At 36.0% G+C, this 142,014-nt stretch overlaps 11 protein-coding genes across 17 annotated transcripts in view; 4 read left to right on the forward strand and 7 right to left on the reverse strand.

The window, feature by feature from the left end:
• Window positions 1-2,396: 2,396 nt before the first annotated feature.
• Window positions 2,397-27,729, forward strand: LOC132203265 (A disintegrin and metalloproteinase with thrombospondin motifs 10). 2 transcript variants are annotated; one of them, XM_059630915.1, is made up of 10 exons: window positions 2,397-2,474; window positions 2,551-2,608; window positions 7,981-8,144; window positions 10,706-10,778; window positions 10,866-10,968; window positions 12,660-12,820; window positions 22,518-22,728; window positions 23,611-24,143; window positions 25,365-25,950; window positions 27,133-27,729. In XM_059630915.1, exons 1-10 carry the CDS (start codon window positions 2,455-2,457, stop codon window positions 27,318-27,320), a joined length of 2,097 nt encoding a protein of 698 aa, XP_059486898.1. In that variant the 5' UTR covers window positions 2,397-2,454; the 3' UTR covers window positions 27,321-27,729. The 2 variants fall into 2 exon arrangements, with proteins under 2 accessions (XP_059486898.1, XP_059486899.1); XM_059630916.1 differs by having other exon boundaries at window positions 27,136-27,729.
• A 1,443-nt stretch (window positions 27,730-29,172) lies between these two features.
• On the reverse strand, window positions 29,173-31,680 carry LOC132203266 (uncharacterized). The gene is made up of 6 exons (XM_059630917.1): window positions 31,545-31,680; window positions 31,135-31,322; window positions 30,770-31,078; window positions 30,315-30,656; window positions 29,984-30,240; window positions 29,173-29,756 (listed from the first exon to the last, which is right to left on the reverse strand). Exons 1-6 carry the CDS (start codon window positions 31,630-31,632, stop codon window positions 29,564-29,566), a joined length of 1,377 nt encoding a protein of 458 aa, XP_059486900.1. The 5' UTR covers window positions 31,633-31,680; the 3' UTR covers window positions 29,173-29,563.
• A 399-nt stretch (window positions 31,681-32,079) lies between these two features.
• Window positions 32,080-35,225, reverse strand: LOC132203340 (uncharacterized). The gene is made up of 18 exons (XM_059631054.1): window positions 35,164-35,225; window positions 34,874-35,006; window positions 34,552-34,706; window positions 34,467-34,500; window positions 34,347-34,411; window positions 34,179-34,287; window positions 33,932-34,109; window positions 33,693-33,873; window positions 33,593-33,626; window positions 33,466-33,536; window positions 33,304-33,412; window positions 33,013-33,251; window positions 32,926-32,951; window positions 32,788-32,869; window positions 32,715-32,739; window positions 32,560-32,618; window positions 32,400-32,505; window positions 32,080-32,342 (listed from the first exon to the last, which is right to left on the reverse strand). Exons 1-18 carry the CDS (start codon window positions 35,209-35,211, stop codon window positions 32,080-32,082), a joined length of 1,917 nt encoding a protein of 638 aa, XP_059487037.1. The 5' UTR covers window positions 35,212-35,225.
• A 1,096-nt stretch (window positions 35,226-36,321) lies between these two features.
• LOC132203499 (uncharacterized) lies at window positions 36,322-41,332 on the reverse strand. The gene is made up of 17 exons (XM_059631313.1): window positions 41,250-41,332; window positions 38,872-39,035; window positions 38,784-38,817; window positions 38,663-38,727; window positions 38,469-38,577; window positions 38,233-38,410; window positions 37,988-38,168; window positions 37,890-37,923; window positions 37,756-37,826; window positions 37,588-37,696; window positions 37,298-37,533; window positions 37,222-37,247; window positions 37,093-37,171; window positions 37,013-37,037; window positions 36,861-36,919; window positions 36,699-36,804; window positions 36,322-36,641 (listed from the first exon to the last, which is right to left on the reverse strand). Exons 1-17 carry the CDS (start codon window positions 41,296-41,298, stop codon window positions 36,379-36,381), a joined length of 1,788 nt encoding a protein of 595 aa, XP_059487296.1. The 5' UTR covers window positions 41,299-41,332; the 3' UTR covers window positions 36,322-36,378.
• A 1,753-nt stretch (window positions 41,333-43,085) lies between these two features.
• LOC132203413 (macrophage mannose receptor 1-like) lies at window positions 43,086-46,283 on the reverse strand. 2 transcript variants are annotated; one of them, XM_059631191.1, is made up of 18 exons: window positions 46,166-46,283; window positions 45,933-46,068; window positions 45,717-45,868; window positions 45,626-45,659; window positions 45,511-45,575; window positions 45,304-45,412; window positions 45,070-45,253; window positions 44,813-45,002; window positions 44,728-44,749; window positions 44,610-44,671; window positions 44,450-44,558; window positions 44,152-44,393; window positions 44,073-44,098; window positions 43,940-44,015; window positions 43,856-43,880; window positions 43,747-43,805; window positions 43,505-43,610; window positions 43,086-43,445 (listed from the first exon to the last, which is right to left on the reverse strand). In XM_059631191.1, the coding sequence occupies exons 1-18, from the start codon at window positions 46,211-46,213 to the stop codon at window positions 43,195-43,197; spliced, it is 1,896 nt and encodes a 631-aa protein (XP_059487174.1). In that variant the 5' UTR covers window positions 46,214-46,283; the 3' UTR covers window positions 43,086-43,194. The 2 variants fall into 2 exon arrangements, with proteins under 2 accessions (XP_059487174.1, XP_059487175.1); XM_059631192.1 differs by lacking the exons at window positions 45,511-45,575; window positions 45,626-45,659.
• Window positions 46,284-46,857: 574 nt separating this feature from the next.
• Window positions 46,858-50,057, forward strand: LOC132203106 (uncharacterized). 2 transcript variants are annotated; one of them, XM_059630601.1, is made up of 10 exons: window positions 46,858-46,995; window positions 47,062-47,540; window positions 47,590-47,828; window positions 47,882-47,981; window positions 48,033-48,161; window positions 48,227-48,428; window positions 48,486-48,675; window positions 48,734-49,065; window positions 49,145-49,485; window positions 49,546-50,057. In XM_059630601.1, the coding sequence occupies exons 2-10, from the start codon at window positions 47,081-47,083 to the stop codon at window positions 50,001-50,003; spliced, it is 2,451 nt and encodes an 816-aa protein (XP_059486584.1). In that variant the 5' UTR covers window positions 46,858-46,995; window positions 47,062-47,080; the 3' UTR covers window positions 50,004-50,057. The 2 variants fall into 2 exon arrangements, with proteins under 2 accessions (XP_059486584.1, XP_059486585.1); XM_059630602.1 differs by having other exon boundaries at window positions 48,230-48,428.
• Window positions 50,058-72,055: 21,998 nt separating this feature from the next.
• LOC132203442 (forkhead box protein E3) lies at window positions 72,056-74,115 on the reverse strand. Its single transcript, XM_059631244.1, has 3 exons — window positions 73,817-74,115; window positions 72,751-73,219; window positions 72,056-72,678 (listed from the first exon to the last, which is right to left on the reverse strand). The coding sequence occupies exons 1-3, from the start codon at window positions 74,072-74,074 to the stop codon at window positions 72,338-72,340; spliced, it is 1,068 nt and encodes a 355-aa protein (XP_059487227.1). The 5' UTR covers window positions 74,075-74,115; the 3' UTR covers window positions 72,056-72,337.
• A 23,430-nt stretch (window positions 74,116-97,545) lies between these two features.
• On the forward strand, window positions 97,546-98,743 carry LOC132203227 (uncharacterized). Its single transcript, XM_059630851.1, has 3 exons — window positions 97,546-97,927; window positions 98,133-98,300; window positions 98,366-98,743. Exons 1-3 carry the CDS (start codon window positions 97,663-97,665, stop codon window positions 98,713-98,715), a joined length of 783 nt encoding a protein of 260 aa, XP_059486834.1. The 5' UTR covers window positions 97,546-97,662; the 3' UTR covers window positions 98,716-98,743.
• A 16,601-nt stretch (window positions 98,744-115,344) lies between these two features.
• LOC132203341 (SKI family transcriptional corepressor 1) lies at window positions 115,345-128,781 on the reverse strand. The gene is made up of 7 exons (XM_059631055.1): window positions 128,677-128,781; window positions 128,042-128,445; window positions 127,206-127,611; window positions 126,439-126,987; window positions 117,265-117,418; window positions 115,985-116,092; window positions 115,345-115,672 (listed from the first exon to the last, which is right to left on the reverse strand). The coding sequence occupies exons 1-7, from the start codon at window positions 128,764-128,766 to the stop codon at window positions 115,575-115,577; spliced, it is 1,809 nt and encodes a 602-aa protein (XP_059487038.1). The 5' UTR covers window positions 128,767-128,781; the 3' UTR covers window positions 115,345-115,574.
• Window positions 128,782-139,960: 11,179 nt separating this feature from the next.
• On the forward strand, window positions 139,961-141,838 carry LOC132203056 (uncharacterized oxidoreductase dhs-27-like). Its single transcript, XM_059630500.1, has 3 exons — window positions 139,961-140,407; window positions 140,687-141,158; window positions 141,279-141,838. Exons 1-3 carry the CDS (start codon window positions 140,094-140,096, stop codon window positions 141,720-141,722), a joined length of 1,230 nt encoding a protein of 409 aa, XP_059486483.1. The 5' UTR covers window positions 139,961-140,093; the 3' UTR covers window positions 141,723-141,838.
• Window positions 141,839-142,014, reverse strand: part of LOC132203057 (ras-like GTP-binding protein RhoL) — a 1,432-nt gene continuing 1,256 nt past the window's right edge. For all 4 annotated transcript variants that reach the window (XM_059630505.1, XM_059630504.1, XM_059630501.1 and 1 more), the window contains one exon: window positions 141,839-142,014. This exon is cut by the window's right edge and continues 113 nt beyond it. In XM_059630505.1, the coding sequence (XP_059486488.1) occupies window positions 141,931-142,014 (84 nt within the window). In that variant the 3' untranslated portion in view covers window positions 141,839-141,930.

Raw genomic sequence — 142,014 nt, forward strand, 5'->3', positions numbered from 1 at the left:
AAATTCAATAATAATAGACAATCAAAGGTCCGCAAAGGTCGGAAATTTATTTCAATTCTTATTATTGTTAAGGTCTGGTAAATGTAAGCTTTCTAAGTTTCTTATGATTGTGAGCCTTATTTAAATAAGCCACCGCCGTTTATATTATGAAAATATATGTCTCCCATGAAATGTTTTCTGATAAGCGTATATCTGCCAAATAAATCATCAGGTTGTTTTGATAAATAATTTTTCGATAAATGATGAGCAATATTTTCTGATATCTTTTTCCTGTCAAAATAAGGGGTTTCCAGGAATACAAGCCTGAATCCACGGTTGGAATATTTTAATTTGGAATTATTCCTCCTAGTTTGATTCTAAAACGGAGACGTCGGAGACAGAGGCGAAATGGGTGAAATCTTTCGAATGAGAGAAAGAAGAGAATAATAATAATTTAAATTAGCGTCCAGTTGTTCGATGCATTAGTAAGCAAACGCGTGCCGCGAGCGTAATTACGCCGTCTTCTCTCAACAATCGCAAAGAAAAGCAAGGAGCCACAGTGGCGTCAACTCGCACGGAAAAGCAAACGGGTCTGCGGCTCTCGTTTTATTTAGTTCCGCAGGCGCGCAAGTGATTTGAATCAACAATGAGCTGAAGGCACAGAAATTTTGTTCCCAGTCAAGATTGCTCAGCATTTAAAATTCAATGTGCTCTTTTTTCACTTCATATCTCAACACAAGCAATTTGCAGTTGATTAATGAAAGAAAAGTTGGCTGTGGCGAGAAATGTCCGAGGGATGAAAGGGGACTGATTGTGAGCCATAAATTTGCAGCTCTTGGCTTAAAAGGTCATAAAAGCTCCCAGCAGCAGCCCAAAGAATAAATCATCAGCCTCTCGATAATACAGTGTCGCGCAGCAAGAGATGCACTCGTAAAAGTTGGTCGTGCGAGGCTACTTTCAGGGTTGTCAGATTCCATCCAACTTGGCACCCAACTAGGAAAGGAAATAATTATTTTAATTGCCATTTTGTCTGCTGGCATAGGTGTTGGGAAAGATTTACTATCCAGCCTCATTATTTATTAACAAAAGCAAGTTATAAATATTATCGATTTTTTTGGAACCAAAGGCAGCGCTCTTTAATTTTGATTTCTAGCCTTTTAATTGAGTCGTAAAAAGGACTAATAACGGGCATGGGATTTTCGACCTCTCCGCTTTGTGCCGCTCTTGATCTTCAAACGGATAGAGAAAGAGGCGCTCTACAAGTGCATTTAGGGCAGCTGTGCATGGGAACTGGGGAGTTATGGTCAAAATCATTATTGATGCACTCCGATTAAATGCCCGGCTTGTTTGATCGTAAAAAGTGCATAGGCGCTTTTTATTGCCCACAGTGAATTTTTTCCTTCTTAATTTCATAATATAGAACTGTGCACGTACTCCGTTAATTTTTTTAAATTTTCTAAATTTGTAAAATTTGCTGAAGTTTATTTGATTAAATTCTGTTTATTGTGCTGATTGAGTGCGATAAAAAAGAAACATCTGCTGGTAATCCCAAATAAAAATAAGTTAATAAACGAAAGAACAAAAGAGAATTAATTATTTCGATACTTGCATTAAGCAGATACCAGACTCAAAAACCTTCACTGCGAACTTATTCAACAAAAGATCCTCACCAAAAAACCAATGGGTTTTAATGGTGCGCTTAATGGTTGATAATAACTCAATAATTGAATAAACGACAGTGTTTTTTTGGCCCAGCCTTCATGGGAAAGAAATCTTTTTCCAATTCTTTGAACTGTATTGTACACGCAAACCAACCAACTTACCATCGGAGAGCAAAAAGACTTTGCATAAATATTAGCGAGTCACACCTGCCTCAGAACCACCCATCTAAATATCTGGTAAATTCAATAGAACCCAGAAAGTGCGGTGTCATCGGGAGTGAAAGGGCATCTTCAAATCACAATCACATTAGCGATGGCCATGCAGCTGCCGAAATTGCAGAAAACATCATTACAGCAAGTTCAATAATAAAATAAAAATTAAATGATTTTTCTTTATTAAATGAAAAGACGTGGCTCCTCCGCAACGAAATACCTTCTTTTGAGTGTCAATTTTCCAACTTGAATGAAAAATACAAAATAAACTTATTTGATTTGATTGCCAATTTGCAAATTTTAATGAAAAGGCAAGGATGAGTTTTTATTCATTCTATCTGGCGCTGCAGTAAAAGTCAAAGACGTGCCGCGATTGTACATGGCAAAAGCGCAGCGTGCGAAAGCCTGCGTGAAGAAAAGAGCGACCCAGATGCGGCCGCCTTTGGGCCGCCAGGGAAGCGCTCGGCGGCCGGCCGCCCTCGTGAGGTGCCGCTGGCGGCGCTCGATCTCTTTTGCGGCACGCGATCCTCAAAGTGGCTCGGGCTCGCGGTGAGTCAGTTAGTTGCGCGGAGGCCGCCGCCGTTGTCAGACATGCAGTGAAATGCGACTATTGTTGCTGCTGTGAGTGCGTGGCCGCCGGTGGCCGTCAAAACTGGCCACCATCAATCACACTCATCTCGCTCTTTCTTTGTTGCAGGTGCGTACTTAGCTGCGCGGCGGCCACTGAGGATGAGCGGCCGAACTACCCCAGTTCGGTGAGTTCAAATTTCTTTCTAAATTGTTTTGAGATTTTAATTCAATTTTTTATTAAATAAACTGTACTCAATGAAGTTGAGGTGAACATTTTTCACTGTTACAATTGTTTATTACATATTAGTTAGTGTTTTATGTTAAGATAAGATATTTATTGACCAAAAGACAGGTTTAGTAAATAATTTAGATTATGCAAAAATACAAAATTATGTAGATGCATTATGCACACATAAAAAGGGGAAAAATACTATTATTAATAAATAAATTGATTTAGTTTTTTTTAATATTAAAATTTAATCTATACAAGAGATTTAACGGTTTTGTTTATGATTTTTTTTTCTTTTAAAATTACACATATTATTTAATATCAATTCTACGCATGTATTTTACTATATCATTGACCATCAACAATACTTTTTTGATTGTGATCAACATTAAATTTAAAAAAAGAATAATAGGAAAAAAATTGCACCTATGTTATTTGTTACAAAAAGGCAACATTAATAACGACTACAACAAGCAGTTTATTTTTTTTTTTTATTTTTTTATTTTTGCAAATATTTGTATTGTAAATGTAATTTATTGCATTTGTTGTGTTTTGACAGTGTTTTTGCCTCACATTTTTTTCAAGTTTTCTCTAAGAACAAGATAAGAAAAGTTTCTGCACAATAATACAAATCTATTTCAAGCTTGGCTGGAGCGCACAATGAAAATGCATTAGATAAATAATGAGGGGCTGGTACGAAAGATATGCGTTTTATTACATCCGAGTCCTCGCCGCGATTGCCAAAAGGTATAAAACTTTCGTTTTTGTCCGGCTGTTTTTTATGATATTGAATGTGGCCGGCCGGCGATCGGAACACGCACAACTCGCCTTCAACTTTTTTTCATTGTTGTGTTATCAATTGACAAAAACAGTCGTAAATTGTCTCCAACAAAAATTATCTCGATGCAGAATTTGGCGGGCGCGTGTCAAAGTTCACCGCGATATATTCTCGTTGGCGCGGACACATGGAAATTAGTTAAAAATTATCTACGACTACATCTCCATCCATCGCTGCAGAAAGTGACAAGTCATTCGAACTCACCATTAAGTTGTCTCGAGCCTCCGAAAATGAAGGGAAAAGTGTTTATTTTTTTCTCCTCCGCATGAAAAGAATGCGCCTGATGCTGAAGGTAGTGGATATATAATAAAAAGGAAAATGATAAAGCTGGCCATAAAAAGATAAAAAAAAGAGTAATGACATTTGGATTAGCGATTTTCCCTCTCGCCGGATTCTTTTTGTGCGTGCGTCGTTTGTTTTGGGATTACACTCTTCTGAAGGAAACAATGAGTCGGCTTGTTGGATTTTTCAGAGGCGTTAGGTTCAGGTTGTAAAATAATTCCGTCCCCTTTATATCTAAGAACCTGACGCAATATCAAAACATACAAAACAAAACTCCGTCCCATTTGTTAGCCGTGCCGCACAATAGAAAAAGAAAATCTCCAAATTAATTCACATATAAATGCGAGTGCCACAGTGAATTATTTAATGTTATAATCATCTCTCAAAGTTATTCATCTAAGCTCTGTGTTTTCTGATAATGAACCCACACTCGTTCTTCAAATGCAATTAGCAAACATCATATTCTCGAGATAAGTTTTATCTTTGCTTTTTATTCTATATTAATGTGACAATGCTGATGGGTATTAGCAATTTCAGCGCTTGTCTTCTAGACAATACGTTGATTATCTTTAAATCAGTTTCGTTTTTGACACTGCCTGTAGAGATTAAAAACCAGTCAAGATCATTTATCAGATTTGCACATGCAAAAACAATGGCTGGGGAGAAACATGACATTTTAACTCTTTTTTTTCCGACGCGTGTGTATGTTTACAGTTGAGCTTAAGGCAAGTGGTTATTTTCGCCGTTGTTAAAATTCGAGCCACAACATCATAATTTTTCAGCCCCATTAGAGGCCGGGCGAGACATTTTTGGCCCGCGGCTTGCAGCAGTGCGATTCCTATTATAATGGGTGCACATTAGTGCTTATTAAAATAGAGCGGTGCAGGAAAAACAATGACACATTTGATGGATGCTGCTCCTGCTTGGAGAGAAAAAATAATTTCGCTTCTTGCGTAATTACAGCCAGACAAGCATGCAGAATGCTGCCCGAGTTGATCCAATTAAATTGCTGGTTTATCAAATAATATATAGCGCCTGCTGGCATGAATGGAGCACTCTTGTGGCGCTAGATAAAAAACCCACCGAGAGCTCTTTCTCTCTCGCTTGCTCGCTCGCCGTCCATCCGTCCGTCCGTCCAAGAAGCGCCGTTTTAATTTGATGCCCACCCACCAAACGGCGCGCTCTTTTTTGACCGGCAGTCGTACAAATGTTTCAGATTATAATGTGTGTGCCTCTGCCCGAGTATGATGTCAAGTACTCTCTGCCGAGTATATACGCATAAACACATTTAGGAAAAACTCTCGCTGAGGGCGTTTTGTATGTAATGCAAGAATGAAGAATGTCTGTTGCTGCGTAAAATATGTTGTGAGCGGCTTCAAGGGCTTGATTTATGCACGCTTACTCAGAGAGCTGCGCACGAGCCGCTTTCATTGAGTTATTCGAGTTAGTTTAATAAGAGACTAATTTTGATGTCTCGTTGAAATATATTGGGTCACCCAAAAATTATTTCATATTTGATTTTTGGAGCTCAATATAATAATTTTAGTTGGCTCTAATGCAATGAGTAAATTATTTTTTTTCTAATATAGGCTAATGAATACATTGAGAACAAATTCAAATTCTAAAAAAGTAGCCTTTTAAATAGTTTTAGAACATTGATTTTTAATTCGCTGGCGGGGAAGTAATTTTTATCTCTATGTTTAAATTTGGGCAATTTTTTTAATTATAATAGTATGAATTGTGTGAAAAATCCCAAACCAAAAGGATCGATTCTCTCACAGTTACAACTGTGAATTAAAATTAATAAAATTTCCATAATTATCCTCAAGCAAATTGCACAAATAAGCAATTTAAAAAAATCCGATATTTACTTTTAATTACGTAAGTTTTTAAGGGTTTTTACATTTTACAATATAATTATTATTTGGTTAAATATATAATAATGTTACTTATAATTAGCTCATATAAGTTTCTTATAAATAGAAAAATCTTTGACAGAAAGCTACATAAATTTTTATATTTATTAAATTTTCCTTTAAATATACGTCGTGCTCTTAATTAATAATGAATTCCAGCAAACGGCGGTTAGAATTCTCAGAAAGAAGAGGCGATTTTGCACGCAACTCGTGGCAGAACCACATTTGCTGTTTACAAGATTGTTTACATCCTCGCGCAAAGATGTGCTGCAAAAGCGGTCAAGAAACTCTCTTGGAGTAGCGCGCTAGTTTTACATTCAAGTACACGTTTTGCAAAACAAGCATCGACCATAATATGCACGAAGTGAGCACGTATATAATTTTTGACATTAGCATGTGCAAACCGTCATTAAAAGCAGATTTGAGCAGTTGGTGGCGAAAACGAGCAGCATCACCTATAGCAAAAGTGATGGATATTCGCGTCATCCAGCAAAAGTGGTCTCGCTTATAAAATATAATGAATTATATTTATTTTTCCTTGCCCTTCCTGCCGCGACCAATTTGACAAGTCAACGGCCTAGACGGCTGCGAATAAAACAATGAGAGCAATCTTTTTCATATACCGACGAGTTGATTATTAATAATTTTAATGGCCTTTGTGTCTCTCTGAAGTGGATGTAATAATAACAACTATGCATATTGCCGCGTGATTACTCTCTCTCCCAGGTTGATTGTTTTCGAGCTGCGCATTGTGCGGAGAGTGACTTAATATTAATATCCGTTGCTGTCATCAGGCAGAACGCTCTTAATTTATTAGTGTCATTCATATTTATGTGCAGAGCTCCGCTCTCGAGAAATTTGTCATCTCTCCCTGATTTAATTTTCCAAACGAGAAGAATTCAGGGCCGCGGCGTTTAATGAGTTGGGAGATTTCTCAAAACGTCAGCGACGTCAAAACTAATTGCAGTTGCACGTTTCACAGAATGTGGTTTGTTAATGGAGCGCGCCAATCGAGTTGATGGCCGATGAGATGATCACCCACGAGAGCCTTTGATCGCGGGGGGTGTAGATTAATGGTTGGTGCGAAAAATGCTCCACTTTGCGGAGGCGTGTGTGCCTTGTCAGAATTAATCAGTCTAATGCTCAGACATTTAGATGAGATTTCATCTCGTTACAACCAACTCATTCTTCTTTAGGAGACGAGTGTAATTTAATTTAATCCTTTGCTGCCATAAATCACATTTTATATTTTGGATAAATAAATGATGCTATATAGGATGGGGAATAGAATTAAATTCACCAATCGTGTCTGTCGTGCTTCGATTCCAAGCATAAAAAAATTTAGCCTGGCGCTTCTTTGTAAATATGTCTGTTTGAAGTAGTTCGTCAAAAAATATAATATTGAGAGGTAAAAAATAAGAAAAAATATTTTAATGACTATTTTTTTATCTGCATTAAACATTTTTTTTTAAATTTGCATTCAAGAGGTTCTCTGAAAATTGAGTTGATTTATAATCTTGATTCTGCGTCGCATATTCAGTTTTCCCTTGTAATGGATTTATTTAGAACGGCCTTTCTTGTTTCCTCTCGTTCTAATTTACCACGCTTGCGAGACTCATGAAATATACCGACCAGATTGGCCAGCTGAACATTCCCACAAATGTTACTCGCTTGAGCGTTAAATTCGCGTTATTTGCACTGCTGATTCGCTCTCCATCCCATATGACCGAGTGTGTCTGTCTGCTGCTCTCTCTCGCATTTCGCTGAATGTCGAATCTTGCTCTTTAGCCGCGGCGTGCGCTAGACGGAGAAAAAGGTCGGGATCTGGCAAATGTCACTAGAGGAATCGAACTGAAGGCTATTTTCAGTTCGACGATGAAGGTCGCCGACCTCTATTGGGCCTAACGAGATCACGAATTAGCTAATTTACTGTGAGAACGGTTTGGCGGCAATTCAAACGCTGCAAAGTGAAAACACGACGCTAATTTTTTCTACAACCAGTATAGTACTTTTGTATATATCTTTTTTAAGAAATTAAACAAAATGTTGCGAATTTTTGGTCCTATCTTCTCTAAATTTTCAAAATTTTTTTATGTTTATGTTATCATCTCTTTGCGGGACACAATGATTGTTTTTATACTTATGAGACATGAATAGCACATTTTCGTTAAATGATTATTACATCAGATGTGCTTCTTTCTTGTGAACCATTTTTTTTTTAATTTATACATTTCAAATATATTTTAACAAATCATAATAAACTTGAATGAAATTATATTTTTCTTATTTCAGATCCACGAGATGGTCAAAGCTCATTTGGCGGCAAGCAGGCGTTCACGGACAACCAAAGGCCACTGGGGGCCTTGGTCCGGCTGGACGGAATGTTCCTCAAGTTGCGGGGGCGGTGTCAGGTCGCAGACCAGGCAATGCCTGCCAGGTCCTCTCAAACCCACCACGTGAGTTAGGCATTTTTTTATATTTGCTTCCTCCATTTGTTTCCTTTTCGGCGAATGAGCCGCAGGTGTGTCGAGTGGAATTCTTTCCCGGTTGACGCACGCTGCTCTAAGCCTTAAGCACAATCGGCCGTAGTCGATCGCTGCTTTTCCTACGCACATTTTGCCTATTTCAATTTTGCTAATGTTCAACCCGATCCCATCAGCAGCAGTTGAATTTTAAGTAGGCTTGACCGAGCACAAAACTGCGAGTTGAATGATAATCTTTATTATTGGGACGTAGGTTTTTGATGATTTGTATGCTAATAATTGATCAGAAAATATGCGATCGTGAATGATAATTTTTGCTGGCGTGCAGCCATCATCAAACAAGAAATAAAAATGTTTGTAAAATCTCCTTGATAAGTTTTGATGTTCCATACTTCTGCCTTAAAATTTAGGTTAAAAGTTCAAAGAAACCTAAATCGAAGTGAATAAAATCTTAATTGCTTTCTTTTTGTTTCAAGAGATTGCACTAAATGGACATAAAAGCCTAAAAACCTTTGATGGGTTTTTATTTTACTTTTCCACTCTGCATCTGCACCTGAAGTGCATCTCTTCTCAGTTCTGAGCGCCTCAAGTGTTTTGACAGCGGGGAGATCACATAAACTTTCCACAATAATTTATATTCTTTGGTTCACACAGAGCTTTGATTCAAAACTGACATGATGACGTGCGTTATCAGCAGCTCGTGTGTGGGTTTTTCGTTTTTATCCTTAATGATGGTTTGATGAGTCCGCATCGATCAATAAAATGCAGAGCCCTCTTTCAAGCCGCGTTTAATCCTGATGCGCCGTGTATTGAGCTAAATCTCATTTGTTATTGTTGAATGAGTGGCGATAAAATCGTCAGGATTGATTTTTGATGCGCTGCGCTCTCTCTCATGCTCTCTCACCGATCCACTGTCTACCCTTCCCTAAAGAATCTCTTCCTGTTTCATTATATTTAAATGTTTCTATTGTGGAAACGTACCGCTCAAATATAACAATGGTCCTCGCATATAGAGACGCGCAGTTTTTGTCCTATTGTCAAGAGTTTTCATTGAATTTAGAATATTTGAGGTTGTAATTTAATGGTATGAAACAAAATTTTATCAATCAGAGTTGTCCTATCTCCCAATTTGTGCTAAATTTAGTGCTCCCTAAAAATATTTAATTTGACTTTTTTCACAAGAAAATGAGGACAATGAAAACAAATTTATTTTCAACAATTTACAGAATAATAATTCTTATCTTTATAAATTCATGCACACGTTTGTGAATTTTTGAAGCATTAAAAAAATCTATACTTCAGTAAGTGAAATATCTAACAGCTTTTTGAATTCTTTATTTCTAGTTACTAAAAATCCTCCTTCTGACCATAGGTCCCCGCTGGCAAGATTTTAATTAAAAATTGACACCTCTTCAGGGGCGCGGTTTCGCACTTGTACAACGCAAGAGATTTTTCTTCTTTCATTTCACGGCTGATCTTTCAATAGAAATACAAGAGGCGTTTCATTTTTTGCACATTGAAAAATATGCTTTGCCATTTTTGCTATTTGCACTCCAGGGTGGATTACTAAAAACAGCATTTTTGCATTATTGCGCAGATAAATAAGCTCTTTATCCAAGGAAATGTCTCTTTTTTACATTTTCGCCAAAAGTTTCTACCCATTTGACGCCGGTGGGGAGAAAGATAAATTTATTTGTTTGCGCGCCGCCAAAATTTGCATGCGAGAGCTAACTGGTGCTGGGGGAAGTAGCAATTTTTCGTGCTAAATGACGCGCGCCCCCACAAATTGAATGAGAAATTATAGCGAATTTGCGTGCCTCCCTCGCATTTAATCAAAGCTGAAAATCATTTCAGCAGGGAACTAAGCAACTGCTGACGATGGGAATTACAAGATAGGGAGCAAACAAATCGCACGCACGAAATCTCATCTCTTTATAAATTGGCTTGGCCACAGAACCTTTACCACCCTCTTCTAATTAATGAAATGAGCGTCATGCCACGTTTAATTTGACTTTTTGTTATAGTATATTTAGTTCAATAAGACGATTTTTCTTTTAAATCAATTAATTTCATGCATTTCAATGTAATATTAAACTTAATTAAAGCTTACAGTAACAGTTGTGCATTGACAAAGCATAGCAAGTAATTAAATATTGATGAAAAACTAGTAAACACAAACATGCTTTATTTCACTAAATTTTAACTTTTTAGATATGATAATTTTAAAATTTAACATACAATCGAATTAATATCATGTTGAGATTCAATTATTTTAAAAACAGAGAAGTTGCAAAATATAAATATAGTATATAGTTGATTTGTTCTAATTTTTTTTTTAAAGTTTTATAAATTTTCTTATTCACATAAAATTGTTTTAAAATTCATATTTGTACTCGTGCAACTTCTGTGGGAAGCCTTGTAATGACAGACTGTCTCTTTGGATAATATTAGCTTAATTTGCGTTCCATTTGACCACACAATACATGCCGCACAATTATCGCAAATCGTTATTTTGATTGTTTGCTTTTTGGCAGGGGCCGTCGCCGCAGCAAGCAGCACCACGGCTGTCTGGGCCTGTATCGCCGCTACCACGTGTGCAACACCCAGGTTTGTGCTTTCAACTTAATTGACGCCCACTGACGTCATCGCCGTGTTCCGGGGCGTTGCAATTAATTAATTTCTCCCTGTGTGCAGCAACTCTGTCCCGCCGGCACCGACCTGAGGGAGGCTCAGTGCGCCACCTTCGACCCGCGACCTTTTGGCGGCCGCGTATTTCAATGGAAACCTTTCTTGGACGGTAAGAGAGGCCCACTGCCCCCTGACCCCCTCTTCATCTCTTTTGTGAATTTATAATGTTATTGGATCTTTCAAGAAGCGATTTTGGCCTATGAATGGGAGACAGATTGATGTATTATTAGGAGCGGCCTTGATTTGTGTCGGGCACTGCGAGCGACACACAATGATTGTTGAGACTGCGCTGTTTTGTTTATTTATTTGCTTTTCATCTATGGTGAGCCGTGATCGTATTTAAATAAATACAAATCCCAGCTCTCTGCGTTGATGAATGGATTTGGAAATGGGAGAAGGGATCAATTTAATTTTTGGCACTCAATTTGATTGCAGCTTTCCATTCAACAAATAAAGCAAAGTTTGTCCTTTGATTGGATTAAGGGATTTAAAACCATAATTTTCTTTATAAAAGTAAAAACGTCTAAAAATTTATGAGTAGTGTTTATACAGATTTTCTAATTATGTGGAAAACAAGTTGCTTTTAAATTATAATAAAAGTCAGCTTTTCCAGTTTTAAATCTTTTATGGTCCCTTTTGAGGGAGATCTATAGAACATAATACCCTAACAAATTCGGTTTGATGTCGGTTTTAATGGCCTTGATTTCTATCTTTTTGAAGCCGCGCGTCTTCAATGGGTTGGCAAACTACTGAAACGGGAGCAGCAATGTCTGTAGGCAGATTTTGACACTCTCCTGAGCGCAGAGGTTATTTATTTGTTTTATATTTTGTGTCCATGCGCACCAGCCATCGCAGGATTAGAGATGGAAATATTTTATTACACGGCGGTAAAATCCTCCCAGCAGCTCCCCACGTTATTCATCAGAACGGCGTTTTATTAATTGCTTAATTATATTTATTGCGGCTTATAAATTTTATTGTGGAGAAAAAGTTGCTGCTAGAAGCTAGAAACAGGCATGGCTGTTTCATTCTACTACCGAAGATGACTGAAATTTACAAATTTTACACAGATTATCTTATTAATTATCATTGAAAGACATGGTAATGTTTAAATTTGTGATCTGAAATATCAATTATTAAAATAATTTATAAATCTGATAAATTTTCAATCATTGTAAGTGGTAAATAAAATGACAACAAACACCGAGAATTTTTTTTAAATTGAGGCTCCTGGTGATACTGAATTTGAGAAAGTAAATAAGCTCCTGCAGAAGCTTTTTTATTTTTTAAAGGTTTTATTACTAAGTCAAATGGACTATGCTGAATGGTTCATGTGATATATTCTCATAGTAATTGTCCAACATAGCGATACGCGTGGTTTTTCAAAAGAAAAAAAACCTAGCGAAGTCGGGTCCCGGAGAGGCGGAGAATTGACAAGCGGCGGCGGCTCAATATGATTATCGTTCAAGCCGCGGCACCAGGAATTTCTCACTTTTAACACGATTCGATTATGTACGCTCCTCGCCAACTGTGCTCAAACGTAGTGTCAGTACTCAGTATCACCAGGAACCTAAAATTGATAAAACTTTCTCGGTGAACTACATCAATAAAAATCATCTTGTGGTAATCTCTATTTTTATTTTTTATTTATTTCAACAAGTTCTCTCTCTTTAAATTCTTTAGCGCTACAGACTGATGAGATTGTAATTGTTTTAAACGAATTGTGCAGATTTCATGTCTCCATATTACATACCAAAAATTAATGGCTTGCTTTTAATTGAGACGGTTTATGATTTCCAGCTCCTAATCAGTGCCAGCTGAACTGCCGGGCCGAAGGGCAGCGTTTCTACGCGACCCTCAACCAGAGCGTGGTGGACGGCACCGCCTGCCGGCCGCCGCAGGGGCCGACGGGGCGGCCAGTGGCCACGGAGCGGTGGGTGTGCGTCTCAGGAGAGTGCAAGGTGAGCCGAGCAGCCAATTAATTCGTCAAACACGCCACGGGGTAACGAACAAGCGGGCAAATAAATCTGGCCCTCGCCAGATTACAAGAGAACGCCGGGCGTTGTCATGCAGGGGCGAAAGTGGTAGTTTGATATTGTTTGTTTACACCGACCGTTTTATCTTTTTACCGTGTGGGAAACACTTTTCTTGTCAGCGCGCCGGCTCCATTTTAATAACGCAGCCAATTAATCACTTTCCCCGCAGGGGTTTCATATTCAAAATATTGAGCCTCGCCTCCCTGCTCGTTGTTATTGATAGTGCGTGGCTCCTCTTGCTATGTGAAAAACGAGCCGCCTTAGTTGTCCAGACGCCTCCTCAGTGTGAGCACCAAAAGTTTTTTTGTCCCTCTATATTCTGGCGCTTTTCGCGCGTTTTTTATCATCATGCAGATATTTTTTATGGCTCTTATGCTAATTTTTCCATTCTGTGTAGCCAACGAGTAGACACTTCGGTTGATAAGGCGAATGGTGCACAATGGCTAAAAATGGATGAAAAAGTATACAGAGCTGTGCAGATTTTCCAACTCTATCGGAGAATCTTATTTACGAGAGGAATACAAAAGGAGAGAGGATTATCGCATTTGCACAAAAGGAAAAAATGGAGTGAGACAGGTCATTTGAATACAGAAAGACAACAATAAAAACGTTGTAAAGGCGAAATATATTATCTTTTGCTTTTGAGAAAAGAATAGATTTACACAGAAGCTTGGAAACAGTATGTAATAAAAGAAGGGCTTTGGCGCATTATAAAAATATTATATATTTTCAATGTTTTTATTAATAAAATAAATAAAACTTTTAATTTTAAGGTCTGAATTATTCAAGCGATCCAGATATCATATTATATTTGTTTTTACCAAATTGAGTGGATTTTGTAGAGTGAAAAATTGAGATTTGTTGCACCCCTTTATTTATAGCCCGAATGTAATTAATCGCAAAATCATTCCAGCTTCCACTTTTGTATTTAAGAGACTACCCTAAGTTAAAGAAGTGCCCCTTATTAATACTGGCTTGAATATTTCTCAAATTTTCTAAATATAAAAAAAAAACGTTTAGAAAGAAAACTTATCATTTTATTACAATGCTCATCAAACTTTTTCCTTCTTTGTTAAAGGGTGCAAAAAAGATGATTATTTTCGTCATGACGTAAGCCGCAAAGATAGTTTGAATATCCCACACTTTTTAATTGCCACTTGTGATTGCAAATTTAATAGGAACGTGATAAAGATATGCAATAAATTTGATATTGTACGCCTAAAAAAGTAAGGCCATAAAAATGCATCGAGATTGCACTCCATGCAATTAAGGCTGCAATGAAAAGTTTTTTGGGCCTCCAATTTTTTTTACTGCCTGTGCGCTTGCATCAGCGCCTTCAAAACCCAGATCCTCACACAATATAAAAGTCAAGCGGCTCTCGCAAGAGAAATGTGACGCATCCAGAGGCCCTTTTAAAAAAGAGAGAGAATTCAGTCAATTAGTCATGAAATGTTTAGGGACTGTTATTTTAGCGCCAAACGGCGGCGCGAGAGAATTTTTCGGCATTTCGTATGCGTGCCATCAACGCGAGCAGCACATTTTTCACATGATGTATTTTATCTGCGCCGCATCTCATCAGTTTGTTTTTGAATCTGTCAGTCAATCTGGCCACGGCGGACGCCGCAGATCCGATTCCATTAGTGTTTTCGCTTTCTGTCGCTCTTTTGGCCTGAGTGCTGAGACAATAAATTATGAATTAAGTGCGACCAGAAGTTAATAATGGCCACGGTGGGGCCATGTGATCGGATGTTGAGTCAGATTTTCGCATTTTCGCACGTTTTTCTTCTAAACGCAAAAAAATGTTTAAAAAAATTTGATTTAGAAGATTCTTCATTTGCCGAGATTAAAACCGGATCGCACAGTTTCAAAAGCAATAAATAATTGCGTGTAATTATTTTAAATTACAATGCAGAGATTATAATATATATTCGTGACAGGAGAATGCAGCAGGAGAGAATTTATTCATGCGCGGAGAATAATAATGAAAGTAATTTTGCCTTATTACAATATCAAATGTTAATGCAAAAGTGCATTTGAATTTAATTAAGAAGCGAAAACAAAACGTGTAATTACGCGACGGCATATATTATAAATAATAATTTTCCGGATCAAAACGAACTGTGTGTTTAAAGAGCGCGGCAATTACATGCAATGTTGCACACACATACTCGCGACAGCTCATTCCGTCCGAGGGGCAGAAAACGTTGGCCATAAATCGAGCAGAGTTTAAAAATACGCACACGAATAAACGCAGCTCGCCTTTCAACGCCGGCCAGATAAGAATTTACACGATAAAATTTATTCAGCCGGTTTTAATAAATGTGTTCTCTGTGCATCCTTCGTCGTCCGGCGTCATAAATTGTTTTGGCCGCGAGTCTTGCGCGGGAGAGATTTCCTTCTTGAGATATAATTGAATTATTGTTGCTCGAATAAATCTCAATTGTAGCCCTAAAGTTTAATTGTAAGTGCTCGCTAGCAGTTGAATTTGAATGTGTAAGTCCCAAGATCGAAAAAGAAGAATGCCGGCTGCGTTTCTAATGAAAGGCCCCACAAGTGCGTTGTTTCTGAGAGAGCGACTTAATTTGTGTTTCCCATCAGCAGCCCCACTCGGGCGGCAAGACAACTCATTTTGTCTTAATTACTGATTCTACGCCACATCGGTTGAATGTGACCGTTTTTCTCGCCTCCAATTAATTTGCCCTAAAACCAACTTCCTTGCACTTGTGTAGATTACAGAGGACAATTTTGACAGCTAGCGGCCTGATAAAATATAAAAATACACAAAATATGTATATAATATTATAATTTTTTAATTTCAATCGTTTATTATAAATTATATGTTTTTAATAATTGTATAATGGTATTATTCGCAATTACAAGATTTTTGTTCATAATTTTTTTATGAACTTTCAAAAATATTTATAAGTTTATTTTTTATTTATTTATATAATAAATGTTGAGTACCAACTACCAATACAATTTAATTATTATTCTTTGAGAAATGCATTTTCCAGGGAAAAGGATTTACTATTTAAATTAATTTTTGTATTTATTATTTAGAAAAATTAGGTACAAAATTTAATTTTGGCCTCTTTGCTCTCTCGGTCTGCCGATCTCGTTGAAATGATATAAACAGGTCGGACGTTGAGATTTTTCATTTGAATACACGCGGCGCGGCGTGTTCGTATGATTGAACGTACGCCTCATTAAGCCGCGCGCCGCGCCGGCTTTTGATTTATCCCCGCGGACAGTCGATTTTTCAAAACAAAAATATACCCAGTGATTATTGATGAATTCGACGCGCCTCGGAGAGCGCCGCGTCGAATCCAGTTTCCCACACGGGAAAATTTTTTATAAATTATTGTGTTGTTCAATAATTCTTGTTTATACCCTTTTATCGGGCCCACGGCCGCTGAATCGTTCAAATGCCTTTTAGTTTCTTCCACTGCTCGTGGCGCAAATATTTGCTTTTCCCATGGCCAATTGAGTGACGTGTGCCACCCGAGATGGCATCACTTATTCGCTTCGCGGCTTCTGGATTCTCTCTCAGCAGCAGGCGCGGACTGAGAGCCTCAGATCTTTTAAGCTGCTGGACCAGTTCTCACTCGGAGCTTACTGGCAGTATTCATTTTACTTTTCTTTCAAGCGAGAACACTTTAAGTGTAAAGAGTTGCAAAAAGAGATTGAAGAAGTATTTATAAAGAATTTTAAGCTCATTTGTTTTAACCGGTTTCCATCCGTCCGACAAGAAAGTCTTATTACATTCTTCATTTGTATAATGTATTTAATTCCAAGAAAAAAAGCGATAAGTAATTTTCTTTTCCACTTAATTATTCCAGGAATAAATAAATCTTAAAGGATCTGACAATTCCTTGAAAATTAATATTCACTTAGAGATTCTAATAGAAACGTTTCAATGGGGGTTACATGTTAAAAAATGTTTTTGGTATTTTTTTCCTCAGTGGAAAGATCTACACGGATGTATTATCTTGTTTTTTAAGATTTTCTTGCACTTTGAATAGGAAATATCTCTGAAAAATCTTTTAACTTGATGTTTTTTTAATGTATTTTTTCATAGTTTCGTTATAAGTAAGCCTTATTTTTCTTTATTAGGGCAGTCCGTGCCTGTTTTTTAAAGTTATATGACCTTTGACTCTTAGCTTTTGATTTGCGCTGGCCGATAGATCTTCTTATAAGTCCTCATGCAGCTAGTGAAAGAGTGAATGATGCGAGTGGCACGACCGGCTGGCCACCAAGGCTCAAACAGATTTATGGACGGACGCACGAATCAATCCAATCTTTTTTATTTGTGGAGCCGCGCCGGAGCAGAGTGCTCGCTCGCAGAACATGCTAATTGCGCCCGAGAGAGATAGAGAAGTGAAATCCTACAACTTCCCCACGGAGAGAGAAACCGAGTGCGAGCAAATATCAAATAATGAAAATCAAAAAGTGGCAAGCACAATATAAAAATGCGATTTGATTACGCGCGGCCTTCGAGCGAGCGGTTGTTTATTTAGGAATTATTATTAAATGAAGCTTGAATTGATGTTGCCGCCGCAGAAAGGGATATTTATTAGACAACGCGGCTGGCAGTCCATTATACAATACGACATGTGTGCTGAATTGCCTCTGGGCAGTTCGCTTCTTTCAATTGTTCGCGTAACGTGTGTTCGTTAAATTGAATCTGAAGATCTAGCATCACGCATTGTCTACACTTTTTGCGTCCCTAACAGATTGTGAGTACAAATGTAATTCAAGACCGTACTAGTCAGACTTCAATATTTGTTTTGCATTGCCCCTGTACATTAACACAATTAACAAGTTATTCGCATGTCCATTTCTATCACTAAAAATTCTTGAAATAGATATTTAAGAGTTCAATTTTTGGTTTGTAGCAAACAAGGTACAGAAATTATATGGATATTTAAATTAAAATTTTATATCTATTTTCGTTTAGTCATCTAATATTTATTGAATGAGAGACTTAGTCTTGGTATAAAATTTGCTCTATCCTTCGATAGCCTAATAATACCACTATGGGAATAGTTTCAAACTTTGATTTTTATCAATTTTTATAAGATAATCTAGACAATAATTTCAATCCACAATTAATGCACAAAGTAAATAAGCAAGTTAAAAAAATTAAAAACCATAATAAAATAAAATGAAACTTTTTTCAGTTATGATCTCTATAATAATTCATAATTTCATTAAAATGAACGTATCTAATGCCCACTGATTATGGGTTGGAAACTTTTGTGATTATACTTGACCGCATTATGCTAATAACCTTGTTGTCAGAAACTGTTTCATTTGGGACTTGTTAATATCTTAATGAAGGAAAATTAGCTCCAAATTGCCAAGTCCCGGTGGATAATGTTTACTCTGCAGTCAAGACGTAAATTGTGATTAGGGGCGGGCGTCGATATACGTCATACTTATATCAGGTTCTTTTCTCGCGGCAGCACTTTGGCCAAAGTTCGCATTCTACAAGTCAATTATCGAAACAAAGTAGGAAAGCAGAGAGAGAATGGATGCGGATAGATACATATATCTTATGAAAAACATCGGTTGTCTGGGAGAAAAGTTACAAGTGACATAATTACAGCCTTGCCACACTTAATGATAAGTTTTCCGACTGCCAGCGTTGGAGAGAAAGAGCAGTCAAAACGGCGAGCGGCAATTTTAGATTTTACACGTCCATCTCGTCAGACCAGAAGGCAAATGAGGCGTGCGTAATCTTCTAATCTTGTTTCCAAATAAACGCCGGGCCATATAAAATACTCCTTTGCACCCCGGTCTCAATAATTGTCTGTGCAAATTCGCATTATCCTGCAATGTATTATGCAATTTTTTTATTGGAAACGATCAACCTGTAAAAGGAAACATGACTTTAGAAATTATTTTCCGTTGAACCAAAGAGTTTAAATAAATTTGCAAGCATCCCACTAGTTTGCACGATTCCGCGGGTGAGATTAATTTAGCATATATTTCGGAGCTCTAGCATGTGATTATTATTCTCCCGCTCCTTGAATTATGAATCAGCCTCGATCTGATGCATAATGAGGAAACTCCTTTGATAAGACCCGCATCAAACGCAAACAAGTGTCTAGTGAAAAGTCTCAAGGCGCGAATTATAACACCTCATTTGCACAAGACGCCGAGAGAGGAGAGATCGTAATCGTTAGATGCGCGCGAGAGCAAATAGGCGAAATTGGCAATTACTTTGCCTACTTTTGCCAGCTCGTTATTCTTGAAGGAGTTGAAAAGAAAGATGCGACACTGTGTGCCCCAGGGGATGCAAAATGAGCGGCGGCGGCGAAAAGGAAAAGAAAATTTCCACTATAGTTAAGTATCAAAATAAGAGGATCACACTGCCATCCGCGCTGTCAGGGGCAGGTGTCCGGTCCGTAAATTGAAAATGGAAATGAAACTGCCCAATTAGGAGTCGATTGTGAGTTCTTCGATATATATTCACTTTTCAATTAAAAAGTTACAAAGTCAGCAAATATATGAAGGTCAAAATGATAGAGAGTTCAAGAGCCTAATGTTTTTTATGTCTTTTATTACATTGCAAAAGATTTTTTTGATAATTTAATTTTGAATTATGTACATATTTTCTTTTAATTTTTTGTGTACTGATTTAAATTGGCTACTTCTTATTTTCCTGAGCTGTGTTTTGTATTGATAATTTTAAAAATCTTTTGAAAGGAAATACGCTTATTATTAAGAAAAAAAAACAATTTACAAAAAAAGGATAAAACCTTTTTTTAAATTAATTCAATTAAAATATATGCCTACCAACAATTATATTTTTTGTTTACACAAAAAGCATTCAATTTTGTCTTCAAAATCACTATTTTTTTCAATGTATTTTACTAGTATTTTATTTTTAAACCAAATAGAATCTTTTTGTTAATTGAGTGAATTATTACAAAAGACTTCACCTTAAAACACCCTTTATTCTCGCACAATGCACCGTTTTTGGCCACCGGCAAGCAGAGGTTCTTTCGGTACATGCGCGCGCCGCGCACTTGAAAAGTGCGGACAAATTGCTCCGATTTTGATTGTGAGATAACATCGGTGGGTTTATTGGGCCGGGCCCGTGGGCTAGCCGTGTAGCTTATCGCGGCCATAAAAGCGAGCGAATAATTCGCGCGTTTGCCCGGCTGGGCGGCCGAATCGCGTGGGCGGCCAACGCCCAAGAGTGGCCATCTAGCGACGGGCGCCGGCGCATCACCTGAATGAACCCTCGGGGGCCTCAGTCACTCGCGCAGCATGCACGACAACGCACCGGCCCTCCTCTTCGCCGTCTTGCTCCTCGCGGTGAGTGCGTAAGGCCCTGAAGGCCCACTTTTGCAAATCAGTTACTACTTTTAACAAAAATTTGTAAAAATTAACGCAGGGCAAAAACCTTGATGTAGTTTTATTTTATTTCTTAATTTTTATCTTTCTTAAATTAAAGACACATCTTAAACTTGTTTAATATATTATCTAGATTTATATATCTCGCAGAGTAACTTTTTTTTTAAATTATTTTTCAACCGAATTTTATTCTATTTTATTTTCTTTAAGAATTTAACTCATTGAAAATTTTAGCCTTAAATTAATTATTTGGTGCTTGTAAAATAATGAGGGCTTGTGCATAAGTATGAATTTTCAAAAATATTAAATTAGCATATTAAAAATTTAGCTCTCCTACCAACTTTATGTTTTAGTATTGCTAAAATTTAAACTCTTAAATACTTTCTACTCCTTTATTAATAAATGCAAGCATTCATTCTGTCGTGAGGCGTGTTGCTTGCGGTTTTTTTAATTTATGCCAAAAGTACACTTTCCTTCTAAACACCACTTTTTACCATATTTGCACAACCGGCGTAGTTTAGTTGATATTTTTTTAGTACGTACGTGCTCAAACATTGAGTGTTGACTCTTACATTAGGGCTCTAATTTAATTGAAATTCCTCAAATGCATGCTGAAATTAATGTACAAGGAAAACTTTGCAGTAAAATAGGCAAAAAATAAGGTGACTCATCCCAATGTTGAAAATAAATTTAATTATCCCGACAACAATGTCAACTGATTCACGCGGATTTTCATTCATCCATTTGAGGGGTTCGTTCAAGTCACTGCCCGAAAAAGCAATTCATCTCTCTTCGGTCAATCAAATTGACAATTGCAAGCCCAGGTCGTTATTATTTTGACTTCCTCCTCGAAATAAATTGATGTTGGATGCGACCGACGGAAATCGAATGGGGGGCTGCCGGGGGCCCACTCAAGGAGGCTGTTGCGTGCGGCAGGTGCCAAATGGTACCCGGTTCGACCCCTGACCCTGTCGGCCGCGCCAGCAGACTGCCGGAGGAAAAAGAAGCACATGCAAGAGCGGTGCTAAAATCTGTCGGCTGATTAGCACCAGTTGTTTATGTTTGCTCAGCCTGTGCTCTACCTGCGTGCCCGTCTGAGCAAGGTTTCCACGCGGCGTCAATTAAAGAAATTCAATACTCGGTCGTGGCCATTAATCCGCAAATATATCGGCGGGCTTTATTATTTTTCTCCTTTGTGTGCTTGCGGGAAGAGGCTTAAGAGCCAAATAAATGGCTTTATTTTTAAAACGGAGGAGCTGAATGTTATTTTTTCTTCACTCTTTCACCGTGGCTTATACTTAAAAGCTTTTGTAAAGAATTTAGCCAAGAAGAAAGAAGAGGTCCGGGTATGCGATAATGTAATAAATTGCATTTGCGTGCTTTCAGGTGCACTGCAATTAAACTTTATACATATATTCAAAAGCCAATGATTTATTGAGAGATTTTTTTTTTTAAATTGAATTTAAATTTGAAATGTGCTTCTGAGAACCGATTTGCAACTTGCTCTCAACCAGCGGCTAATGGAGAAGCATCGATTAGATCGCCGCGCGTTCCCCAATCGCTTTTTACGAGAGACTTCATTTTCCTCAATGTCCCAGTTGGCAAATTGGCCTTCCAGAAGTCGCCTTCTGTTGCGGGGGGCTAAACTTTTTACGACGCCTCGCTCTTGAGTTGAAAATAAAAACGCATCTTCTTGAATCATAAAACGCCGTGTGTGCGTATCAAACGAGCTAGATAAGCATATGACCTAAAATTTTGCATACGACGAAAGCGCCTACGTCTTACGCCGAGAATAATTCTGGCGTGTCGCAATATACATTTCATTTGCGCACAGAACATCATGATTTCGCACATTCCATTCAATCTGTATCAAGTGGATGAATTGAGCAATCTTGCGAATGTAAAAGGCATAAAGCACGCCAATACACAGCAGACGTACCAGATTAAGAGGCAGGCGTGCGTTATATAATTTTTTTCCTTTCAGCGATTTCACGCTTCACGCAGCATTACTCTCTTCCTTAATCCTTTCGATCCGCGATAAAAATTAAATTGCTTCTGAGACTTGCAAAAATTATTTCGCAGCGACATACCTGCGAGCGAGCGTAATCGCGCGTGCAGTGGATTATCTTCCTCTAGTTACATATTTTTTTTTCACCGCCTTTATCTCTATCTCGGTGCGAAACAATGCGTCTCTCTGCTGTTTAATCAGCGCGATAAGTGTGTACGTGCAATTAACGCTAATTATTTGTCCACACAGCACGTGGGCTGCGATGGGGTGGTTGGATCTGAGCGGCGGTGGGACGCTTGCGGCGAGTGCGGGGGACGCAACACTTCGTGCCGCATTGTCTCGGGCATCTTCTCGAACCACGCCAATCTGCAGGTCGGCGTTTTGAGCAACATCCTCACCCTGCCGCGCGGCGCCTGCAACATCAGTGCTGTCCAGGCCGCACCTTCCACCAGCCGATTAGGTGAGTCAATGATTTACTTCTTTTTGTTCTCCTCTCAACGGCCACTTTTGGCAGATAGGTTTTATTCTATAAACCTATATAGCACTGAAGTCTAATGGCGTTAGAACTTTTATTTTTACTTGATGGCCATCAATTCTAGAATAAAGTGTTAGTCTTCATTTTATTCTTTGAAAACACAATAACATGCAGATGACATAAATGTTATTTTGTTTTTTATTTTTTTAATTTTAAAAGTTGTTATTCTCATGCAAAATAAGAAATTTATATTTTATTCAATTTTTCAATTTTGTTCTAAGTTCTAAAATTATTTGATTGATTTAATTTTGGAGCATCGTCATGAGAGATCTACAAATACTTCGTAATGTGATTTCAAAGACAACAAATTTCACAAGACATTTTTGAACTTTCATTGATTAAAACGTAAATGTTTCATATGTTGCATTGACCGGCATTGACAATCTTTATTTTATTTATAATTACATAAAAGTTAAAACAGTAAACTAATTAAAATGTTATAAGGATAAATAAAGTGAAAAAAAAGTAAATTATAAAAATTATTTAAAGATTTATAAAAAATAAAATAATATTTAATAACGATATACCGTGGTTTTGCTACAAAAAAATTCATTTCTGGAAAAAACTTCTATGATTTTAAAATTGGTATCGCTTTTAAAGACTAAAATAATTTTATTGGCAAAGAATCTGTTATAAAAATAAATTAGATATTGTCTCACCTACTTTTCTTAAAAAAAAAACAGATCTTCTGTCTCAAGTAGAGCGTCTCAGATATCGGTAACAAGTGATAATAAATTAATATTAATTAACACAACAGTCATAGCAATTTTTTCTATGCATAAAAATTACGGAAAATAATTTTTTTAGTCTTAAGAAGAACCGCCACAGCCCAGCCAATTTCCTTTGAATCTGCCGCCTTCAACCACCATCCCGCAGAAGGAACCAGAGGCGAATTCCTCACAGCCCGAGGCCCTCTTCTGGAGGCAGTTGACCTCGCCCTCCTCTACGGAGGAGGTCCGTTGGGTGTCCGCTACCAGTTCGGCCTGCCGACCAACGAAGTGGTACAGCAGGACGACGCCTCCGCCCTGCGACCGCGACGCAGACCCCGCAAGTTCTCCTGGCACATGGTGGCCGCGTCAGAGTGTTCCAAGTCTTGCGGTGGTGGCGTCCAGGCGGTCAAATTCGTTTGCACGCGCGAGGGAGGCGGCCACGTTCCTGAGAAGAGGTGCAGCCACCTGGAGAGGCCGACGGCCAGAAGCATGAAGTGCAACGTGCGGCCGTGTCCTGCCGAATGGGAGTATGGGCCGTGGGGACCTTGTTCGGCCTCCTGTGGTCCGGGCACTCAGGCGCGAACCGTCGCTTGCAGGCAACACATCTCGGCCACAATGACAAACATGAAGGTAAGAACAATAATTATATAAGATATGAAAGCCATTTTTTTACCTTTATATAACAAAAATAAGGCTTCTCACAAAAATATGGTTTTAGTCACATAAATATGGTTGATAATTTATACACTTTTTTAAATCTGAAAAGTCTTTGACAGTTTAATATTTATTCTGTATCTGGTTCGGCAAGTCTGGAAATGATATGAAAATAAATTTTGCACGTCTTTGTTTATTTTACTAGCAGCGTTTTCTGTGTGTTATGAGCTTCATAAGCGGCCAAAGCGATATTACTCGCCTATCCGTGGGATATAAGTCGTCGTTTCGCTTCGCAGGATGTATGCAAATTTTTGTTAGAGTATATAGGAATTTGCTGAGATGCAGATCAGATTACTGCCATTCAAGTGATAATTTTATTTCATGCGAATTCTATTTATAATATTTTATGACGCAGACTTGCGAGCAGTCTCTTTGATGTTTGAGTTTTTTAGACCTTTCAAAGAGAGCGGGCGGCTAGACTCTCTTTTTCTTTCTTTTCGAACGCGGCCTGGAGAATTGAGGCCGCGCGATATTTACCAATATCTCTTCCTCTGTCCGTCTTTAATCCTACATTTATTGCGTTAAAAATACTCGTTTATTGCCGCGGTTTTGCGAAACGAGAGGATTCGCTCCGTCTCGGCGGGAAACGTAACATAATAAATAAGTGATATCTTCTTATATAAGCCATCAACGTGTCGCCTAAATTATCATTTTTATCTCTAGTGTAAAAGTCCACCATGCCCATTCAAGAATCGATTGGAACCAAAATTCTCTCCAATAGTATGAGAATTTCTGTATCTGTAGTATTTATTGATTAATAAAAATTAGTAATTGCACCCATTAAAATTCTTGATTGGTGTTTTAAAATTTTCAGAGTTGTTAACTTAATTAAAAGTATGGAATAAATAGAACACAATGTAATAATATTTTTCACCAAAATCCAAGTTCAATTTACCCTTCTCTTCATAAATCAGGAGGCGGTAGTAAATCTTTTGGCCTTATTGTAAAATTCTGGCTTTCTATAATTTGTAATTAATATTAAATGCCATTAAATTGTTATTTTAAGTTTAAATTGTCATTATGTGACTCAAATTTATACTTTGGGTTTTAAATTCTCAAAAAAGTTTTTAGTAATTGAAAAATTTCTTTGAAGCATTTTTTAATTTTTCCCTTCATTCTTATTGTTCATCCTTACAGGTCAATGAAGCTGCTTGCCTGGGGCAACGAGAACCTCGCACGCAACCCTGCAACCAGGGCCCCTGCGACGGCCCTCGGTCCACTGACGTCTTCGACGGTCCCTCTGACAGTCCTCAGGGCCACTGGCTGACCACGGTGTGGAGCGAGGGCTGCGCGTGCGGCTCCGGTCTGCAAACGCGTCGCGTCGCCTGCTCCACCCTGACCTGTGACCCTGCCCAAAGACCTTCGGAGACGCGCCCGTGTGCCAGGGCATGTCGCGAGGCCCAGTGGTTCACAGGCCCGTGGAGCCAGTGTTCGGCCCACTGCGGCCCAGGCCGGCAGTCGAGGCCCGTTTTGTGCTTGAAGGCCAAGGCGGCCGTTGACGAGGAGCATTGCGCGGCCCACGACAAGCCACTGGCCGAGAGGGCGTGCGAGGAGCGACCGTGCGGAGGTCAGTGGTTCGCCAGCGAGTGGGGCGCCTGCGAGGAAGATTGCGGGCCTCAGAGTCGGGAGGTCAGGTGTCTGGATGAGGCGGCCAAAGCGGCTGAAGACTGCGCCAACGACGAAAGACCGGCGGCTAGGCGGCCGTGCTCTTCTTGCTCCAAATGTAAGTACAATTGCGCTTTTATCTTTATTTTTATAAAAAATGCAAAAATTGTTTGTAGGATAACTAGGATATTTCACACTTTTGCTTTATTTAAACTTGCAAGAAAATCTCAAAAAGGAGATATTTTACTTTGCCTTATGTATAGCAGAATAAAGATTAAAACGTTGTCTATTATATTGAATTTATATTCATGCTCTATAAGTTGAGCTAAAATGATACAAAGCTAAGCAAATGAGTTCTACATTCCAATCTGATAAATGTGTTTCCTGGCGCTTGACAAGCTAAAAATTAATTCAGCAAAGTTTTTTTGATTCACTTTTACCCCCATGTATGTTCCTAGAAAGCTGAGATGAATCAGCTGTTTGTCACATTCACGCTGCGGTTTCAATAATGTTGTTAGTGCGAGGAGTCACTTCGGTTAACCGCAACGCGGCAAATTAATATCAGGGTCAAAGGGTCTCTGATCTTGCGAAAAAGTGATACTTAACGCTTTCTGGTGAGTATCACGTTTTCGCACAGTATCAAGTTACATGAAAATTGACACAATGTAGTTATAACCCTTGGTGAAAATAACTCGCAGTCAAATTCATACAAGAGCTCCAAGACGTAAAATAATTTCTTTTCTCGTTATAAAACTTTTACATGTTTACGAAATTTGTTTTTGAAACCACAGTGTATTGTTATTCTTAATAAAAATATGCATCTTTTTTTTTCAATTTTAGAATTGAAAATTTAAAAATAGGTAATTATTTATACAGAAGAAATGAGCATTTAACGGATGCGCAATTAATTATTAGTATTATTATTGTTTGAAGAAGTTGACACTGGAGGAGATGATCATGGAAATGAAGAGATCGGGCTTTTCCACTATTATTGTTGTTGTTTTTTGTATTGTTTTTATTATTTTATTTATTAGTGGAGCAGGATATTGTTTTTGCTTTAAAAATAAATAACTATATAGCCCATCGAGAGAAAAAGTAAAATAATTAAATTTAAATTATCAAGTATTATTCATGTCTATTCAGCTGGTTTGATATCGAAAGATTCGTTTTTATTCACTAAAAAAAAAAAATAAATAAATAAAAAAAAAACCCAGGGAGAAGTAACTTAATTTTTTACGTTTTTATTTTGATGCTTTTATTACTGTTTTTAAATGCGTATGTGCAAATTTTGTTGTTGCAGCAGCGCTGGAGCAGAACTTGGTGAGCAGCGATTTGCCTCGCGCCCAGTTGCTGGCACGCTCGGAGCCCGAGGTGGAAAATTGTAAAGACGCGCTGCGCGACTGCGGGCTGGTCTTGCGCGCGCGTCTCTGCGGCAATCGCTACTACCGCACGCGCTGCTGCGTGACCTGCTCGAGGGTGACACCGTGACCTCGTCGCTTACGTCGGACTGACCGAAAATGAAGGACGAGATTGCCTGTGAAAAAGTGTGCGAGAGAGAGTGAGTGAAAGATCCGTCAGTGTCTCCTATTTACGCAGTATAATCACGACGAGTTTAATTTAAAAGTAAAGTTAATGGAAATCTTATTATTATATTTGAACGTACATAGACACACCACATAAAATAATAATAATAATAACGTATTCGTGTAATAAAGCAGACTGATCAGCCTAATTTACAATCTCGCGTCCATTTATTTCGCATTAGCCGCGCTTATCATCGGGGGCCATTACCGATCGAGACTTGCTTAGCTTAAAAGCATCTCACGCGATAAAAGCCCACGCACTTTAATGTACCAGCCAATAAATCCGCACCGATCTGGACAAAAAGCGCCTTTGATTGCTCTCGGCCCCCTTTTAATTTGCACACTTCTTTTTCTGACGTTACACTATTTTGATTGATGAGAGCAGCGACCGAGATTGCGAAAGAATTTCTGCCTTTTATGGTGCTCCAAAAAGGATTCACTTGAGAGTGAAACATAAAATTTTTACTGCCCGCAGTCCAATCGGTGGTCACTCTGATTAAAGTGTGGAGTGGTGTCACCTATTAAAATTATACTTAATGAACGCTTTTCCTCAATAAGAATTCATTAAAATTAAACTCAATCCATAAATTTGAGTCAAATTTAAAACCACTCTATAATCCTTTAAACGAGGCGTAAACGAAACAATGGGACTCTGCTTTTATTTAGGAGTGCCCAAGGGTCATTCTTGCCGCATCTCGGGATCTCTTCATTCACACATAACACGCATTTTATTGTTTTACAAGTGCCATAATTTTCAGCGACACCACTTTGAACCTGCACCGCGCCTTTCAAAGCGAAGAATTTTCGTCACATTGCTCTTTTGAAAGCTTTTCAGCAGCTAGCTTTGTTTTTCTCCTTATCGGCGATCGCCGCCGCCGAAACGACGTTGCTGAAAAGTCTCCATTCTGCCTGTGGAAAATAATTTATCGCCCTCCAGCGGCAGGCATTCTTTCCGACTGCAGTTGCTCGTTTTGTTTTTGCATTGCCTTTGCTCATCCCTTTGTCTTTCTTTCGCCAGTATGAAACATTGCAGACGTTGGTGCTAGCATTTTTCTCTGCAAAGTCTTGACGCGAAATCGATCACGGAGTATTTTTTCGCAGGAGCCGGTTAAGTAATCAAGATCAATCTTCGCAAGTATCTGGCGTCTGATGGTCTTTCCTTAACAAACATCTATCAATCACTTATCACATTTTGACAAAGCTATTAGAACATTAATTGAATACTTGTATTTTGAACTTTTAGGTTAAATAATTGATCAAATATGTACTAAGTGAAAAAAGCACATTATTTTTCCAATTACTTAGTTACAATTTTTTTTTTATTGTATACACACATGCCAGAATGACTTTTTTAACACAAAAATTTATATTAATAGCATTATTGCATTTGTTTAGAATGGCTAAAGTGTTTTTAATTGGCATTGGTTGCCAAAAGATGTAGATTTATCGATATAAATCTTTTCAATAAACATTTTGATTGAATGGAAAAAGGGGGAAAAGTGTCAAGTTTTGTCTATTTTTGGTACATTTAAACCAATGATTCAAAATGATGATTAATCTTCAATGACTTGAAAAGAAGTAGATTTCTGAGAATGAGAACTAAAAAGTTTTCTAAAGAAAGGTTAAAAAAAAAATTAACAAGATAATATTTAATTTTTGCAAAGCGAGTTTTTAACATAATGATGAAGATGCTTTAATCGTAAAATGAATATCTTTTTCAATTTTCAGTGCCTATTTCAACAGAACAGGAACAAAATAAAATAGAATAAAAATATATTATGAAACACTGGTTTTATATTATTATTTTTTATTTGGTCTGTGTCAGGTCTGTACAACCATCAAGTTTATAGGAATTAGGGTCACGCAATGTACCATCCTCTTGAGCCTAATTTGATAAACTAACGCCATAAAAGGCACCGCTTTGATTTGCGTGTCAACTGACCTCATAAAATTTTCTAACAATTTTTATTAACTGACTACATTATTTTCAACACAAATAAATAACTCTTGAAAATGACGCTTATTAATATTTATCATACGAACAAAGGAAACCTCCAAAAACGTATATTTATGTGGTATATTATTACAGAGGAGAATCTTTTGAGCACAATAAATGCATAGCGACATACGATTGGTTTAATTTAACAATTAATCGTCGTACGCGATCTCGTCCACCACTTGGTTGTTCTCCTGCGGCGCTGCGTCTTTTTGACCCTGCTCCAACTCGCCTTTTTCCATCGCCTCGATTTGCTGCACGATCAGCTCCTCGACGTCCACTTGATCTAAATAGTCCTGGATTTTCTGCCTCAAGGGTTCCTCGGCTAAACTGACCAACTGGTACCTGCGAAAATCCATTAACGTTTTATCCAGATAGACATCTCGTTTTATTACGCTGCAATTACATTTTTATTTGCTGGAAATGTGCGATTGAACATTCATATACATTAATCTAATGGATTTGCTCCATTAAATTTTGATCGGATCATAACGGAACAGTCTGAACCAATAAAATTTGCAATTTATTTATTCCATTTGAATTTTAAATTCGCTAATCCCTAGATATCGCACCTGATTATGTTGGGCAGCACGTTGAGCACAAACTCAGCGACGTAGTCAAGCGTCCCTGAGCCGTGGACCCTGGTTTGCAGGTTGCCGACCGTCATCTGCAGCCGTTCGATGCGGGGACGTCTCTGCACATTTAGCGGCTGAAGGAGACTGACCCTGGCTTGCAGGTAATCGGCCCAAAACTCTGCTCGACCTGATCTGGAAAACCAGCCAAGACTTGCGTGCCAATTGCAAGCACCTTTCAATCGCTGAGTTGCAACCTGAATTAAAAAAGAAGATAAAAAAAAAATTAAATATAAAACTGAATAAATTATCACTTCTTTTATAAATTTACCTGCAAAGTTGCATTTGCGGTATGATTCAAGACTTCTATGGATACGTCTCCGACTCTGTAAAACGAAGAGAGACCTGACATGTGCAGGTGAGAAACCGCAAGGGCCGCGCCACCGTAATCCAAACTCTGGTTGCGCACGAGATAAGGGTCAAGGCCTCGTACACGAACTTCGCGACGCATTTCAGCAATGGCCATGTCCAGGGGCGGGATCGAGTTAGGGAAGGTTTGAGGAATTTGACCTATGTTCTGATTGATGACGGCCAGCAGACGCTGATTCACTTCCGAGAGGATGAAAGGCTTGACAGAGTCAAACAGGAAATTTCCAACAGAATTGATGATTCCCTAAAACGAAATTGTTTGTAATTAAATATACCGCAATTATTCTTATATTGTATTCAGAAATCTGAACTTCAATAAAAAAGTTTATTAAAATTTTGTATTGATATTTTTTTTACCTGGAAAATATAAGCAGCTCCGCCGAGATTTTGGAAGTCGAGTTTGATTGACTCGAATTTAATGTCGAGGTGAATTTGTTGCGCCTCAAGATGACCTTGTCGGTCAACTTCAAGCGACGCTACACCCTCAACAAGCACCCCATTCAGTGTGACCGTGAAGGGCCCAGTGCTACGCGAAAACCACCCGCCAATCGTGTACTGACCGGCCATTAACAGGGTGCTAATCTTCACTCCAACCTCAGCTTGCAAAGCCGCTAAGTCAAGTTTAATTCGATGGAAGCGAAACTTTGAAAGTCCGTAAACTTTGACCTGCAAAAGTATAATAAAATTTTGTGTTATTGTTTCTTTTTCTCTTCATTGCGAACCTTTTTAAAGTCCATAGAGGTGACAGTAAATGATCTTTTCATGTCAGGGACGTCTACAGGATCTGGAATTGGGGCCCCTGGAAGGCCAACGGGGTCGTCGCCCTTGTAGTGCTCCACAAGTGCACGCAATTGGGAGGCCACATCTTTTTCTCCTGCCACCTCTGCATCTCTCCGCGCTCTTGCACATCCTAAGCAAAATTAATATATATTACAAATTCTAGAATATTTTGATTTAAAAAAATGTCATTATATTGGAAAAGGAGGAAGAAGGTAATAAAGTTTGAAAAACATGGAAACAGGAATCAAACAAAGCTTCTTTTTTATTTCGCAATATTCAATGTTTGGCCAAAACTTGTATTCTTCCTGTGAGATTGGCAAACCAATCTAATACAACAACAAAATTCTCTTACCTGAATCACACGTCGGCACTGTGGAGGGTGAACACGCGTCCATAAAGGCAAGGAGCCCTAAAAGAGCGACTATCCTAGCGGATGCCATCTCTGAACTGAAAGGCCCTTATCGTGAGGTCAAAGGGCGCCGCGTCACGCGGCCAAACGAACATGTGGGTCATCATTAAGCGACGTAATCGAATCATCCGGGAAGAGATTTTTTTATAGCACGAATGAGAATAAAAATCTTTTGCGCCATTTTTTTATATGTCATACTCCAAATTAGCAAATAAGAAACCTTGATTTATTTGAATAATTTGTAAAAGAGATTTGTCAACAGTTTTTTTTTTTTATATTTCCTAAGACTTTCAAAATTTTTTTAGATTCCATTAAAAATTTATCTCACAAAAAAACCTGATGGCAGATACAAATAATTTAATGATTTTTAATAAATTATATTAGCGTGTCCTAAATAATTTGTAGAAAATTATATTTTAACATGAAAAACAGCTTCAGTAAATATTTTTATTATAATTCTTAAATTAAAATCTAAACACTATGGGTCTTTGTTAGGCGACTGACAGATATATTGCCAGGGCATGAATGTGTTCGCGTCGCCAATACCCTTACTAAAGCGTGAATAGAAAAGCCCCATTCCGAGTTCTGGAGGGTATGCGTTGTTCGGCTCTCCAAATATTAAGGGTAAAGTGTCCATATTAACTGATTTGTTATTGGAGCACCAAAACACAGCATCATCTTTGTAAGCAAATGACGAGATAAACATCATTCTTGCATTTTGGGCCTCACGAAAAGTAACAACTAAAATAGAACAATTTCAAGGAAAAAAATAATTGAACTGATTATTGAGCTACGTACTAGAAAAATAGTTTTGAATAATGTCATCTATTTCCTTGTAAGTGTCAATAGTCGCCAGATGCATTCCCATATTGCAGCAGTGAGCAAAGGCGTTCCAAAATTCTTTCTGCAACATAATTTTTAAGGATATGAGTACATTTTTATTTTCCCATTAGCATACCCTCTCCTTGCTGACAAAGTAAGTTCTACCTGATGCTTTAAAGACAACTCCAGTTTTAGCTATCATAATTAAAGTAAAATTAAATATGCTAACTTTAAATAATAAAAGCAACTGGCACAGCACCTATGCAGAGGCGGTTGCATACATTTACTTACTATCTGGATTCATCTCTTTGATAGACTTTAAAATAAAAGTTATAAAGGCGGCTAGACTGCTAAAACATAATACTTTAATGCACCGCGAGTTTTTCTCCCTGCATTCCTGCCTGTGTTCAAAGCGCAAAGTCCGAATTTGTAAGCTGTTGTATACGCTATGTTGGTTATTTCATAATTATCACACAATCTTTTTTGTAAGGGAACTTTATACTTCTGTGTTGTAGTGATCTCATCACTCTGTGTTAGATTGAATGATTTGCTTTTCGTTAATAATAAAATTTAAAAAAAGGGAGAATACCTCGCATATAAAAAGATATTTGAAATAGCAAGCGGCGTCTCTGAGTCCATTTCCTTCTTTTAAAAAGCTGAATACAAGACATGCTTCATTTGAAATATAATCGTCTGGGTCGTTATTTGCCCAAACATAATCAGTTCCTATAGGTCGCCGTTGCTTATCGCACCAAACATAGCTTTCGTCGCAAGCTTCATCCCTCGCGTTGACATACCATATCATGTTATTGTCATTCATGTCAAGCCCTAGAATAATTGTGTGAATTAGAAATTGATTTTTTTTACCATAAACTCCAACCCATATTTTGTAGGACAGAAACCATCTTTTCGCCTTCGTCATAAGATTTCCACGTCCAAAGATTCATTTGCATTTTGCAGCAATAAAGCGACGCTTCGTCGTACGACCGCTTTTTCAATTTGGATGAGCAACAATTTTTTAACGCAGGAATATACCTTATACCATAACAATGCTTGCGTAGTACTTTTTACCATTAAAAGTAAAAAATCTTCCGATCTTTTCAGGAAATTCATCTTGCGGCAAAAAGATGAAAAATTTATGAAAAGCAAATTAAATAAGCTTTTTATACCTTTGATTTTGTTTTTTTCATTTTTTAGTCTTTCCTGATTTAATAAAATAATTAGCGGAAAATATTATACTGCGCGCGATACATTTGATTGTTTAAGTACCTGACAAGTTATGCATTTTTGAGCGGCGCAGTTACTCATGAATTTTACCTCCTTGTCGAATGTCCGCATTTGGGATTTGGTTTTGCATTTTTGGAAATAACAAAGCTTTGGAACTTCGCAAAGAAAAGAAAACGGAACATCGCATCTGCTTTCCTTCCAAGCCACAGAATCATTTGAAGAGCTAAAAATAGAGTACTCTTGCTTTTAATTATTTTATGTGTTATTCTTTTTTGAAATACATTGATGCATAAATGCATTTTTGTGATTTATCAATAGATGCAAATCCGGATATAATGTCAGCGTCCACTGGCTGACCGGTATCGACCCAGAAATAGTTGTCGCGATTCGCGTTAGTGCCCCCAACCCATATCTCTAATGGGTTCCTGATGTTCAAATCAGGCAGCTTCTTTAACGACACTTGAAATTTCATTTCAATATATGTAAAAATCAAAATATCTAAATGCCGTGTGCAAGTTATTTTTATACCTTGTGATAACAAATATTGTGTAAGATGAGTAATTTTTTGTTTCGACTCAAATGAAGCTAAAACAAGTCCTTTTGATTGGCAATATTTTTGGGCGCTGAACCACGATTGCTAAAATTTTTTGTTTAATTAGACAATTGTTTTTTTTTGCTTTTATTTTATTATTATACCTTTTGACATGCAGTAGAAAAATATATGTGTACAACACCCATCCTTTCCAAGGTAGTTAGTGCCACTGAATTAAAATTATATCTTGAACATAGTACGGATTTAATTATCAAAATATTTACAGTTATTTTTGCATTCTCGGGTTAATTTCTTCAACTGTGTGGTAAGACTGGTAAGTTAGATGCAATATGTAAAAAGAATTGCTACTCTTAAGTTGCAGTTGATGATTTCTTTGGTAGGATCTGCGTCAAAAACTGGTAAAAACTCCTTTGGCCGTTTTAATTTTTGCCTGTTAAACGTGCATTCCGAGGGGCACTGTTTGTAATATTGTTGAGTTGCATTCACAATTAAAATTTTCGTTCCTAGAGATGTTTTGAATTAATTTAGTTGCTGATTTTTAATAAATATCCAAGAATTCTATAGTATTCACAATTTTGTAAAATAAATCTTTGTAAATTTTGAAAAACAGGGGGCAAAAATGAGCTATCAAGTGCCATGGTGCGTCCCCATTTAAAAAGTCACATGTTACCTGGCGATGACGTGCTAGCAGTTTGACATTTTGATTTCAAACATTCGTTACTATCTAATTTGGAAGCAAATAGTTTCAGCTTTTCAATCGCCACTTTCAAGATTTTATTTCGTTTCCCACTGGCTTCCACTATCTAGAAAAAATTACAAGATTTTTATATATTTTTTGTGAGCACATATTGAAATTGTAGCGACTGCATTAATTAACTTATGATTGTACTGGCAGAAATTAGATTACTCCTCTTTTCCTCTAATTTATGATAAACGACACAAAAAGCGTCTTGTACTTACATAGAGGGTGTAGAGAAGTGTCAAGACAAGAAACCTTTTTGAGATCATTTTGCAGCAATCAAACCTTTCATACTGCTATGTAAAAATTATTTTATAGAAAAAAAGCATGATATATTGACGTCACATTCCGACGTCAGTTTCAACCGGTCCACTTCCTGCTATGTCAATAAAGCTACAAAACAACACAATAAGAGGGGCGCGCATCCTACTTTTTAAAACATGGCATGGCAAATATTATGAGAAAGAATAATTTAGAGATATTTTTTTAATAACCTTTAACCATATTCTGTAGTTTAAAATTTCGGCAGTACAATAGAGTAGTAATTGATAAAGCTATATTTTTAAATAATTATTTTTCATGGATTGGATATTTTATTATTCTTATTCATAATTTTAAGATCATAATAAATAATGTAGAAAGTATCAATGCAATGCAATTCAAACTAAAAAGTATATTGACACATATGGAGGTTTGAACTACAAAGTTGCTTTACCAATTAATTTTTTTTTTAAGTTTTTTGCCGGATGGTACACATCAGGTCAACAAACCACTAAAAGAGCTTATGTGTTATGTGTCACAGCAATAACTCTCTCAAGGTAAACACAAAATTTAATTTAATCTTTATAGAAACTTATTTATTATTTTTTCTACTTGATTATGTTAAGTTAAATACTCTTTTTGTGAAATCCTGCATCGCGTTATTGCTAAAAATATTTATATTTGAGAATAAATATTTCGTGCCTAAAAATGAGGGTGGAATAAAAAAATAAAATCACCCAATTTGTCTGGTGCAATCAATTACTAAATATTTTGGTTTTTTTCCGTACGCAAAAATTATCAATATAACATAAAATTGATTTCAAAGCATAAACTTTATAGTATGAATTAGGATACGCTTAAATACATTCATTTGGAAGCTCCCCTCTTTCAAGTAATTTTTAACTAAGCCATGCATCAGCTTGTTGAATTACTCTTCATATGCTCTGCTATCAGAACCCCAAGAGATTAAAATTATGGCTGAACGCTTTATTCTAGCAATAAAAAAATCGCATACTTATTGGTAAGAAAATAATTAAAACACAATTTATAATTTTGAAGAATTTAAACATAAAACATATTTATTGAGCCAATTGCTGTTTTTGGATTTAATATTTTATTACAAGCTTAATAAGAGAAAAGGACTTGATATACAAGAATAATTACAAACAACAATCCTACGGATCTTTGTTAGGTGACTGACATATATATACCCAAGTCGCGTAAGGGTTAACGTCACCCAGACCCTTGCCAAAGGTTAAAAACATCGTTCCCATGACGATTTCTGGTGGATATGCGTTGTTTGGCTCTGTGAATATAAAGGGGATAGTGCTCATGTTAACTGGTTTGTTGTTAGAACACCAAAAAACAGCATCGTCTTTATAAAATAATGATGAGGTTAAATAATATCTAGCGTTTCTGTAATCACTCCACGTAAGATCTGAAATAAATAATTAATTTTACAACACAGAATAATTAAAAACTGAAACAACAAAACTGAAGTGGTAATTTTGAAAGATGCCATCAATTTCCTCGTAGGTGTCGAAAGTCGCCATATGCATTCCCATACTACAGCAATGAGTGAATGCGTTCCAATAATTCTTCTGCAGAAATAAATGTAGTGAACTGAATTTTAATCAAATTTACTAATTTAGCATACCGTGACCTTGCTCACAAAATAAGTTCTTCCAGATGCCTTGATCACAGCTCCCAATGTACCTGTCACAATTCCCTCATTAATTTCTTATTGCCAAAAAATCAAATCTCCTCTAATTAAGCAGAATAGCTAAATCTGCTTAAAAGCACACTTACTGTCTGGGCTCATCTCTTTAGTAGGCTATAAATGAATTCAATAACTTTTCAACTGGATTCATAAAATAATATTTTCCTACTATGATGCATCGACTTTTCTCTCTGCATTCCTGATTTTGATCGAAACGTAACGGCCGAATTTCAATTTCTTGATGCATACTGTGTAATTTAATAATGAGAAGTGAGATTTTTTTATTTTTTAACATTACTTTAGTATCGAACTGCTGTCGTCGCTCTTTTTAAAATATCAAGATTTTTAAGCAACAATACATCAATTTGAAATACCTCGCATATAAAAAGAATTTTGATATAGCAAGGTATATCTCTGAATCCCGTTTTCTCATTTGAAACACCTAACGCGATACACGTTTCGCTTGCAAGAAAATCGTCAGGGTCAGAATCTAGCCACATATAATCAGCTCCGATGGGTCGCCGTTGCTTGTCGCACCAAATATAACTTTCATCACAGGCTTCGTCCTTTGCGTTTACATGCCAAAGCATGTAGTCATAAATTTTAAATCCTTTTTATTAACAGATCATTCTCTCAAACAGTCAACTCTAGCTTAAACCCATACCGATTTCTTGAAGAACAGAAATCATCTTTTCTCCTTCGTCATAAGATTTCCACGTCCAAAGATTCATCTGCATTTTGCAGCAATAGAGCGACGCATCGTCGTACGACCGCTGATCCAAATATAATCTAAATTATTTTTTAAATGAATTAATTGGAACTTTAAACCTACCCTGACAGCACTTGCGTAATATTTTTTTTTCAGAAAAGTGAAATATCTGCCATTATTTTCAGGACCATCATCTTCAAGAAAATATAGCGAATAAATTTAAAAAAGGATTACACATAAATTAATGGCAAAAGTACCTTTGGTTCGGTTTTTATCTGCTTTTATTCGTTCCTAATTAAATTAAACAGTGAATTCAATCAAAATTGTCACACAATAAATCTCTTTCAATCTCTACCTGACAAGTCATGCACTTTTGTGTGGCACAGTTGCCTACGAGTTTTACTCCCTTTTCTGCTACTCTCATTTGAGACTTGGTTTTACATTTTTGGAAATAACAAAGTTTTGGGACTTCGCAAAGAAAAGAAAATGTAGAATTGCAGTTACTTTCTTTCCAATTCATAGAAGCATCGGAAGAGCTACAAAATTATATAATTTATTTTATAAATTATAATTTTTTTTCATTATATTATTTAAGCTTACTTTATGTATGCATAGATGCATTTTTGTGTCTTTTCTTGTGGCACAAAACCAGATGTAATTTCAGCGTCCACTGGTTGACCAGTATCGATCCAGAAATAGTTGTCGCGATTTGCGTTAGTGCCCCCAACCCATATCTCCAATGGGTTCCTGGAAAATTCAGGCAGTTTCCTTGATCTGCCTATATATTTGATTTTATGTTCCACTTTTCGATTATACGTGTTAAAATTTTATTTTACTTTGTGACGTCAAGTACAGAGCAAAGTGGCCAATTTTTTGTTTTGAATCAAAAGAAGCCAAAACTAATCCTTTTGATGAACAATATTTCTGGGCTCCAAACCAAGAATCCTACAGTGTAGTTAAAAAAATGCTATGTTATAAACGAATGGGTTTTGGTAATTTAAGTAAAATTAATAATTTTATGATTATGTACCCTTTGACATCCAGTGGAGAATAAAACTTGCACAACACCCATCTTCTCTAACGCTGTTGCCGCCACTTATTTTATTAATGAAGTTTCAGAATGAAGCTTAATTTTTAAATTATTTTTTTACAATTCCGCTGGCATTCTTGGCTCAATTTCTTTGTCTAAAATTTTATTTTTAGGAAGCTCAATAGCAATCTGAATGAGAAAAAAATTACTCTTAAATTGCAGTTGATGAGTTCTTTCAAATAGTCTGCTTCAAAAACCGGTGAAAAGTCTTTTGGCCGTTTTAGTATTTTCCCGTTTAGAGTGCAGTCCAAGATGCACTGCTTATACTTAGGTAACGTTGCTGTGTTTATAACGATGCTTTTACTAGATTTTCCTATAACGTTTTTCCATATTATTATCATACATTTATGCCATTTTCTATGACTGGAGGTGGAGGTATTAAAAATTATTTTTCCTTTCATAAATAAAGTAAAACAAATTATTTTGAATTTTCAAAAGTCAGTAATTTATAAGAACTTGGAGCAAACTTCAGGCTCTAAGCATATGTGGAGTAAATTGCGATCTCTTGGACTGGTTAAAGATAAATCGCGAGTAGCTGAACTCTCGCAAAATTTGGACGAGCTTGTGAATGACTTGACTGTGAAAAGATCGCCTAATGTATTAGATAAATTAGATTATAATTTTTCAATTCCTCGCAAGATAACGGGTGAAAATTTTTATTTTAAACATGTAACTCCATTGGAAGTTAAACTTGCTCTGAAAAGTATAAAGTCGCCAGCTGAAGGCACTGATAGTATTTGCAACAAAATGCTTTTGAATATTGTCGATATAATTCTGCCAACACTTACGTTTATTATAAACCTAGTGCTGCAAACTTCTCATTTCCCAGCTATCTGGAAAAAAGCAATTTTAATGCCACTGCCAAAGGTTCGCTGCCCTTCAAGTAGCTCTGATTTTAGGCCAATAAGTTTATTGTGTGTCACCTCGAAGGTCTTGGAAAAAATCGTTTTTGATCAGATGATGGATTTTTTATTAAAAAATGAAGTGCTTGATAAGCTTCAATCTGGCTTTCGTAAGTTACGCAGTACAACAACTGCTTTTTTAAAAATCGCAGAAGATCTAAGAGTTTCAATGTTTAAAGGTGAAGTTACTCTCATGGTTTTCTTAGACTATTCAAAAGCATTTGACCTTGTTGACCACCGTCTTTTGCTACATAAGCTAGACCAATTAAATTTCTCAACGCCAGTCCTTAAATTTTTTGAGAGTTATTTACTAGGCCGCCAACATGCAATTAAAAACAGTGATGGCAATTTTTCGCAGTGGTGTAAAATTGAATGCGGCGTGCCCCAGGGATCGGTTCTTGGACCCCTTCTGTTCTCTTTATATACTCATGATTTACCGGCAGTTTTAAATAATAGATGCAAATATCATGTTTATGCGGATGACACTCAGTTATATCTCAGCTGTAAATCTAATAACGTCAACGAGTGCATACTAATTATGAATGATGTTTTAAAAGACATTGTTTCCTGGTCTGAAGCCAATGGGCTACAACTCAACCCGACTAAATCTCAAGCGATGTTTGTTTGCTCAGAACGGAATAGTGCTTTAATCGCTGAGACCAGGACTGCGAAATTGTACCTTAAGGATGCGGAAGTAAATTTTGTACATGAAGCTAAAAATCTTGGAGTAATGTTTGATAAAAATTTGTCGTGGAATGCGCAAGTGTCGCGGATTTCGCAAAAAGTGTACGGCACATTAAAGAGCATAGAAAAATTTAGAAATGTAACTCCCGAAAAAGTACGCATTAATTTGGTCAAGAGCTTAATTTTACCTCACTTTGATTATTGTGACATTGTTTTTTGCAACTTGACATCTGCCCAGGTAAACAAATTGCAAGTGTTGCAGAACCATTTAATCCGCTATATTTATGATGTAAAAATCGGCCAAAATTTATCTCCGTTATATAAAAAATGTGAAATTTTAAAAATTGCTGATAGATATCAATTAAAAATTTTAGTGCAGACGCATAAAATTCTGTATAAAAATTGCCCGGAATACTTAAATGATTTTGTAACAACTATGTACGACGTTAACTTATTAGGGCGTACTAGAGCGCACCGTATGAAACTGCTCGCTCCTTTTGTAAGTGTTGATGTTCCCGAAAACTGTTTCCAAGTGCAAAGCTACAGGTATTGGAATTTGTTACCACCAAACTTGTGTCTTAATGAAAATGTAAATTTTTTCAAGTCAACGCTGAAAAAGCAATTCATTGAGAAATATTAATGTTGTCTTTCTCTCTTATTTTAAATTTTTATTTTGTCATTATTATGGATGAGTTCATGTATGGGGCATAGTTGCCCTCAGTTTTGAACCCAATAAACAAATTTCTGAAACTAAATATCTGCGCAACCATAATTAAATCAAACAATCACAATCAAATTAATTCTGATAATGCTTTAGCCCGTGTGCCGTCTTAAAGTCGAATCATATCTCAGTTCATAAATCACATTGTTTTGATTTTATTACTGTTTCATGTCACACCACTTCATGTCAAAACTACTGTGGAAAAATGATTAAAAAAAACCTGTGTTAATTGGTGCGGAGGTACTGGAAGTTTTTGTTGTTGATTTCATCGATAAACAACCACTTCTCTCTAATTTAGAGGCAAATAATTTCAGGTTGTTAATTGCATTCTTCAGTATTTTGCTTTGCTTTCCCTCGTTTCCAGGCTAAATTTGTTAAATGTTAGTTTAAATTGCGTTTTGGAAATAAATTATTGTTGGATTCTTTGTTGTTTGGAATAAATTATTGTTGGACTCACATAAAGTATAACAAGTAGTGCCGCGATAATGAAACATTTTGATCTGAAATGCCGCATCAGTGTTGCTGTTTTTACTGCAGCTGCGCTTGATCACCTAAAATGCGCTGCATTTCCAGTCCCTGCCATCGCACTTCCTGTTTATCATAAAAAGCAATCATAAAATGACGTTACTAGTTCGATGCATCGAAGGCAGCGCTCCATTATTATACGAACAAAGCTTTTAATTATTGATATTGGACAAAAAATATTACAATAATGACTAAATAATTTTTGGTCACAATTAAAAAAATATATAATTATTGCAAAAAATATACAAAAATATTATTAATTTTAAATATGAACATTTTTTATTACTTCCATAAAAAGTTATTTTCCCACAAACGTTGTACCTGATTTTTTAATCATAAAAATATCATGTCGCTAGCTGTGAGTTGCCAATTATAAAATGCCATATTAACATTTACTTTAATGTGGAGCTTAATGGTATAAAAAGTTAAAGAAGAATATATCTTACCCAGATAAAAGCTGATTGAAAGTCTGAAACGGGAACGAATTTTCCCAATCTTTAATGTAATTAAAAGAAAAAGCTTCAGTCATAACTCATAACCCATTTATTAAGCATGAGATTTAGATATTTAAAAACAACAGTCTCGCGTGAAATTATCCTGGGTTTGGCAAAGTAAATGTTTTCTTCCTTTGAACAAATAATTTAAAATATTTTTGAAAAAAAAAATCCAACCATCTTTTATGCATTAGAAAACTTTTGGTTAATTTTTACTTACTTTTTAAATATTTATTTTTTATTGTAATTTTTTCAATTAAACACTAGTATATTTAAAATTTAATTTTAAATTATAATAATTTTAAATAATTTATACACGGCTTATTTTTTACATTTTTTAAATATTTCGATGTAATTTAGTGTTGCCTGCGATTTGTAAGTACACAATTTTCATTTGAAATCAAATTTATAAGTTGTCCGACGATTGAAGTTCCTCGGATTATTAATCCCAATTTCAGGGAATGCTAACATTAAGTGACGGACTTGTGCTGAAAAGTAAAATTTGGAGCACAGTTGTTCAACTTTACGACACCCTTTGTGTTAAATTAACCAAGGTAAGTTTAATTTTCAGGAATTTCCATTTAATAAATTTCACGCAAATAAAACTCAGAAAGTGCCATATGTCGCATAAAATGTTCCTAAATAGGAGTTAAATTAAAAATAATAGTCATGGCAATTCATAATTTTATTATTAACTAAAAATATTTCAACATTACAGAAGAGTTGATTATATTGCAGAGCGGCTTTGCATTAAACATAAAACATTAATACAAATAATTTGAGCTTTTTTTTAATGTCACTTAATTTAAAAGCAAATGGTCTGAAACACATTATTAATGTATTTTTTCAAAAGAAGGGTGTTTTCCTCCAAGGGTGTGAAAATAAAATCTAGAAATCATTCAGCATAGTTTATTATTATTTTAGTATAATAAATTATATTTGAAGCTCTTGCATGTATAGATCGGAGATTTTTACTGCATGACTGAAAAGATTAGGGCACGCGGGGTATACATAAAAAAATAACAGAGGGCTTTAAAAATTTTCAGAGGGAATTCTAAAGGTATAAGGCTTAATTTACTCGAAGTTCTTAAACATTTCAATAAATTTAAAGAATGAAAACATAATTTATCATGCAGAATCATTTTTTTATGTAGACTGGCAAAGATAATGCCAAGGCACCATTTGGTTCCAGTCCATGAGTCCATTTGTGCTTCGATACATGAAAATTGACAAAGCATTTTCTGGAGAGTAGAAATTGTCTGGTTCACCAAATAACATAGGGATGGTGTTTATATCGACGGGCTTATCTGTTGAAAACCAGAAGTTCGCGTCGCCCTTAGAAATAAACGGTGAAATTGTTAGTATTCTATGAGATAACCTTTCCTTAAAAGTTAAATCTGAAAAAAAAAAAATAATGAAAAATCAGTTCAATTCGAGCGATAAAATTAAAAACTACTTTTGCTATAGAAATTGACGATTGCCTGAAATTCTTCATTTGTATCAATTGTTGCCATATGCATGCCCATGGAACAGCAGTGCTCAAATCCATCCCAGTTCTTTTTCTACCATAAATGTAAACAGTTAGCATTGAACTGCATAACAAGTACGCATAAAAGATTTTTAATAAATTTTTCTTTTTCTTAACAATAAAGGTATTTGTTTATTGCTTTTTTTTATCAAACACTGTCAAACACTTACCATGTCAAAACTCAAGAAGTAAGTTTTTCCTGATGCAGAGAAAACATATCCTTGGGTATCTGTGCAAGAAATTTAATTTCTCCCCCAGTTCATATCTTTAAAAACTCACTATCTGGTTTCATTTCTTTGTTGGGCTTATTATGAGAGGAAACGATCATATAAATCGTAGTTGAGTGCATGAGTTTTAAAATACCTTTATACACCGAAGTTTCTCTTTGACTTCCATTTTTTGGAACACTCGTGGGGGAAATTTATACTGTCGATAAGAGCTATAGTCAAAATTTACGAATAATTTTTTTTATAAATAAATTAATTCCAAAAAATACTTTGCAACATTGGTGGTCTCATTTCCCTAATAATCAGGAATATTATCGATTGTGGAGCTTAAAATTTATATACGAGCACCTTGCACACAAAAAACAATCTAGATCCGCAGTTACCGTCTCTTAGTCCTCTACTACCAATGTCGACGTCGGCAGATAAGGAAATGCAAACTTCGTTTCCAGTAAAATCATCGGGCTCGTTTTTGAACCAAGTGTACTCGGCCCCCACTGACCGCTTTTCCTTGGTGCACCAAACAAAATTTTCATCGCACTTTTCATCTCGTGCGTTCAAGTGAATATGTATAGCCGACATATTGTTTAAGCCTTTAAAAATATATTGTAAGAAGAGTTAAAATGTAAACATTTAATAAACAAAAAACCTATTGAATTGAGCACGTCCAGCATTTGTTCTGCTTCTTGTGGCGATTCCATACTCCACAGACTCATTTGCAGTTTGCAGCAGTGCGCAAAGGCTGCTTCGTTACTCATCTAAAATAATTTTGTATTGCTGCAAGTACAAAATTATCACGAAAAATTTACCAGGACTTCTCCCAAAAAATACTTCACTCCATTGAAATTGAAAAACCGTCCATTTTTTTCATCTTTAAAGTTTATTACTTATTAGAGCTTATATTGTAAAAATAGTCTCTGCTCTTACTATTTTTATCGTAGGCTGAAAGCTGTTTTTTTTTTTTTCATATTGTATAATTATGAAACGTTAACATATAAGCAATGAAGCTCACTTTTGGGCAGACGGGACATGGTTTTGGAGAGCAAGGCAAAACAAATCTTTCGCCTGCGTTGGAGGTGCGTAATTGAGTCTTTGTTTTACATTTTTGGAAGTAGCACAGCTTTGGTACTTCGCACACAAACGTATTTACGAAGTTGCATGAACTTGCTTTCCACTGAATTTTTTCGGTATTATTAGACGTTCTATTTAAATAAAAAAATGCATTACAATTGATTACACAAGCATGCTATAATTTTTTCCAATACTCACAACTCGGCATGGATGCAATATGCTGATTTCTTAGAAGTCACATTGTAGAGCAAAGAGGATATATCACTATCAATCGGCTGTCCTGTATCGGTCCAAAAAAAGTTATTTGTGTTTCCATTGGTCCCTCCTGTCCAAATTCTGAATGGCCTACGGTCGTTAAATTCAGCAACCCGTTTTGATAAAACTACCATTTTATAAATGAAATTTATGGTTTCCACATCTCGAATAACTTACCAAGTGAGTTGACGTAATAAATTAGCTGCGTGATTTTTGATTTTGAGTCGAAAGTGGCCAATGTGAGGCCCTTCAACCTACAAAACTGGGCGGCAGCGAACCAGGAAAGCTTAAAAAATTGTGGTATCAATATCTTTAATTTTGATATCCGATGAGTTTAAAGTGGTATATTCAATATTTTTCACTTAAACTTTATTTTCCTCTCACTTTATTGTACTCTCCTGGAAACAAAACCAAGTGCGTTCCCATGGAGTCCAACAAATTAATTGGAACTGAATGAACAAAATTATAAAAAAAATTTTAAAATTAAAATTTTAAATACTTCTTGTTCCGCATTCTTCTGAGAGTTCTTTTTTCTAAATAATAATTTTTTAATTGAAAGCACTCTGAAAATTAGCAATTGATTATTTTACCCTCAAATTACAATTAATCGGCTCTTTCCAAAAGTCCGCCTCAAAAACTGGTACGTAACTCTGAGGAAGTGTAACCCGTCGTCTGTTGAATAAGCATTTCAAAACGCACTGCTTGTATCTGGGTTGGGCTGAAGGGTTGATCAAGTCTGTACCTACAATTATGTCATATTATACGTTATTGCAATTTATTTAATTATGCTAAATAAAATTATCGACCCGTCGACGCAGCTGAAGAGATAGTTGCTGCGGCAGTGCCTCCCTTCAAACCACCCTGTCCTAGTTTCGAAGCGAAAAGTTTTAACTTTGCAATCGCCTCTGCCAAAACAGGGCTCTTCTCTGCAGCTTCAAAATTCTGTTTTATTAATTTTTATCAAAAAATTAATATTTATTCATAATGAAGAGAAAAGACAAACATCAAAAAAGAACAATCATTAAAAAATCCTACTTACATCTACTATGATTAAAATTATAATGCATATAATTTTTGGTGCCATCATGGTTCAAGAAAATGGCATAGTTGAAATAATTTATAATAGTTATTCTGTGATGCTCTGCATTGACCGCATTGGTGACAGAGTTCTAAAAATTTTTAGAATATGGATCGCTAGCAGAGCAGCATATTTCCGGCCAGGAAGCGCAGGATTGCTCATTTTATATAGTTTCACTCTTTTGCTTTTTTTGAATTGACGTACATAATATGGTCATCAAAAATATAATTATGTGACTTTTGTATATATTGTTCAACATTCACATTTCAATTACCCAGTTAACCTTATAAGATCTTGAAAATTTATTGCATTATAATTAAGGTCTTATAATGTAAAAGTATGCAATTAAGTGATTAATTATAAAAATTAAATTGCATAATTTTTCATTTCATTCTTTTCATTTTTAATTTTATGGTGTAGCAACTTCTTGTTTTCCAAATCTTTACCTTCTTAAATACATGCATTAAATATTTTTCCATTTTATCCTCTGTATCACACTTGTATCAGTGATTTAAAATAATGAAATTGCTAAAATTGTATCTCTCGTACTCATATATTTTTATCATACCATAAAAGTTTCCCTCGATCGCGCCCGCGCCGTATGTGGCTAAATTTGTTTGACATCACGTGGTTCTGGATCTTGTCAACAAAGCCACGCCCCCCAAGAGCATCGCTCGGCTCTCGGCAATAAGATGCTCTTGGATTTTTCTTTCTGATTACATATATTTGGATTTATGTACCCAAAAAACGTCAACAGACAGCTTAATTCTGAGGCCATTAAATGTTTTAAAGTACGTAGCTAAATACTGCATCTGCAAAATAATTTGGCACTTTGTAATTTGCTATTTTTTTTCCAGGAATTTTTAAGTTGTAAAAATGATGGGCTCACAAGACGTGGTCGAGGTTTTCGAGTATGACAACAGGATTTTTGAATCCCTGTTTAACACTCTTAATGAGCCATCAACGAGTTCTGAGAAAGGGTCTTCTCGAAAGACCAGGAGCGGCCTCAGAACAAGGGCCTCACAGAAGACCTATGACGAATCGAAGGCAGCCGCGCAAACCTGTGACTTGGATGAAGGGCCGGGCCGCAACAAAGTCGTGCCAAACGTGCCAGTTTTCAATCTGGCCGAGTACATCAGTTCCAGAACTTTCTGCGATGCCCCTCACCACACGTTTAGCAAAATCAACCGCAGCACCACAGGCCCTGAACTGAACATTCTTGAGGAGTCGCAAATTCTAGAAATTGGCGATTTCATGAATTTATTTAGCAAGTTTCCATTATCCTCAGACGTGCCTATTCCAATTTTGAAGCCCATGACGTGCACTCCTCAATTAGGTATGTATTATTCAATTTGTCGGAAAATGTTATCAAACCTACTTTTCAGTTTTACGAGGTGGAGACCCTTCATTTGATCTGCTTAAAAAGAAGAAAGCTGCCGTTCGAAAGTTTTCCTTCTTGAAGCCTTACATTGGTGTAAAAGATTTCTATGAAAAAGGTGCCAAAATGACATTAGATTTGCTCAAAAAAGAAAAAGGGTGTCCAAAGAAGTGTGTAAAAATCCCCAGCGAAATCGCAAATCTTGCAGAGGCTGTTCAAATGGACCCTGATCCCTCATTTTGTGCTGTAACTATGGAAATTTTAAAGATGTGCAGAAAATATTAATAACATTAATTTAGGAATACAATTGGTACTTTACTGGTGGTGCTTTGTCGTTGTCATCTGTAGCTGGAAGGAAGATAATTTTCCTTCCCGGAGGAAATGATCTCTCTGACTTAGGTAAAACACCCCTTTTATTCTATGCAATCAAACAAGTAAATTTAAATACAGTGGCTGTTCCCATGAAAAGAAGAAAAAATTCTCCAACTGGGTTTAGTGTGCAGGACGATAGCAAAATTAATGAAGTGTCCGAGGAAGGACAAATCTTTGAAATCAAGAGCCTCGAAGTTGGTGACCAAGGTATGGAATTTATATTCAAATAAATAATACGATTGAAAATTGTTACATTTGTATTTTTCCTTTAGCAGTGCTCACTGTTCGAAGGAAGAAGAACTGCCAGTTTTACACATGTGACCGTGAGAATGGTCTCTCTTTTTCGAAACTCCATGAATGCCCTGCACTTGGAACCGACGTCTTTACAAGTGTCGAACTCAATCCGTGGACCCCGTCCGAGTATATGGCCTCCACAAGACTGAGGGCTGTCAACATTTTTGATGTAAATACAGGGTAAGAGATACAAAAATGGAATTTTTATTTTTCATCTTGCTTATAAAACTCATTCAGAAAAGAGAAAAGTGTGCTTGTACCGAAAAAGTCGTGGATTGAAGACATGTTGAAGATAAAAGACATAGACAACTGGGCCCAATACGGGCGGCTGTTTCAATGGAACAAAGCATTTTTTAGTTTGGACTCCCAGGACACAATTCTATTTGCCGATGAATCTGCTGTAGTTTCGCTAGACAGACGAAATGAGGTCCTTTTAAATTCTGATTTCAATTAGAAATTGTATAATTTTTATTCACTAATTTCAGACTGAAGAAACTGTGATGCTTGACATTAGAAATAACCCAAGCTTAGTTAATGACCTGATGCCCTGTGAGGCCATCACCTACAGCTGCAGCAGTGTGGTTGACTCGAACATGCTTTACGTTGCTACAACGCACAATTTATTTAGCCTGGATCGCAGAAAACCAAACTGGCCTGTCCAAATTTGGAGTCACTGTCTGTCCTCACCTCCTGTGTTTGTCAGCCAGAGCTGCTTTGCTGAAAATGGAGAGTTAATTCTTTTAGCTTCGAGTTGGCAGAAGGAAATTGTCGGAATCACAAATGAGTGGAAATCTGCAGGAATGGAACCTATAAGCAGGTGAATTTTACTGAAAAATCAATATTAATTTGATAAAGTAATTTCTAAACTGATTTTAATGTTTCTATTGCCTTATCAGGGCTCAACCACTGCTCTTGCCAAGTTCAGTGCATACATTACTGGAAGCCAACAAACAGTTTCTGTGCTTGCAGCCTAGTTTGAAAAATAGAATGCAATCAAGTCGGATCGGACTGTACTGCACGGACTCCTCAAAACCTTCCATCTTCACTATCAATTCTTGTGGGGATGTTTTCTTCCAAAGATTAACCAGCATTGATTGCGACAAACAAGAAGACAGTGGATATTTTAAAAGCTCAGTAGAGTCATGGGCCAAATCTGTACAAAAACTTGACCTTGAGGCTCGGGATAGAAATTTTAAAGGCCATGTTACTGTGGATCCTTCTAATTTAGTGAAAAATGGTATTTCTTTATTTCATTAATGGAATTAAATTTTAAAATTAATGCTCATATTTTTTTCAGTTTTGTGCAGTGATAAACCTGTACCAAAAGAAGCACCTTCGATTGTTGAATCAACTGTACCCAACGTAAAACCAGAACTTCCATTCATGTTGAAACAATACGACTTATTCGAAGGTGAAGAAAATGCCCTGAGTTCAAAAATTTTAGAGTCCTGGTGCATTCAGTCGCCTGAGGATTGGGAGGCAAAGAAGATCGCTGCCCTTGGGGGTGAGGTGGAGTCGAGCACAAAATTGGATCGAGTGGAAGCATGGTTGGCCACTAATCCCCGTGAAAATCCAGAAACCCAATTTGGTTCATCGCAAGATAGTCAGCCTCTAACACAAGACTTGGTCGAGAACAGTCAACCAACTGTTGAAATTGGACAAGAGGCAGCCACTGATAAAGATGTTTTAAAATCAAAACTTTTTTCGAAGTACTCTATTGTTGGAAAGAAGAAAAAGAGACACGACGGATTTTAATCTGAACTTTTCATGAATAATTTATTTTAGTATTAAAGAAGAATTAAAACTTCACACAATTGTTTTAAGAGTAAAATTTTCCAAAAAAATTATTATAATAATTAATATAGGTTATGTCTGGATAGGTTAAAGCATTTTAACAGAAATTACAATATTTCTCAAAGTCAAACCAAAAATTATTAAAATTAAAATTGGAAAATTATTTATATGTTCAAATTTTGGAAGAAATTCTTATATTTTTAAACTTAACTCTTCTCTTATTGACTCATATTCTCTACAATTCTAATTAAAAGAAATCGAATTTGTCCACACGAATTTTAACTTACAATTAGCATATTATTATGAAAATTAAGGTGGCATGAACCAAAAATTTCAACTTTTAAATACACTGCAGAGGCGCTCGAACATGAGTAAAATAAAAGCGCTGTTTCTATTATACTTAAAAATTCTGGCCTCGTGCATTCGCGCTGGCGTGTGCTTGGATAGAAAAACCATGTGCCTTTCTTTTCATCCCACTCGACTGGTTTACAAATATATCAGAGTATACCCTGCGTTGATCGCATTTCCCCTAGAGGTTGAAAAGACAACTCGTGCGAAATCAACTTTCTCGGCCAGTCTGGAGCAATCATTCGGCAGGTTTTCCAAACTGCAGCTCAAAGTCCACTCCATTCGACGTGCACAGAATCCCGAAAGACTTTTTGTTATGTTAGACGCTCAGCCGTCCTTTATCAGCAAAAGCTGGAGCGCATCGAGAAACACAAAATTATATACAGCCCCTTTCTCTCTGGCTCGGTAGATTTTACAGAGCAATTTAACATCGATCGTTTTGCTACCTGATTTATTTTATTTTGAAAATCACGGAAACTGAACTCCATTTCATTAAAAAATATATCATACACGTGGCGCTGTAGATGAAAGGCAGCAGAGAACAACTTTGTCACAAAGCAAATTGCGAAATTTACTCTTTGTAGAAGAGCTGTGATAATATTTTAAAACATCTCGAGCCAACTCAATTAGCGTCCCACTCTCTCACACTTTTATCGAATCAGTCGACGAGTAATTGGCTGGCAAAATGCAATTACCAAACAGCCATCCCTCGGCATGCCCGATTATTTCCCTGCTGGTCGGCGCCGAGATGTATCTTGGCAACACAAGAGCGCAGAGGGTTGGAGGGCGAGAGTGAGTTGAACCCGCCGCACACCCAACAACTTTGCGCACAACATTTGTTCGTGCCGCTTCTTTGGTTGGCTTTGAAACTACAACTCGACTGCCTCTGCTGGTATATAATCTGATTTGCAGCACAACATGATCCGCAGGCACGCTACAGTATTATGTGTTCCAAGAAGAAGAGATGGAAAAAGTCCAGGGCCTGCCTATCTGATAAAGAGTCCTGCTGAAGCTCATTTTGCGCTTTTTCTCATTTTTGCTGAAAATCCAATATCATTACTTTCCGAATAATGCAATTTGCAATATTATTTTTATGAATAAAGCTCAAATTGATAATCTTCATTTAAGTAATAAACAAAATTTTAGGATTCACAAATTTTTTATTAATTTTTTTATATCAAACTTACTTAATATTTTTTTTTTTATCCAATTCTTATATTATTGTTTTTTAATCTATGTTTGACAAGTAATTTACCATATTATTATGCACTTAGAAAGCCTGAAAGAACGACGCGCCATTATTTATGGTATTATATACTGATTTTCTTAAAATTAATTAGGATATGTATATTCTGATTAAACACTGCCCTAAGAAATTAATCCAAGTTTTTATATAATTAATTTAGAATTTTTCTGCTCCTAATTGAAGTAAATAAAGTAAATTGTTTAAAAACAGACTCAATCTTTTCATTTTGAATACCTGAGCAGATAAAATAAATTATTCAAGCTTGGATTTTGAAGCAGTTCTTTTGCAGTTCTCTCACAAATAAGTATGAAACCCTTTTTGATCGCAACGCTCTTTCTCTTCAGCGAACGCGCACGTTTTCCTTTAATCCCCACATCTTAATGATATTGACGGGCCTAATTTCTCAAGGGATGGACTCAGTTGGCTAACTATACTGGACCTTAATTTGTTAGTAAGTGACGCAGAGAGAAGCAGCATGCCCCGCAGCAAAACCTCTTCTGCGCCTCCATCAAAACTTCTGACGCCACTCGGAAGCCCAAATTTTGTGCTCTGCGGACTTAGTTCCCGTTGTGGAAAAATCTTGCTTTTAGCTTTCGGGAGAATCGAATTTTAAAAACTTTTGAATAAATAAAATTTAGAAACCCTCTAACTAAATCCAGTGACATGAAGCGCGTTGGTTTTGTACTCATGCGTTTTGCACTCGTCAAACGCCACATAGAGAGGCAGTAATTTGCTGTCGTGTCCATTGAGAGATGACAAAAATGTTGTCAAATGGACTCGATAAAGTTGTAATTGACGTGTAATTGAAGCAGCACAGTCTTTCATGTGCAATTTGTACCTGGAAAAGCTCTTTCGATATAAAAACCGACTGCACGCTCAAAAGGGAGTAAAAAATATTAGCAGCGCAGCAGCAACAAAATAAAAATACACGGCCTGGAGAGTGCCAAAGCTCTTTCCACTGTAATTTTTTATTTCTAGCAGCGTGTGTTGGAAATTTCGTTGGTTTATTTTGGATTGAAATGGTTATTGATCGGGGTTAATACAATTTTCGTTGACCAAGAGAAATATTTAATAATAAGATTACTGATCAATGAGACTTAAATGCACAATACAGTTTAAATTTTGTTATATAATTCAAAACTTTAGTTTGAGAGCAAACAAAAAATAAAAATGAAATAAAAATTCTAATAAGTGGTATTGTTTGATTTGAACTATGTAACACCATTAACTTCAAAATGTCCAATTCAATAAATTTCATGCAAAAATTCGAAAAAAATATATTCTTGTCCTCAAGTAAAAAAGTTATTCATAGAAAAATAAAACAATTACAAAAAAGATAATTTTTGTTTTGATGTCAATTTTCTGTTCAATGATCTGTCATACAAATAATATGTTTATTTATTTAAAAAGGGCTAATCGAAATAACCATTGATGTCAATTTTCTGTTCAATGATCTGTCATACAAATAATATGTTTATTTATTTAAAAAGGGCTAATCGAAATAACCATTTTTCAAGAGAATTATTTCTTTATGTAAGAAACGTCTCCTCGATTGCCCAATTCTTTGTCAAAAATAAAAATTCAAAATTCAAAAAATATAGAATAAAATTTTACAGTTTATTAATTAAGATTTTATTTTATATCAGACTATATGATGAGAAGAATCTAAAACTATTTTTTAGACGTCTACATTTTACTCATGGAAAACACTTTTCTGAAATTTCACTCGGCTGATGTGCACTCTCTGGGCATTGGACACTATACAGGTCATATTTCCGCAAAGCGAGAAGTGCTGCTGTGCTATGGCTGGCAAAAAGAGAGCGCCGCTTTTCTCTTTGTGTGTCTGTGTTGAGCTATACATCACATATATACATTTTCACAGCAGCCACTGCAAAAAGGACGTTTTGACACAATTTGTGATGCGCGCTGCTCGAGTTAAAATCGAATTTCGCTCGTGCCGCCGCTTCATATTTGATCATATTTGGCCACGCCAACAAAGAGAGAGCCAACGTGCTTTTAGGGAGCAAAATAATAAATTTATGTACGTATACATTCGCGTGTATAGTCCGCCGCCGGTGGGCGACTCTCGACTGCAGAGTGCGTGTACATAAAATATAGAAGAGCGTGTTGATGGCGCGCGTCGCCAGCGTGAAAACGGCGCCGAATCAATTTTTGGCACTTTGAAGAGCGTAATCTAATCAAAACGGGTGCGCTGCACTTTTGCATTATAGATGAAAGGCGTGCGTAACAACTGAAGTTCACCTTTGAAAATGTTGATTTCCTTCCAAAGCTCCCTTAACTGAAGGTTTGTAATAAATTTTGAATCAAATTTAAAAAAAAAAACTGATCTCACTCAGTGAACAACTAAATTTTATAAAAAAATATAAATAATTTGTTATTTAATATTTTTTCCGTTCACCACTATAAATTATACAAGAGTAAAATTATTTGCAACCCATTTTTTTTAATTAGAAATTATTCTTGTCTGATGGCTCTACCTTCAGATCTTGTTCTTGATATACAAAGAATTTCTTTGTACTCCAATGTTTGTTCCTTTCCTTTAAAATATTTAATTATATATTTGACGATATTTGATATCAATATTTACTTTCCTTTAGGTCACTAAATTGTTTTTTACAAAAATAATCACTGTAATCACTTGAGTATAAAATTTGTATGTTGTACACACATGTGTTTAATAAATATTTTGATGATGATGAGTATAAAATTTGTGAAATTTTCGTTTTTTTTTTAATTTAATGAAAAATTAACGTTACATATTTTTGGGCACACCAGCGTGGAAAAAGTTTAGTCTACCAAATTGAATAAATTGACAGATGCTTAGACCTTTTTTGCGCCAACGCAAAAGTTTCGAGCGTTAATTTGACAGGAAAATGACGCGTCGCCCCAACTTCTAAATAGCCACTGTTTTATACATATGCGATGGAAAAAGAGGCTCTGACGTTTGGAAAAATCACGTCTTTCGCATCTGTCACATATGTCGGTTCTAACTTTGCTTAAACGAAATGTCAATTTGCTGGGATTTGCAAAATTGTAGTTGGTGGCTGTGCTCTTTATAGTGCACTGGAAACTGGACGGAAAACTGAATTGAAATCTAGGATTTTGTTCATGCATGAAAATATAGCCTCTTGCAATTTTTCATTAGGAACATTTATGCTGGAAAAAAGCATTTCCATAGAAAGAAATATAAATTTGAAAAATCATTTCAGAAATTTTTTCAGAATAATTTTTCGTTATACTCTGCAGAGTTTCGAAAACAAAATCTATTTACAAAAGCGCCTGTCAAAACTCGGGTTAGTCAACTCTCGCGGCACACGTGCTGTGCGTGCTGCATAAGCAGCAAAAACACGCCGCGACTTGGCGCTGTGTGGCGCACGAGAATATTATCTCGCTCAGTGGAGTCTGTTGATGAATATTTAGACGGCGAAAGCACGAAATAAAACGGCCCAATTTGAATAATAAATACTTAATCGTGGATGCAAAACAGCGCATTTTCGCCGTGCGCCGGATTTAAATAATTTTCCCTCTCTTCTTATTTCTGCTGGTGGCTGCTGGTAATCGCGGCCGTATGTACTATTATTTTATACACGGTTTGCTCGAGAGGAAAAATCTCATGGGGGTTGCCGCAGCAGTCGGAGCGACGAGAGAGCGAATTTTGCCGCAAGGTGCGGGGGGTGGAGCGGCGGGCCGAGTGTCGCCGCCTGGGAGATTTGCGCCGCCGCTGCTCTGGCGTGTTGTGCGGTTCATTTGCATGCTTTACTTCTCGCTGTCTTTATGATGTTTTGCCTGCAGCCCTGAAAAAGAGAGAGAAAGAGGAGCTTCCTCGTCAGAGCTGCTGAAGCTGGATTTTGATGCGAAAAAGCAGATCAGCTCAGGAAGCCACTCGAGTGGAAATTCCCCCAGCTCTTTTCTCTTCGCAGTGATCAATAAATATTATACTACTTTCATTATTATTTTCCAAATACGCTCTCTGAAACTTTCCAAATCAATATTTAAATAAAAAAAATAATTTTAAGTTTGAAACGCTCTAAAATGAGTAATTTAATATCACTGTAATGTAAAGTCTACTTCTATCCGTCAATGCAATTTATTTTTCTCAAATCAAATAGTTTTTAGAAGAAGAAATTAAGAATTGAAACATAATTCCAATTAACAAACTCTCTTCCTCCTTTGAAATTAGGGCCAATCAAGCTTTCCAATTATATAAAAATATAACAGTTCTGAAATTTATTTTGTCATTTTCCTTCTAAATTATGTTAATGATTTATTTAAGAAAAAAAAATTAAATTATAGCCATTTTTCTTGTAAGAATTATTATTTTTCACAATTGATTGTTTGACTTGTTTGGAGAAAAATAAAATAAAATGAATTGAATTGAATATTATTATTTTTTTTTTGCATCATATTTATTTTTGTTTGGCATATTTTTGCTGGTGCTGACGTTAGTGTTGGATTTGGATGCGGCTCTCTGCTCTCGGGCGATGATTATCGCACATCCACCATTCCGCTCTGGCACACACATACATCAAATACACAACCAAACCGCCGGCTGCTGAAAAGAGCTATATATGGAGATGCCGCTGGATGGTTAGGATGCTGCGCTGATGCTCTCTCGCTCGCTTCTCTCTGCTCTCCGACTGCTGCTGCTGCCATGCCACTATGTATAAAAGTAACAACTCTCCCATTTTGAATAAAGTTGGTTGCAGAAACATCACGGGCATGCTTAGACTACAAATTCTCACACCATTAGAGACGAGGCACACGATTCTCCGTGTCGAGTTTGGTTGAGGAAATTTCACTAGCATGCTCTATTCATTGGATGGGAAGAATGGTTTCTGAAATATTTATAAAAATTAAATTGATATGTTATCCTTTGAAAATATTATCAATAATTTAAATACGCACACATGTTTTTTGTAATTCTAATTCTATTATGTTATTAACAAATTAAAATAGAATATTACTAATATATGCCAAAAAACATAGTATATAGAATAGAATTTCTGAAATGAAAGAATTGTAAAAAAATTCTTTTGATATTATATTTTCGTCCATGATTAATCTTACCTGATATATTTAATTTGGTTTTTATCGACAGCTCTAAACACCAAGTCAGTTTCTCTTTCTCTCTGCGGTTGCCCCCTGATCGTTTCAGCCACTCAATTTTCCACAACTGCTTTTTCGTGTGTTGCAAACGTTTCGCTTCATCCCTTTTACCGTTGGCGTTATTTCCCTCTGGTAATCACAAAGTATGAAAAATGTTTGCAGCATTTTGCCAGCTCCTCCCATCAAGTAGAAATGCTCATGCCCGACCGACGCCACCAACATCAGAAACACGTCCCAAACGTGCTTTATTTGCAGCAGCTCCAGCTGAAAATGGCCAACATTTATATATTGATTTTTCTCTAAACAACCCCTAAATTTAAACCCTGTAAAATTTGAAAGAAGAGGTATAAAATTTATATCAAGTGATGCGCTGAAATAGTCAAAACCTATTTTTTTTCCAATAATTTATTAAAATGTTTTTTTTTTCTATATATTTTTTCTCTCAATCATCTCGCAGTGGCTCCATCAGAATCAAAGTGGCTTTCGAGAGCCGCTGACGTTTGATTTGTTCCGTTTTGTTTGTCGGTTTGAGCGGGCGGCTACCGAAAAAGAGGGATCGCGCATCGATTGCTCTCTCGCCGCTCTGGAGAGTGAGATCATATTGTTACCCGTCCGTCGGCGGCTGGCTTTCTGCTGAGTCAACGGGCAAATGAGAAGGCGCTCGCCAGCTTTTCAGCTAACCTAGCAATTAGTGAGTAATGCGCGCTGTTCCTTATGCATCCATGGGAATTGAAGCAAAGCAGCGAATCCCGCGCGCCGCCGTCGCCGCCGTTCTCCGCGCGACGGCCCAATAAAGTGCGCATTCCTCGTCCGGCACCTATTATTAAGCGAGCAGCACCTTTTAGTCGTCATTAACGCTCAATAAATCAAAGGATGCGCCGCACTACATTGACGAGAGATCCGTGATTTGAAAAAATAAATCACAAAGTATCGTCTTTGGCATACACAACACAGCTTTTAGCATGTTTTTTGGCTAAAAGGGAAATTCTTAGAAACTTCCAATGTTGCAAAACCAATTTTTTTTCCCATTAATACAGGATATTTTGGAGCATTGATAGCAGAATAATTTATTTTTACACATTTATGTATACGCTTTTAAGTCACCCCAATCCTTATTCTGAAAATCCATTCCGACTTGACGTTTTGAAAAGTAAAGATATATAATTGCATTTTTTTTTAATTCATCTTGTTTCATGCGAATTAAGATATAATAAAAACACTGTGGATATTCTCATATGACTTTTTTGTCGCTGAATATATTTATATATCGCTTTTTGGAAGATGCCTTTTGGAATTCATGTGCGTGAAGGAAATTCCCACGCTATATTATTTCCTTCAAATACTGCGCAAAAAATGTCAGCCTATATGCTTTTTGGTGTATTAGGGCATAAAAAGTGTTTTACCACAGTGTCGTTGTTAATTTTATATGTTCCATTAACGCCGCCGCTTTATATCAGAAAAAAACTGCGTAAAGTTTTTTTCATAAATAAAAGCGGCTTCCTTTCAACTTTGCACTTTGGCGCCGTCTGGAAAAATCTGTTTTGCGTTTTTACGCGTATACTAAGTCATAAAATGTTTTTTTGTTTAAAAAAAGCGGACGCGAGGCCTGATGACAAAGGCTCCCTGTTGTATTAGGGTGCTATAAAATTGTTTGTGAAAATGTATTTTCTGCCAGGTATCTGTGAGACCCATTTATTGATTGGGCTATAGCTAGAGTGTGCCATTGATCGTGCCCATGAATCCGCATTTTTTGTATAAAACCAGAAAACAACCGTGGGAAAACAAATTCAACAAAAAGAAGGCGTTTTGTTGTGTGTGTTGTCTTAAAAATGAACTGCAGTAAGACTAAAAACTTTAAAAGGTTTATGTGCTGACAATTTCCTTGATCATAATTTTAAAGTGTGTTAATAATTAATAATAATACAATATTTGCATCAAGAAAAAATAACCAAATATGTAGACAAATTGGATTAATTTTTATAAGTTTCTATTAAAAATGCTTAAAATTATTTATTTTATCCGTGCAGTAAACTTCAGTTTCATCAAAAAAATTATATAAAAAAAATCTGCGCTCTTTAGAGATGTTTTTTACACTACTTAACTTATGTATATTAATTTCAACTTATCTGCATGAAAAGTAGAAAAGTTAATTTTCATCAATTTTCATGAAGTGAAAAAAACATGGTTTTCCCCTTTTGATTTTTTTAATAAGTTTCCAGTTTTGGTATAACGCAGGTTGGGAACCAAACCAATTATCATAGCAATTACAAAAATAATTTAATAAAAAAACCAACATTCAATATAAGATTTTTCTTTATATTTGTGTTTTTGATTAGACTTTTAAACCCAGCCGTGTCCAAAACTGACATAGGGACGCTACTTGAAAACAATCGATTTTTATAAAATTATATAAAAATTAATAATTTGATAAATTTAAAAAATCACAAATTTTTAAAATTCCTCCTCTATAGTTTTAGTTCGGATACAAAGAAACTATTATAGGTTTTAAAAGTAACATCAGCAGAACACAGGTTTGCTTTTGTATGAGACAGTTGTCCTTTTTAAGTTTTAATTTTCTTTTTTTTAAGAACCCGGTTAAAATTTTCTATTTTTATATATCACTTTCATAAAATACAATGTCTTCCTATTTATAAATATTATTAATTTCATATATTCTTAAACATATTTTTAAATTGAGCTACAAAGGATTTGAAGATTGAATAGTTTAAATAATTAAAAAAGTATCTTGCAATAATGAATGTAAAGAAGTTAATTAATTGCTGATTTGCAACTTTAAAAGCGACTCTGGAATTAATACGTGCGACCCGCTTTTCAGCAGAGGGGCTGTTAAACACGCAGAGAGCGGCCGCGCTGCGTTATTATATTTGTTTGATCGGTATCAGTAATGCATTCAGAAACACGTGAATATTTTTATACACAGCGGTAGCAGTCCGCACATATAATAAGGCGGCACACGGACTAATGAGAGAGCAGGCGCGGCTATTAAAATGTTCGTCTAATGGCCTCACAGGCTCTCAAGCGAGTAGCCAAATAGCAAAAGCACCACAGCCAAACACTATTATTTACACTTTTATTCGTGCCGCTCACTCACTCCTCGGCCGCCATCCAAGATTATTAACAAAAACAAGCGAGCGGCCTTTTTGCCGCCGCCGCACCGCTGCCGGTTCTGCGCGGCCATTGTTTCTGCCGAGTCACGCCGCGGGTTTCAATTATTTCTCGCGCATTGTGTGTTCAAAGTGCTGCTGAAATGTAGCTCCATTGTGCCGCCGCCGTGCGTCGCCGTTTCTATGCATGTACGAAAATTGGTGTGCTCTGTATTTAAGTCAATTACCGCAGATACGTTTTGTGGGTGCGCGCTTTGTTCGCGGTTTTCCAAGAAACCATCAGAGGCAACCAGAGCAAATCGCATTTAAAATGGTAAAAAAGCCTGTAAACAAAGGAATAGGTGCTACGGTAATTTGCCAAAATATTGCACGGAACTATTTTATAATCATAAAATAAATTTGATTAAATCTTACAGTACAGTGTAAGAGAAGAGTCGTATTTGATGAATTTTGATATATATTTTCTTCATTTTCTTGATATACATGTAATCGAGAAAAAGTATGCTATTGTTTAAAAGAATTAAAAATATTAACTAAAAATTAAAAATGAAGATATATAAAAAATTTTAAGTAGCATTATTTAGAAATAAAATTATTTTATTAAAAATAACAATTAAATTTATATACTTATTAAAATATTTTTAGTTTGTATTCATTTTATTGCAATTTCAAATTATTTTTAAACTTTCTATCGGAATATTAAAATTTTTATGAGAAATATTTGCGTAAAAATTTAAAGATTAAACCATCGAGTTCTTAACCAAGAGTGATTTGAGACAAATTGAATTCCCAATTTATTTATTGACTTCATACTTACTCCACATGTACTCCACATATATTCAAATTTGGTCACTGCAAAAATTTTTTATTTGAAATTTAGTAAAGTTTTTCTTGACTGTCAATAGCAATAGCAATTTTAATTTTTATGTTTTCAGTATTTAATTTTTGTAAATAGGTAACTTTTACGTCATTTAATTTCATATTTCTTACTCATGCTTGAAAAATTCTTTTTTGCGTGAACAATACTAAGCAAAAGCTATTTGAAAGTTTATCTAAACACCTGTGTCTGATCCGCGAGCACTAGATTGCCAAGGATTTGTTGGTTTTTAAGTACACGATTTGAAAACAAGTAAATCGCATTTGAAAACTCTTTATTTCCACCCCTGCTGCGCGACAACAAACAGAAAAACAAGAATCGCATATTCTCTCAGTCAGAGTGGACAGCGCGCATTCCACCTGGGTGAGAGTACAAATAAGTAAATCCTTTTCTCTTCTTCCTCCCTGGACCGCAAATCCGCTGCGTTCTCTGTCACTCTCCACGATATTTTTCTCCTCCGGTGCGTAACAGGCTGTGAATGGGTGAGTGCTTCATTGAAATGTGAAAATATTATTATGGGGACGCGTTTAGGGTCAACGCTGGCGCACCCACACCATTCAGTATCGCTTGTTTATCTTGGCAGCACCTTTCCTCCAGGTGAAATGCACAAAGCTGCTTTTTCCACTTCAATGTTTCCAATTTACTCTAAAAGCGTTGAGCGTTATGTGTGTATCGGTTTTCCTGGAAAGTTCTTGGAACAACAATGCACTTGGCAGTTCTTGAAATCATCGCGCGAGACACGTGTCTTATTCACTCAACCATATTCAATCCTATACATTATTGGATTTTTAAGTAAAAAGAAAAAAAAACAATAACAAAATCTGTGAGTTTTTCAAACAAACTGTACTATATATAAATAAACTTTATATTTAGTAAAAGACAATGAATATGGGTTTTAGAAGAAATAAGGATTATTATGCTGCTTAATCCTCTTTAACACGTACTCTAATTTGAAATTATATTTTTGTATTTTTTATGTTCGATAATAATTTTTATTTAATTGGATACATCATGCAATTAAAGTCAATGTTATCTTTTTTGAACCTTGTCTGAAAGTGTAAAAACGAATCAGTAGAATATAATTTCACAAAAGTGAAGTTAATATTCAGGCTGAAAAAAGTTGCCAAAATCGCATCTGCACATTCGTGCAGTTTAATTGGTTTGGAACTCAACACATAGGTGGTAATTAAGTTAATTAGGTGGAGTATGTGTGTTGTATAATGGCCGGGGGCGTCATTTTTGTTTTTAAAATTAAAGCTAGCAGAGAGGTGGCAGTGGCGGCAGTTGTTGGATAAAGTGAGGGTCATTACGGCAAAAGGAGCACTCAAGAGAGCAGCGCAGAGGCGCTCTCGAAATTACTAGAGACACGTATAATGCAATAATGAGCAGCAGCATCCCCCCGCTTTTTAAAACAAGTAGCAGCAACTTAAAAATTATGATGCGGCAAGTTTGATAATATACACGCGGCACACAATTGATGGCGCTTCCCTCTGTTTTGATCCACTGACGCGCGCCCTGCATGCTGATGCATTGGAATCAGATAATATTAATACTAATTAGTACTAATTATAAATGAGTAGGGGCAGACTGTTATAAAGCGAACAGAATATTAAAATTTTATAAAATTGAATCACAAAATTAATTTTGATTTGTTTTCGTTGAGTATATAGCTCCAAAAATTAATTTTTTTTATATATTTTACACATCATAAAGCGTAAAAAAATGTCATTAAATATTTGGTCTTTGGAAGTTGAGTGCATGCGCAAATGTGAGGAAACGTGACCTGCAGTTAATATGATGGGACTATGCCGCAGAGTTGCATCCTCTTTATTGGATCTCTTCTGGTAAATACACTCTCTCTGTCTGCAAGTCCCTTGACACTTTGGTTTCACGTTGAAAGGATAACATAATTCTACACCCCGATGAAGTCGCGCATAACGAAAACTGGGCTCTAGCGGTATATCAAACAGAGTCAAATGTGAGATATATTATGGAGAAATGTGAGAACAAAAGTGTGATGCTATATTATGAATGGTGTCTGCATAATTATTTCCGCTGATGAAAGCAAAATTAAAGGAGAAATTTTAAAAATCGAAATTAAAAAAAAAATCTACTATGGTTCAAATAATGTGCTTAACAAAGTAATTCATTTAAACCTTTAATTGTAAAATTTCAGATTTAAGTTCCAAGATGTTATAATACAAAATAACATAAATTATTTATAACTTTTTAATTGCATAAATATAAAACTACATATTCTATTAAAATTTCAATTTTATTATTAATTTCATTGAATTAATAATTTAAATGTGATTTAAAAAGTAAAGATAATAATTAAATACACGATTTAACAATTTGAAGAAACTTTTAAATATAAAAAAGCTAATTACTCATAACATAATTAGTATGAAAGTACACATTTTTTTTAGGCAAATTGTGTGCTTTTCCTTTTTCTTAAATTATACAGAAGAAAAAAAGTTATTATTTTTTTTAATTTTTTAGTAAAAGTTTTGTCTCTTATTTAAGGATGGAGTACTGGTATGCTTTTATGAGAATATTATTAAATGAACAAAACAAAAGTTTTGTGCATCTGAAAAACTTGTTAAAAATCTCAGCGTGAATGTTGACTGCACCGGGGCGTTTTCACCGCGCCACCGAGCACTATATTATTACATTTATATACCCCGGCGTGCGCTTTCTCGTTATTTTTATTTCTCTCTGCTTTTTCGAGAAAATCCGCGCGTGTTCACAGAGGTGGAAAAATGATTTTCCCCGCCGGCGACTCCATTGTGCCGGTGTATGTTTTGCTCTGATTCGTTACACTCGATTCTTGCGCGATGCTTGCGCGCGTATATTTGAACGCCACACCGACGGGAATGAACTGCTCCAAGTCAGCAGAGAGAGCGGAAGCAATTAAATGTTTGTGCTTGACTACCGAGCAGCAGCCCTTATTGCAGTGCACTCACCCTCTTTCACCCCGCCGCCGCCAGGGTTTGATCCAACTGTGCTCTCCCGCGCGCCCCTAATTGTGGCCCAGACTTTTGAAATGGGTACGTACCTCTCTGTAGCGCTGGTTGCTGCGTGTCACGGCGCCCTTTGCACAACACCAGGACAGTACGAGAAAGAACTGGAATTATAAGAAAAATATTTAAAAATTGAATCTCATTGCTTTTATTAAAATTATAACAATTATAAAAGTACATAACATTTTATATTTTTAAAGACTATTTTTATTTATATATTTTGGCACCAAAATTCGAAGTTGCAAAGTAAAACGTTTTAATTTTTTATTAAATTTGAAAAAATTTCATTAAGTAATAAAATAATTTTCTACAACTCGTTCACAGACTGATATATCGGCTGATTGACAATTTATCACTTCCCTCTCAACTCATGAGAGTTGGCTTTTTGATTGAGTGCACAAATTGTCACAATTGCTTACATCGTGTGTCAATATAATATTTTTGTAAATGCGTGCCAGAGTTATTTCTTTCGAATCAAAGCCTCCTTTTTGTTCTTCACCGCGTGAAAGGCAATTCGTGGAGGCCTTTTTATTTGTGCACTTGAGTGAACCACGCGCTAAAATCACCGCTGGACGCCCATTTGAATAGTAAACAAGCAACACAATATAACGGTGTTGCCAGCAGGTTATATTCTGAAAAAAAAATGCAAAGAAACTATTTATTTATATTTTTGTAAATAATACAAGATGAAAAATAAAATAAAAAAACTAAAACTTTGTCATTGGAAAAAATAAATAATTATAATTTACATCAGTTTTCCGATCATCAAATAAAAAGCTTGAAATAAGCTTATGAGAGAAAAAGAAAAAGAAAATTTTAATATTTTATTAGAGAACTTTCTTCAATTTTTTTCATGTAAACAATTTTCCCAATAAAATTTTGGCAAGTGGGATTTTTATTAGTAAAATTTATTTTCATGCAAAGATTGGTAATATTATTTCATCGCAGGTTAAAAAATATTTTTTAAAAAATGACTAAAAAGGTTATGCTTTAAATTTCCCTGTTGTGTTTTTTTTTACAGACAAGAAGAATAATTTGTATATTCTCAACTGGTGCACTTTGTAGCACCACGCATGCAGCGCTATAAAAATAATCAAATTAATATTAGGCCCAATTTGAACATCCGCCGTCCATCCCTAATGCTTTCTATTTCATTTTTCCATCGCGTGGGCAATGCAACGTCATTATCTTTATTTTCCTCCATTTGATAGTAATAAAATAATTCGTTTGGGGCCATTTTTAATAACAAAACAAAGAGGAAACAATAATACATAATTGAGACAGCGGAGAGTCTCTCGGCTGCAGCAACATCTTATTACAAAGGGAAACTTTGACTTCTTCTGCATTTAAAACTTTTTACTTGGGACGAAAATCAAAAGGTTCGCCGATGGAAATCGTGTATGTGGGCACTGCGGCGTGGAGATTGTTATGGAGCATGAGAAGGCATCATTGTAAAATGCCCACACGGCCGCAACAACTCTCCATTTACGAGACCCACGTGACTTGAATTTTTATGAGCAGGAAGAGATAAAAAAATTGTGTTGAAATTGAAAATTTGTGCAAACATGGAGAAATAATGTGTATTAATTAAAAAATTTAAGAAAATCGAGACTATATGATTGAAGGATTAAATTTTTATAAGGTTTTGAATTGTAATCTATCAGGCTTTTTAAAGATGAGCCTCGATGTAAAATCTTTCAACTATTTTAAACTAATTCAATCCAAACGAATATAGGGAGCTATAGAGGCTCCCCATTGCTTCCCTCCCCCAGCTGCAATAAGTCTCGTATTATGCACTTAATTTCCTCGGTTTATTCGTCTCTTGACAAATCCCACGCGAACCACTCAAATCGTCATCGGTTTATTATTACGTTATATTCTCTCATTGTGCTCGGAGATGAATGAAAGAGAGGCTCAAATTCACACCAACAGCTTTTGCAGCAACGATCGACACATTAATATAAATTGGGGCGCAATTCTTCTCACGCACGTTTCAATCCAACACACAATCAAAACACTATTTTGAGTAAAATTTCGCGCGTGCTATCAAGAGATTATCTTGCGAAATATATTTGACGTCAGAAGAAAATCCAGAGATTTGTAGAAAGAGGATTATAATATATAGGCCCTTGTCGATTGCCTCTCTAGAGAGCTCTTGGTCACGCACCATGATAAAAGAGGTTTCAAATTACTGCACAAATTTATTTGGTTGTAAATAAGGGATTACTCTCTGCGACTGTAATTATATAATAAATCTGATAAATGCATGCTTATATATATATCAATCAATTTTGGGGGAAATTTTGTAAAACGATATTTTGCGCAGTATAATTTTTTTTGTGAGTCGCATATGCGGTCTCAATAAAAGAAACGAACTTTCTGAAGAATAATTATGCATGGTAAAAAGGCATGGAAACATTTTTATTTCAGATTAACTCTCTGCGAGTGGCGCTGAATGAAATGTGCCGGCGGCGTGTTAAAATGCGCACATTTCAGTTCAGCGAGCTGCAAATTGCATCTGTCGCAGCGGCAGCTAAGCCGCCGCGTCTATTTTGTATTTTATTATTTATTTATACACGTTTGACTGATGTATTTGCTTGTACCAACAACTTGAAATGGTCTTGCTGAGTAGACACTTACAATTTACAAAATTATATTTCCTTGCTTCAAGAGCATCATTACTAAAATTGTGTTTTTCAAGTCAATTAAGAAATGGTAACTTAAAATTTTGTTTGTAAGATATATTTAAAAATTTTAATACTGTTTTTTAGCTTTTTATTTATTTTATTTGGTTATCAACAATCAATTTGCATTTTTTTTTTTAAATTGGTAACTAAATTAATAATAATAAAAACTTATTGCATTTTAAATGTTTTTTTAAGATTTATAAATGTAAAAAACTATACATTTAAATTTTATATAAGCAATTCTGAAGTGATCAATAACGAAGAAATAATAAAAAAAAATAATAAATAAATTATACGCCGTCAGTTTGATCTGCTGGGCTTGCCTTTTAATAGTAAAAAATATGTCAAAATTATTTATAATAATTTATAAAAGCTACTTATTTATAATGTGGAATAATAATTAAAATATAACAATGCTTACCAGTTCTGAAATTTAAAATGATAATTCTGTGATATTTAAAGTATAGTACAAAAGGCACTAATTTTACTTGCTAGTCTATATACGCTCTTGCATTAGCTTTTTTCTTATTTATTTTATCTCCTGACACTCCTTCATAGCAAACTTTTCAAAGTGGTTGTCAAAAACTTGGCCAACGAAATAATAGCGCGACACACAACCTCGCGGCAGCAGGTAGTGAAATTCTTTTTCCCGCTCGTTCACTTTTTACAATCACTTGGAGAGCAAAGGCATCTCCAGTGCAAACAGGACCACGAGAAAAATAATATTCCAAATGATATTTCCGCCGATAAATTTCAGCTCAGCAAGTCACAAAAACACGTTGGGAAAACAGCAAAATTATACAACGGAGCTAGAGATAAGAAAGAAGGAACATGAGGTCTCTCAAAGTAACTGCGATGGCTTTTGTGCTCCAAACATATTTTGGAGATGGAAAAGGAAAACGCTTTGGGGATGAAGGAATTCTAGATGGACAAAAGACCTCAATGCATCCTAAAATAACACCAATCGTTCTTCATTCACCTGTCACCTTCAGCATGCAGTTGTTTTTGTTTCCCTTCACTCAAATAACCAATATGAACCAGGAAATTTTATTTTTGATCGAGCTCAAGAAAAAATATTATGCGCGCTTTATGCTTTATCTTTTGTTAGAACAAAAAAAATTTGAAATTATTTTGAAAATACATTTTTTTTATCTTGCAAAAAGTAAAAAAGGATAATAATTAAAATCTTTACTTTGATAAGAGATACAAAACAGCTAACAGTGGTGTTTTGCAAATTAAAACGCTTTCCTCTCCTCTCTTGAAGAGCCCTTTTTGCAAACTTTGATGAGAAAACAAAACAGCTGTTGTGGAGAGAAAGGAGTTAGATCCAGTTTCTTGTAATTATACAGTGTTGAGCCAAAAGTTTAGGCTTGTTTTATACCGAAATAATGCACAGCAGCGCGCGCGGCATCTAAACAAATAAGCTCTCTCCTTTGCGGCTTTGAAGCTATGAACATCACTAGAGCTGTGTGTGTGTGTTGTGTAAATTTTGCATCAAGCCAGAGGAGACGTGCTGCTGCGGCGAATTACGCTAAATAGCTACTGCTCTTCTCGTTAGCATTTAATTACTCGCAACTTCGCCTCCGCCGTTCTGTGTTTTGTGCATGTTTCTCGTGTGTGTTTGAAGTACAAAGCATTTCCATTCATCGCCATGAATAATTTGTGTGCCGCGTACATTATCTCAGCGCCTCTGTACTCCTGCCCGCTTTATTATTTACCAACACACGCAAAACGCATATATTGCTTATTACCCCCCTTTTAATATGAGAGCCAAGGGGGATGAAATATATAGAAAACAGAAAGAGTTGTGGTTGTGCTTTATTTTGCTATAATTTTCCTGTCTTGTATGTGATAGCCAATTAAAAATAATGAAAATTATTAATTAAGACAAAAAAATTGGTTAGTATAGAGCATTGCTTAGGTTTATTACAAATTTATAATGATATTTAAATAATTTTATATATAAAAATTTAAATTTCTTATAAAACTATTTCTATCAATTCTCTAAATTTTGAAGTTTTTATTGAGGCTCTAAAGCATGCAGCATGCTATATTAATAAAAGCATTGCTGATGGCGGAATAAAGTAATTGTATGAGTATTTGGACTATCACACCCTGCGCGAATGATTTAATGTGTTTGTTCTTCAAACAACAATTTGTGGTCAATTTTCAGGTCTATGCGCTCAGGGGCAGGAAGCCGGTCGTTTGCCTAACGACAAGCGCAAACACAAGCCAAACAATTGCTACATTCTTTTCACACGCGCATTGCACCCTGCTGATGTGCCGCTATTCAATGTCAAATTTCACGCCCAAAAGCCAATATATACATTAATAAAAATACCAGAAAATACTCTACACCTCTCATTTTCATCAAGTTTGGAATTTCCAGAACTCTCCTTTACATAAATTTGACTGCACTTTGCCTTGATTGTTTTCCTAACAATGTATTTTATTAATTTAAAACGGTTTATTAAATTTATCGGTAAATTAATATTTAGGATTTTGTTCCCTTTTGTTACAATTTAGTGCGTATTTTTACAGAGGCGAAATCGGACCCTTGGTCATCAAATATTTGACTATAGAGCGGGGTGAAAAATGCACTGGCGAGACGCTCCGGTTGCAATTTTTAGGGGTTGGCGTGTTGGGCAAACACTTGACTCTGTCAGGCCCAGGTGTGAAGCCAGGTGTCGAGGGATCTTCCATCAGAGTGAACCAAAAAGGGAGAGAAATAATAACAAATTTGTCATCCTTGTTTGCTTGCCAACCACCTTGTTTCACTGAGATGGTTTAAAAATATTTTTCATCTCGCTTAAAAAATGCGCTGGTCACTTCAAAAGGAACTCCAAAAATAAAGATAAAATTCTCAGTTTAAATCATTAAAAGAAAAATTGTACAAAGAAATCTTTACATGGATCCAGAAAACTGAACGAGAAATCCAGAAAACGAATTAAAATATCAAAAATTCAATTTTGAAATTTCTTTGAAAAGTTAAAACCTAACTGGAATACTTAAAAACGCAAACACACACTCACTTTTGACAAACTTTTTAACAGAAAAATTGTAATTTGTATAGTTCATTTCATTTTAATTTTAAAAATATTGGTGTCCCATTCAAAGTGTCTATTTGCTTTTTGGTAAAAATTGGACGTATAACAATAATAAAAAGTTCAGCAGTGGTTTAAAAAAAAGGTAAAAAATAACAAATAAACTTTGACATCCCATGCCTCACTATACGCAATTTTTTATCTTCATATACTCATCAGGGGTCGAGGAACAAAGGATTTTCTGGTTGCGCTTGGTCTTTGTAAGACTGCTGAAGTTTATTATTGTGTGTTGGCACAAACAGAATAGAGAGACGTTGTGCTGCTGATTTGAGCTGACGCAGCATCCACAGCAGATGAAGCCCTAAATTATCGGCTCTAAACATGATTGCGCTGCGCAGACCAACGTAGGCGCTTCTCTCTATATTATTAATAAAGAGACACATCAAAAGCCGCCGTGCGACATCACAAGAAAGAGACACAAATAAGCTCCTTTGCTTGTATCCAACACAAAGTTAATTAGTTTTCTTTGGCCCAAATGGCCCAATAAGCTGTCTGGCGCTCTGCTGACAAAATCAGAGGGGCACCGTCAAGGGTCGAATCCTTAAAATGCCTAAATAGCCGTAAATAGCAGGGAAAACTTAATTATAAATTATGAAAGGAATAATAAAGCTATAAATAAAATATAAATATATCGACAATTTAATGCATGTTAATTTTTATCTAATTGTCTTTTTCATGACGCAAAAGATTCAAAATCGATTATTATTATTTATTCTTCTCGGTCTGTACAAAAATTTTTACAATGAAATAAAGTAAGCATCAGGAATTCAAGGGAGATTTCAAGAATCAGGGAAAGCATAAGGTTCGCTGACTTTTTTCAATAAAAAAAAATAAATAAATAAATAAAAAAGATGCGCATAAAAATGAATTGCGATTATTATTTTATGAGCAAAAAGATCGACTTTTAGAAACGCTCTCGCATATTATAATTTGAGACTAAATTATTATTTAATTATTTTAACATACAAGAAAAATCCAAAGAACAAGTGTGCAATCTTTCCTCTACTCAAATTAAATTCTCCATAATGCCCAGCCCTCCCGATTATGAAATAAGTTTTTTTTTTTTTATTTCAGATGCAAACTTTTTACCCCGCAGATTTTGCTCTGAAAAAGAAAATCCAGTTGGATCTCCTCCGAGGGGAAATTTATTTGCGTCATTTTGACAATAGTGACCGAAATTGGCTCCAGTTTCTTCGCCAATGAATCGGCTTGACAATGAGCACCGGTGAGCAGAATCGCACCCCTGACTGAGAGTCACCATGCAGCAGAGCAGCAACCAGCACGCAAACAGCGCACCATAGAGAAGGGGTTGCTTTATTATTGATCGGGCGAGCAACCCTTTGGGCCGAGGTGGCTGTTGGTTGGCTGCGCCGCTGGATGCACGCCTGTGCTCTGTTTGCTGATGACAACCATGATATACCTAATCAGTATCACCGCGCGCCTGCATACATAAACATTTATAGCGCACACACACACACACACACACACACACACACAATCCAACATGGCTGATGATCAGAGCCTGGCTGCCGCCGCTCCAAACATGAATTTGATTTATTCATTCATCAGGGCGGTGTGTTTTGTCCGCGCCGCGAAGCGAGATCGACGCGGGCGTTTGCACATAACCGCTAATTTGTTGTCGGCCACGCTGCTTTTCGTTTATTAATATATGCACGAGAGCAACTAATTGGGAGCTGATTTGTTTCTGTTCATACATACCATCGTCTCTCTTAATTTGCAAATTATTCGTTTGTTGACAAATTTTTTATTCTGCTAATTTGAAATTTTTTAAATGATAAAAAATCTTGTTTAAAAAAGGTTGCGATTGTATTTAGTTGAGTAAAAGAGATATTATTTTCAGGATGGCATTATTGGAATTGGAAATAAAAGATTATAGTGATACGTCTCTAGAATTTAAACACAGTTAAAAAATATTTTTTAATTTGCCTTTTACCAATTAAGCGGCGTAGCATTGCCTTAATAGACTGAATCCGTTGAAAGCAAGTTAATTTGAATTGAATTAAATTTTTTATGTAAATTTATGACACCCTATTTGTAATAATTCTGTGCATATTATGTTAGTTAAATATAGCTGGCGATTAAATTGCTCGTAACTCTCGTAAGGTAACATGAGCACCAGCCGATAAGCTTTCGAGCTTGGCTGGAATTGAATCATATAAATAATAAATAATATCTCTTCCTATAAAAAAATCTATTGCTATATTGTTTTTCATATTTTTTACACAATCTACCGCAATATACTTGAAATTGTGTTAAAATATTTTAGCTCCACAAAAATTACATTTAATTGTAAAAAATGAAAATAAAATAATCAATTTTAAAAAACCTAATTATTTAATGATTCAAAATGATTAAAATGTAAAGAAGTTAAAGAAGATACTTTTTTTGTTGTAACAATTTATTTGTTTATTTCGTTATCCACCTTTCAAACATTGCAGAATATCATTTTGGGCATATTATTTAAATATGTTGGAACATTGACCAGATTTTTATACAAATTTTTACATTTATACATCCACACACATCGTTTTGGCTCCAGTTCTGCATTTAAAATTAATTAAGTCTGCAATAAAACCAAATATCGCAAAGAGTTGGAATAATACAAAAAATTAATTAAAGAGATCATGCAGCATCGGAAATGGCACGTAAAATACTAAATATAAAAATTAAGGTCTTTGGCGCGGATAGAAGAAACCTGTATGCGAGATTTTAATTTTGTTAGCAAAAAATGAGCCAATCACTCTGCACCATCGGGACTGTCCGGCGGCGAGACCTGCCCCGCCTGGACGACCTCCCTGCTCCTGCGGGCTAAGTGCTCGTAGTACCGGCTCAGCTGCTCGACGGAGGAAAAAGCAGCCGGAAAAACGGGGTGCGTGGCGAGGGGTGCGGCGAGAAAGTCGGCCCGTCGCAGAACCAGGGGTGGCGGGGAGCGCGTTGGTTCTTCGCGGCCAACGTCGATGTCCTCCTCCTCCTCCTCTTCAGCCTTGACCATCTTGGCTCGAGGGCCATCGTCCGGGGCCAAGAGACTGGCGACGTCAAACTGGCGTTTCCGCAGGACCGGCGCGCAACTGGTGGCGCCTTCGAGGTCACTGACCAGACTCGGGAACTGTCCGAAGGTCATTGGGGTAGGGGTGAGCATGGTGCCCCAGCCGGGGGGCGAACTGGGGGGCGGGGGGCTGGGCGAGTCCTCCTCGTCCACGGCCAGACCCATGTGTTTTCGGACCTTCCTCTGGGCTTTGCGACGCCTGAAGTCGCCCTTGGTGAAGTCATCGACGTTGGCGGGGTGGATGGCCCAGTAGTGACCTTTGCCGTTGGCGCTGCGTCCCGCCTTGATGAAACAGTCGTTCAGGGATAGATTGTGCCGGATGCTGTTTCGCCAGCCGGGGCCGCGCGTCCGGAAGTAGGGGTAGTTGTCCAGGATGTACTGGTAGATGTCCGAGAGGACCAACTTCTTGTCCGGCGAACTAAGGATGGCCATCGCGATCAGGCCGATGTAGCTGTGCTGCGGTTTGGGCTCTTCGGGCGAGCGGTAGAGGCGCGGATCAAACTTGCCGTACGCGTAGAGACCGGGAAACTCGTGGGCGCGCATGCCGGCGGCTGCCGCTGCGGCGACGGCGGCCTGTGGACAAGCGAAATCAGTCGGTTAGTTTATCATCATGATTTAAAATTTTCTTGATGAATACATTGCAAATAAACCTTGAACATGCCCCAATAAAATAAATAACAATTAGTTGAAAATTCATCTAAAAATGATTCGAACAAGTTCTGCTTTTAATCATACACAAATTTTATATTAAATTTTAATTTCTATTGACTTCATTTGTGAATATAACAATAATAGTAATATAAGAATGGACCAAAATATTAAGATTAAAAAAATGCATATTAATATCACATAAAGCACTCACTCTTTGCTTTCTATTAATTTACGGATATCTAATTTTAATTATTTTGCTATGCAAAAATGATGATGATGGATAAAATTTGTTTAATTTTGTTTAAGACCATTTCCTAGTACCATGCAAATGCGGAATTTAATTCAAACTTATTTGTCAAATAATACTTTAAAGTTCAATTTAGACAAAATAATTTTTTTATTAAAATTTAATTTAAAAATATTGTTTGAATATTTTATTTAAAAAATGTAAATACAGCAGTAATAAAATTTAATTATCATGAAAATTTTGTGAAAAATTTGGAGAAACTTTGCTTTTACCTGTAAAGGTCCTCCAGGGTAAGCAACAGGATGGTGCGCTGCGGCCGCAGCCGAGAGGAGCGCAGGGTGCGTATACCTGAGCCTCTCAGCCAGCGCGTAGTTGTAGAGCTGCAGTCTGTACTGCTCAAGGGTGGCCGTCGGCAGGGTCGGAGGTGGCACGGGGGCCGGTGGTGAGGCGTTGGAGGCCGAATTGGGTGGATAGGGCATGACGGCGCTGGGGGCGACCAGGCGCTGAGGCGTCGTGTCGTTGCTGCACATGCCGAAGACTGACTGAACGGCTGCGACCTGAGCCGCAGCCTCCCGGAGGCGGCCGCCCCCTCCACCGGCCCACCTCCTGCACCCCCCTGGCCGAAGAGGCAAAACATTTGGAGAAATATTTGCCCGCTGATGTGCTACTCTGCGTTTTTTTCATAGCGGGGCTCACTTACTTTCTGGAGAGGAGGGAGTTTCTCGCTCTTTGTAAATCAAGCGAAACCGCTTTCGGCGCCGTGATTGGCCGGCGCCGCTAGAGCCACGGTTTGCGTGCCGCGCACCGAGCATGCCCGGCCCCTTTTCGCCGAGCCAACCAGGCTGTTGATGGAAAACTTTGCGCCGCGGAACCCCCGTCCTGCGGCTCCTCATCCTTGTGGTTGCTCTCTCGTGTCTTTTTTTTCGGAAAACCTCGCTCTTCATCCCCTGTGTTCAAGGGGTTGAGCAATGCGGAGCTGTTTCTTTAGATGTCGTTCGTCGTTCTCTTCATAGACTTTAGACTGCGCGCGCCTATTTGTTTAGTCCTCATTACATAAGTTAAATCAATAAAGTATATCAACCACGACTTAATTTTTTTTCTGTTGTTAAATTGCTTCTATCATTCTGAATGAGTGTCGGTCCTACATTATTAATATTAAAGATAAAATTAAAAGAAAAATATTAAGGTATAATTAAATGCGCTCCTTAACTAACCTTAACCTTATTGTAAATTAAATTTTAGGAAAACCCCACATATTTTAACTCCTGCCACTATATAACTACAAAATCTCAAGTTGACACCATGGATCTTTTTTTTTTCATTACAACTCAATGACGACCAATCTATTTTGCTTCGTCTTGTATACCTCGTACATGAACAAAATTTTCCTCATATACGGATGCCGAATATTTTACTAACTGTAATTTCACTGATAATTTCTAAAAATGTAGAACATATTAATTCATTTTTTGATTTAAAAATTAAAATGATTTGTTATCAAGAGTGCAAGTAATTTATTTGAATAAAATCCCACCAGATAATGAATAATAAAATTATTAAATTATACCAACTCTAAAGTTCAGAGTGAAGTTGGCTTCATGCACAGAGAAAAAAGTGTCCTTGTATTAAAGACTGTGTATTCAATATTAATGTCAATAGACATCACTTTTCAGCTTGCTCCTCTTATGGTTTAATACAAAATCTGGTAAGCGTTAATATGAACCTCTTTTAACATTAAAATCAAATACAAATAGGCTTTAAAATCAAGGAGCAGTTGTCCTTACTTTTCCGCGCTGGCTTTACTACAAAGTACACTGTTCCTCAATTTAAGGGCAATAGTATTTGCTGAAAGTGTAGCTGGGATGCGCGCGCCTGCGCTTTTACTCATAAGTAAGGAACACTGTCCTTAAATTGAAATATACTTTCTTTCAATATTAATATCACTTTGCACTTGATGTAAGGTTCATGTGGTTTTATTGAAAAACAGTTGGTTTCAAGCTTTCAGGAGACATGTTTATTTTTCAAACGACAAACAACTAACAGCAAGCATGGCCAAAATAAGAATAAAAATTTCCATTTTTCACTCACCGCGGCAGTTAATATACACAATTTCACATCTCTAGAGGCCTTTTCTTGCAGTCCTTAAAATACAAGACGAACGAAGTTCCAGTCCAGCAGTTTTATTCTGTGTGGCAATGTTTACCTAAATTGAATAAAAAACAAAAATTAATTATTGAGAGTGTCAAAAAATTGCCAAATCTCAATTATTCACCTTTGAGCTTGATTTGCGTTGGTAAATAACTCATCTCTGCTGCCTTCAGACTGTCATGTAATTCACGCGATATTTCCTCCAAACTCAGCGTTTTAGTGCATCATGTATGTAAGGCTGCCACAGCGTGCTATAAAATAAAAGTCATTTTAATTTTTTAATAAGCGATTGTACTGCCGATATTTTCTTATGAATCAGTGGCAGCGGTGTTCTCTTACCTCAATTCGCTTCGTTTTGTAGGTTTTCTTGAAGATTTCTGTATAAATTTCGTAAAAAAGCTGCGCTCGCATCCACCGCCATTATCTGCTTTTCTCGAGAAGCAAAGAGAAACTGACCGTTGGGGTTTGGGAGAGGACGCTTCTGTCGCGATCGGTTACTGTCCTAGTATTAAGGTACACGAGTCCTTATATTAAAGTGCACTGCAGTTTTTCTATTGAATACAATTTGACAGTAGAATTAAAGCACCAACCGCATTAACAACAAGTGTAATAGTCCTTATTGTTAATGTTAATTTGTACTTGTGGTAACGCTAAGCAGGGTTCACATTGAAATACGCAGAAATAAATTTGTCATTAATATTGAATACTAATCGCTTCAAAAGTAATGCCATCGCGTTCCTTGAAGCTCAAGGAACATTAGCCCTCAATTTTTAAGGACAGTTTTTTCTCTGTGTGGTCATTTTACACACATGATCTTTTGAAAATAAGAATTTAAAACCACACGATCACACTGCCACCTGCGACAACAGCCTGAACTGCCAGTCAAATGTTTTTGTTTTTTGTTTTCAGTGAACCGAAATGTGAGCAGCCGGTCCGGAGCATTAAAATGTGTTTGATTCTTATTCATTGAAATTAAATTGTGAACAATTGTGAAGTGCAAACCTTTGGCCTAATGAGTGAACAGTTATTCGGGATTATAATTTCGTGGACTCAAGACCGAGGGCTCAAAGTCCGAAATCGCGACGCCAGATTAAAACCCTTGGAGACGACCCATGTGCATGCGAGAATGTAAGTTTTTATTCAGCTTCTTTTTATTTATATAGCGTCGTAATTTCCTGTGAGCGTGAATTAAATTTCAATCAAATTTTCCTACTGTTTATTTTATTTTTTTAATTGTTTATCCCTCTTGGGAAAGGCACCAGCGGTAGCAGACACATATAGGCCTGCTAAATCAAGGGCTGATAACTTGGTGACCTTGGGACCCACTGGGCCGTGGAGAGAGGAATTTTAAGGATGAGGAAGGAAAGTTTATTCGCATCTTAGGTTTTTTATCTTATCCCTCTCATTAATTGCCAAACACACCGGCATGAAGGACATAAATTTAAAAATATATAAATAATTTGATAAAAATTAAGATGCTTATAAGAAAATTTTTTAACATCTGTTATTAATTGCTATCATTTTTTTTTAAACAATACAAATTTATGTGTCTATTCTTTATTCACTGATAAGCAAATTAAAAAGTGAATTAAATTATTTTGTCAAGATATTTATAAATCAAGCAGGAAGCACTCAAACAACGCATGAACTCTTAATAAGTATTTCGTTAAAACATTTAAAGGGTTTGAGACTTTTTTTAAAATTCCACATTTTATTCAATGGACACGAGTATAGGACATTTTATTTGGGGGATTTAAATTTATATCAGATTTAATTTTTATGCAGTTAAATTTTGATGTGGTGCATGAATGTACACAAAAAGTATTTGAAATTGTATAAAAATTCAAATATTTATTTAAATTTTCCGTCTTTTTGTATCCTCCAAAGTGCTGACAATAAAATGAAAAGCATTCCTCTCTAGCAATTTTCAAAAGTTTTTTATTTATTTAATTAAGTTTTTATATAGATAATTTTTATTTAATAAGACTTTGTTTCAAATAAGATTTTGAATTCTTGCAAAGAACACCCATTTTTATTATGACCACGGCTGCGTGCACCCTTTATATCAAAACTGCATATGCGCATAACAATTTTTTTGTACCTTGTGGAGATTTTTTTATTGGCCGCGTTCGCTCGTTTTGTCCTCATGTTATATTATTATTGTTGCGCGTCACGAGGCCCCCTTTCTAAAATGCTATTACAAATGCTTTTATTGCAGAACTCGGCATGGCAGCCATTCATGCTGCGCTCTCTCGAATTGTCGGCCCATTATGTTTCCAACTGCTGTCTTTCTCTTGCCGCGCTGCTAAATGTTGCGGCTTTTATATGCAGCTCTCAGCAGAACACAAATCTCTCGCAATCAGATTGCGGCCAAGGGTTGTATAGACTGTTGTTCAAAACTTTGCAACTGGCATTGGGCGGATCCAAAACTAGCGCGCGACACAACACAACTTCCCATGTGCCATTTCCAAGCATGGCGCGATCAACTTATTTATATGTAAACGGCGTTTAATACAACCCACTGCTTACCCGCGTCGCTGCTATGCTGAGTTGCCCATACGCCAGCATTCAAAACTTTCTATTTGTGTATGCGAAGCACTCCCCTGAAAACACCTTTCAAAATATGCAGCGCTTCTATTCCAGATGAATACAAAAAAGATTATTCTTTGTGGGATGAGAGTTCGATGTTTTATTCTTTTAAAGCACTAAAAAATTTCTGTTCTTCAAAATTACTTGTATTTAAATTTGTATTTACATATATTTAAATTATCTTTTTTTTAAATACTCGAATTCAGCCACCATCAAAATTCATAACTCTAAGAATTATGCTTGAGAGGTAAATTTTTGGTACATTAATATAAAAAGTGTAAATAAACCTTGTAAGATTTGTGCTGAGGACTCCAAATATACCATTGAAATTTTGAAGAAGAAAAAACAAAAAGCAATAATATCGCCTCATGCTTAAATTAATATAAATAGAACAAATTTTAAAATCCCCTAAAATCTAAGAAAAAAAAATTTTGTTATTAAAAACACTTTTATATTATCATCAATGGCCCAAGCTTTTTTCAGTTATGCATATAAGATGCAATTATAATTTATAATCATTTATAAAATCTTCTATATTGCACTTTTGCTTTATTAGGCTCATTTCCACGCTAAAAGTCCACCCCCTGGCGCTCTTTGGCTCTCTTGCATCAGGGTCGTGCGCAGCACGTAAAAGTGCAGACCAATTTAAAACTATCAAGCGCCCCAGCGCAGCAAAAGGGGAGAAAATTTATCCGAGCTGCTGATGAAATAATTGTGTTGCTAACTGCCTCTGTTCTCTCTATTTGCTGCAAATGCACCATGACAAGCAATAATTTGCGCGATAACTTTTCGTTCTTCTGGGGCGGGTGCTGCCGGTCCTCCCCACATCATGATTTCATAGTTAATTACCTCCCCTAGCTGCACTCGTCTTTATCCACCCCCGCACATGGTTTGATCGCTGCTGAGTGATTTCAAATAATATTCCAAAAGCGATTTAAAACTCCGGGATACTAGAACTCTCGCATTTGTTTGAACATTTTTGGAAAAAAATAAAAGAGATATAAATAAATTTTTTTAATTTAAATCAGATGGAATTTTTACTTTATTAATAAAATCAGTATTTGGCATTTGATCTTTTTGAATTTCTTATATAAATATCTCTGTTGGAGAAACTTATTATTTTTTTTTAATCAAGTCGTCCGTTTTCCTCTACTTTATATCTCTCCTATAGCTCCCTTTCCAAATCTTGAGGGAACAACTCTCATTCTTATTGCATCTCCCCAATAAAGTCCCTTTGTGGTTTGATGCACTCGAGGAAATAAAACGGCACCGAAAAGGAAGGAGGCTCCTTTTCGCGCGCGGCCGCCGTATCATTTTTATATCATTGCATCAAGATCCATCCACTCAGCGCGAGCATTGTCAGAGAGAGCCGCGTGATATTTTCGAAAAGGTGTGATGAGAGGCACTTTTTCCACCATCCGTGACGTGTGTAACTCGACACCTCAGCTGCACTTAAAAATACACTAGGAAAAAAGCGCCTAGCTCGGCGGTGCGGTAAAAAAATGCTACAACATGCTGCCCTTCCGAGCCAACAGCTCCTCCCAGCAATCCAAACAATATATTTATGCACAAAAAATAAATCGTGTCTTATTGGGAAAAATGAGGCAAAAAAAATCGGACAAAAAAAGCTTATTGCTACAATAAAAGTAAAAAAAAAAAAATTTGGAATGCTATTTTAATTTTCTCAAGTGCAATAAAAAAATTTATATGTGACGTTTGCTTAGGAATTATTTTTTTAAACAGCGCTTAAATTTTTATTTATTTATTTATTTTATTTTTGAAACCAAAAACTGCAGAGAATCAGTGAAAAAAGTAGGAAATGTCCAGAAAAGTAGTATTTTGGTTTCCTCATGTTTAGTTGGAATGAATGAAAGAGATGGTTCGCAGTGTGGTGCAGCTCAAAGGTTGTCCATTGAAGGAATTCAACAATTATTATAAGGCGATGGTCAGCGCAGACAGAAAGGAAAACGCGCAGCTTGACACGGGCGCGTGATAATGCGAAACGAATGTAATCCACTTATACAAATAGAGAGATTTCCTTTCCAAGGCCCAACAGTCTTTGTGCTTTTTTGGAGGGCAAGGAATGCACGCGCCCTGTTAGGCAGCGCAGCAGGATGTTAATGTGAAATTTCCTTGAATTCAATTGATGAATAAGAATAAAACAAATAAATTATAATCAAGGCATTGCTTGTCACTTTGGTCTGATTGATTTTTAAGAATGCTAAATTGATCATTTTTGTTCAAAGTTCTGAAAATTTAATGGCATCTTGGTCCAGTAATTTACACAATATATATTGAACAAATAGGAATTAATTTTTAAACTATTCAAGAATACGTCAGATATGAAAAGATTTATATGCTCCAAATTGAACATCCTCTAACAGGTAAAGCTACCTTGTTATTATTATTGTTACTTATTCTTTTTGGACGATACAAAAAATTTTAAATGTAAAAATGAGCAGAAAGGGTTGTTATTACAAATATAGCAGATTTCCGACATCAATAAATATAAACACTCGGCCGCCGCGATAATTAAATTAATAATTACGTTGTATATAATTCTGCAAACTTAAAGCATACATTTTATATAAATAATATGGCAAATAAGACGCATTAATAATGATTAATAATTATTAGAATATATCTTGTTTGATCATAAAAATAATTTTCACTTAAAATTGCTACCTTACACGTATTTCATTAAATTAAAAAAAAAAACATAATTTTTCATTGAAATTATAATTTTTTGTTACATTTTTTTATAAGAATTTTTTTCGTACAACAAATTTTATAATTTTTAACCTCTGCCATGCACGACTTAAAAATCACAATGAAACAAATCAACTCGTGTGAGCCTCTCTTTGCTTCTGAGGGAACCAACTTCAACATTTGCATAACACTCAATTAAATCTCAATGAAATCGTTAGGGCGCAAAAAGCTGCTCTCGGTCTCGCGGAAAATGATAATTGCGCTCCGACTAAAGTTTATATAAATACTCTTGAATGCGTCGTCGTTAGCGGCTTTTGCAGAACACGGCGTTTTTCCAGCAGAGAGAGTTTATATAATCGGAGGGCAAAAAGTCTGGGGTGACTTTGCTCTCTCAAAAGGCGCACTCGCGCGGGGGCGGTTTTTTCTCTTTTGAGCGCTGCAAGTCTCTCTCGCTTTGTAATAAAATATCACACAAGACAATTTAGATAAAAGGCAGAAGCGTTTTCAACCACTTTGCTTGCAGGAAATTATTTTCGCTAAATTTTCTCCGTCGTCATTTTCTTCTCTCGGCGGAGAAAAGCGGCTGATGCGAAAACTCGTTTGCTCTTTCTCTCCGCGGCAATGGCACAAAGTGAAATCCTCACGCACTCGGCGCTTCTCGCTTATTCGCCAGCCGCGCTCGACGCTGCTATAAGATAATTTCAGGCTTAAAAGGGGCTTTTATCTCCGTGCACGCTTTCGCGAAGATTTTCTGCTCTGCTGCTGTCTCGTGTGCGTGTAATTCTTGGCTGCTTTTCTCTCCACCGCGAGAACACAAAAGAAGTATGCAAAATGATGACAGAGAGTTAAAAAAAGGCTGTGATGGCATTCTTTTTTTAATAAAGAAATATCATTTCAGTAAGCGGGCGTCTGCGAACATAACCTTAATTTCGTTTAGATTTTTTAATGACAAAGAAAGAAAGTATTAAAATATATTTAAATAGAATAATTAATAATTATATAAAAATTTATTAAATAGCATAATGAGCTTCAGTTAGTTACCTTATAAATTTTTTAAAATAATTTAGTTTTCAATTTTGTTTACATATATATTTATTAACTAACTTGGATAAATATTATTTTATTATTATTTATTTTTTAATATTTAAAATATACACCAAAGTTTTTTAAGTTATTATGAATTTTAAAATCAATTGTCACTTTTGTTTCAAGAGAAGCTGTGTATGTGGCACCCTCAATCTTCTAATGTAAACTCTTCTTTTAAATTATTTTCTTGTTTGAAATTTCTAGCAAAAAAAAACTGCTTTTCTTCCTAATATTGCGCTATTTTATATGAATTGAATTAAATTTAATAATTTTTCGCTACTCGTACAGATCACTGCAACATTTTACTTTGGAAACAGGTTTGTTTTTAATGTGATATTACCAAAGCACAAATAATTTTATATTTATATTTTTTTCAGTAATTTGCAGAAAGAATTATGCTTCTAAAAATTCTTTAATTACATATTGGTTTTGTGGTTTTCACTGTGTTTCCTAATTCAATTAGTTCCTTTTTTACTTTTTTTTTAACAAATCAAGAATTAAGTGTGATTTTTAAAATAAGGGAAAGCTTTTTATAATCATCTCTTTAATATAGCGTTTTGCTGACATCAGAACAGAAAGAAACATTAGACGTGTTGTCAAATAATAAACCTATCTGACAGCAATGATTGCCCGTTACGCGACGGCACCACATGTTTTGTGTGTGCGCGCTGAGCTTCATGTGTCCTTGCGTGCATGCTGATTATTCAATAAATATACACGTCTCCGTACACACATCTGCTCTCTCGGCTGCACAGCAAATATTATGCAGGGTGACTCAAAACTCGGCAGTCGCGGCTCCTCTTACATCAAACAGAATCTGCAAGTGCTGCTGTAATTATCGGACGAAGAGAGGAAGAGCATTTGGCTGCACTTTGTGTGAAGCGCGTAATAGCGGAAAATAAATAACCCTTTTGGCCCGCCATCGCACAGGGTTAACGCATTATCCGCTTGCGGCGAAGAAAAGAGTTGCGCGGTCGTGAAAGTGGATTACGTGAAGCCGTCGGAGAGGAAATATTTTTGGCAGCTTATCTGTCAGAGCTCCTTTATTTTTATGTTATAACATCCGCTTCTAATGCTTCATGATGTTCGAAGTCAAAATACAATTGCATTATTTTTTAAATTTTATAGAAAATAAAAAGTTTTAATATTGAAAATATGTGATTGTTGAAAACAATATTGCGTATTTGTGTGCAAGAACAATGTATTATTTTAGATTTTTAATTTTTTACTTTTGCATAATATTATATGTCCAAGTTTCAAAATTATTTTAACAAATCTTCCTCTTTCTGCATATTTGCAACAGGGAAACCGCAGTGAAAAATTCCATGACTATATGCATATAATTTTTTTTGTTAATATATTATTATATATTTTATATAAAAAAAACGCTGCATTGTACAATAAGAGGACACCCTCAAATTATCCAATAAAGTTGTCACATCATATTTTATAACATTTGTCACAACTTACGGGAAAGTGTATAATTTAAGCTATAGAGCAGCTATATTTTTACTCTATATATTGGAACATAAAAATATTGACAGCCTTTGCGTTTTATATTTTTCTTTTGTCGTTGGCATAAAGAAATATTTATTGAGTGGCAATTTATTATTGAAAAATGTTCGTTGCGTGCATGTTGGTTGGCCTTTTGTTATGTCTATGGGTGAAAAAATAAGCTGCACAGAAATACGATGATGAATTGGACCACCACAACGAAATCCATCAATAAAGCGTTCGCTCGTGAGATATAATGGAGAGAGATCGAGTTTATTGGCTCAAATGGCCAGCAGGATTGACTGTTCCTTATTGAGAAAGAAAACGCTCTCTCGGCCGCAGTATAGCGTGTGTTGAAGAAAATATATATGGATCGATTTGATAAGACGCATCTGTGTAAGCTTCTTGTTCGGATTTGGAACTTGATATTTCCATAATATGAGCATAGTGTATAAGCACCCTGCATCAGAAAAATGCAAAAATACACATATAATACGCACTTGTATTAATCCTTTCCGAAAATATTCCAAATGAATTTTTTTCAACTTTATTTACAAATTGATACACATTATTAAATTATTGCCTTATTTATTTATTTATTTATTCTCCATTCAGATTGCTAATTAAATTACATTTTTCTAAGTTTTATTAAACCACAAAAGCTGCATTGCTTGTTTTTTTATTATTGTAAATACATGCATTATAATTATAGTCGGATTGAATTCCTATAATCTTGCAGGTGTAATTATTTTACTAAAAATTAAAAGATCCCTTATTTTCCAAATTTGATGTTTAAAAAAAATGAAGATAGTAGAGGAAGAATGATATACCAAGCCTAAGTGAATCCATATTTTGTAGTTTAGAGATTAAAATTTTTTAAAGGAGAAAATTAAATAAGCTGGGTCTTTTGAAAACCTACATGCACCGTGGGCTGCGCAGGTCTTCGATTAAAAACCCCATACAAAGGCTCTTTGGCAAAGGTCGACCAGCACTCTGCGCTGCACATTTGCGAAAAAGGGCGGTGGATGTCGCGGAAAAAGACACGGCCAGCAAAAAAAAAGTGGAAATGCTGCTGCGGTGTTGGGAATTAAGCAGGTCTGACCCGCTCTCTTTTATTATGTGCTGCTCCTGCTCTCTTTTTAATTCCGCTAACCAATATCACATGCTTCAGCACCCTTTGATGCTCTACTTGATATTTTATTTTATCAGCAAAGAGTCCTCGCTCGTCGCTCTTTTTTACACACACGCGCGCGCCCACCCGCCCGCCCGCCCGGCTTATTATTATGTATTGGCGCGGCCAGAGTGGCCTTTAGCTCTTTTTTGTGCCGCCACAGCCGCGCGCACTGATGTCTGTTTAATCCTTAGCTGATGCAGCCAGCGCAAGCAAAAAGGACTGCATCAGGGGCTGAAAGGGTTTCGGCAATGGATTACGAGACTAATTCTAACCAAACATAATATATAACCACACTCGACTAATAAATTTTGGGACAACGGATTATTTCGGTTATTAAACCAACAAGTTGTAAACAAATCGCCGGCGACAAAAAGTGTAATTTTCTGACTGAACAATGTAGTTAAACTGTGCAAAGTGGTGTGCGACGGATGAGTGAATATGTAAGGACTGAAAATGACCATAAATCCAGCCCCGCGCACCCCGGCCCAACGCCTTTGGGGCCCTCGACAACAACACCATGCTTTCGGCTATGGTGGGCAGGCTACGCCGAGGACCATGGCGGGGCCGCCCCCTGGCCACCGAGGGTCTCCATACCCCTCATCCCAACCTCAAATATCGGATAGAGGTGAGAACTATCAGGGCAGGGCAAGACTCGGGACCCAATATCAGGCCCACTGGGGCCCAGAACATCAAAACCCCTACGCCCCCTCAGAGAAATCGCCATATTGGAATAAAAACCACCGAAATTGGAATCAAAACTACCGGTATAGCAAGCACAAAAAACCGGATCGCGGCGGCCAATGGCTGTACTGGCATCAGTGGAATAATCCCCCACCTCTGACCACCAACTTCTGTGAAGTTAGCAACACAGACATTCCACTCTCCAATGAGTATCAATGCTCTCTGCTCCCCGCAATAAACATGGAAAACAGTCACCTTCACTTCTATGACCGAATCATCCGACACATGAAATCACGATCCCGCCGACCCTCCAAACAAGGCCCCATCGAAAAACAATATCGGAGTAGACTACAAAAACTAAATGAAATAAAGAAAACAGGACAGGCTGAGCCCCCATCAAAATGCAAATTGATTGAAAAAGAGGGCAATATATTACTTTCGAAAGAGAGATTCAAATGCCATGCTGTCGCGGCTGACATGGGCTGCTACCGCGGCCTTGCTGCAGACGTAGTTAAACTTGGGGGGAAACCAAAGGGACAGTTCATGGTTGGCGACGTTATCCCACATACACTGGAGGACGGAACAACGTGGCTTTTCCTCTGCACAAAGTGGCTCTCGTGGCACAAACCCCGCCACCCCCACTTTGACAGCTTTGTACGCAACGTGCAACTCGCTATTGAAGAGCTCGCCAAATTCATCAGTAACAACCAAATAACTGAAATAGCTATCCCACGACTCTGCTGCAACCTCGACAGACTCGACTGGCCGTACGTTCGAGACATCATCACACACAACCTGCGTGACGTCGATGTGCGAGTGATCATATACCATCTCTCTTCCGCACATGAAGCGCCGCTCAACCAACCTGCTCCCCTGACAACTGCAATCAACCCCACATCAAGTGAAGAATCCCCCTCAGTACAAGATCTCGTAGCTAGGTATGAGGAACTGAGCGAAGAAACGCAGAATCCTTGGCCCACCCCCTCTGAAACCCCGAGAGGAAGGAAGTGCAGAAAGCTCACCCCCAAAGTGAGCACCAGTTATTCCCCCCCTCCCCCACCACCTGGAACACAAACACCCCCACTGTGGCGAAAATCAAACAATGACGTTCAGACTCAACCCCAACTCAACGAACAACCATCAGAAGAAAGTGACACTAGTTTCGTGCAAAAAGACAGCGCAGGTATCATAACCGCACAGAATTTTTAAACGACCCCGAAACGAATAGTTCACAAAACATCAAATTGCTACTATGGAATGTAGAAGGGTTTAAAAGTGTTTATAGCAACTTTGGTGAAACTGAATTTAAAAATTATGACATTCTCATATTAACTGAAACTTTTTTACTAGAACCATTTTCGATTCCGGGGTTTTATAGCAAACATATTCTAGCCGAAAAATCTGCGCGTGGCAGACCAAAGGGAGGTCTCGCAATTTACTACAAAGGCAAAGTTGGGGAAATCATAAATTGCAAACTATTAAAAAATTTCATAATTTTGAACTTTGAACATCTCTCCATTGTTGGTTCTTATTTGCATCCAAAGTTAAATTCGGATGATGTTTGGGAGCAACTCTTGAAAACTCTCCCAGAAATTAGAAATATTGAAAAGGTTGTATTCGCTGGAGATTTTAACTGTAGAATTGAAATTTCAACCAACTTAAAAGGCAAGAGCTTTCTAGACTTTGCTGAAATGAATGACCTTACTCTTGCAAACAGCCTCCCTCTTCAGAGAACCTACTTAGCTGGAAAAGGAGGCAGCACTATTGATCTAATTCTTTTGGGCCCAGAAATCAAACTAAACAATTTTAATTTAAACAATGACCCCCATTTAACTAAACATTGCTTGGTCTCCATAAATTTTGAGATGCCTAATTCAAATGCTAATCCATATGAACCAGGGCTAGGTCGCCCCAGGGTAGATGATCTTAAACTTAAGTACTTGATTGAATGTAAATATACTGATATTCTAAGAAATGATATTGAAATGGAAAACATAGAAAATTTCTACAAAAATGTACTTGCACTTGTTGAAGAGTCAAAAATCACTCCTCAAAATTTCCAAAGGAAAAGCGCGCCCTGGTTTGATTACCAATGCTACTGTTTCAAACAAGATCTCAACTTTTTAAGAACCTTTATTAACTCTTTTCCAGCGGTAAAAGGTTTTGAAGACGATAAAAACGAAGTGATGGAAATATACTCAACTGGAAAAAAGGAATATGTAAAACTTTGTAAAATTAAGAAAAGGGAATACGTTGACAAATTAGACAATAAAATATTAGAGGAAGCAGAAAAAAGATGTTACAAACTTCTGCAACTTAACAATAATTCAACCTGGAAAGAAAATAATATACCAATGAAAACATGGGAGCAAACTTTGGATAATCTTCTGAATGAAAGTAAACTTAAGCCTGGCCAATCTTTAGACTTAAAGGCTTGGTTAAACCAATATCCTAAAAATGTAGAGTTAAAAAATATTATGGAAGAAGAAGTTGAATTTGCAGTTAAAAGTTTAAAAACAAAAAAGGCAACAGGTTTTGACATGTTAACAAATGAAAATCTAAAGGCTCTCTTCTCAAGCCTCGCTCCCGAAATGACTTCCTTTTTCAATTTATGTCTTCGCGCCGGAAAATTCCCAGAAGCATGGAAATACTCTAATCTAAAGCTTCTATTCAAAGGAAAAGGTGATACTTCTAATGTAAATTCTTACCGAGGCATTAGTTTAAGCTCCACTTTCTATAATTTGCTAGATCGTATAATTAATAATAGGATTACTTCAAGTCTGATAGACAATATACCACCAAATCAATATGGTTTTGTCAAAGGTAAATCAACTATACAAGCTGTAAACGAGTTGATTAGTGAGATAAATGAATCTGTTTATGAAAAAGGGAAGCCATTGTACTGTGTATTCTTAGATGTGAAAAAAGCCTTTGACACAATTGACCGAAAAGTTGTATTTCAAAAACTAATTTCTACTAAAAAATTAGCTCATGGTGAACTTAATCTTGTGGCGGAAATGCTAGATCTAAACTACCTACAAGTAAATGATGGTGTCACTGTATCGGAAACTATAACACAGTCAAATGGAGTCAGACAAGGTGGTGTCTTTTCTCCTTTTCTATTCATTTTCACAGTCAGTGATTTAAACGAGGCCATAAAAAATTGTAAAAATGTCCGTGCAATACTTTACGCAGATGATATTGTGCTAATAGGCGATAGCCTTGAAGATATAAAAGCAGCACTTTTGGAAATTGAGCAATATCTAGCAACCAAAAACTTAAAATTGAATTATGATAAGTGTAAGATTCTCAAAATTAGAAATAAGGGTAGAGGCCGTCTAAGGAAAGACGACATTTTAAATGTAAATGGACAAAACATTGAATTTGTAACAGAGTTCTGCTATTTAGGTGTAACTTTTCAATCATCGGGAACTTGCTTTTCAAATCATGTAAGCAAAAGGGTGAAAGCGGCACTCTTTGCAATGGCCAAACTAAACGCTTTGCCAAAATCCTCTCTGCAGTCGGCCAAAAAACTATTTGACTTAGCTATCTCACCGGTTGCAAGTTACGGAATTGAAGCCATTTGGCCGTATTTGAAGCAGAGGGATTTGGAAAAACTAGAAACCATAAAATCAAGATTCCTAAAGAGAGTTTTAAGTCTGTCTAAAAGAATGAAATCACGACTTGTATATGCATTAACGGAAAGTGAAACAATCGTCAGTGACTTAATGAACAAATACAATCTTCCAGCGCACTCAGAAAGTGACAAATTTTTTAACTCCATGCGTCTTAAACAATTGGAAATCAATCCTCATTTTTATAACACACCTGCAATGACGAACAAAAACTGGCAGGCTACAAATTGTAAAGACAGACACATGTTCACCCGCTACTCTTGCCACGGTTTTCACTACCTGTTTTGCACAAATGCAGCCTATCACACGGCAGCAGATGACAAATGTAAATGTAAATTTTGCGATGAAAAAATTCTTTTTTATCACTTATTCGAATGTAACAAGAGCAATATTACGTTATCAGCCGCAGCGACAATGAAAAAGTGAGAGACAACACCGAGTGTGAGAGACAATACCGATGAAATAATTTTTGTTCCTTCATTTGACCGATTTTTACTTTATTTTATGTCTAGTATGTATGTTGTATACCGTTGGTATTTAATAAATAAATCAATCAATCATTAATTGAACCGTTGAAGGGGGTTAAATTACACTAAATGTAAAATTTTTGCCATATCTGATTGAATTTATGCTGTACAAAAGTTGACAAAAGTGTACCTCAGAATGGCAAAATTGTTAATTAACATTGTGCTTCGTCTGAAAAAAGCCAAATTTTTAATGTATAAAATTACAAAAAAAAAATACCATTTAAATTACATTATATGTAACGCCGGAGTGGTTAATTATTTTAATACCCAATTTAAGAAGCATGACATTATAAGTTATAAGAATTAAATTTATTATTTTTAATTTTAAAACACACAAAAAGTTGAATAATATAAAATGTAAAACATATAATAGAATCATATTGAAAAGAAAACGTGCGTTTTTAGTAAAAACATCAGTTTTATTTTATTAAAAAATTTCAAGTAGATGCTTTATTTTAATAATCATATGTTGTCTTATTTCAAAATAGGAAATTTTTCACCGGCAGAGCAGGTAAATTGATAATTATGAAGCGCGGCGGCGTTGATGCATTTCGACTTTGACGGTCATGTGTTTTTATCTTGTAGAACAAACCCCAAAAATTTGCTTTTCGTATGCTTGATAAGCAGTCTGCGTTTGCGTTCGATGGCGTTGATTGGCCGCGATCAAGTTGCCAAATAGATGCAAATCGGAAAATTGCTCCCCAGAGCCCCTTCCTCGTCCGCATATACTGCTCTGCAGAGGGTGAGTTTGGTGGCGCGCATTGAAAATAAATTCGCCCCCGCGCGCCAGCAAGGCTGAAAATAACAGAGTGTCACGTTGTTTTTTCGTCAAAATGAACAAGCCAGAGGCGTCGACACTCGAATCGCTAATCAGCAGATCAGCCAGAGGAGCATAACAGATGGTCTTGAAAAAGCATAGGAGAAAACCGGACAATATTAAGGGTATATGCATGATGGATGAGATGAAACGTTCATTACCGGCCACAATTACACACGCGAAACTCAATCAGCCAAATAAATTTGCTCAATTTAACACTTACATTCATTTTCTTTCTTATTGATCTCTACTTTAGCATAAATTAAATTATTTCATACTTGATTTTTATACTAATACCATTTTTATTAAGTTTCTTAAAGAGTTATTTATTATGGTTATAAAAAAATTATTAAAATGAGCGAAAAAAATATCATGTTTTTCAATGTTTTTAACAAAATAAGCCAGTCGCAATAAAAGCAAAAAATTTACCTTATAAAATTTTCAAGACCTAATTGATGTAACATTTTTCAATGTTCATTTGAAACTCTTTGAAATATCCCTCTATAAACTTCTAAATTAAATTATTCGTATTTTGTTATATTTGGAATATTTAACTCTACGTGCAATTTTAATAATAATTTTACGCGCCGTCTATATTGCGCAGGGTCTATAGATTTGAAATTTATGAAAATTTTATTTTAAAATTTAGAAACATTCTGAACAGATTGTGGGAGCACCTGATGAGACGATCAAATTTCGAGTACACAAAGACAAATTTTTATTATTTTGACGCCCGCGTCTAAAGTTTCATCTGCAGGTCATTTGTTGAACGCGCGGTCGATATGAAATCACCCATCGGCAGCAGCATCAATCGTTCTCGCGACACGGAATATTTTGTCAACAGACCCCATTAACGAGCGCTCACTGCAAAAGTGCAACCCTTTCTACTCTCTGCGATATAATGCAGCTTTTGCAGCAGGACAATCAACGAGAGATGCAGTTGCTGTCGAAACACGTCAAACGGACACAACGAGAGGGACGAATTCAGAACGCGCGGTGTCGATATAAAAGGGTTTAGCCAAATATTGACATGTCGACTGCCACCCCTGAATGCCGAATTGCCGCTGCGGCGTGTATTATTACAGCTTCATTGTCGCGCGATGAAAAGCGGAGCGAGAGACGCCTCAATGGTCATCCAGAGCAAAATGCTCCCTATTCACGCTCGCAACGCATTTGTATTGCACGCAGCAGACATAGAGGATTAGAAAAATACACACATTGTTATTTTTACGTCGAGTGCGAGGTGGAAATTCGGTTGTAATGCGTCTCCTCGAGAGCGGGATAACATCTTTATTATGTCCGATTTGCAGCCGCGAAAATATTTTAAATGCTCCGGATGCTTTTGTGTCGCATTAGTGTTTGCTTAGGAGGAAATGGAACTATTTAATAAGATTGGGAAAAGTACAGGAGGGACTTGAATGGACCATATATGAAAATCTCACAATTGAATTTATTCCATTGTTACGAGTGGACATGTGTGAATCGAAAGCGGATGTAATTCCTTAAAGACCTAAAATTGAAATGTTTATTTAATTTTAAAGGTACAAATAAGATAATTTAGTTGCCTGCTACCAGCACAACACAAATAAAGTACAAATAATTTATTTTAATTATCGTTTTTATTACATATTAATTGAAACCTTTTACTTGACAATTGCGATCGTAAAATTGTGTCTGCGCATACCATGCAATTTCTTTTAAAAATAATTAACATTTGAAGAGACATCAACATAAGTTTCATTACCATTGACAGCAGTGTACGTCTCTATGTTTCTGAAAAAAAAAATTAAATATTTCAATTAATGCGTAGGGATCAACTAATTTTCTGCCATTTTTATTACAAATTTTTTCATCAGACAAAATACAAATTATATAAAATGAGATTACAAGTATAGTAAATAATTTAAACAAAGCACTTTCTCAATGATATTTAATCTCAAACATTTAACATCAGGAAATCTGTAAGATGTGCGCGACAGTTGTATGAATTTTAAGGTTTCCACTCGCCTTCCCACTCAATTACGGAGCGCGCGTGCGAGCAAAACTCTCTGGTGTAATCACCGCAAAAGCAGATAATCACTCGTCGCTGATATACTTATATTCTCTGTTGATCTTCTTTGGCAGAAACTGCGGCGGAGAAATGAATTTCCAATTACTAATTGCGGCGGGGTGGAGAGCGAGAGAGAGATACGGGTGTATAATGTATGTATGGCGCGTCATGCCGAGCGGCATAAGCGGATTGCCACATTATTATCTTTATTCTGCGGCAAGAATGAGAAAAGTTGCTGCGGCGGGGCTTTTGCATCCTCTGGGGAGCCGCGCCGGAGAATATTAATAAAACTCGGCGCGCCGGCAAAGCGGCTCCCGCTCGACGACTCTCTCGGCGGATCAGAAGAAAAAGAGAGGCACAGATTGAAACACGATGATGATTTACTTTTGCGTGCGCGGCGTGCACACATACAAAAAGAAACCTCTCCTGTGCCCACCCGGCCGGCTTTATATAAAATAGATTAACTTCTGGCATCATAATATTACTTTTATGTAAGGCTGCCCAGATCGAAATTCAATATCCAACTGTGCAGCACCAGCAGCTTTTGCGAGCGTTTTGTATATTTTTCGCCATCTTTTTTATTACTATATAGGTGGGCGTGATATGTGTCTTCCTTTTAGAACAATATATTTACAAAAAATAAATAGATACTAGATTAAGTTGAATAAAAAAAATCAAATTAAAATGCATGAATAATTATTTAAAATAAATCTTGCAAAATATAAAAAAAAGGATTGAGAAAATTTGGTTTTTGTTCTAACCCTTATATGAAAGGAAATATAAATATTCCAGATGAAATGAAGTGACTTTGAGTGGAAATAGCTTCATAAACGGTGCTTAAAGTTCCGCCCGACCAATGCATTATTATAGCCTCTTTCATAATATTATTTTGTTCTTTCCTAATGACTTGTCACCAGCAAACGCTCACACTCGTGCTTGCATTCTTGGCGTTCCCCAATTTCAAAAAGTACTTTCCGTGAGAATTTTGAAATAATTTAGACATATTTGAAATCAGCATAAAAAGATTAAATTAACATACAGCTGATTTATCTACGACAAATTCAAGTGAAAGTAGTTCTGGTACAAATAATTTGTCTTCAATTTTTTATGTCATTTTGCTCTGTTCTGATCATAATTATGATATTTGACATAATTTTTAACATATATGCGCTTAGTCGTATAGGGAAAATCAAGCTAGTAGTTTTTTCATCCCTGAAAAATATCAATTAGTATTTTGTTGCAGAAAACATTCAATGTTCCATAATGATATATTCATCCTATCAAGTAATGAAAATCTTCTGCATAAAAATTTAATAACCAGCAAAAAATTTATCGAAGACAAAAATCATTTTTATAAAATAAAAATTTGTTAAAAAATTGAAATTAAAATTATTTTTAATTATTACAAAATAAGAAGAAAAATTAATTCTGCTTACATTAAATCAGAAAATTTATTAAATCCTTTCAGTAAATTTACATTGTTGTTCCACATCCTCTAATGATTGGATGTCACGCACCTCACAACATCAATAATCTCTTTCTACGCCAAGTTGAAAGGATTTTGTCCATGCCGCGTGCGTGCGCCCTAATTCAGCCATGAAGAAACGTCTCTCACTCCTCTCCACTTTCCGGCCCATCGTTTTCATCACTTGCAGATTTGCAGTACATTTCCCATACCTTTCCGCGCCTTTAACATGAAAGTCGTTTTTATTATGGTGCAGCTGATTGACGGAAATAATTAAATAGAGGCGCTTCACTTCACAAATTGCAGCGCACGTTCCGCGTGCGGCACAACAAAAATGCACCCAGCTCAAAGCAGATGCTGCGAGTCAATCAGGAGCCCTCTGCTCCGGCTGGGGAAGATCAAAATCAGCGCGCAGGACAGCAAAAGCTATATAGCAGGAGATGCCCCACAAAAGTTATTTTGACGAGAGATGTATCTCTAATCGCAGCGGTTTTGTGACGAGGTCAACCAGTGGGGTGCGTAAACAATGAAGACCGCTCGATAATCATGTCATTTTAGATTTTTTACAGTCTGACGCTCTAACACAAAAATATACTTTTATATATGCACAATTAGACACAAAGTTGCAAATTGCGCTCTGGGACGCACGCGACCTCGATGCTGATTGATAAGATGCGTGTAATTAATTGTAATGCAGCTCATCTCTATAAAGGGATGATTGTGTTGCAACAAAAACGACAGCGGAACCAATCGCGTGGGAAAATCAAAATTTACTTGAGCTGCCGAGATTGTTTGATTCTATAAATTTGATTCTATATTACTTAATTGTAAACAATTCAATTATTTTTTTCTCTGCCATCAGAAAAAGAAAAATCATGGGCAAATTAAAGTTTTTATACAAATTAACTTAAGCTTATGCGCAATTGTATTTTGATCAAAAAGAACTCAATAGTTTTTTTTTTTCAATTTATAAGGACCAGGAAAAAAATAATTGCCTAACTGATTTGTAGGGGTCATATATATATTTAATGATAATTTTATTTCATTTAAATTTAAATAATTGTTAAAAAGCAATAATATATAATTAAAAAAGAGCATCATGCTGACCGAAGGACAATGGAAATTATAATTACACTGAGTTTGCTCACGGTTTTCATTTCATTTGCGCGCTTTATTTTTAATATTTGCGCTGCTCATATGTGATGTGAGCTTATTTATTTATCTTGCTACACGTATGCAAATAAATCTGAACATGCTGACAACGATGATGTGCGCTTTTTCATCCGTCAGCACCGCGCGCCATATAATGTGAAAGCGGACGGGGTTTATACTTTAATATTAATTATATTGAATGGGGGTGTTTGAGTTGTTATTTTATTCTGGGTTTGATATAGCGTAAATTTAAGTTTAAAAATATGTCAGGATAGGAATTCTCAATTTAAGCAAACCCCGAAAACCAAACCGCTTTGCGCGCGAATCTATAAAGACTTATAGGAGCGATTATTTATTTTCACGGACTTCTATTTTCTGTATATCTCAGCTGAGCAGGTAAAAGGGAAAGTGAATGGACAACCTTTTTCATTCATTCGGTGCCCGTCCGAAAGAGCGAGGGGAGTAAAATGCGCCTGTATATCTTTACGACTCCCGAGAGTACGCACCCTGGCAGGTGCCTCTATTATATGATAAAATATTTATAAATAAATATTTCGGCGCTTTGTATCAATAAAGGTACCCTAGTACAGAATGCGTACCTACTCCAATAAGTACTTCATAGAAACACACTTTCAGGCCTGGCCATAATGAGCGAATTTATTTATATTTACCTTTTTATTTATATTTATCTTAAATCTCTTATTGGATTGATTTATTAATTAAAATCTATTTTCTTCTATTTGAATAGTCTACTATTATTTATTAAAATTATGTCTAGGTTAGATTTGTTTTCATTTAAACAAAATATTTTAAGTTTTTGAGAACGAAGAAAAGTATAATTATTTTTATTTTATGTAATCAAAAATTAAACGATACACCAAAATTTAAATATTATAATTTTGTTCCACTGAGTTTTATGATTTTCGTAAATTAAAAATAATCAATTCTGTATTTAATGAAATAGAACTAAACCAAGGTTCCTTAAAATCGTAATACAACCGAGAGAGAGATTTTTGTCCTTAAAACGTAACTTAAATTCGTAAAGGCTTGCGGACTGCTTTGGAGCGACAGTCTTTTCAATTAACTTTAACTGAAACTTAAACTCTAAGAGAATGAACTTTTTCTTTCCAAATTAAAATCGAATAAAAACAAGCCGTCGGTACAACAGTAAATGGGCACAAATTAGCGTAAAATAACTCTAACCTTAGCTCCTGGCTCAGAGCGCGGCGTGGATGAATGCCTTTCGGGTTGGAGTATTTTCTCGTCAAAAGATCAGCCACAACTTTTGATTCAGCTAATTTGAGTCAAATGGTCCTGCACTCTCGACCTGCGGAAGGTGAAGTCTGACCTTTCGTTTTACTTTTTGGCTCAGATCGGTTTGACGAGAAAATAAACTCCTCCTTATCTAACTAAATAGACCAATGAGCGCCTTAAAAATATCCTTATATTTTTTAACATAAAGAAATTTGTCCCGCGTCGCCCGCGCGACAACAAAAAAACAACATATAACAAAGGACACGGCGCGGCTCGAACGGAGAGCCCGCGCGCAGCTTTTTTTCTCTCGGCGCATAAAATGCTATGCTACTGCTAAACTCTCTCTCTCTTCATATGCGTGAAATACATTGATACATAATACATTAAGTAATTTAAAACTACAAAATAAAAATTAAAGAAAATCAAATTAAATATAACCCCATATAATTCACATCCCTCTTCTTAAAATAGAGTTGGTCATTTGTGAACAACGAAATTTTCGAAAAATAAAAATTATTGAAAATATAATTAAATATAACCAATAAAAATTCACTCTTTTCCTGCCAACAGAAAAAAATCATAAAAATACAACATTTTTATGTATTAAAACAATGGCGACAAAAAGCGTGTGATATAAATTTTCTTCTTTTTCCGACTCATGAAAAAGTTAATAATTGTAGCACTTCACTGCACTTAAAATATGTGAAAAACTAAATTTAATAATAAGAACCTTGAACATAATATAACTATTTGGAGGAAAATAGGGGAAATAGGAGAAACTCAATATTTTAGTGTTTTATGAGCCTGAGCACTCGCAAAAGGGGGGATGCAGAGCGAAGGGTAGTTTTCGTGGTGGACCATTTCGGCTGCTCAGGTCATTCGTTCGTTGAATTTCTTGCACTTCACAACTCGAAATGTCTCCTAGCAAGATCGCACCTCTCGCCGATGACCGGGTCATTGTTTTTATGGGGATCGAAGCCTCTCGGTACACCACCGACGTCGTTGTGTTCCACTTGAAATGCGCCGGGTATTTGCATGGTGAACACCAAAAGCACGTAACGGACCTGAAGACCAAGTTGGTGTTTCGCCGGCACGAAGGAAAGGTCATGTTGCAGCTGAACGGTGGGTCGAATCACTTTGAAGCCACCCTGGAGTCGTTCTTCGGGGAGCTTAGCGACATCTTTGCTGACCTCTGGATCACTCGCGGCCGACCTCAAATATATTGCGATTCCGGAGTGACTGCAGCACTCGTCCAGTTGTACACTGCGAGCCGACCTGTCGCCTATCGGCGGGTGTTGCCGAGCGACGTCACCAGCGGAAAATGTATTTTTCACGAGATGGAATTTTGTCGTCGGCGCGCCGCGCTGTCCAAGTGGATGCGGGACGGTGGCGCGTTCGTTCGGCCGGCGGCGCTCCAATGGAAAACGCACCAGCGAGGCGGCGTCGTCAACTTAATCATGCCCATGATGGACGTGTTTAAGTCATATCTTCCCAGGAGCACCGCTGACTTGTCCTTCGGAGGTTACGACACCGGCTTCTTTCCTCGGTCACCGATGGAGACTGCTAAGCTGATGGTCGGATGCTGGCGTTATCTTCATGACAGTAAGTTACATACAAAATACAAATTGGAATATCAAATAATACATAAATATTTTTTCTGTTTTCAAATTATAATAAAAATAATAAAAAAAATTTTCCTTTCCAAAAAATTAACATATAAACCATTTGTATAAAAAACTCAAACATTTTTTTTTTTTTGTAAATATAATAAAATTGAAAATACATGTAAATTTTTTTCTTATTTTAGTTGTGCCCACCATTCCTGCCCCGATGCTGCAGGATCAGATCTTGAAGAACTTGGCGCAGAAAAACGGAGATGACCTACAGTCTGCTTGCTTGGCCCTCGTCTCCAAACTGTGCAGTTTGCTGACGAAGAAGCGGGAGTCCTTCCGGTGCCAGTTCACGATTGGCGAAGGTGAGCTTCCATTTTCCACTTTCACGGAAACTTGAAGTTAACATATCCTATTGGTTTTGTTGCAGAAACGCTGACACTCAAATTTCCCGATGTCCCTGAGGTGGAACAACGAGACGCCGCTCAGTCCGGCTCGGTGGAAAAGGTGGACTGCGCTTCGCAAACGTCCGAAGACAGCGAAGAGGCTGACTGCTCACCACAGGACGTTGGCGGACTTCAGGGCGCCCAGGGTCATCCTGCTGGTTTCGGATTCCCGACACCTCCATGGGGCGCGTATGGGCCAATGTGGGCTCCGTATATGTATACCGCTCCGATGATACCAATGTATATGGGGGGTTTGGGTGTCAATACACAAGGTTGTTCTTGTTCTTGCGGCAAGGCTGCTGGGGTGGGTACACAAAAGGGTTGCACTAAGTGAAGCTGAGGGTGGGAAAACACACTGTACTCATGGCTCCTTAGAGAATAAAAACTTAATGTTGAAATGATAATAAGTGTTTTTTTTGTTCTTTTACATTTTTGTAGTTTTAACAAAAGCAAAAAGTTACAAACAAATATAAAATATAAATTAAGTTTAATGCTCATTGGTCTATGATTAAAAATATTCTTGATTCGCTAATAACGAAAAATTAAAATATTGTGCCCAAGAAAAAAAAATTGAAGTTCATACCTGAAAGATAGAAATATTAGTAAAAAGCAGATGGATTAATTTTTTTGTTTTTTAACTTTTATTTCTCAAAAAATAAAAAATAAAATTGGAAAATTTTGTACTCATTAAAGTGAAAATTTTAATTTATACGCAATTAAATAGTGCCATAAGAGAGAAAAAAAATTTGGAAAAATAATTGGACTCTCTTTATATTTAAATTTACTATAAATGAACCTTGTCTTTTTTTAAAAAATAATGAAATATTTAATTTGCGAGAAAAAAAACTGATTAAAACAAAATAAAATTTAATCCCATAAAAATGATTAGGAAAAACAAATTGTTTGTGTTAATATATTCATAAAAATAATAATTTCATCGGCGCGTTTAAAAATTAATTAAATATTTAATTATTTTATGGATATTAATTATCTCTTCTAAAAAAAAACTGAAAAAATTGACAAGGTATTATTATTATTTTTTATTTTAAAGAAGCCGAAGCTCATTACTTCGCTTGCGCTTAGCCGAAGATTTTCGTGAAGGATCAAAAGAGGACAAAGTGTGTACGTTTTGACAAAGAGGAACGTAAGCTTCGCTAGAATGGTTTAACTCCGCCACCATCTCGACTGTCGAGTGAGAATTATTAAATAGAACGGGTGCTTCCGGAGAAAGTACACATCTTTGTAAAGTTTGTCCTCGTGAATTAAAAAGGATTTGTCTGAATTTCTTTGATTTGATTAGAATGATTGAAATGACAGTTGTTATTAAAAGAAAAACAATCCAAACTATAGTTTGAGTGGGAGATACATAATCAGCATACCAAGAGTCATTTTCTGAATTATGAATTTTATTTATTTCATGCAATAAATTTTCTATACGGAAAGAGTAGTAAGAATTTAATCCTGAGTCATTAGGAAATAAATCATTTAATTTTTTCATGTTGCTTGTGGAAAAATTTGTCAATTTAGAATTAATTTGACTGACAACTGGAAAATCAATTATTTTTGGGAATTCAATTTTAGATTGGAAAGTAAAATTACCTACATCTATGGAAGCGCTACCGTAAAGAACAAAGTTGTTGCTGTGCACCGTGCAAGACTGAGGAACGTGCAAAATACCAACACCGCTGATTGAATCTGGAATTAAAGTTTTTTCTGACATGTCGTCACACAGTTTATTCAAAAATATTGTTTTTTCGACTGAAAAAATATAAATTGAATCTGGTGTTGGGCGATAAAAAACTGGCTTGAAATGTTTCATTGCAATAATGGGGCAGACAGATTGAATATTTTCTATTTTGCCAGTGAGAAGTTGAAAGAGGCAATTCGGCTCAGTTCCTTTCCGAACTGTTTGGATAGGCAAACAAATTTTTATTGTGTGTTGATCGCACTCATTATACTCAATGTGTGACATGGTAAAATAATGATTAAAGTCTTTAGAAATTGCAATTAATTCTGAAAAGGGTTTGATTTGATAAAAAATGTCAGAATTATTTAATTTTGTCGGCAAAGAATTTGGCTGATAAACAGTAAAAATCTTATTTTTGTCAAAAATGGGAAACTGAACGAATAAAATTAATTTGCCATTAATTTCGAATGCATTAATTTTTGCCAAATTATATAATTTATTCAAGTTGTCATGATGGGCAAATGACAAAATTTTGTTGCTACTTGTCATTTTATTTTGAACTTCGTGAATTATTTGAACGAGCTGTTCCTGTGGTAAAAAGTAAGGGTCTAGAATATTAATTGACGCAAAAAGAAAAGCTTGCTTGAGTTTTAAAATGTTTTCTTTTAAGTTATCATAAAAATTATGAAATTGCTTTAGGTATGCGAAATTTAGAAATTCTTTTGTAAGATCATAAACCATTATTTCCGTTCTTTCAATTTTGCCCTCTAAGTAAGAAATCATTGTTCCTAAATGATTAATTTCTCTCAGCATTTCCTTGATTTGAATATCTTCCTTTTTCATTTGAGACATCGTGAAATTATAAACAGATAATTGGTCTTTAAACAAATGCACTAGTCCTTTTTCGTTATTTTTCAAATCTTGTACTTTTAAATGCAAATTATTTAAATTTTTAGTAGTTGCAGTGCCAAAAAGAAATCGTAAAGCTTCACCGACTCCGTCAAAAAGATAACGTTTCGTTCGACCGGTGGAAAAGTTATTAATAGAAATTGCAATTTCATCAAGCAAATTTGTAAGAGAAGTTATTCCACGTAAGAGATGTTGTTCTTCATTTAAAAGCCAATTTTGTAAGTATTGTGGTGACGGTTTTTTAATGCTGGAGAAAAATTTAGAGATTGAACTATTAAATGTTGAAATTGTGTCCGCATAGTGATTCAAGTTAACATCTATATGTACGTACCAGATGTCCGAGGAGAGCATAATTTCTCCTTTTTCAGAGAAATAAATACCTTTCTGTAGCTCATTCTGCTGAACAGCTAATGTGCCTCCAAAGATGAAGAGAAGAAAAATGAAAATCATTTTTCTGCTGAAATTTAAACTTTTTTAATTAGTTTGTAATTAAATTTAATAATATCCAAAAACGCTAATTTGTTCCACAAAAGGGAGAAATGTTTAAGAAAAATTATTTCAAATTAATTTAAATTTATTTAAAAAGTGAAAAGATAAAATAAAAGTGAGATGAATTATTATTATAAAAATTTTTTTTGAAAATTAATTATATTCTGCCCTGGAATAAATTAAATTTTTTAATATGATGCCCACGACTTCTAATGGGATATCTTGCATCATTAGGTTGTTGACCTTGTTGATTACTACCTGAGGTAGAGGCTGATGTACCTGCCTTTGATGATTTTTTTGTAGATTTACTTATACCTGCTTTGCTTTGTGCTGTATGGGTCGGCGGCTGATTTGGTACGCTGCCTCGCGGGGCTGCATTTGCAAGAGGGGGAATATTTTTTTGTGCTACTTCGGCGGGTGCGTTTTGATGTAAAATCGGACTTTTATGCCAATCCATAACTTTATGTTCTGGATTTTTATTAATACTACTCGGGGCATTTGAATTTTGATTTTCTCCCCTTTCTGGTTTAAATACTTGATCTAAATTCCTGACAATTTCATCTATTTGATTATCATTAACTAATTGAGGTTGTTGATCGTTTGGTAATACATCGTCCTCATCGCTGTCGCTTGAAAAAATTTGTTGAATTTTATGCGGTTTAAAATCTGGTGAAACAGTTTGTAATTTTCTGTTTTGTTTTTGAATATTTTCATTTTTTCCGTCATTTTGATTTTGATCAATTTTTTGATCAATAATTTGATTATCCACTTTTTTCATAATTTGATCATTAAAATCAATTAAATCATCGCCATATACTTGATTTAATCCATTTTCTTGATCATTATTTTGAATAAAATCTTCAATTAAAGAATTGTCTTGATCATTATTTATTACATCATTATGGTTTTGCATATTATGAGGGTAAACTCTTTGATATAAATTATTATCTCTTAAAATTTGATGTAAATTGAGTGGATATCCTGTTTCAAAATCAGTCGAGTCCTCTTTCGACCGATTACTCTCTCTCTGTTCTTTTTGTTTTGATACTAGCTCTTGCCCATTTAGTAAGTACCTATTTTTTAGTTCATTCTCTTCAGATTCAAAAATACTGATTCTTTCTGGAGCTTTTTTTAATCTATCAATATGTACTGTTTGTTTATCCTTTCCATAAATTTCTTTTATTGTAAAATTTGGATAATTATTTTCTATAATTCTATAAGGTCCTTTATATTTTTCGGTAAGGGATTTTGAAGTTCCTTGCTTTTGAACTAAATTACGTAAATAAACTATATCTCCTATTTGTAATTGACGAGGCGCTGTTCGTTTATTATATTGGTTTTCCTGTGATTTTTGGCTTTTAATTAAATGATTTTTTATTAAATTAAAAGAATATTGTGCTTGTTTAACCATTAAATTTCTGTAATTTGTGTCATAATTATAAAAAACTCTTGAGTTGGCTGGATCTGTTAAGATATCAAATGGAAAAATTGGATCTCGGTGAAAAAGAGCGAAAAAAGGAGTTTCGCCGGTACTGCTGTGTTGTGCCGTACAATAACTGAACGCAACAAAGGGAAGGAAAGAGACCCACTCTTTTGGTTTATCCAAACATAGAGTGGCTAGAATTTGTTTAATGGATTGACCTGCTCTTTCAACCAAACCATTCGCGCTTTGATGATATGCGGCGCAAATCCCTCTATTTACTCCTAACATTTTACATAGTTCCGTAATAACTTCTCCGATAAGATTTGCGCCTTGGTCGCTAATTAAGTTTGAACAAACTCCGTGCCGCATAAATACATTTTTCACTAAAGCATCGGCTATTGTAAATGCTTGTTGATCTTTCATTGGAATTAATTCTAAATATTTTGTAAAATAATCAATTACAATAAGAATGTAAGAAAAATCTTCACTAGGGGGGTTAATTTTTCCGAATATGTCAAAATGAAGAGTATCAAAAACGCCATAATTTCTCTTATAACCAACTAAAGGCGTGTGTTGCAATCTTTTATTTAATTTAACTTTATTACAAATTACACAACTTTTACAATAATTTTCTACGTCTTTTGCCATAGAATTCCAATAAAATTGAGATTTTACTTTGAAAAGGGTTTTTTCAGCGGATAAATGACCTGCAAAAGGGGAATCATGTAATTTATGTAAAATTTCATTTATCATAGATGGAGGTGCTACTATTGTTGCATGGCCGCGTAAATTTTGAGGCGAACGGTATAATATTTTTGCATTGTCTAAAAAGAATTCTGAAAAATATAAACCTTCTGTTTTTTTTTCTAAATCATGAATAATTTTTTTAATTGTTGGATCTCTGCGTTGTTCGTGAAAAATTAAGTCTTTACTCCAGATAATAGTTGGTTCATTAACCGAAAGTTGATTAATAGAGACAAGTCGGGAAATGCTGTCAACGTTTGAATGTGCTGATGTATTTCTATAAATTACTTCCATAAATAAATTTCTTAATTCACACGACCATCGAGCCAAACGTGACACTGGATTTTTAATACTAAGGACATATTTTAATGCAATTGCGTCCGTAATACAATAAAATTTAGTTAAATGCAGGTATTGACGAAAATGTCGGGTTGCGAGAATAACAGCGAGAGTTTCTTTTTCCGTGCTACTGTAATTAATTTGGTGTTTGTTTAACATTTTTGAGAAAAAAGCTATAGGGTGTTCCATATTATCTTCACCTACTTGACTTAATATTCCTGCTACTTGATAATTACTTGCATCGCAAAATAATAAATATGGTTTTTTATGGTTCGGAAAAGCTAATGTCGGGGCTGAAATTAAACTTTCTCTTAAAATATCAAAATGCTTTTCATGTTCAGGAGTGAAAACAAATTTAGTATTTTTCTTTGTCAAATCTGTTAGGATTTTAGCAAATAGTGAAAAATTCGGAATAGAAGAGCGGTAATAATTAAATAAGGCTAAGCACTGTCTGATTTGGCTTATGTTTTTTGGATAAGGGAGATTTTTAACTAACTTAATTTTTTCCGGATTAGGTTTAATTCCTGATGGGGTAATTAAAAAACCTAAATATTCAATATTAGTGCAAAAAAATTCACATTTTTCTGGGGAAATTTTTAAATTATTTGCTATTATTCTGTCTAAACACTCTGCTAAATTTTTAAAGTGTTGCTTTTTTGTGGGGTTGAAACAAAGTAAATCATCAAGATATATTAAAAGTTTAAGAAATTTTTTGTCATTAAAAATACTGTCAATTACTCGTTGAAAAATGAAGGCTGAAATTTTTACTCCCATTGGCAATCTGTTAATTAAAAAATGTCCTATTTCAGTTGCGATTGCACAGATTCGGCGGCTTCTTTCTGAAAGTTTAATTGAATGATACGCGTCACTTAAATCGAGTTTGGAATAAAAATTATTGTTTGAAAGTGCATTTAACATTTTTTGAGTTGGATAAATTGGCCAAAAATCATTTTTAACAAATTGGTTTAATTTTCTATAATCAAAAACGCAACGATAATCTTGAGGTTGATTACTAATTTTCTTTTTTGGAACTAAAATAATAGGAGAGCTCCATTCACTTGAGCCTTGAGAAATAACATTTTGTTTTAATAATAAATCAATCTTTTGTTTTAACACCTCGCGTAATTTAATACTAACTGGATAAAAATTAGAACAAACGGGTTGAACGTCTCCGACATCGATATCTGCCCGAAAATGTGGCACGTAAGATATTCGTTTTGTTTCATCAATAAAGGCGTCGCGTTTTATCCATAATAAAGTCATTAATTCTTTTCGTGTATCAGCATCCAGATGATCAAATTTAAATTTACTAAAGAAAACGTCTTTAGAATCAGTATTTTTAATCTTTAAATCATCATCTACATAACTATACGTGACGTCAGATTTTTTTTCAAATTCACTGTTTTCTAGCGTGATATCAGTATCATTTTCATTCGCTAGCGAAGAGGTCTTAATTTCATCCGGTATAAATAGTGCAGCAATTAGGCCCGTACTCTGACAAATCCCGTCCTTTTTATCAGTATTTAAGCAGCTAGACTGTTGGTCACGCAGAACAGCCTCCTGCTGGACCTCTTCGGTGGTCGACCTTGACTGAGCGTCCGAGACTACCTTGTTAGAAAAGTCCAACGATTCCCTTATTATTTCCTTATTACTAAATTTCTGTGGGACAGCTTGGACATTTTCCCCTTGCAATAGAACTGTATTATCTTTATCTTCATGTAAAGAAGACCGCGCACAGAAATACGGTGGGGCAGAAGAATGTACAAAATCTTGGGCCCTTGAATTTACAATATTTACATGCACCCCGTTTATAATTGAGCTGGATTTTAACGGATAAATTGGGACTTTTTTATTTTTAACTAATAAATAATTTTCAGTAAAAACTGGAATAGCCCCCGTTAATTTGAAAAAATCAACTCCTAAAATTGCGTCTACACCTGTGGCTAATTCATCTGTTACTAAAATAAAATCTTTTTGAAATTCAACTCCTTCACAACTGAACTCTAAATTTGCTACTCCTTCTGATTTTAATTGATTACCCGTAACACCAATTAATTTTAAATCAAACTGTTTTGGTACAATTTTAGACATACATAATGATTTTTTAACAATTAAAGAAGCACTTGCTCCACAATCTAATAACATTTTTATAAATTTATTTTTTGCTAATGGCATATGCACCTTTAAAATATACAAATCTGAAATAATTTTGCCATTATCAAAAAGTGAATTTAAATGAGAAATATTTATTTTAAAAGGTCTGTTTAATTTTGCAAACATGTCAATTAAATCTCTAGCCGAAGCTTTAATGAATTTATCAATTATTAAATCTTGTTGCTCTTTATTTAAACAAGGAGTATCATCGGGAATAAAAAAATTGTCATCAAAAATTTCGCCCTGCTCTTCAAAAAATTGAATTTGTTCTGCTTCTGTCGAATCGGGCCAACTGACAGAAGCCATTAATTTTTTGACATCTGTGCTTTATTCAAAGCGTCTTGCTGAAAGATTTTACAATGACGCATAATATGATCCTGACCTCCACAATAAAAGCACGCGTTTTGTGGAGCCGTTTGTTGTTGCGCGTTGCCTGAATTTGATTGTGTAGAAGGTATTTGACCTGGAAAAGGCCCAGTATTGTTTGGTGGGTATAAGGAATGAGGCGTGAATTGTTGCCGTGTATTGTTAACGCGTCCGCGACCTCTGTTATTTTTTCCTCTCCGAGGGAAACCTTGCCCGCGATAATTGTGTGAAAAATTTGTTTGGCCGTACATATTTGGCTGTTGAGGAAAAAAATTGGGTGCATTATGTGCAAGCATTTGACCCTGCGCATTATATGGTCCCGAAGGGAAAGCGGCTTGTTGGAAATTTTGTTGTTGAAAGGCGGGAGGGTTCTGAGCTTGCCGATAAAAAACGGCAGAATTTTGCTGCTCATGAATAGGCACGAAGGAATTTTGTGCGTGCATGTTCGGATAAAAAGTTTGTTGCTGCGAAGGCAAAAAGGAATTGTTTTGTGCGTTTGCCCCAGAAAATCTGTTTTGTTGCGCGTTATAAAAAGATTCCATGTTTGGTTGGCCCTGAGAAAAATTCCCGTTAGGCAACTGCTGAGTTTCTAATTTTTTATCAAAATCCGGCAAATTATTTTCCAGCGATAATTTAGAAAAATCCAATTTCGGCCCTTTAGTAGGAAATTTATTATCAATTGATTTGTGTGCTTCCTTAATATAATGCAAAGCGTTAATTACAACGCTATTTTTAGAACACATTTTATTGTGTCTGTCGTCGCTAGAAATTTCGATTGCTGCGTTATAAACATCTTCAAAAGTGTCACAGTGTCTTTCGATTACTCTGCGACGTATATCATCATCCCTCAAACCTTGAATAAATTGAGACAACAAAGCTGAATCTAAAATTTTCATATATAGAGTGAGAGATCCATCAGCATCTGCCACTGGCGGATTAGCATTCATATAAATTGATCGGATACGAGTAGCGAAATCAATAATTGGTTCATCTTCTTTTTGCTGTGCTAAGGAGAATTTTGCCATTTTTTCGGCGGGGCTTTCATAAGGTAAAAAAAGTGCAATTATATTCTTTGCGAATTCACTCCATTTTTTCTTTTCTATTAAACCAGCTCTAGTCGCAACAGTACGTGCGCGTCCTGTTAGTTTTGTCATAGCCACATGAATTTTTAAATCATCGTCCCAACCTAGCGTATCTCCAGTTCTCTCAATTATAGAAACGTATTCTGTTATTAGCGGCGTGGCATTTTTCTCTCCAGAAAAACTAGGAATTAGATGGATTAATTCCGCTCCAACTGATTTAGCTTTCGCCATTTTGGAAAAATACAGTTCTGTGAGGCTTTAATTTAAACTAAAATTATGCCGAAAATCTTAGATCCCTAAAACTTGGTTTATTCTTTTCTTAATATGTGTGGAACTTTTTGTATGTTTATAATTTTCTTTTTAATTATGTAAATAAATAGATAAAAGAGGAAAAAAAAATTGATAATTTTAAATGAAGAAAAATACTTTTAATTATTTGAATATTTTTCCTATTATGGAAAATATTAAAGAAAAAGAAAAATTTAATAAAAACAAAAGAGTGGAAAAATAATCCAATAAAAAGAAAAAAGATACAAATTTTTAATTTAATGAGCTGCAATTATTAATATAAATTATTTTGGCGCGTGAGAAAAACGAATGACACCATGTGAAAGCGGACGGGGTTTATACTTTAATATTAATTATATTGAATGGGGGTGTTTGAGTTGTTATTTTATTCTGGGTTTGATATAGCGTAAATTTAAGTTTAAAAATATGTCAGGATAGGAATTCTCAATTTAAGCAAACCCCGAAAACCAAACCGCTTTGCGCGCGAATCTATAAAGACTTATAGGAGCGATTATTTATTTTCACGGACTTCTATTTTCTGTATATCTCAGCTGAGCAGGTAAAAGGGAAAGTGAATGGACAACCTTTTTCATTCATTCGGTGCCCGTCCGAAAGAGCGAGGGGAGTAAAATGCGCCTGTATATCTTTACGACTCCCGAGAGTACGCACCCTGGCAGGTGCCTCTATTATATGATAAAATATTTATAAATAAATATTTCGGCGCTTTGTATCAATAAAGGTACCCTAGTACAGAATGCGTACCTACTCCAATAAGTACTTCATAGAAACACACTTTCAGGCCTGGCCATAATGAGCGAATTTATTTATATTTACCTTTTTATTTATATTTATCTTAAATCTCTTATTGGATTGATTTATTAATTAAAATCTATTTTCTTCTATTTGAATAGTCTACTATTATTTATTAAAATTATGTCTAGGTTAGATTTGTTTTCATTTAAACAAAATATTTTAAGTTTTTGAGAACGAAGAAAAGTATAATTATTTTTATTTTATGTAATCAAAAATTAAACGATACACCAAAATTTAAATATTATAATTTTGTTCCACTGAGTTTTATGATTTTCGTAAATTAAAAATAATCAATTCTGTATTTAATGAAATAGAACTAAACCAAGGTTCCTTAAAATCGTAATACAACCGAGAGAGAGATTTTTGTCCTTAAAACGTAACTTAAATTCGTAAAGGCTTGCGGACTGCTTTGGAGCGACAGTCTTTTCAATTAACTTTAACTGAAACTTAAACTCTAAGAGAATGAACTTTTTCTTTCCAAATTAAAATCGAATAAAAACAAGCCGTCGGTACAACAGTAAATGGGCACAAATTAGCGTAAAATAACTCTAACCTTAGCTCCTGGCTCAGAGCGCGGCGTGGATGAATGCCTTTCGGGTTGGAGTATTTTCTCGTCAAAAGATCAGCCACAACTTTTGATTCAGCTAATTTGAGTCAAATGGTCCTGCACTCTCGACCTGCGGAAGGTGAAGTCTGACCTTTCGTTTTACTTTTTGGCTCAGATCGGTTTGACGAGAAAATAAACTCCTCCTTATCTAACTAAATAGACCAATGAGCGCCTTAAAAATATCCTTATATTTTTTAACATAAAGAAATTTGTCCCGCGTCGCCCGCGCGACAACAAAAAAACAACATATAACAAAGGACACGGCGCGGCTCGAACGGAGAGCCCGCGCGCAGCTTTTTTTCTCTCGGCGCATAAAATGCTATGCTACTGCTAAACTCTCTCTCTCTTCATATGCGTGAAATACATTGATACATAATACATTAAGTAATTTAAAACTACAAAATAAAAATTAAAGAAAATCAAATTAAATATAACCCCATATAATTCACAATAACAACGATGAGCTGCGATTACCACATACATTTGTGCCGTGTGTGTATATGTGTATTATCGTTCGCAAATTAGCTGCAATGTGTGTGTGTGTGTGTTGTGTGTGTTTAACTATAAATGTATAAAGCGACGAGTCCGCGCGTCATGTATCAATACGTAAATATTGTCGGCCAACAAAAACAAAAAGAACCAATGGAAAAGCATCGGAGGCAGATGGAGGCTAAATTAATATAACAGAGATGTCTGTTAACAAAATCCAGGACCTTCTCAAAAGCAGGCTTGAATCAGCTTGAATTAAGGAAAAAGAAAAAGTATTTTTATTTTATAATATTTTTCCTTCCTAAAAATAAAATTGTTTAAGATGTAATGAATTTTTTTAAATTTATTTATAAATGACACATAGTTGATTATTTTTACGTCCGATTTTGAAAACTTGGCACGCCGGATCCAATGGGGATACCCACCCAGCTCCCCACTAAAAATAAAAAATAAAATCTTGTAAAAATTTAACATTTAATTTTTTTTAACAAATGAATGACGCGATCGAAGATGTTTATTTTCCCATATATCCTTTATGGCTAGACTTATACTCCCGATCGAATTGTGATGGCCTTATTGTTCTATCTAGCACCATTAAGAAGGTATCAATAAAATAAAAACTTGTGTATTTATTAATTTTCAATAAAAAAATTAATGAGAGCAATGTTTCTAATTTTTCCAGATCTAAAAATATTCAACATTAACAAATTATTTTTTATTAATTGGACTTCTTAGCCCGTCGCTGGAAGAAGGTCCTGGCGCAATTATAATGTTGATTTATTATTACTATTCATGTGGCATCATCCTCGAAAACATTGCATCTCCAAGCACGGCTCCATCCTCTCTCTTTGTGGAACCACTCGAGTCCGTCTCTCTCTCTCCATATGCACTCGAGCCATTCTTTGTATCACAAAATATTTTCGCTGCGATCAACCCATCAGCGTGATTAAGTACGAAATTCACGCCAGCGCCGAGACTTGAATAAACACACACACTCGGCGCGCACTGCTGAAATAATAAAAATAATATTATAATCCGCTCAAATATTTTCTAAATGCCGCCCTTGGGTGTTTTTATTGACGGCAATGAAAAACGAGGCGCGTCGAAAGAATAACACAAACGTGCACGCATATGCAACACGAGGGTCGGTGTGTTTTTCATTCATGGCGCTTTGATTGACTCGAGTGCCCTTTGTGTGATAGAAAAAAGAGAGGACGAGATATATTTATGGGATGAGCCGAAATGGAGACGCGCCTTGAAATTCATGAACGTGTCCGTCAACCGCTCTGACTGAGAGCAGCAGCATTCTTAAGTAATTAGTCTGTAGCTTTAAATAAATAAATTAGTTTTTTAATAAATACTTAAATTCAGCGTAAGTTCCAACGTAGGCGCCAGATAGGCGCGGTTGTCTAATCAAAACTTTTGCTGCGAGTACTTTTTGATTTTGATGTGGAGTTATTCTGCAGCTTTTAAATAATATTAAAAATAAAAATTTATATTGCTTTTATCGTTATTTAAATTATTTATTAATTACAAAGGGTTCTTTTTGCGTGGGATTGATTTCAATTCTAAAGACAAATTAAAAATTATAATAAATATTTTCTTTGCTTGCACACAACAAATACACCAAGGCAGCAATAATAATACATTTTGTGCTGGGTTTTTTCTTTCTTTTTGAAAAGAGTAAGATTGTCACAATAATAAATAAAAGTGTCCCACGGCTCAAAACCACTTTTCATTGTGAATATATCGCTCCAGAAAGTGTAGTTCCGCCATGCAAGAAAACATATTCACAATTCACACGTGAAAATAGATTCATTATATTCTGACGTGTCCATCACGCAATCCTCCTGGCTAATATTTATTCATTTGGGTGTTATTTTTTCGTCAGAAAACCTATGGGTCGCGCACAAAAACAGCTTTTGTCAAAGAAAAACATCGAAAGTAGCGATGAAAGATAAATAGCGTCATTTTTGAGAGGATATTTTAACAAATCTCGCGTGTTCCGAGCGACGCCTCTATTCAAAAGGTATTCCTTTTTTTACGATAAAAAGCCAGCCAGCGATTTCTCGGCTAACATCCTGTTATGACAAACAGAATAATTTTATTTTCCACAACCTCTCGCGCTCTTTCTCTTGAGCGGACGAGCTGTTTAATTTATGCACAAGAATGGGCGTTTTTGTCGGAAAGCAACGGATTCCGTGGCTTTTTTCTAGCCTTGGGTAAACTGAAAATCGGCATTTCATCATTTACATTTGCACTTGATGGAGTGACCGCACACCATTGAGAGGCAATAAAGGAAAACATACGTACGTGTAGGAACATGTTTGTACATGTGCTGCGAGTTATTAACTCATAAGATAATATTCCTCATCACTTATAAATTCGTTTTCAAGATTTTTCTCTTCAAACAATTCATTTAGAAAAACAAATGAACTTTACAAAAGAAAAGTGGTCACAGATTTTCCTTATTTTGGAATAATTATTGAATTTTCTTGACCTCGTTGGTGATTCTAGAATTGGGAAACGAATAAATTTTCAACCATAAATCGATTCCCTATTACATTTTTGTGGATTATAAATTCACCAAGGAAACTAAATAGGGCTGATTTTTTTTAATTTCCCTATGTCGCGGCCATCTAGATTCAACAGGCCGCACTATCAACCCCTCGTCGTTGCTGCACCCTCGAGCAGATGGCTGGTGAATCCAGCGGTGATATCAACAATCGATTGCACCCCCTGCTCGCAACCCGCAGATGGCTCTCCACATTAATATCTTCTATTTGCAACCCCTAAATAGTTCGCCCTTCCATCAAGAGATCGAGCATTGCGTTCTTACCAGAACAAAAATTGTTTCAAATTTGTTTATCCGCAGTTATTTAAAGCCTCAAACTATTAATCACTATTAAAAAATAAAAATTACAATTAAAAATATATAATTTATATATATTTATTTTTGATGCTTAAAATTGAGGACTCCTTATTGACATATTCAAATGAAGTCCTCGCCACGAAATAAACCGATTTTTGTGATTTTTGGAAGGTGCGACAATTGGAAATTTTATTATAATCACCATTGTTGTAAAAAATGCTTGAAGATTTGACTATGCCAATAAGGAGTTATTGAAAATTTCATCCACACATTAATATCATTTTGTTATTTTATAATTATAGTGCATTTTTTTAACAGTCGTTCTATTTCCATTTTGTTGGAAGCTGCCGCAGCCCATATATCTACAATATTAAAAATATAGAACCTATTTACAGATAAACATATGCTTTTTACAGCTTTTTAGGACTCCTTATTGACCTAGTCAAATCAAGTCTTTAAAACAATGGTTTGTTAAATTTCCAATAATTACCCAAAATGGCTTCTATTGTTGAAAAGACTTGATTTGACTATGTCAATAAGGAGTCACATTACATTAAGGAGTACATTATTATATTAATATTTATTCAACAATCGGAATATTTTTTTTTTTTTTTGAATTCTTGCAGCACTTATTTTTGGTCAACGTTTTTATTTTGAAAATGGATTCGCCGACAGAATATCCATCTGAAAGAATTTCAGAAAATGAGGCGGGACCTTTGGCGGCCGAGGACATTGCTGCAGATTTTCCGGGCGAGGAAAGTGCTGAAGACGCCCCAATTACGGCTGCTGAGGAAATTCTGCGAACAGAAGGCGAGGATGAAGCCGACTCCCTAATTCAAAACGAGAGCATTGAATTCTTAGAGACTACGGAAGATTTAGACGCCACCAAAGATGGTGAACTGGACTCAACAAACGACGACGAGCTGGAAGCAAAAGTTGAGATCAAAAAGGAGCCACAGGAAACAGATTTTGGTTTGTTTTTTTGGTATTCAACGCATAAAAAATTATTAATATTAAAAAATAAATAATAAACAAGAAACAGAAGGATTTGAGAAATCGATTGATCCAGATAGCAAAGATCCGTATTTTATACATGACGATGAGTTGGAAGGAAAATTTGAGGTCAAAGAGGAGCTGAAGGAGATTGATTTTGGTATTTTTAATTATTTTTGTCAATTTTTAAGATTAAATGGTTTATGAAAAAGATTGGGAGAAACTTGTTGGAGATCAGACAGAAACTGGACCTGAAGAGAGCTACACGCAAGAATTTGAGGTGCAGTCGTCTGGTCGAACGAGCCAAGGGAGTGACGATCAACGAGTTTCATTCTCCGCGGTTGAAAAGCCAAAGTACCGAATCAAAGAGTTTGTTGAGTCGGCCGCCAAACTCAAATTCGAAGTGCACAACACCAACACAACCTTCAAACTCTTTCTGCCGACCCTGAAAAAAATCGTTGAAATTCCAGAGTGGGATAAAGTGCGTCGTGATTATTAAAAAAAGCAATTTATCATCATTATATTTCACTTTATTAAAAAGGTGGTTCTGAAGCGCGAGAGGCCTGAAATCCGCGTTGCCATGATGAAGGCCCGTGAGCGGTCGCGCCAGTATCTTTTTGAGATGAGTCGGCGGGACGATCGCATGATTGTGTCCGAGGTGGTGCACATCCTCAACCACGAACGGGCCCGTCGCATCCAGGCCAATCTGGCGGTGCGGGCGCGCGGCGTTGTCAAAGACCTGACCGAGCCTCCGCAGCGATGCGACCCCAGACAAAGCTTCGGCAGCAAGAAACGGCCCACAGAGTACCCTGCCATGTCCACCCTGAGGGTTGAGCATAGGTATATTGAAGCATTATTCAAATACTATTTTTAAATTTTTTTATTTTGACCACTTTTAAACTTACTATTTTATATTTAAAAGAAATAGAAAAGAAGTAAAACAAAAAAATTAATATGATCTCATGAAACTAACTATGTCCAAAATATTTTCTTTATTAAAGTAACTCCAAGATTCAAGTAGAATTTTAAGATTGCAGAACTTATGCAAGCCGCTTAGCATGCTAGTTGAGCAGGTTGCATATTTTGAAATGAAAGGCGTAATGCCTAAGAAATATTCCTTATTTTAATTTTTTGTAATGCCTTAACGTAATTTTCTTGAATAATAAGGACGATTTTATTGTTTATTTGCATTTAATTAAAAAAATAATAATGCAATTCATTATAATTATTATTATTTTTTTTTTTTTTCATTTTTAGGCCTAAAGAGAAATGCACTGGTGCCCGTCTGCGTTGCGCCCGCCAGCGGTACAACAAGCGCTCGGATGACTCGTGGCTACACTCCGAGCAGTTGAAGCTGATCAGGGCCGCCAAGCGTCTGCAGAACTGCAGAATGATGAACGAAAAGTTGGCCACGCCTCCGCAAGAGCACGACCCGTGGGCCAGGCCCAGCAAGGCCCGCAAGCAGCGACCCAACATTCCTCTGCCGCAGCACAGACATTGACCGAGTTGAATAAAAATTGAAACGCAAAATTTTTGTAACTCCTTTTATTGTGTTGATAAATTATTATGCCATAATTGTACATTCAAGCAGAGGGTAAATGCAATATCACAACAAGGGACTAGGCTTATTTACACGCATGTAGAGTAACTTTACGTTGATTAGCATGAGGAAAACAGTCAAAAATTTTTTATTCAGAAATGCGCAGAAGTTTGATTATAGTCGGAAGAAGGGTTTATTTTTAATGACTTATTTTTTGATCAAACATCGATGACAAAAGGGGTCCCTTTCCGTAAGTTTTCAACATGATGATCATAATCAGGTAATACTTTTCAATATTGAAAAGGTTATAACATTCTATGCGGGTGTCTAATTTTTTTTAAAGACTAGGAGAGTTCTGAGAGATCAAAGGGTAAAAACACATTTTACGTCATTCACCTTTAGGGCGAAATGTTGTTAGTTTCTTGAAACGCGTGGTGATAACTTGTGCAGTCAAGTCCGATTTTATTTTGCAACTGGTGCAGAGCACTCTGAGCTTCTGAAACAGATTGGGAACCAAACGATTTTATTTTTATCTCCCTAAAATACTTCCATTAAAAAGTAATTGAACAGCTTGAATACTGGAGGTTCTGTTTATAAAAATTGCTTTAAATTACAACGGCCTGCCAAAATTTTAAAAATATTTATTGCATCCAGGAAAAATATGTAAGAAGAAAATCAAAACATTTTTTAATGAGCATGATAACAAGATTTTAAGATTTAAGTTATCATTGTGTTAATTTGAGACTACTTTTTTCAGAGCAATTTTACAACAATAGAAATCGAATTTATTTATTTAAAAGCGGCTCACCTTTAAGTCTGCCATGGACAGAAAGTCGCGCCCTTCTTTCAACATCTCTCAACACAGTTTGACTTTGCAACGCAGGTCCAGAGTTTGATTCCGGCGACGAGGCCATTTCTGAAACACAAACCAAACTACACTTAAAAATATGACAGAAAAGTTGTGGTTAAAATGCAGAGGAGAATTCTTCTTAGAATTGGTCGGTGCCAATTTTCTGGTATTAGAGTAGGGGTCTGGAGGGTATAATTCAAGGGAGGTCAAATTGAAAAGAAGGATTTGCAAACGGTGGTCGCAGAGAAAGCATAATTATACAGCAAAGCCCCTTGAAATGGTGAGCGCGCGCCAATTATTGCCGCACTGATAATTATCGCGGTCGCGCACTTTGACTGATGTACTTAAAATTGGCGCCGCAAACAAATCTGCGTGCCGCCAATTAAATGCGAAACATCGCAAAGAGGTGTGAGCACAGCAGCACGGCGCTTCCCTCAGTAACCATGGCTATGAATGCTCCTCCGCTCGCCGCATTCTGTTCAAGGATTTTGCCTTCGCAAGCGGCTTATTAATATAGTGCGTGTATTCAAACCAGGTACGCTGACCAGCTGGGTTCAAAAGGCATTATTATGAACATGTGCGAAAACAAGGTTTTCTTACACCTTCGACTTCTTAAAAAAAATTTCTGCATTACATGCTAAAAGCGGATATGGAAAATAACTGCATCACCTCCATGGAGTTATCAACAAAGTAAAAGCAAAACTTATAAAACAAATAATAAATATCATATTCTGATGAAAAAAGCTCATAAATGTATAGTTATGTTTTTAAGATTTATCCCTCACTGGCGTCACTGGTATTGTATTAAATTTGTAGCATAATTTTACAAACTTCAATATTAATGTTCTTTCTTAATTGCGCATTATTCTCTTTAATATTCTAAGTTATAAGGAACTATAAATGCTAACAGCTAAATAATTGTTTTAAATTTATAGTTCATTATAAAAAGAAGATTAATTTCACTTTCACATATTTAAATCTACCAGATATTAAAACTATTGCTTGTTTCATTAAATAAATTTTTAATAATTCCTGATTTCATTTTGCCAAGGTTAATAAATTAATTTTGTAATTTCCCAATAAAATATTATTCGATTTATCATCTGATTTTACGCAAAACGTTTGAAAATAATGGAGCCTTTTAAAATTTTAAAAAAAAAATTAAAATTATGTTTTGTTTAATTTTTATTTAAATATTATTTAATTAGTTTTCTCATAATTTATCGCCATTTTTGTACCTCTGATCATGGTGAGGTGCCTGGCGACCTCGTGGGAGCGGTAGTGGCGTTTGTCGTGAGTGGTCAGGGCCCAGGGTCGCTCCAGGTTGGGGCTGGGCGAGCGCCTGGCTTGCTGGAGGGGTGAACCGAGCTCGCCCTGCACTTCCACTTTGGCCTGCAACAACGGAAAAAGGCGGCCCATTGAAACCAAATTGAAAGGCAGTGGCGCGAGAAAATTCGCTTTGCTCAATCCGGAGCCATTAAATCCGTTTCCCTCTCTCAACTTTTCCGCCGCCGCCGCCCGAGATAGAGAAACAAAGAGAGACGATAAATAAGGCTGCTGTTTTGTTGCTTCTCCGTTTGTCTCTCTTATTTATTTGCCGCGGCTCACGTACCGAATGAGCATGGCTGCTTCAGCTTTTTCTTATTTCCTCCTGCTTTTTTATACACCGGACGTGCGAAGAAGCGCAAAGGAGCCCCCGGGACGCATTTGGCAAAGTTGGCTCTGGCACGAGATATATATTTTTAAGCCTCAAAAATAACCTCTCTATGTGTGTACAATTGCCTTTTTTATTGTTATTACTACAGGACGAGCGAGGCAGCTCAAAGTTATTGTATGTGATTATGTGAAGAGAATTGGAATATAAAAAACTTTTGCCAGAGAGAGAAAGAGCAGGAGAGAGAGAAAGCACAATTGTTTTTAACGCACGACAATATACCCTAATAAAAAAACACACACGGGGCGCAGCAACGCCATTTTCCATCAGCCAATTGAAAAGGACAAAAAATAACAGAGAGCGAAAGCTGAGTTTCCCCAAAGTTAAAAAAGCAAGAGAGATTTTCTCTCATTTCCATAGTTCGTTTTCGCCGAGAGAGATGACGAATAAAAAAGGTAGCTCACGCTTTTTAATACATATGAGTTTTGCTGTGCATAAAAAACACAGCACGATCTCTTTTTGAAACGCAGACTTTGTCCAATTGTGCAGAAAAATATAAAATGAAGAGAGACATTTTCGCGTTGTTCGAATGACAATTCGCAAAAAAAATCGTTAAATGCGCGCGGCGAGCGTGCTGCTGTTTTATTTTGTGACACAATGGGATTGAATAATGAAAAAGATTTAAGGTTCGCAAAATTGAATTTTAAATTAAACATCAAACATTTACTTTTTTATGAGCGGCGCGCTGAGCTGTGTGTGTATTCCATGCATGCTATGTGCAATATAAAACACTCGCAAAAATTCAATGCACGCGCCGCGGATCAAAATCCGGACCACCCTTTTCAACCAATTCAATGGGGGAAAAAATCACATTTTGTTGCGTATTTATAGCAGATTTTTGCAAACCGTAGCAGATCAAAAAGTAATTTATAGTTTGTCCGTTTTATAAATAATATCCAAATTGGAAAGATATTAATAGATTACTTTTCAATTCTGTGGCAAATTTTTCTTGTTAATATTTCTTCTAGCAAAATAAAATATATTATGTCGGCGGTCTTCTTTATTCTTTTGCTGCTTTCGAATTTTAGTTTTAAACTCTAGATCGTCGGTTTATATAACTTGCATGTAGATAATTATTATATGAATTTAGTTTAAATATGAGCAATATTTACAATTTCTATGGTTACAATCAAAATAATTTCACTGGAAAATTTTTCTCGCAAAATTAGCTTAGCTCTGACACCCCTGGAGGCAAGTAAATTTTGCATAGTTGAATTTTTGAGTCGTTGTCATTAATTTTAATTACCCACGCACGCTTTTGATAAAACTACAAACGCGTAGCAACTATCTGGCAGGGCATAAATAAAAATGACCACAACACAAGTAAAGTCCGCCCGCAGCACGGACAAGTATGAATAAATAATATTAAATGCCGCTGTCAGGCAGAACACTCGCTCGCATAAGCGAACTCCACAATTCCGTGACATCGTAATCAAGAGCACTCTGCAGAATTCACAGTCGCCGTCGCCACCGACACGTGACACAAGGGCGATCGGTTGGCGACGGTTACGTTTCCGAACCGGGGAAAACACATTTTCCGAGCGAGCACATCAAAAATTCATCAGCTCATGCCGGGCAATGAAATAAATAAAAAGAGTCGGCATTATTACAGAAAGTGTGTTTACCTGCATGGCTGCTGCGCCGTCACGTTTGGTGGGTGGGATTTTTCGTTATTCATTTTCAAAGCTTATAAATTTCATTATTCAAAATGTGGATGTGGCAAGGGATTTCAACTTGTGAAAAATACAAGTAAACTTTTTGAATTAAAATTTTGTCAAAGATAATTTTAGTAAAACATTTTTGTAATCATAACTGAAAGTTGTATGAACTTTTTATTGTATTTATTGTAAAATGTGCATATTAAATATATTACATTTTTTGCCGTTTTGATTTGATTTGGAAAGAATAAACCATAATAAACAATTATAATCAAATCATTAACTTCAGTTTTATCATGATGGATATTATTTCTCGTAATCAATCCGTTATTTCAATTTTTGTCGCTCAACTAAGGTAAAATTATAAATTTATTGCAGAGACTAACATTAATTTGATTTAAAAAGCGCAATAAACTTCAAGTTTACCCTTCTTTCCCATCAATGTAAATTTTCACCGTTGAATTTAATGCATTTTTAAACTGCAACAAAATCCTTTTTGTTGCCAAACAAGAGCTCACTCTTGCAAGAGGGCAGGAGGATTAGGGAGATAGACAAGCGCGCGTTATTAGTGATTAAGTACAAATAGCAAGTACTGTGTGTAGCGATCGCAATACGCAGGGCGCTTCTCCCCGTCTGCCCGCAGCAACTAGAGCAATTGTTAATGAATTTGCATCGCCTGAATTATAGATAGAGTGCGTTTCAATAGCAACGTTGCTCAGCGATTATTGTTCTTGATAATACTCATCAGATTACCATGAGCTAGCGGATCGGCACGCATCCCCCCATCTCGGCGCGCACCACTTTCTTTTTCATCCCTCGTCGCTCCTCCCACCCTCGATCCCCAGAAGGCGAATCTCTACACGGGAAAATCCCCTGGGATCTACTCTTGTAGCGAAATAAAAATTGAAAATATTTTATTTAGAAAATGGTGACAAATCATTTGTTATCAAATGGATGATGTAAATGTGGGTGATATCAAGGAAATTTCAGTTCAGGATTATCTTGAATTTTTAAATTTCTCTTTTTACCGTCTAAATTTGATTTCAGGTCATATTTCCTTAAGTGTTTAATTTCCTGGGATGGCCGACTTTCATAATTTTATTTTACCAATTAAAATGCAGCCTGCAGCAAAACAAAACCTCTATAAATTCAAAATAAAGCAATCAAGAGGAAATAATAACAATGAGATAAATAATTATTAAAACTAATGTTGACCTAAATATTTACAGCAAATTTAATAAATTATTATTCATAAATTGATTAAATTAATTTTTTTTCTTATGCCTTGCGTTTTTTTTTTTTAACGCTTATATCGAAGTTTTCATTAATTAATTTAAATTTGTGGCACTCTTTAGAGCTTTAAATAAATTTCGCCGGTAGCAAAATATGGTATAACACCGGTGGGAGTATATAAAACCGAGAGCGACGTATTATGCAAAAGCGGCGAATTATTGATGACTTTCCGTGTTTGAGCGGCAGCGGCACAGTTTTGAGCCGGCCTGCGGCTATAATTAATGGTAAAGAGAGTTTCCAGTCAGTTTGAATTCTCATTCCGAGTTTCGACAAAAGAGATAAATATATATAGAGAGTTTCAGAAAGGATTAAGCAAAGCTCTGCGCAAACTTGTTATATTGGCGGGAGAGAGAGATTTTGACGAGAGAAAGAGCTGCGAGCTCTCCTCTTTTGCTAAAACATCCGTGCCCATTATCTCTTGCTCTCCGACGCTATTATTTCCAATGTTTAAAAGAACTTTCGAGGTTTTCGCATTCAATTACTGCACTGCTGCCAAGCTCTTTCACGACTCTTGATCTGTATATGGAACATTTCCACGTCAAGAGAAACATAAGGAAATATAATAAAAGTAAAATTTTCATTTAACAATAAGAACGGAAAAGAAATGTTTGCGTCTGAAAAGAAGTTGGTTTTTTAATTGTAATTAAAATTATTGCTTTAATATCATTTCAATATATTTGTCTTGGGAGAATTTTTTTCATGCAGACAGTGCAGAATCATAACAATTAATATATTTACTTTGCTCGAAGTATGTACAAGAAAATTTTAAAATTAAAATGTGTAAAAAAACGTGATATATCAATAAACACAATTTGAAACTTTTAACGTATAAAGGCGCCTAGACAGTTTTGTTTTTTAATTTTTATATTTTTGTCAAATTAACTAATTTTGTCAAATCGTTCTTTACCTTGGTGATTTGAATTTAAAATTCGGCTTTTCCTTGATGTGGGTTTTTGTAAGTTTTTTATTGTTTGAGAAAAAACAATACAAAACTCTACTTTACTAATTTAAATGGACCTTTTAATTTTCCTCAAAAATTAATTCTCACCTTTCTGGTATTGATTTTTTTTAAATTAATTCTCACCTTTCTGGTATTGATTTTTTTTAAATTAATTCTCACCTTTCTGGTATTGATTTTTTTTTTTCTTTTACAGAGCTGATACCGAAAAACTGTTTTGACATTTAGTGATTTTTTCCATCGCATGCAAAAACGGTGCAAACTTATTTACCAGCAGTGCGGTGGCCTATTAGCGTCCCCCTTGTCGTTTGGGCGGAAGTTTTTCCTCCGCCGCTGCTGGCAGAGCCGCGCGTACACTTTAATCTTCTTTGATGGTAATTTAAAAATGCGCATCGCGGCCCGCAGCAATTTTTTCCCATTTCATTTTTTTCCGCGAAAACTCCCCGAGCAGCCATAACAAATGGGAAAATGAAATGTTAATGGCGTCGCGTCATCTTCAAAATCTGACAATCAGCTCCCCAGCGGATTGGTAATCAGCGCTGCCGACGAGAGAGTCATTATTATACGCGCTGCTTTTTTTTATGCCTTTAATATAAAAGTTAAGTGTGTATCTCATTAAATGTGTATTATTCTTTTCGTGCGGCAGCGAATTCGGCGCCAAATGCCAGCGCGTGACCTTTCGCCGACAGGAAAAAAGCTTAAAGCGGCAGAGAGGGTTGCATATTTACGCCCAGGCAAGGGGCACTCGACTGCCCATTGTTTGTTTTCGACTCAAAGGAAGGGGTGTCCGCTTTTGCTTTGGTCGCGAACGGGATTCAATCTTGTCTTGGTGTGCGAAAAAAACGAGATGGATCTCCTGGGAGACCAGCTGAGCCGAGGATAAAAGCTTCACGTTTGAGACCAGCCCATGCGATGACGAATATTTAAACTCTAAGCACCCTCCGTTTTGTAAATACTCATGTCATGACACAAAAGATATTAACACGTGTAATAAATAATAAACATTTTATTATATGTTACTATTTGTAATTAATTTTTCTAAACATTAGTATTTTTATATATTTTTACTGTGCAACATTATTTTAAAATATTTTTTTATATTTCCTATAATTGTATTATTTGTATAACAAATTAAATTATTATTAATAGAATATTATATAATTTTTTTATGTATATCATTTTTATTCAAGCATAAAATTAAATTAGCATCAAAATTATTAAATATTACATTAAATACTAAAGGCAACGCTCTATGATTTATGATTTATATTTAAACGAAAAATAATTTGTTTTAAAGCATTTGTGCAAGAGGGTGAATTTTGATTAATAGGAACATTTTATAACTCAATAATTGATCGTATTGGGTGTCGATATGTTATTGTTATTAAAAATAGTATATTGTAATGATCTATGTTTTCTCCAAAACAAACTTGTTGAAACATATTAGAATACATTTTAAAATTATAAGGAATGATTTATAATTATTTAATTTATTTTCTAAAGATTTTGCGGTTGTATAACATTTAAAAATAAAGATTTCAATTAAAGACAGATCTAAAAATTCAGAAAACAAAATATTATAAATCCAATCGGTATCTTTTGTGCATTTGCTCTCAATCGATTGAAAGATTAAAATAACGATATTTAATAACACTCCCTATGCATTTGTATATTAGGGGGGTGTTAGCGTCGTCGTGTGGAGTGCAGATATAATTATAGTGATTGCTGCGGAGAGTTATCAACATAAGGCACTTTTGACTGCCGTCCCTCGTGGATTATTCAAATAATAGTGACATTAGCGGGCAAAGTCAGCGCGCGAGCCGGGGGTGCTCTCGCCGGTCGGATTTTTCGTCGCTTCCTGTGTGCCGCCGCGCTTAAACAACCAGCACCAATTTCACGGCAAACATACAACAGTGGGGTTGACACTTTTTCTAACTAGCTGCTCATCCCTTAATTTCCTGAGGTAAACAGCGCAGAAAGAGGGAAAATTACAACAAGACGCTCAGGATTTAATCAATTTTCTTAGAATCCTTCTACAGCTCAAATTTCTCTTTAAGCATAAATTAATTAATTTTTATGTTAAAAGAATTATCAGATATTTAAAAAAAAATAAGTAATAGCGTTATTTTAAAATAAAAAAACTTATTGTTGCACCGAATTGAAATTTTGAGATTTTGTAAAACAATTCCTCTCCGGAAACACAGTCTCCCTTTCGGCTTTTGTGATAATGCGGTTTACGGAGATGGTTGGTCGGCCGAAATGTCAAATGCCACGCGGCACCACGAGCTGCCATTTAAACGTTACGTTGAAAAATGAGGGCCATCGTAATGCGAAATGCAGGGGGCGATCGCGGTCTCTTTTCTGCTCTGTAATTTACTTTGCTGCTGCCACTGACCTTAACCATAAAATATTAATCAAAATTTCTCAGTCGCATTCAAAAATACATTATTTAATTTACATACAACTGGCTTTTTTGAAATTTCTCTATAATTAAATTGTGAGGTTTATTTGTTCAAAATTGATTTCAATAATAACAAAGGTGGGAAATTTAATTTAGCAGTACATTTTCAGTGAGTAAAATTTAATTAAATTGATTCTCTGTGTTATATTTACCAAGGCGTGTTTGCACCTGTCAGCACCGAATAACAAATAAAACGCTGCGTAATGCCGGTCGGGGCCCCGCGCTGCTCTCTTTTTCAAATAAGGTGACACGTTCCACGTGTAAACAACATGTTAATTGATATTAGGCCATCCGAGTCGAGCGCCCGCCGCAAAAGTAATCGTGCAAAGTGAATCCAAATTTATTTACATTTCCTATTGCGCAAATGCTGGTTTTGGCTTGCCATGCAAAACAAGGTCGGCACATTAAAAGGGACAGAATTGATTATGCGACTGTTGAGCTTGAGAAATTTCAGTTTTTTTTTTCTCAAAAAATAAAAAGAAGAAAAGATTTATGAAATTTGCCAAATATTAATTTTAAAATTTTTTAAATTTATTTATTTGTAAGGATAATATGTTAATATCCGTTAAATAAAATTTTTATAGTTTGAATTTAAAGTCCCTCTATCTCAACCTTCCTAGGACATTTCCGTTAGTTGTGAAAATTTGCCCTATATTTAATTGTTCGCTTTATTAATAATTCCTGAATTTTAATAGGCTGATTTTTTATCCCTTTACTTGAACTTATTTTCTTCAAATTCAAAGTAAAAAATTAAATTAGCTTTTAATTTTAATAAAATAAAAAAAGTTTTCAGTGCAAAATTAATATTCTTACGCTTTTTTTGGTGTAGTCGCAGTTGTGCTAAACTAATATCAGCAGAGTTATTGACCAACGGTGCGTCAAAAAGGCAATTAAGCGGTGCCCTTTTCTCCTCGCACGACGATCAAAGCGGCGGCCGGCGACAGTAAATAAGTAAAGGGTGATTATTCGGCGCTGCTCATGCAAAGGTCACTTGCTTATAGTTTTAGCCTGGGCTTTTTAATTAATAAAGCCATAAAGCGCGACGCGGCCAAAGAGCACAAACACACTCTGGTACGCAGAAATACTCTATTCCATTAAACAGAGCGAATTGAAATTCAATCCAATTTTGTGAAAGCAGCCTAAAGAAAGAAAGAAGTCGGATATAAAAAATAAAGTGTCGTGTGCCCCCGGTTTCAGGTTTCCGAACAGCCATCCATCACAAATGCAGTGAGCAACACAGGGACACACCCTACACGTTAAATATAATCACTCTAAATGCATTTAATTAAGCCAGAAGGGTCTTTATGTCTCTCTCGTTTGCGCGAGCGTTCGGAAAATTGACGCAAAAAAGGAAAAACTAAAAGAAAGAAGTTTCGGTTGGTTACGATGGCTCCTCGGAGAGTGATTCGCCGCACACTTCTTTTCCACTTTTTCCACTCGCCAGAATACTAATCACCTCCTTAAGGGAACCAAATTGCGCATGCATAATTAAGTTAGCGGTTGTTAAAGCTCAAGAATAATTTGAACATTTTAACTCGGCGTTATTTGTTTCTCTTGATTAATCCGACCAGCAAATTAGCTAATTGTGTTTCTCGGCAGCGGAGTTTAATTTTTAAATACGCGCCTTTAATTAAATTGGCCTAGAGCTAAATAACGAGGCAATCCTCTTTGTCAGCGCGGCACACAAAAGAGTTAATAATTCAAAATTGTCTCCTCTCTCTCCGCTCGCGCTCGGGGCAACTTTGCCAAATTATTCTGTATCTACGTAAGGTATTGTATCAAAGCTTTGTTCCGACCGCACCAGACGACTAAAAAGTAACAATTTCAATTAGGATTATGCGACGACAGCAGTAGCGCGCAAATCTTCCACTCCCGGTTTAAGACTTGCTGGTTATCCTTAAACTGGCGGATTATTGAATTAAATTTCCAGTTAAGTCCATCAACAGAGACAAAATGATGAATTTGTGCTTCACACTGTGTTTAATATAATAAAAAACGGTAAATGAATCCAAAACTCTCAATTGAATTTCCAGTATAATTGAAATTTGAACATTATTACAATAAGAATTATCATGAAGAATTGCCAAAAAAATAATCCATAATTATTTTAAACAGCTTGATCAACCGTGATCAACTTAAATAATGCTTTTCTACCATAACAAATAAATTAGCCACTAAAAAAACTACTTTGCATTGAGACCATATTAGTATAAAATAAATCTGGCGGATTGGTAACAGATATTAAAATGATAAAAAAAATTTGATAAAGCAGTTTTTAATAATTTTAAGAAACGGTTCACTTTTTGAGATACAAAAATAACATCCTACCTTTTCATCTTGAGGTTCTGGAGAAGCTGCCCTTTCAGACGCAGGGGACGTTGACCTTGGTCGCGTGATCCACAGAGGAGCTGGCGGAGGGTCCTCAGTGGTCTCAATGTCCACCGTTTCCTCCTCTTCGTCACTCTGGTTGCCGACCGGCAGGGGCGGACTGGGCTTCACCACAGGCCGGAAGGCGCTCGAGTAGATGTGGTGCGAGAGAGCGGCCACGGCCGCAGCGGCCGCTGATCCGGCCGCCGGGCCTGGCGGGGTAAGTTGCTGGGGATGATCAGGGAGAGCGGTTTCACCGGCCACTGCGGCGGCCACGGCCGCCGGTCCGAATGCCAGCAAAGAGGGCCGTTTGAGCCAGGGGAAGGAGTAGGGAGCGAACTGGAAGGGTTTGTGGTGCTGTATAGGGGCGTGAGGGGCCTGGTGGTGACCCCAGACGTAGTCAACAAAGCTTCGGTGCAGGTCGTAAGGGTAGGAGGGCGGCTTTTCGGAGTAAACGGCCGTTGGAGGGACGCGAGGGGTCATAGGGGAAGGTGGAACTGGCGCTAGAGGCTGAAAAAAATGAGTTTTCAAAAATTAAATTTATGTTACAAATTTTTTTCATACTTTATTTATTGACTCAATGATTTTTGGATCCGTAATCTTCAATATAAATGTTTGCAGTATTTCATAACAGAAATCTCAAGTAAAATTTACCTTAATTTTTAAATTTCTTGAATAACAATTATAGTTATTCAAATAATAAGTAATTTTAATAAAATTTTTCTCACGCTCGGTTGGAATGGTGCCATATCAGCAGGTCTGCTGGGCACCACCGTCTGGATGGCCGGTTGGGACTGGTGGTGGCTGTTGTTGTTCTTCTTGGACGATCTCGACTCGCTGCTCTTGGGCTGCTTGGGCATCGGAGGGGCTGAATCGGACGACGAGTGGGAGGAGAGCATCCTCTTCCTGGTGCCACCGTTAAACATGGCCTTGACGTCTTCCCAGGCGTGCGTGACGTCCTCGGGAGGGCAACCGGCAAGTTTCATGTGGCGCCTCCACGAGTTGAAGTTGGCCGCGTCGGGCTGCACGTATTTTGAGTCGGGCAGACGGTGCGAGTGGAAAATGAACTTGTTCGGCGAAAAGAACAGATTGCAGTAGGTGCACTTGATGCACTTGGCACGGGAAGAGTTGTACCTGGCAACAAGGAAAATAGACAAATACATTTAAATGTTTGGGGATTTTAGAAATTTTAAACGTTGCAAACTAATATATGATTGTAGGTCAAACAGCCCACCAAGGAAAAGGCAAAATTAAATTCAAACACCACGAAATAGTTTTTAATAGAAATTTTCAACAAGAAATGGGGTTCAAATTAACTTAAAAATACCAAAACAAAAATTTTATACCTATTTTTAATACTCTAAACTTAATGATGAATTTTATTAATTACCTAATCATACTGCAAGTACTTCAACAGATAAAATTTTCAGGATTATAAATAGGAGCAAAAAAACTTTCAAGTTACTTTTGGTGGTATCCATTATAATATAAAAAATAGGCCAAATAGATTATTTCCCAGAGAAAATCGCACATCTTTGTTTAAGAGAGTTAATTTATTTCTCACCTTGAAGGAACAAAGTTTCCTCTGCAACCCCAGGCGCACTCGTGGTAAACATCAAAAGCGAAGTGGTCGGGCAACTTGGGTGGCGAGTTGTCTCCGAGGAAACTCTTGCAGAGCCTCTCAGCCTCCCTCTTGGTAATCATGCCGCACCTCCTGGACGAAATGGGCATCGCCCCTGCCCGCCGCAGAATCTCCAGCTGCACGGGGGTGCACTGGACGCACGTGATGCCGAGGGCGACGCGCCTGTTGTGGATTTCGTTGTAGCTGAACTCCTTGAGCAGCGTGTTGGAGATCTGGGCGAGGCAGAGCCGCTCCTGGCAGTCGATGACCAGCGACACGATGGGCACTCCGTACAGCAGCACCTGACTCACCTGGGACACGCCACTGTTATGCTCGTCGAATTTGCTCTGTCCCAACAGAGGAGAGAAATTTTGGTCTCTTATTTTGTTAAATCTGGTTTTTGTAACTCTGAAATTTCAAAAGAGCTGACCAAACTGACTGACCTTTACCATTGAAACAGATGTTGTTCGAAATATATGATGAAAAAGTGTGCATTTTTTTTTCAAATCAAGATCTACGTGGTGCGTGCAGCGACCTGTTAATCACGCTCGCCGACTAATGACAGTAATGACACCCACCTGATTCGGTTTGCCTGCAGGTGCGATGTTGATTTTGTGCTCGGGGGTCGCTCGGTTCGCGTCGGCCATATGGTGCGTGGAGAGGGTCATTGCTGGGCACGGAACACCAACTTCCATACCTGTAGCCATTGCGATCATTGAAATCCCTTGGTTTTGACAATTTTAACATACATCAATTTTATAAATAAAAATAATAACTTTATATAAATTTAAAGATCAAAGTCGACAGAAACTTTCAATTTAGTTAAATCAGATATTACTTTATCTTAAGCATATTAAATTGCATGCTTGTTTTATCAAAATCACTCTATAAATTGAATTAAAAAGCCTAGAAGTTTTTCATTCTTGCCTGAATAATAGTAAGTATAATGTTAATAATGCAATAAACAAAAAATTATTCAAATTAGGTTTATTGAATAATAAATAAATAATGTATTGATATAAAATATCTCTTAATACTAAAAATTAATCAAATGTACAGACGGCTAAAATTTAATGATGTAGTCGTTCAATGCTTTTATTTTAATAATTTAACCATTATAAATCTTTAATCGCATCGTTGTACTTTAACTCTACTTAATTAAGTTCGGCATATTGAGTTACGCACTTTGATAAATAAAATTCACTTTTTGTTCAAATTTAGTAAATTTTATCGCAAGCCAAAATTTGTGGTTTAATCTTGATTTTGTTGAAGTCATTTTTTTTAAACTAATTTAACCAGTTGAAATATTTTGGCGCAGCGTTCTGTTTGCAGTGCTTGACTATTTTTATATTATTATAATTTTCACTTTCTGAGCTATGTATACTTGAATAAAAATCCTCTTTTTGCTCAATATAATACATCTTAAATCAGTACATAACTTAAAAAAGCTATGGTGACATTAACGGAATATGTGCAGCGCTTATATCAAGTGAACAATTTGGCTGTCAATGATACTTGCAATACATTCGTTTCATATGATTATAATTATTTATATTTGCTAATTAGTTACAAAAAAATTGTAAGCAATTTGCATTACATCTTCAAAATTTCCATAGTGCCATCGCACTTAAAATTTTAGAGTGGCTGTATGTGCATGATCTCTAAAATCAAATATTTTTAGGCAAAAATTATAAAAGTTGAACCTAACTTCAAGAAAGAAAAGAATAAAGACACAAGACACTTTAAAGCAGACCATTCTTGATTAAAATTTCAGAAAAAAAAAATATTCTGGTGAAAGTTTTCCCTTCCAAAAGTTATTTTCTTTTCTAAATAAGTCTGCGCTCCCCTGCAATTTATTCAACGGCAATTTCTCTCGGCGCCGCTGCTGCACGCTGATTCAATTGACTTTTCAGCGAGGAGATAATGAAAACATCACTACGGCGAGAGAGATTTGCAGCGCAGAGTAAGTATATTTCCGCCGTCGCGCACTGTGATGGCAAAATCTAATAACGCGCGCAGGAAAAATCATCAGCGGCAGTGCGAGTGGATGGAATTTTATATGAGCACAGCCGGGGTGTGTCGCAAGAGGAACACATTTCATTATTCTGTAGCGCGTGCTTTTGGAAAAACTATTAAATAAAATACCTGCCTCTCTCTTTCTGCGCGCAAAGGCAAATAACAATGGAAATAAAGGCGGCGGGAATAATAATAAAGACGAGATAGAGAGAGCGAGAGACTCTGGAATGGAAAAAGAATGAAGAGCAGAAACGGCAATTTTGTTTTGTACGTGTTTGTGCTCAGCTCGTAGTCATAGTAACAACAGAGTGAAACACTATTATTATGCACACTCGACTCCGAAGAATCGCTGTCGATGACTATTGTAAAATTTTATCATTCAATTACACCGGCTTTGTTTCACCAGAAAAGAAGATCAGAGTTGAAAAATGTATTTTTTTGATGAGCAGAGATGGAAAATTTAGAAAATAAAATAATGTTCTCTCCCAAATTTGTTTATGAATAAACATTTCTGTTCAGAGGAGATTGAAAACATCATGTAATTATCATAACGAATTCCAGGTAAAAACAGCAGGAAAGTTGGAGCGGATCAACTCTTTGTGCATAAAAACGTTGAATGGAAAAAGTTGGTCTGGATTCCGCCGGATTGGCCGCAAACACATTTATTTACTGTTGGCTGTGCGTTGGAACTTTTTGTCGGGGAGCTTTTCTGTGCACTGTATTTTCGAGCGTGGGCGCCTTTCATTTTGCTGATGGATTGTGCAAGAACGACCGACCGAATGACAGACTTGGCAATTGGAAACGAAGCCCGATATAATAAATAAAAGTAAATAAAATCGATACGTTTCAGACTATGTGACTTCAAAGGACACACATACATAACTGTTGTGCGCTCTTCGGTCCTCTCTTTCAAACACATAACACAGGGAGTATTTAAACCGATGTATTGAAAACAAAATGTTTGTAAAAAGAGCTAGTCTGCGCTACACTTTTTTAAATACCAAATTGATTATTTTCAGAGTTTTAAAAAAAACAGAAACAAATCAACTATATAATATGTATTGTAAAAACAAATAATTTCTTATACTGATTTTTCTTTGTGCAGTAATAACTTGCATACGGCCTGAAGTTATCCTCAGCCATATTTTTATTCTCCTGCCGCAATTAATCATTCTGATTCCCTCTCGCTATATTCAAAAGACTTGTGATGCTCGTTAAATTGTGACTCTGATTGTGCATCTGGCTGGAGGGACTGACGGGCAGGTCAATTTTAAGTGGAAGAGCTGCAGTGATGGCGCGTTCTGCAAACGACGCGGTCTCTAGAGAAAAGATAACTCAATTTTACACCGCGGAAAGGAGGGCGATGTGTTAAGCAAACTTGCTCGCTGCATGCGGTGTTTTGTTTCCCTCCCCTATGTTTGAATTGGTATTATGGTAATTGAATGCCAAACTTATTAATGAATCGCGCTCTCGCAACACAATAGCAAAAGAGGCTGCTGCATTTTTACTTTGGACAGCGCGTCTCTTGTATTTAAAAACTACACCAATGGGTAAAATATTTTAACTGAAAAATTTTTTATATATAATTTGCCATCCTCAATGATTTTTGATTGAGTTATTGAATTCATTTAGATAATACAAACTTAATTAAAAAAAATTGATATCCTTCGCACCAGAAAAACCATTTCAAATTTTACATTTAAATTGTTTTAATTAAACTCAATAACTTAATAATTTTGATTCTAATGTTGGGTGTATTTAAATTATTTCTGTTATTTTTCGTTCATTAGTAAACATTACATGCTACTAAAATTGCAGAATTAGCATAAAAATATCACTAAATCATCTAATAAAATTTAATTTTTGAATCATTCTTTTGAGAGAGGAAAAAACTAGTAGCGCATTCCTACTTATTAAATGTACACTACAAATTTTGTCTTTTTGAACTAGATTGCAGAGAATAAAAAATATTTATTTACTTGAACTTGTGTCTTTTTTGCAGACTTCTGTCAACCTTTGGCAACTTTTGATTTGACAGTTGATAAAAACAAAAATATGTGACCTTAACAGAGTTAACTACTTTCACCTGCATTTGAACCCATATTTCCGACAACCCTGTGCAATAAAACAATAAAATCAGGTTGTAAAAAATATATTTCCACCCCTTACAAGTGCATGCAGCAATTAGACGGGAGCAGGTTTTCGCGAGGTGAGTCTAATTATCGGCCAGATTAGTTGTCAATCCGTATTAATTGCGGCGTGGTGGCAGAAGGGGTTGTTTCACTTGTCTCTTTCGCGCGCCCCTTTAGCGACTTCATCAAGGGTAACGGCGGCGCTCAAAGAGGCGCTTAAAGACTCCTCGGCCGACCGACACGTTTCCAATTACAAGCCCAGAGCGGATTATTCTCTCTCGCTCTGCTCTTATTTATCTCGGCCGGCATCTTTCCGCTTTTTATCTTCGCACCGGCACTTGAGCGAAAATAAATGCACCCTCCTCCCTACTGCGCCGCCACCCCGGGGATACGGTTATGAGTTATGCGCCGTGGATAAATAACCTTTCAGCAGCTGCAATTCGCTTTAGTAGAGATTTGCCAACAAATTACCGCCCTGATTCCGAAACGGATTGCCAAAGAGGGTGTGTTGTACACATAATTTTTCTGCTGGAATGAAATCATCACGACAGAGCTCAAAATAATAAGAAAGATAAATTTAGTTAGTGAGAAGAAACGCCTGCCATTTGAACGTTTATGCAACCTGCGTATCTCAACTGTATTACAGACTGCTGAATACAAGCCAGATTTTTTTTAATTTGGCTGCAAATTGAGTTTACTGATATACTAAAATTAAGGCCTTATTTTTCAAAAAAATCTTCATGTTTAATAAATGAAATTGTAAAAAAATATTTAAAAGTGTTAATAAAAATATAAAGAAATAATGGAAATAAAGATTCCCCCTCATTTCTTTTGCTTTAATTTGTTTGATCTGTTTCAGCTAAAACACAGCATTTAAAAAAGAAAAAATTCATGGTGAATTGAATTAAAAGTCTGCTTTTCCTAGATTGGTTTTCTGAGTTGTTTAATGTTTAAGAATAAACAATTTCCTGCTCTACATGTTTCGGTTGCGGGATGCAGCCATAATTCATGAGCTGAAATTTTAAAAATATTTTCGTCAAATGAACCATTTCTCGTGAAAAATTGTTTTATTTTTTTCAGGTAGAATGGATTTGTGTTGTAATGCATTTTTGTCATTCGTCGCCACTACTATCTGCATAGTTTTTTTTATTTTGTGTGCGGCCGATGGTTATTTGACGAAAAATATTTTTAAAAGATTAATTTTTGTACATTTTCTAAATGATTTCACAGCTCATGAATGTATGGCTGCAGCAACCGTATTCAACGGATATGTCGGATATTGTTTTTTCTTCAATAATAAACAACTCACAAAACCCATTGAGGAAAAGCCAACTTTAAATTCAAATCATCACAAATCAACCCTCGATTTTGATACCACAAAAATAAATAAAAATTGTTTTTTAAATCCAAACTTCAACCAACCAATGTTCTTTCTTAAACTGATCAATTCCCATTAATGAACCACTACCATTCCCACCTAAAAATGCCACTAACATCCATATTTCCAAATAACTTGATTTTTCATTTTAAATCTAAATATGCCAATAAAAACATACCTTGCCGTTGCACCTGTGGGGTGAGTGGGTCTCTGGCTGGCTGGTCGCAGGGCGAGAGGGTCGGTGGCCGGCTCGCGAGGGTTGCGGTGGCGATGCAGATTAAAAGTGATTGAATTAAAAGAGCGGTGGACGGGTAGAAGACACCCCCGAGCGGGTGGGTGAGGGGCGGGCCGAGCACGTGCTGCGGCCAGCCAATGCGGCACCCCCTGCTCCGCCCCTGGCCGGGTAGGCAACGCGCGCGCACCCTCGGCTGTAATTGTTTTTGCCGAGGCAGGCAAACTTAATTATAGCACGCCAGATCAAATTCACGAGACACGCCGATGTAACTGGAGTGGAATTATAGCATTCAAATAAATGCTGCGCGCCGCCACTGCCGCCGAGCGAGAGAGAATTAATTAACTCCGACGCCAAAAACACAAACAACCCATTTTAATTGGGACGACGCGAGAGCTTTTTTATTTATTTTGCCGATTGCGTTGCCTGTTTAATTGGAGAGCAAAATCCGATTCTCTGGTGCTTCAGGAAATTGTTGAACCCCTGGACTTATTTTACTATAATGTTTGGCTTCAAAAATTACAAAAAGTAAACAGGAGTTAAGTTTAATATACAACTACACATTTTACTATCTCCAATATTTTTTCTAAGCTATTAAATTATCTCATTATGGTAGTATTTAACTGAAACAATTTGAAATTAAAAAATTGTTTATATTTATGTTTACTTTTCTAACACGTGAAAAATATTTTTTAATTAATTCTTTTATTAAATATCAACGTTATACAGACACATATGAATGATTATAAACTATACATGCAATTATAAAAATTGAAGAGGTAGGAATTGCACTAAACTTTCATGGAAGCTGCTTTAGTAGTGTTAAATCACTCTTTTTTACATTCTAATTGGTGATAATTTCAAATTTGCTCACCACATTTTGAACATTTACAATTTTGATTTGCTTCATTGTATGGTAATCTTTATTTTCACAAAACAAATGATGGAAACCATGGTAAAAAGGTGCCGATCTTTAAAGTTTGTCTCTCTCTTTATTTTTAAGTCTTGCGAGTATTATAAAATAGTGGGTCGATTTCTGAATTTGCAATATTTTTTACTTTTAAAAAGTCCTCGAATTCATTCATGTTAGTTAACGAGAATGTATTATAGAGATCAATAAAGAGCAGATTTATTAATTAATTAAAGCCATTGCAATAGTACAAAATAAATAAATACATTACTTTTTACATCAATTTTTTTTGTTTATTGAATACAATTAGGATTTATAAACGCTTATTTGATTTTATTTAAAATATTGATTTTTTTAATTATAAGGTACTTTTTTCTGCTGAGAGTCACGTTCTGAAAATATAAAAAGACAATATTGAATACATTTTCATAAAATTGCCTCCTTTACATACAAAAATAGCTGGATTTTGCAAGTCTATTTGTTATAAATTATAATGGACTCTCGCGACTAAAAGTCATTTGCATCAAGTGACTTTTCCACTCACTTTTCACCCATATCACGGATATCACGTTTCCATAACGTTCTGTCAATTCAAAAGCTAAAAGTATCAATTTCCTCATTGTCAATTAAATTGATTCAGGGAGTCAGTAGGGACGGAAAAACCTCCCGTCACGCCGGATTTATTTATCTTACTTGCAATTAAAGCTCTTGAAAGCTGCATCATAAAAAATAGCCACTTGATTTGACACAGAGCGACCGATAAATATGTTTCGTTAAAGCCCTGCCGTGTGTATATCTATACTTGCTGAAAAGTACGGGGGGTGCCCACTGCCCCTTTTAAAAAACAGGCAGATGGCTGATCGTCACGCGCGGGGCTGATAATATACACCGGGCCCATAATCGGCGTGCCAAATTCACTACAAGTGTTTGCATTGTTGCAGTGCTTAAGGGGTTGAGAGGAAAAGGGTTGCGCTCTTTCGACACGCCGACTTTTTCCAGTCGGTTTTTCCAACCGTGTTTGACTTTGTTAATTATTTAAATGGACCAGATGTTGTTCAGATGTATGGGACGAGGTTTTGAAAAAAAAGTGTTGACATCAGAGCTGTTGTTTTTAAATGTCAAACTGGTCGGACCAGATGTAAGTTTATTTTGCCATCGATGCGATGGTTTTGCGGTTTTCACGAGGGTGTATCAAATCTCCAAAACCACTTGCTTGTTATGAATGTCGATCAGTCAATGATCTTCTTCTTTTTAAATACAAATTTTGATATCTAAAAAAAATTATTCGAGGTTTCTTTATGTTCAGTATTATGACGTTTTTATTAATTTTGATGCAATGAATGAATTCTGAAGTGTATAAAAATTCTCAAATCATGTGACATTTGAGCTGTACATTTTTCTCACTTATCAATTATATGATGTGTGCGTGTGTGACCTCTGTTTCTGTTTTGCCAGACAACGCAAGGACGTCAAGCAAACCAGAGTGTGCAATAGGGCGGCTTTTATTTGCAAAGCAGCTCACATTAGAAGCATTCAAACGATGTGTGGCGGTCAAATTGGGTCCGTCTGCCAAATCGTCATTATCAAATAGTTGGAACGTCGGCAACCACAATGGGGGCGACGGGCAACCCTTCCTTTTACCGCGGTGACGCTTAAACAAGAGGTGTTTGAAGTAGGGCCCCATACACGGTGCCTAGGCCACCAGGGGAAGTGTTTGATATCAAACAATTTTTATACCACCTTTATTATTATTTTATTTTTTTTAGATATTTTAATTTCAATCACAGAGTCCACTTTTTTATTATTGAAAGAGAAAGAAATGGTTAATCAGTTACACCACAATGTGAATTAAGATAATTAATATTAGTGGCATTTTTATTCTAATTTTTAAGTTTCTGATATTATTTCAACTATTTGCAATTTATTTAATGTATAAATTATATTTAGAAGATCTATTGAAATGTACATAATATATTCTAAATATTAAATTTTGGTTACTGTTGTGCTTTCTTCCTCCACGCCTCATATTTAACTATATTGTTGCTAATTTTATTTAAATAGAGCAAAATATAAACAATTTAATGATTTTTTTAATAATATCTTAATAGCTAATGCAATACATTAATTATTAACCTACAGTTCGTTAATTTAGTTGCATGGAGTAAAATTTAAAAATATTTAAATGTTTTTTTTTTTGTCACTTCAAAGGAATAAATTAAATATAATTTTAAATTTGGATTTTGTGCTTCATTATTGATCTTGCACTGTCCCTTGGCACAACGTGTCAGAATATTAACAGGCCTGTAATGACTGTTTGTGCTGTGTACGTGTGTTGTCCATTACCTCTCAATTCACTTAACAAACAAAATAACAGGAATTAATGCCAGCAGCAGTGCAAAGCGCCGCCGTAAATGTACAAACACACAGAAGCTCTCTCTGTGCCATCCTCTCTCTCTCTTGCTCTCTCGTTCGAGCGAGTGCGGTCTAATTAATTTTGCACCGCCCTCCGCGCGCAGTTGGTTTTGTTTTGTGTACCTGTGTGTACATTTCAATGCGAGCCTATGTGTGTGTTTGTCCTGTTTGTTTCCAATAGGACCCCGGATGCAAAGACGAAAATAGACGCAATTGGCCCAAAGTCGGCAATTTTTATCATACTTTAGCCCACTTTTTCCAATAAATTAACTAAAATGTAATAAATTGTTTCGTAATTCTTTACTTGCCACTTTATTATCCAGGTTAAAAAAGTAAACATTACGTCATTTTATTTATCATGTTTTACGTTTTAGCAAAATGAAAATAAATATACGCATTGCTTGGGTGTTGTAGATTTTCCCATCACAAAATTGAAACTGCTTCATCAGATCCAAGCAATTATTGACTGAAATAAAATCAAATTTATTGCGCTGGTTACGTAATTTTATTTCTTTAGAAAAAACAAATTGCTTGTAATTTTTTAAGTTGGACACAACTGAATTAAAGATTCGAAAAAATTAATAATGTACCGACTTCTAAATTATTTCAATAAATTACCTAAATCGCTCCACTTTGAACATTTGGACGGACATTGATAACAATAAATTTACAAGACCGGAATTGCATCGGGCAGATTCGTATTTCTTCACCACGACTAAGAATCATTTTATTAAAAAAAATATATATTATATAAATATATATTTTAGATGATATTATTCAGAATCACTCCTCTGTGTGCTGCAGATTCGCTAGTTGTATTCAGATGGTAATAACAATATAACTCTGCGTGCACCCTAATAGAATTACATGTATCTATTTACATGAGTATTATATGCGCGCGCGCCACCCACCCATTGTGCTGGAAAAAATAAGCACATATCAGCTGCGGCAATAAAAAGAAGAAAGCCAGAAGCGATCGCAATAATAAAATGTGCACAGAAATAATTGGCACCACAAATTGATGCATAAAATAACAATTTGCCGTAACGAGACAGTTGTCACCCATTTATATTCGGTTTTTCGCCGATATTCTCATAACTTTTTTTGGCAGACGGAATAATTGTGTGGTTCACTATCCTTTTCAAGCAGGTGGTTTAAAATTGGCCGCGAAGATCAGATAAATATATGCTCGTCCAGGGGTTCCTATTGAAACTGATAATTGCAGCTTATCTAGGGAAATTAATCCACCCAACATGTTATAATTCGGAATTGTATGTGTGCGTGCAAAAGGACACTGAAGGGAAGTGACACCGATTCAACTTTCTTATCCCGCTTTTAATCAACATTGAATAAAACTGATTCAAAATTACAGATTAAAAAAAGAAACATCAAAATTTAGAGGCAGAAAATTTTTAATAAATATGGAAAGTTACATAAAATCCTATCTATGGCTCTTGAGTGCTAGAATTTAATGCTGTTGTGCGGTCACTCTGCTTTGAATTAATCAAAATCCCATTACACGCGTTCCGGTTGACAAATAAGCAAGCCTGGGCCTAATAAAACGAGAGAGCGTCGTTTTCGCCACCGCCGAGCAGAATTAACTAAGTAAGTGTAATTTGGTAATAACAAGTTGCGCCTTTTCGCCTCCCCTTCTCCAACTCGTCATTCATTCAATTCATTCCCGGCCCTCGGCGGCGGTGGCGAGCGCAAGGGTTTCAAAAGGAGAGGGGTTGTTTAGCGCTGCTGCAACAACCCCGGGGGTTGATTTCCACGGGGCGTGACAATGCCAGCGACGATCGGAAACACACACAGGCGGAGGAACAGATGCTAAATTAAGAGCAACAATGCTTTGGCCAGAGTGAATATGCAAATATTTTACCAGGAATAACAGATTAGTTTTATAGTTGCGTTATTGATGATGGGTCCCTCATCGTCGGCATACTGGCCCTTTTCTAGATTATATCTGACTTTGAAGCAAGAAATGTCGAGTGAAATTTTTTACTAATGACCAACGTTTACTTTGTGATTGTAGTAAATTTTATATTTGCTATTTGAATTTAATTTGCGTTGGTTACAAACCAATTTACCAATATATACAATCTAATACGTCAAAAATGAAAATAAATTGATTTAAATCGAAATAAAATCATTTTTTTTCAACTTATATTTTTTTTTAAAAAATAAAAAATGAAATATATAAAAACTGACTGACTTATTTTAAAATAAAATCATTTGTAATGTAATTATTTTAACTTCAAATTTTAATATTATTTTATTTTTATCGATAAATTTTTTTATTAATTTTGTTAAAAATAGTTTAACATCCATTACACACTGCTCTCTCTGCACTAGCTATTATTAGTGCTTTTAAAATTAAATATAGCTAAAAACCTACTAATCACATTTTTAATTAATATAATATGAAGGGCTACACTTAAACTGTATGTATGATCATCTGTAAATATAAATCTCGTATAAAATAGTTTGCCAATCGCCAAGTTTCTATCAATAATAACTTAGCTCTTTTAAAAGGGACATGACATACAAATTAAAACATTAAACTGAGCTTACAATTAGAACAAGGGTGAATGAACGCTCAATATAGTGAGGGAGTGACAGTTTTGACTAAACGACGAGGCACCTACTGAACCACGTCTCTAACTATCAATCTAATGAGATCTAATCTATCTGCTCTCATCAATTGGCCGCTCGCTGTTGTGAAGCCGCTGCTGTGGCGCTTTCAGCAAGGTCAACAAGTTTAACATATCAAATATAAGCATTCCCCCTCGTGTCTTTTAATGGGAGATATCCGCTGCTCCTTGGGCTCGGTAAAAAAAACACACATGTGAAGGCCAGCCGACGAGTTGGTGTGTTTGTCGAGTGAGTCAAAGATCTTCTTCAGTCACGCTTCAGCCATGGACCCGAAATCAACGCTCGGCACCGCAGACATCAAAAGCGCACTGCAGAATTTTCTCAACACAAAAAACGACATTGTGTTCGATTACGAGGTTACCCGCGGAACCGAAAAGTTGCAGGGCTTCTTGTCGCTAATCAGAAGGGCAAAGGTCACTTATGTGGACGAGGATGGTGCAAAGGGACAAGTGACTTTCATCGTGAAGATGCCGCCGGTGTCCGAATTCCAGTCGCTGTACATGGAAGGCTCTAATTTCCACCAAAGAGAATGCGACTATTTCAATGTGGTGGCGCCGATTTTGGAGAAAAATACTAGGTAATAGAAAAAATGCCCAAAAAATAAAATGCCAGAAAAATATTAGATCTGAAAAAAGTTTGCCAGAAAAATTGCCAGAATGCTTTTAACTGGATGGTTAAATTTGATGCAGCAAAAATAATTAATTTTTAAAAAAAAATTTGTTTGTTATTTTGATTTAAAATTTAAATTTTTTTATGAAGTTGCTCTCATATTTTTTTTATATTGTATGATGTTCACATTTCATGCAAAATTTAAATAAAATAAGCAAAAAGTACTAAAATTTTATAAAATTTTCAGAGATTATCCCATGGTAAAATGCTACTTGGCAAATGAAAGAGGCGTTATTTTAGAAGATCTAAGTCTGAGCGGGCACGAAATCGTCTCAAAACCACTCACTGGCCAAAACTACTGCTCTCTGGAATATCCCCACATAGAAATGATCTTTCAAGCTTTAGCCTCTTTCCACGCGGCTTCGGCAGGAACGGACTGGCTGAAACTTCTGCCCCTGCTCAACGAAGACGGACTTTTCGAGGGATGTGGACGGAAAATGATGCACGCGCGGCTAATGAACGGAATTTCGTTTGTAAACGAAGTTTTAAAAGTGGAGTTTCCAGAGGCTTTTGAGAAGTACGGCAGCTGGCTGAGCTCGGGAGCGTTTTACGAAAAGATCATCGACATCTGCAGACCGAGCAAAAAATGGCAAAACTACCTGTGCCATGGTGACCTCTGGGAAAATAACGTCATGTTCAAATTCGACGAGGATGGCAAGGTAAAAACCATTCAAAAATTATCCATTTTAAAAATTAAACATTTTCTTTAGTTTTTTTTTGTGTGGTAAAAACGCACTTAATATTTTTTAATTAATTATTGCAATTCAAATTTTTTTCAGCCGAGTGGCCTAAAAATGATCGACCTTCAGCTGGTCAGGTACAGCCCAGTGTCATTTGACCTGCAGTTCTTCTTGTATCTCTGCACTGACAAACCGTTCAGGGACGCAAATGAAGTGCCCCTGCTCGCCACCTACGTGGAATTTTTCAATCGCAACCTCCCCAAATCGGAGCCCGAACTGACCCTGAAGAAACTCCTCGAGGAGTACGAGGATTTCAGATTGTTTGGCACCCTCTTTGCTGCCACGATGCGTCCTCCCGTGTTCGTAGAGGGTTGGGTGGCGGAAAATGATGGCGAGATGAATGAAGAAGTGGTCTCCGCTTACATCAACGGCACACCTGCCGAGACTTTGATGGATCATTTCAGGGTGGACGAAAACTTCAGGTGGGCAGTGATGCTCATTGTGGAGGAACTGGTCAATGAACTCGACAAAGTTCAATTTTGATTTTCTATAGACAAGTGTAAAATGTGTTTTAAATCCAAAATTTAAATTATAATAACTTAAAAGTTTTGTGTTTTGCTTATAGTTTATGGCAATAAAGTACAAATTTATTCGTCAAATCAGTCTAAAAATATTATAAAATAAAATTTATTTTACTTCACCGAAAAATGGTCATTAGTCGCATTTTAAAGACGCGTAACAAGGTTATAGCCTAAGGATTGGACTTTTTCTTGATCGCCGCTCGCACCGCAGATTCGAATACTGCCGTCAGGTTTTCTCCGTTCTTGGCCGAACA

This window comes from Neocloeon triangulifer, unplaced genomic scaffold (genome assembly GCF_031216515.1).
Source record: "Neocloeon triangulifer isolate White Clay Creek 2 clone unplaced genomic scaffold, ASM3121651v1 ptg000017l, whole genome shotgun sequence".
Lineage (NCBI taxonomy): Eukaryota > Metazoa > Arthropoda > Insecta > Ephemeroptera > Baetidae > Neocloeon > Neocloeon triangulifer.

Excerpts from the sequence above, each read along its gene's own strand:
- LOC132203341 (XM_059631055.1), bottom strand. The coding sequence starts at position 128,766 with ATGACCCTCTCCACGCACCATATGGCCGACGCGAACCGAGCGACCCCC. Across the intron at positions 117,419-126,438 it reads CAGAACCTCAAGATGAAAAG|GCCAAAGTGGAAGTGCAGGG; the intron begins GTAGGATGTTAT and ends CCGTTGTTGCAG. Across the intron at positions 116,093-117,264 it reads GCACCTCACCATGATCAGAG|AAATGGCCTCGTCGCCGGAA; the intron begins GTACAAAAATGG and ends TTTGTGTTTCAG.
- LOC132203442 (XM_059631244.1), bottom strand. The coding sequence starts at position 74,074 with ATGTGCAGCAACGACACGACGCCTCAGCGCCTGGTCGCCCCCAGCGCC. Across the intron at positions 73,220-73,816 it reads ACCCTGGAGGACCTTTACAG|GCCGCCGTCGCCGCAGCGGC; the intron begins GTAAAAGCAAAG and ends GCTTGTCCACAG. Across the intron at positions 72,679-72,750 it reads GCCCCCCAGTTCGCCCCCCG|GCGCCACCAGTTGCGCGCCG; the intron begins GCTGGGGCACCA and ends GTGACCTCGAAG.
- LOC132203106 (XM_059630601.1), top strand. The coding sequence starts at position 47,081 with ATGATGGGCTCACAAGACGTGGTCGAGGTTTTCGAGTATGACAACAGG. Across the intron at positions 47,541-47,589 it reads GACGTGCACTCCTCAATTAG|TTTTACGAGGTGGAGACCCT; the intron begins GTATGTATTATT and ends CCTACTTTTCAG. Across the intron at positions 47,982-48,032 it reads AAATGATCTCTCTGACTTAG|TGGCTGTTCCCATGAAAAGA; the intron begins GTAAAACACCCC and ends ATTTAAATACAG.
- LOC132203266 (XM_059630917.1), bottom strand. The coding sequence starts at position 31,632 with ATGGCATCCGCTAGGATAGTCGCTCTTTTAGGGCTCCTTGCCTTTATG. Across the intron at positions 30,657-30,769 it reads GAGCTGCTTATATTTTCCAG|GGAATCATCAATTCTGTTGG; the intron begins GTAAAAAAAATA and ends ATTTCGTTTTAG. Across the intron at positions 30,241-30,314 it reads CCGCAAATGCAACTTTGCAG|GTTGCAACTCAGCGATTGAA; the intron begins GTAAATTTATAA and ends TTTTTAATTCAG.
- LOC132203499 (XM_059631313.1), bottom strand. The coding sequence starts at position 41,298 with ATGAAATCAACAACAAAAACTTCCAGTACCTCCGCACCAATTAACACA. Across the intron at positions 38,818-38,871 it reads TCATCAACTGCAATTTAAGA|ACAAAGAAATTGAGCCAAGA; the intron begins GTAATTTTTTTC and ends ATAAAATTTTAG. Across the intron at positions 36,805-36,860 it reads ATTTTGTGAGCAAGGTCACG|AAGAATTATTGGAACGCATT; the intron begins GTATGCTAAATT and ends TTATTTCTGCAG.
- LOC132203227 (XM_059630851.1), top strand. The coding sequence starts at position 97,663 with ATGGAATTTTGTCGTCGGCGCGCCGCGCTGTCCAAGTGGATGCGGGAC. Across the intron at positions 97,928-98,132 it reads CTGGCGTTATCTTCATGACA|TTGTGCCCACCATTCCTGCC; the intron begins GTAAGTTACATA and ends TTCTTATTTTAG. Across the intron at positions 98,301-98,365 it reads CCAGTTCACGATTGGCGAAG|AAACGCTGACACTCAAATTT; the intron begins GTGAGCTTCCAT and ends GTTTTGTTGCAG.
- LOC132203340 (XM_059631054.1), bottom strand. The coding sequence starts at position 35,211 with ATGATCTCAAAAAGGTTTCTTGTCTTGACACTTCTCTACACCCTCTAT. Across the intron at positions 34,412-34,466 it reads CCGAGAATGCAAAAATAACT|TGGCACTAACTACCTTGGAA; the intron begins GTAAATATTTTG and ends ATTTTAATTCAG. Across the intron at positions 32,343-32,399 it reads TATTCAAAACTATTTTTCTA|TTGTTACTTTTCGTGAGGCC; the intron begins GTACGTAGCTCA and ends GTTCTATTTTAG.
- LOC132203056 (XM_059630500.1), top strand. The coding sequence starts at position 140,094 with ATGGACCCGAAATCAACGCTCGGCACCGCAGACATCAAAAGCGCACTG. Across the intron at positions 140,408-140,686 it reads ATTTTGGAGAAAAATACTAG|AGATTATCCCATGGTAAAAT; the intron begins GTAATAGAAAAA and ends TAAAATTTTCAG. Across the intron at positions 141,159-141,278 it reads AATTCGACGAGGATGGCAAG|CCGAGTGGCCTAAAAATGAT; the intron begins GTAAAAACCATT and ends AATTTTTTTCAG.
- LOC132203265 (XM_059630915.1), top strand. The coding sequence starts at position 2,455 with ATGCGACTATTGTTGCTGCT. Across the intron at positions 8,145-10,705 it reads GGTCCTCTCAAACCCACCAC|GGGCCGTCGCCGCAGCAAGC; the intron begins GTGAGTTAGGCA and ends GCTTTTTGGCAG. Across the intron at positions 25,951-27,132 it reads GTGCTCTTCTTGCTCCAAAT|CAGCGCTGGAGCAGAACTTG; the intron begins GTAAGTACAATT and ends TTGTTGTTGCAG.
- LOC132203413 (XM_059631191.1), bottom strand. The coding sequence starts at position 46,213 with ATGATGGCACCAAAAATTATATGCATTATAATTTTAATCATAGTAGAT. Across the intron at positions 46,069-46,165 it reads TAATTTTAATCATAGTAGAT|AATTTTGAAGCTGCAGAGAA; the intron begins GTAAGTAGGATT and ends TTAATAAAACAG. Across the intron at positions 45,003-45,069 it reads TATTGCATCCATGCCGAGTT|AACGTCTAATAATACCGAAA; the intron begins GTGAGTATTGGA and ends TTATTTAAATAG.